At 28.5% G+C, this 141,042-nt stretch overlaps 18 protein-coding genes, 2 long non-coding RNA genes and 1 other non-coding gene across 42 annotated transcripts in view; 10 read left to right on the top strand and 11 right to left on the bottom strand.

Moving 5' to 3' along the window:
• Positions 1 to 7,627: 7,627 nt before the first annotated feature.
• Trnaf-gaa (transfer RNA phenylalanine (anticodon GAA)) lies at positions 7,628 to 7,700 on the bottom strand. The gene has a single exon. It is a non-coding gene; the product is annotated as a tRNA-Phe (tRNA).
• A 13,491-nt stretch (positions 7,701 to 21,191) lies between these two features.
• Positions 21,192 to 21,751, top strand: LOC103578386 (mitochondrial import inner membrane translocase subunit Tim9). Its single transcript, XM_008559468.3, has 2 exons — positions 21,192 to 21,381; positions 21,462 to 21,751. Exons 1-2 carry the CDS (start codon positions 21,331 to 21,333, stop codon positions 21,681 to 21,683), a joined length of 273 nt encoding a protein of 90 aa, XP_008557690.1. The 5' UTR covers positions 21,192 to 21,330; the 3' UTR covers positions 21,684 to 21,751.
• Positions 21,752 to 22,019: 268 nt separating this feature from the next.
• Positions 22,020 to 29,877, bottom strand: LOC103578387 (G patch domain-containing protein 2-like). Of its 8 annotated transcripts, none has more exons than XM_008559476.3 (3): positions 29,708 to 29,877; positions 28,706 to 28,887; positions 22,020 to 27,172 (listed from the first exon to the last, which is right to left on the bottom strand). In XM_008559476.3, the coding sequence occupies exons 2-3, from the start codon at positions 28,866 to 28,868 to the stop codon at positions 26,022 to 26,024; spliced, it is 1,314 nt and encodes a 437-aa protein (XP_008557698.1). In that variant the 5' UTR covers positions 28,869 to 28,887; positions 29,708 to 29,877; the 3' UTR covers positions 22,020 to 26,021. The 8 variants fall into 8 exon arrangements, with proteins under 8 accessions (XP_008557698.1, XP_053594285.1, XP_014295550.1 ...); XM_053738310.1 differs by having other exon boundaries at positions 28,712 to 28,887; positions 29,679 to 29,877; XM_014440064.2 differs by having other exon boundaries at positions 29,679 to 29,877.
• A 1,350-nt stretch (positions 29,878 to 31,227) lies between these two features.
• Positions 31,228 to 33,955, top strand: LOC103574072 (N-alpha-acetyltransferase 30). Of its 2 annotated transcripts, XM_014440044.2 has the most exons (4): positions 31,228 to 31,335; positions 31,798 to 31,989; positions 32,071 to 32,246; positions 33,423 to 33,955. In XM_014440044.2, exons 1-4 carry the CDS (start codon positions 31,326 to 31,328, stop codon positions 33,738 to 33,740), a joined length of 696 nt encoding a protein of 231 aa, XP_014295530.1. In that variant the 5' UTR covers positions 31,228 to 31,325; the 3' UTR covers positions 33,741 to 33,955. The 2 variants fall into 2 exon arrangements, with proteins under 2 accessions (XP_014295530.1, XP_014295529.1); XM_014440043.2 differs by having other exon boundaries at positions 31,238 to 31,989.
• A 1,336-nt stretch (positions 33,956 to 35,291) lies between these two features.
• On the bottom strand, positions 35,292 to 37,626 carry LOC103578390 (inositol-tetrakisphosphate 1-kinase). Of its 2 annotated transcripts, XM_014440047.2 has the most exons (6): positions 37,241 to 37,626; positions 36,941 to 37,155; positions 36,751 to 36,849; positions 36,542 to 36,683; positions 36,337 to 36,473; positions 35,292 to 36,119 (listed from the first exon to the last, which is right to left on the bottom strand). In XM_014440047.2, exons 2-6 carry the CDS (start codon positions 37,052 to 37,054, stop codon positions 35,544 to 35,546), a joined length of 1,068 nt encoding a protein of 355 aa, XP_014295533.1. In that variant the 5' UTR covers positions 37,055 to 37,155; positions 37,241 to 37,626; the 3' UTR covers positions 35,292 to 35,543. The 2 variants fall into 2 exon arrangements, with proteins under 2 accessions (XP_014295533.1, XP_014295532.1); XM_014440046.2 differs by having other exon boundaries at positions 36,941 to 37,626.
• A 1,741-nt stretch (positions 37,627 to 39,367) lies between these two features.
• On the bottom strand, positions 39,368 to 44,387 carry LOC103578399 (putative uncharacterized protein DDB_G0282133). 3 transcript variants are annotated; one of them, XR_008403630.1, is made up of 5 exons: positions 42,987 to 44,387; positions 40,782 to 42,903; positions 40,554 to 40,712; positions 40,138 to 40,462; positions 39,368 to 39,800 (listed from the first exon to the last, which is right to left on the bottom strand). XR_008403630.1 is itself a non-coding variant. In XM_053738797.1 (4 exons), the coding sequence occupies exons 1-4, from the start codon at positions 43,118 to 43,120 to the stop codon at positions 40,394 to 40,396; spliced, it is 2,484 nt and encodes an 827-aa protein (XP_053594772.1). In that variant the 5' UTR covers positions 43,121 to 44,387; the 3' UTR covers positions 39,368 to 40,393. The 3 variants fall into 3 exon arrangements, 1 of the variants encoding a protein (XP_053594772.1); XR_008403629.1 differs by having other exon boundaries at positions 39,368 to 39,491; positions 39,661 to 40,462; XM_053738797.1 differs by having other exon boundaries at positions 39,368 to 40,462.
• Positions 44,386 to 48,751, top strand: LOC103578392 (condensin complex subunit 1). The gene is made up of 3 exons (XM_053737928.1): positions 44,386 to 44,391; positions 44,461 to 44,575; positions 44,661 to 48,751. The coding sequence occupies exons 1-3, from the start codon at positions 44,386 to 44,388 to the stop codon at positions 48,551 to 48,553; spliced, it is 4,014 nt and encodes a 1,337-aa protein (XP_053593903.1). The 3' UTR covers positions 48,554 to 48,751.
• A 122-nt stretch (positions 48,752 to 48,873) lies between these two features.
• LOC103578391 (cytochrome c oxidase assembly factor 6 homolog) lies at positions 48,874 to 50,605 on the top strand. The gene is made up of 3 exons (XM_008559480.2): positions 48,874 to 48,953; positions 50,257 to 50,407; positions 50,481 to 50,605. Exons 2-3 carry the CDS (start codon positions 50,270 to 50,272, stop codon positions 50,577 to 50,579), a joined length of 237 nt encoding a protein of 78 aa, XP_008557702.1. The 5' UTR covers positions 48,874 to 48,953; positions 50,257 to 50,269; the 3' UTR covers positions 50,580 to 50,605.
• Positions 48,947 to 56,564, top strand: LOC103578400 (uncharacterized). 2 transcript variants are annotated; one of them, XM_053738795.1, is made up of 5 exons: positions 48,947 to 49,025; positions 50,818 to 51,143; positions 51,218 to 51,518; positions 51,633 to 52,077; positions 52,162 to 56,564. In XM_053738795.1, exons 2-5 carry the CDS (start codon positions 51,000 to 51,002, stop codon positions 56,081 to 56,083), a joined length of 4,812 nt encoding a protein of 1,603 aa, XP_053594770.1. In that variant the 5' UTR covers positions 48,947 to 49,025; positions 50,818 to 50,999; the 3' UTR covers positions 56,084 to 56,564. The 2 variants fall into 2 exon arrangements, with proteins under 2 accessions (XP_053594770.1, XP_053594769.1); XM_053738794.1 differs by having other exon boundaries at positions 51,218 to 52,077.
• An 86-nt stretch (positions 56,565 to 56,650) lies between these two features.
• Positions 56,651 to 61,139, bottom strand: LOC103578394 (REST corepressor 3). 2 transcript variants are annotated; one of them, XM_008559485.3, is made up of 10 exons: positions 60,823 to 61,139; positions 60,480 to 60,548; positions 60,336 to 60,410; positions 59,977 to 60,191; positions 59,707 to 59,889; positions 59,138 to 59,248; positions 58,545 to 58,633; positions 58,222 to 58,396; positions 57,772 to 58,086; positions 56,651 to 57,670 (listed from the first exon to the last, which is right to left on the bottom strand). In XM_008559485.3, the coding sequence occupies exons 1-10, from the start codon at positions 60,920 to 60,922 to the stop codon at positions 57,581 to 57,583; spliced, it is 1,422 nt and encodes a 473-aa protein (XP_008557707.1). In that variant the 5' UTR covers positions 60,923 to 61,139; the 3' UTR covers positions 56,651 to 57,580. The 2 variants fall into 2 exon arrangements, with proteins under 2 accessions (XP_008557707.1, XP_008557708.1); XM_008559486.3 differs by lacking the exon at positions 59,138 to 59,248 and having other exon boundaries at positions 60,823 to 61,136.
• A 1,272-nt stretch (positions 61,140 to 62,411) lies between these two features.
• LOC103578395 (uncharacterized) lies at positions 62,412 to 66,947 on the top strand. 2 transcript variants are annotated; one of them, XM_053738091.1, is made up of 12 exons: positions 62,412 to 62,507; positions 63,191 to 63,401; positions 63,486 to 63,670; positions 63,778 to 63,851; positions 63,939 to 64,119; positions 64,592 to 64,683; positions 64,787 to 64,877; positions 65,029 to 65,371; positions 65,481 to 65,782; positions 65,849 to 66,176; positions 66,245 to 66,346; positions 66,441 to 66,947. In XM_053738091.1, exons 2-12 carry the CDS (start codon positions 63,287 to 63,289, stop codon positions 66,743 to 66,745), a joined length of 2,118 nt encoding a protein of 705 aa, XP_053594066.1. In that variant the 5' UTR covers positions 62,412 to 62,507; positions 63,191 to 63,286; the 3' UTR covers positions 66,746 to 66,947. The 2 variants fall into 2 exon arrangements, with proteins under 2 accessions (XP_053594066.1, XP_008557710.1); XM_008559488.3 differs by lacking the exon at positions 62,412 to 62,507 and adding an exon at positions 62,662 to 63,060.
• Positions 66,948 to 67,861: 914 nt separating this feature from the next.
• On the bottom strand, positions 67,862 to 70,132 carry LOC106693262 (uncharacterized). Of its 3 annotated transcripts, none has more exons than XR_008403531.1 (3): positions 70,083 to 70,132; positions 68,367 to 68,565; positions 67,862 to 68,280 (listed from the first exon to the last, which is right to left on the bottom strand). It is a non-coding gene; the product is annotated as an uncharacterized LOC106693262 (long non-coding RNA). The 3 variants fall into 3 exon arrangements; XR_008403532.1 differs by lacking the exon at positions 70,083 to 70,132 and adding an exon at positions 69,656 to 69,991; XR_008403530.1 differs by lacking the exon at positions 70,083 to 70,132 and adding an exon at positions 68,648 to 68,737.
• Positions 70,133 to 74,747: 4,615 nt separating this feature from the next.
• LOC103578396 (interaptin) lies at positions 74,748 to 85,189 on the bottom strand. 4 transcript variants are annotated; one of them, XM_053738085.1, is made up of 10 exons: positions 85,055 to 85,189; positions 84,924 to 84,959; positions 84,168 to 84,694; positions 78,551 to 84,085; positions 77,216 to 78,053; positions 76,959 to 77,137; positions 76,521 to 76,668; positions 76,223 to 76,429; positions 75,781 to 75,896; positions 74,748 to 75,197 (listed from the first exon to the last, which is right to left on the bottom strand). In XM_053738085.1, the coding sequence occupies exons 3-10, from the start codon at positions 84,679 to 84,681 to the stop codon at positions 75,088 to 75,090; spliced, it is 7,647 nt and encodes a 2,548-aa protein (XP_053594060.1). In that variant the 5' UTR covers positions 84,682 to 84,694; positions 84,924 to 84,959; positions 85,055 to 85,189; the 3' UTR covers positions 74,748 to 75,087. The 4 variants fall into 4 exon arrangements, with proteins under 4 accessions (XP_053594060.1, XP_053594061.1, XP_008557711.1 ...); XM_053738086.1 differs by lacking the exon at positions 84,924 to 84,959; XM_008559489.2 differs by having other exon boundaries at positions 77,216 to 78,050; positions 84,168 to 84,959.
• A 526-nt stretch (positions 85,190 to 85,715) lies between these two features.
• On the bottom strand, positions 85,716 to 88,507 carry LOC103578398 (condensin complex subunit 2). Its single transcript, XM_008559490.3, has 3 exons — positions 88,340 to 88,507; positions 88,054 to 88,216; positions 85,716 to 87,974 (listed from the first exon to the last, which is right to left on the bottom strand). The coding sequence occupies exon 3, from the start codon at positions 87,920 to 87,922 to the stop codon at positions 85,904 to 85,906; it is 2,019 nt and encodes a 672-aa protein (XP_008557712.1). The 5' UTR covers positions 87,923 to 87,974; positions 88,054 to 88,216; positions 88,340 to 88,507; the 3' UTR covers positions 85,716 to 85,903.
• Positions 88,508 to 94,317: 5,810 nt separating this feature from the next.
• On the top strand, positions 94,318 to 98,485 carry LOC128667581 (uncharacterized). Of its 2 annotated transcripts, none has more exons than XR_008403518.1 (3): positions 94,318 to 95,166; positions 96,557 to 96,763; positions 97,979 to 98,485. XR_008403518.1 is itself a non-coding variant. In XM_053738228.1 (3 exons), exons 1-3 carry the CDS (start codon positions 96,350 to 96,352, stop codon positions 98,130 to 98,132), a joined length of 450 nt encoding a protein of 149 aa, XP_053594203.1. In that variant the 5' UTR covers positions 95,800 to 96,349; the 3' UTR covers positions 98,133 to 98,485. The 2 variants fall into 2 exon arrangements, 1 of the variants encoding a protein (XP_053594203.1); XM_053738228.1 differs by lacking the exon at positions 94,318 to 95,166 and adding an exon at positions 95,800 to 96,438.
• An 894-nt stretch (positions 98,486 to 99,379) lies between these two features.
• On the top strand, positions 99,380 to 100,366 carry LOC128667593 (uncharacterized). Its single transcript, XR_008403534.1, has 4 exons — positions 99,380 to 99,484; positions 99,707 to 99,822; positions 99,976 to 100,137; positions 100,207 to 100,366. It is a non-coding gene; the product is annotated as an uncharacterized LOC128667593 (long non-coding RNA).
• An 11,069-nt stretch (positions 100,367 to 111,435) lies between these two features.
• Positions 111,436 to 117,716, bottom strand: LOC103570567 (uncharacterized). The gene is made up of 7 exons (XM_014440049.2): positions 117,497 to 117,716; positions 116,593 to 116,737; positions 116,178 to 116,315; positions 115,859 to 116,091; positions 114,878 to 115,098; positions 112,049 to 112,510; positions 111,436 to 111,813 (listed from the first exon to the last, which is right to left on the bottom strand). The coding sequence occupies exons 2-7, from the start codon at positions 116,645 to 116,647 to the stop codon at positions 111,456 to 111,458; spliced, it is 1,467 nt and encodes a 488-aa protein (XP_014295535.1). The 5' UTR covers positions 116,648 to 116,737; positions 117,497 to 117,716; the 3' UTR covers positions 111,436 to 111,455.
• Positions 117,717 to 123,563: 5,847 nt separating this feature from the next.
• LOC103570568 (RNA-binding protein 28) lies at positions 123,564 to 127,014 on the top strand. Its single transcript, XM_008548349.3, has 8 exons — positions 123,564 to 123,826; positions 124,006 to 124,100; positions 124,180 to 124,328; positions 124,414 to 124,582; positions 124,666 to 124,952; positions 125,024 to 126,265; positions 126,346 to 126,717; positions 126,792 to 127,014. The coding sequence occupies exons 2-8, from the start codon at positions 124,085 to 124,087 to the stop codon at positions 126,909 to 126,911; spliced, it is 2,355 nt and encodes a 784-aa protein (XP_008546571.1). The 5' UTR covers positions 123,564 to 123,826; positions 124,006 to 124,084; the 3' UTR covers positions 126,912 to 127,014.
• A 926-nt stretch (positions 127,015 to 127,940) lies between these two features.
• Positions 127,941 to 129,583, bottom strand: LOC103570578 (RNA polymerase-associated protein LEO1). Its single transcript, XM_014440039.1, has 3 exons — positions 129,497 to 129,583; positions 128,182 to 129,345; positions 127,941 to 128,110 (listed from the first exon to the last, which is right to left on the bottom strand). The coding sequence occupies exons 2-3, from the start codon at positions 129,332 to 129,334 to the stop codon at positions 127,941 to 127,943; spliced, it is 1,323 nt and encodes a 440-aa protein (XP_014295525.1). The 5' UTR covers positions 129,335 to 129,345; positions 129,497 to 129,583.
• Positions 129,584 to 131,359: 1,776 nt separating this feature from the next.
• On the top strand, positions 131,360 to 133,802 carry LOC103570569 (prolactin regulatory element-binding protein). The gene is made up of 4 exons (XM_053738171.1): positions 131,360 to 131,820; positions 131,908 to 132,302; positions 132,438 to 133,132; positions 133,240 to 133,802. Exons 1-4 carry the CDS (start codon positions 131,683 to 131,685, stop codon positions 133,323 to 133,325), a joined length of 1,314 nt encoding a protein of 437 aa, XP_053594146.1. The 5' UTR covers positions 131,360 to 131,682; the 3' UTR covers positions 133,326 to 133,802.
• Positions 133,803 to 136,148: 2,346 nt separating this feature from the next.
• The window catches only part of LOC103570570 (chitin deacetylase 1), a 5,999-nt gene continuing 1,105 nt past the window's right edge, over positions 136,149 to 141,042 (bottom strand). Inside the window, exons 3-6 of one of the 2 annotated variants that reach the window (XM_008548353.1) lie at positions 140,190 to 140,302; positions 138,580 to 138,729; positions 136,691 to 137,613; positions 136,149 to 136,611 (exon numbers count right to left, since the gene is read on the bottom strand). In XM_008548353.1, the coding sequence (XP_008546575.1) occupies positions 136,381 to 136,611; positions 136,691 to 137,613; positions 138,580 to 138,729; positions 140,190 to 140,302 (1,417 nt within the window). In that variant the 3' untranslated portion in view covers positions 136,149 to 136,380. Of the gene's footprint in view, positions 136,612 to 136,690; positions 137,614 to 138,579; positions 138,730 to 140,189; positions 140,303 to 140,360; positions 140,492 to 141,042 lie in introns of both variants that reach the window. The other variant, XM_008548352.1, reaches the window with a different exon arrangement.

A 141,042-nucleotide genomic window follows, 5' to 3' on the forward strand; every position in this document is an offset into this window, starting at 1 on the left:
GCGGTGCTTCGGGGATTAAAATGCCGTGCAGTCGTGTCGGCGGTAGTGCGGCTAAATTCTGTTTTTACTGGGAGATCTGTTAGAAACTCGATTTTGCACGCGAAGCAGAGAGGTTATGTTTTATAACAGACTTGTCAAGGTCACGCGATTTTTTCGCATTTAACTATATATATTTTTTTTTTTCCACACTTACAAATTATAAAAAGTACATGAATCTAAAGAGGAAACACTAATTAATAAGACTGATACTTTCATTAAGCTGTCCGATGCGTATTATAATACAAAAAAGTTCAATAAAAAATATGTATCGTGGACATCAGTTAGTCTGTAATCCAAAAAACGTCTGTGGTAGGGATATCTCGTGAATGGCTCAACAAAATGACTTTTTTTTTTCACTGTCTTCAGAATTATGTAAAGAAGGTCGTTTTCGAAAATCACTACTGTAGGTCTTCTTATGTTTTTTATAATAAATCATTTCTGTTAAAACTGGCACTATTTCATGTAAACAAAAACAAACTAAAGCTATTTTTTTATTATGTCCCTCTTGGCCGATAAACCGCATCCTTATGAGAGAAGCTATTGAGTATCATCCTTAACTCGCCTGAATTTACCACCATTTTGTCTCTGTTGAAGACAACCTTACCTCTGGGCTTGTTCATATGAACTGCGAGATCACCTGAAGCGTGGCAACAGTCACGTCTCTCGTCATAGCGTTGAGTTCTCGCTTTACTTTAAACACTAGAAAAAATTTTAACGATAAAATAATTAAAAAAATTTTAATCAATTCAGATTCAATTAAGCATTAAAGAATATTTAAGGGGTTTTAGACGAAATTTTACCCAAAAATGAGTCAAAAAGTGAAGATGATGAAAAATTAAAAAGGAAGAGAGTCAGCAGCCTCAAGCGAGGTTATGATGGCAGTCAAGAGAGTATCGCAGATGACAAGAGACAGCGTCAAAACAGCCAGGATGATGAGATGGAGGGTCTGAGAAATCAGGGGAGATATTTAACAAAAATTGTATCTCAGAACCTGCAACAGAATTTTGAGATTGATCAAGTTGAAGAGCCTGTGTAAACAGCCGTAAACTCAGGTATGGTCCTTGACTTAGGTGAATGCAAGGCTGACATAGACGAAAAAAAGGAGAAAAAGATCCTAAGACGAGCATGCAAAGATAGGTTAGCTACTTTAACAAACGTACAGAGATTTGATTCCACAGATTGGAGAGAGGTCCGATATGCTAACACCTTGAAAGAGATTACAGCTACTCCGGGTTTCACGGATCTCAAGGTAAATAATGAGCTATGCTACTTAGTGAAGGGTAAAGATCCATTACTGTTGACGGAACGCGTCATGGCCGGCTTATCTAATGCTCTACTCGAGCAAAAGAAAATTCTCGAAGACAATCTAAAGGGCTCAGTAAGCTGGATTATAGCCAACAAGGAGACGGCAACGGCAGAGGAGATCATGGAAGTAGTCACGTTTAATTTTGGCCAGGGTTCAGCAATTTTTAAGAATTCTGAACAGATATTACAGGTCATCTGCAGTAAGCGAGCTGAATGTATTGAAAGAAGAAGAGAACGCATTCCAACAGCGATCCTAAATAAAAATGTTCAGATGTCTCTGAGAAAAACTCCGCCGAACTCGGAATATCTATTCGGTAAGGAAAACCTAACTTCTCTTGTTCAGTCTTTAGGGGGAGCACAGCCATGGTTAAACACTCCATCCTATGCAACCTCCAGGAAACTGATACAGGAAAGAGATTCCTCTCAGAGTGGACCGCCCAAACGATTTTTTCAGCTCCCTTCCAGACAGGGACAACAACAGCAACAGAGTAACGTTGATCAAAGACAAAATATCAATAATTTCAGATCCAGACAAAAGAAGGACTTCCAAAAGTCGGGAACGTCGAAAGATGGAAAGTGCTGGGGGCCCCTCCAACAATTATGCAAATAATATCAGGTTGTCACATCCCTTTCATAAAAAAATCCAAGTTAATGACGTTGGAAATCTTCCAGGTTCATAACAAGAGAATCTTAAATGACAGAACAGATCGAACTATTAAAGAGCCAGGGCATTTTAGAAGCCTTCAGGGATCCAGGATCAAGCTTCATATCAAGGATGTTTCTGGTAAAAAAGAGCGACGGGGGAGTAAAATCAATTTTCAATCTTCGGCATCTCAACCCGTACGTAAAGATATCCAAGTTCAGACTAATCTCTCACTTCCACATTACAGACTTTCTTCAGGAAGGAGATTGGTTGGGAAGAGTAGATATGTCCCAGGCATATTTCCATATCCTGATGACAAGATCTCACCGTTGTTTCCTTCGCATTATTTATAGAAAGGAGCTATTGCAAATGACATGCATGCCTTTCGGCCTTTCATCTGCCCTACATACATTTGCGACATTAACGAATTGGATTGCGGTAATCCTTCGGTCGTATGGAATCCGGGTAGCTGTATACCTGAACGATTTCCTGTTCGCAGCACAGGACAGAACAAATCTAGTCTTTCGGATAAAGAGGGCGGTAAGACTGTTAGAAACCTTGGGTTGGCAGTTGAACTATCGAAAGAGTATCCTAGAGCTGTGCCAGGGACTGGATTTTCTGGGGATAGTTTGGAACACACGAGAGAACACAATAGCTCTCCCGGTGAAAAAGACAGACAAGATCAAAGTACTAGCACAACAGATAATGTCAAAAGGAAGCTGCACCCTAGAACAAACTCAACGTCTTTTAGGCCATCTAAATTTTGCCAGCTTCGTCACCTTCAGAGGTCGGCTTCACTGCCATCATCTCCAGAGGCTGTGCGTTGAATTCAAGCAGAATCGCCCTCGCTAGAGACGATCGATCGATTGGAAAGTGAGAAACGAGCTAGATTGGTGGTGCGAAGCAGCAGCCTCAACCACATTACTGCACAAGAACCCAGTCACGAAGTTTTTAACAACCGACGCAGTCGATGTAAGTTGGGAAGCTCAGCTAGACGGGACTCACATGTCGGGTTCATAGACCAAGACACAACAGACATGGCACTCCAAAAAGAAGGAGATGTTTGCAGTATACGCAGCAATACAGCAACAAACCCATCTCCTTCAGGGTGATCACATTCTACTGCAAACCAACAACCGCACAGTTGTAGCATATATTCAGAGAGAGAGAGAGGCACAAAGTGTCGAACTTTACGATCTAACATACCAGCTGCTCGAATTAATCGACCAATTGGAGGTGACTTTGTCGGCATTTTACCTGCCAGGCAGATACAACGGAATTGCAGACCGCTTATCTCGCAAAGAAGTCCTCCCGGAGTGGCACCTTCAGCCAACAGCAACAAAAGAAGTCTTCGAAAAGTTGGGAATACTAGAAATAGACCTCTTCGGTCAACCATGGTCGTACGATCTGGCATGGGTGTTTCCACCATCCAATCTCGTACCCAGGGTCTTAGCTCATCTCAACAAGAGCAAGGGGCAGTTTCTTCTTGTAGTTCCCAAGTGAAAACAAACATTCTGGATGGTAGCCGTGGCCAGCCGCAGCACGGAGATTCCAATGACGATCGACAATCTGAAGAAAGTGCTAGTAGACCTATCCACAGGCCAGCCACCTCCTCAGACAGACAAACCTACTCTACAAGTGTGGAAGATTGGGTGTGGGGAAAAGTAGTCAGAGACTTATCACCTCAGGAAAGTAACCTGATCAAAGAGAGTTGGCGGCAATCGACTTTGGATACGTACAAGGCACCAATTCATAGATGGCTTAGCTGGTGTCAAAAGACTGGAATAGATCCAGGATCTCCTAGTGGTCAGGAGCTAGCAAGATTCCTAGCTAATCTATTCACGTAAGAAAAGCTAGCATACAATAGTATCTTAGTACATAAATCAGCGATGGCTACTTTCTGTTCGGGTCGGAGCTCTCTAAATTTAGCGTTTGATTTTATGGTAAAGCAGGTGCTCAAGGAAATGTCAGTAGCAAGACCTAAGGAAATCAAAATGCCAATATGGGTCTATGCGACCCAGTTCGTTACCATGGCGAAAGCGCATGGAGCAGCTGAGAGACCAAAGGGCAAGCTCGTCATCTGCATTAGTTTTCCTTTGTAAATGAGTTTTAGGAAACAGCGTTGAGACTCCTTTACCGGAACATAGAAGTACGCTTGAGACATGTCTATTCGAATCATATAGTCTCCGTTTTGCAAAAAATCTGAAATTTTTAAATGTGAAATTAGTTGGAATGTTTTCACTTCCACGCACCTGTTCAGATTCTGAAGATCGAAAATTAGGCGTACTCCTCCGTCGCTTTTCTTTACTAAAAACATCTTTGAGATAAAACTTGAAGAAAAAGAGTGACGAGATGGCTGGCTTTGACTGGACTCTCCTCTTTGACGAGGCTGTCTTGTACTCAACTGATCTGGGGCCTTAAGCCAAGCCTGAGATCCCCCTAAAGAGCCGATAAGAAAACCTAAGCTGTCCTTCTTGAAGAGATATTCTACGTTTGGAAGAATTCTCCTCAAGGCTCCTTGAATCTGCTTGTTGGGTGCTTCTGCAATTAGGCGTACTCGCATAGCCTCAATGCACAAGGCTTTCTTTCCACATACAACCTGCAACATCTTTTCAGAATTTTTGAAAATTTCCGAGTTTGGACCAAAGCTTAACGTGCAAAGTTGATGAATTGATTCTGGACTAACATTTTCTCTGTTGGAGAAAGTCCAGTCTACAATACCTTGGAGTTGATTCTGCTCGAGAATGGCGTTTGATATGCCTGCTAGGACTCTTTCTGTTGAGACTGCTTAATCCTTACCTTTATCGAGATAACATAACTCCTCGTTTACTTTCAATTCTGAGAAGCCTGGAGCTGCTAAAAATTCTTTTAAGGTGCTAGAATACCTTATTTCCTTTCAGTCTGAAGAACTGAATTTTTAAGCTCAGACATAGCTTTCAATTTCTCTGGACATGCTTTTCGTAGGACTTTTCTTTCGTCAACCTCTGTTTGGTGATGACCTAAATTTAGTGGTGCAGGCTGTTCCACCGGAACTGTGAGAAAATTTGTCTCGGCAACATTCTGTGGTGGGTTGGATTGCCCTGAAATTATCAAACCTTGATCAAACTCCCCCTGGTCTACTTGTATTCTGCAATGGAATTTGAAAGTTACCAATTACTAGGTTAGTTAAAGAGGTAATTTGATGTTGTAGAGATTTTAATTGGGCCCTCATGCTGCTCAAGCGCCTTTTTTTGGCGGGAGGAGAACTTTCTCTCTTAGTCGAACTCGACTCTCTCTCGCTGGAACGATGTCGGCTACTGACACCCGGGACTCCGTTTTCCGGGTCTTCGTCCTTGTCCGGACCCGAATTACTCATTTCAGAATGATCTCTGATTTTTTCTAAGTTAATTGAATTCTGAATTATTGCACTTGCACAAATATTTATATAGTTACAGTTAATTTTACTTTTAGCTTATTGTAGGTGACACAATATGACTGAAAGTACTCAACGATACACGGCATCCCAGTGGATTTCTTACTGGATGAGATCCGCTAAGACGAGAGACGCGACTATTGCCGCGCTTCAGATGATCTCGCAGTTCATATGAACAAGCCCAGAGGTAAGGTTGTCCTCAACAGAGACGAAATGGCGGTAAATTCAGGCGAGTTAAGGATGATACTCAATAGCTTCTCATAGGGATGCCATGTATCGGCTCCGGAACATAATACGTGTTTTGTTGTAATTCAAAACACTTTCATTTTATCGGGAATATTTTTTTTTATCATCGAACTTTGCTGATATCATAAGTTTCTACTTTACCATTGTTACATTCTGGCTTATCTATTTATCAGACAGAATATTTTTTAATTGACCAGGTTGAAGTCATTAGGGTGTCGATAGATCCCAGGTGCGTCAGCTGTTGACCTTCCTTTATTTTATGCAAAAAGTTTAGTCACTTACAATGGTGGAGATTATGGGCTCCATAAGTCGGCCCAAATAATCCTTTTTATTCGTAGTTTCTTCTCCTCCGCCGGTGCGTACGCGTCCCTGCCGGTGGTCTTGAAATACGCCTCAGAATAATACCCGTAACGAGGGTCGTGGAACGGGATGATTCCATTAGGTGGATAGACGGATGGAACGTCCACTGGAACCAACTGCCAACCCTCGCTGATGCCGGTCCAGAAGGCCGGATTCTCCCCTGATACGTCGTCAGCTGTTGGATAATCCCACCAGAGCTCGACGGTTTTCAATGATAACTACTACGTATGTAGTAGTGACAGCTTTATTGCTTCAAAATGAACGAAGGGGCAGGACCAAGTCAACGTAAATTTTGATCAGAGTTCTTAGCTCTCTTAGATCTCGCGATCGACTGACTTGGTGCTGTTCTTCGTTGGTATTATACATTCATCAAAATTTCAACGTTGCATCTCAGCTTTCCTATGAGAGAATCGTCGTGACCCGGGTCTCATGCATCGTCATCTGTTTAGACTATCCGCGAGCCACGGTGATTCTCTTATCGCAAGAGATTTCCGTTACATTGGTGGCGATGGATAAAATAATATCGCCAAAAAAGTAACGATTTATTAATTTATTATTTATTTATAATTCTAAGAAGTGTCGAACCGTTTATTCACCCACCGTGGTGAATAAATAATTCAAGGCTTCAAAAACAAAATTTCCTAAAATAATTATTTAAATTTAATTAGAGCCAGAACGTAACACCATCAGATAAATTTTTTTTTATTGCCAACTGTCATAGAATTAACTAAATTAAAAAAAAAACGACGAATTTCTTTCTAGATGTTTATTAAAAAGTTTTGTAATTAAAAATGAAAATTAATAATTTATATATTTTATTGTAACATTAGCGTTCGAGGTGTGCACTTTTGGATTTTCCAAACATTTTTTTGAAAATCGGACCGAAACCAATAAGTTCCCGCTAAGAAAATTTTCAATTTTTAAGATATAAAGTTAGGCTAATTAATTGTGTTTATCGAGAGTTATTGTGTTTTACTAAATTTCATACGTAACAATTGACAGTACTGGTTTCTTGAGTTAAAATCGTTTATTTTAAACTATTAAAGTAACGAATCGACTTAATATTAAGTTCAAATTATTCTTTAATAAAATCTCTAAATGCTAGTATACAATTAGACCTATTTTAGTATACTTAAACGAGTATAGAAATATTTTTGTGTGAAAAAAATAATTAGAAATAAAAAACCGTTCATAAAACACCCCTAGCACTTTTACGATTGAGGTGTGCAAAAAATTAAGTAATAAATTGAATAGATTCCAATTTTTATGTATGATTACAACTGTCAGATTAGAGGCTTTTATTTTTACCGTATAATAAGATTTCACCTACGATCCAATAGACAGAAACAATTTATAAATGAAGCAAAATATAATAATGAAAAAAGAAAAAATAGAAAAAAAAGCACACACGTCATATGATTCTACGCAAAGTAACAGCATTTTGGAAATCCGTTAAAAATTCAATATTTTTTGCATTTCCTTTCATTTTTGTAACCAGTGTATTTAAAGTCCATAATTATTTTAACGCAACTACATTAAAATTATATTTATTTTAAATAATAATGAAAAAAAAAAAAACAATAATAATAAATAAAAAAAAAAAAATGAAAAAAATATTCAATTGCCGAAACCCGGGATTGAACCGGGGACATTTAGATCTTCAGTCTAACGCTCTCCCAACTGAGCTATTTCGGCGCGAATGCATCAATATGTTTTATTTACTCTAATAAGCTTTTTTTTTGACGAGATGAACAATGTTAAAAACTGTAAACTTCAATAGACTAATAGTTCTTATTAATTAATATTTAGCTGGCAACAATCTATTTTCTGTTTTAACCTGGCATAAAATTTTATTTTCTCTCCATATACACTATGGTCTTAGCTGAATCAGCGTGTATTCGACGTCTGCAATTTATACAAATTATGTATTTTTTCTTTTACTCCATTCTGGGATCTCTTATAAATACAAAGTTTTAAAACATCTTTAATATGATTTAAAAATTTGATGATTGAATTTAGTTGTTTTGTTACAGAACTAACATATTTAATAAAATTTTTTCAATCAATTGTATACCTTAAATGTGAATGTATTGTTTCATTTATTTTGAGATGTCTGTTAATTTTTCTTTCTATCATAGTCCAGATAACTATTCTAATTTTTTACTAAAAATATAAAACCATAAAATAAAAAAACTAAACTTTTTTAAAGCTTGCGTGTTTACTTTTCAATTTTTTAAATAGACAGATATAAATGATCTACGTGCTGCCATCTAGCGATATTTCTACACTTTAAATTTTTTATTTGCAGTGAAAGACGGAAACATCTAACGACTGCTTTTTATCATGCTCAATGACCATTGCAATAATGATGAATATTTAAAGATAGATTAATAAAAATTGAAGATTATTGCTAAAATAAAATTAATAATCGGTCTTGAAACGAGAAAAAACGATAAAACCTATTGTGTACAAAAGAAGTCGTTGAAAAGATTATTAAAAGATATAAAACAAATTTTCTTTTCATGAAATGACGTTAACTGAAAAAAAAAAAAAAAAAAAAAATAGTTACTTCAGGAGTAGAAGTGAAATAATAACGATTTTCAAAAATTTTAGGACACTCTCTGTATTCACCAGAAAATTATAATAATTTATATTAATTTAAATTAAAAAATTTCAAATATTCTAAAACGACTAAAAAATAATAATCATAAAAATGTCTTACAGTAGTTTTCTTTAAGAAATATGCATATCACTATTTCAACTAAAATTAATGCAACGGCTGATAATATACATTATTTCAACCTCAAACAATAGTTTTGATTTATCTACTGACTGCATTAATCCATTTTGTTAATTTTTAGGTAGATTTTTTTAAAAACTAGGTATTGCGTGCATATATATCCTTCAATAAAATATTTTTTTTTCTCATCAGTACTTTATATTTATACTAAAATACGTTAATGCATTAATCATATTTATGTATAATAAAACAATAATAATAACAATAACACTGATAATAATAACAAAAACAACAACAATAACAATAATAATAATAATAATAATTGACTTTGTAAATGCTCGTAAAGCGTTTATACCAAAAGTCCGCCGTATTGCGGCTCAATTACGATACCAGCATCACACGCTGAATAAGGAGAATCTTCTTAACATCAAAGAATATTCTCTTAACAGGTTGCGGACTCTGGTGACTGCTAAAAAGTCACTAGAGAAAAAGCTGAAGCGGCTTACTGATAACTCTTCGTTTCGGTTAAGTCCTTCACACTTTCTGACACCTAAGACATCTGTTTCTGGCGATCCCCCATCCATCGAGCGAGTAGAAGCTTTCTGGTCCGAGTTGTATGGTGATCAACCGAACGTGAATCGTGACACTCCAGCTCTCAACGACTTCGAGGCATTTTGTCGACAACATCGCAACGACAATGCCAATGAAGAGAACCCTGAAGTCAGCGTGGAAGAAGTTCGTTCAGCTCTGAATAATGGTAAAAACTGGACTGCTCCGGGTCCGGATGGCATTAACTTGTTTTGGTGGAAGAAACTAACTTCTACCCATAGTCATCTGGCCCGGATTTTTACAGCGTTCATCAGAGGTAATGAACCAATTCCATGCTGGCTTGTAGAAGGGCGAACCGTGCTCATCCCGAAGAAAGGTGACTTGTCTGACCCGAAAAACTACAGGCCTATCACCTGTTTGAATGCGGTTTATAAGATTTTCACCAAAATCTTGAATAATCGCATTCTGCAGGAGATAGACCTTGTATCGCAGCAGATATACGAACAACGTGGCAGTAAAAGAGGCCTGTCAGGTTGAAAAGAAAATCTGTTAATGGATCGTTGCGTCATTCAAGACGCGATCTACTATCAGCGTAACCTGTCAATGGCCTGGATTGACTACCGCAAGGCATTTGACTCAACATCTCATGAGCTTATGCTCTTTTTCCTCAAATGTCTTGGGGTCAATCGCAATACAGTGGGGTGTATTCAGCGTACGATGCAACTTTAGCGAACACGGTTCCACATTAAATGTGGCAACGACAAACGTGTAATCGAAGTTGTGCAGTACAAACGAGGAGTCTTTCAGGGAGATTCTCTGAGCCCTCTGCTCTTTTGCATCTCACTACAGCCAATATCTGTTGCGCTACGCCGCACCTGTGGATACTCAGTGGGACCGCCAACTGACTCAGTGGGAAGTATTCGATAACCCACTTACTCTACATAGATGATCTGAAGGTGCATGCTCCTGATGAAAAACACCTTCAGACAGCCTTGAATATCGTCGGGGAGTATACCCGGGATGTCGGCATGGCTTTTAGGTTGGACCCAAATTTTGAAGAATCATTATCATTATTTGATGATTAAATTTTTGATCGGTACTACTCATCATTACTCGTATTTACTAAACTGAGCAGCCTGTAGAAAAATGAAAAATAGGATTGGGTTGGATTATGAAACTCCTCCCAACGTATTAAAAAAGTTTTCATGAAATAGATAAATTCAATAAATTAATTAAATAAAAGTGTCAATATTTACGATTTCTTGGTAGCTTTAAATTAGCGTACGTTGAATCAAGAAAACAAATATAACTACATCGACAAAAACATTAGAACCAAAAGCATTATCAAATCGTGATAATGATTCTTCAAAATTTGAGATATAACGCAGTTTTGAGGACACGATTGCGTCTACAATTCTTATCAGATCTTAACGAAATTTTTCACACTTATTCTATGGACGATTATCACGGTTAAGTTCGAAGATGGGCTAAATCGGTTGAATAGTTTAGAAGCTATGGCTTTTTGAAATTTCCACGATTTTTTGACAAAATCAGTTTTTTTTCACTTTCAAGTTTATATAATTTTAAAACTAATACTCATAGACAATTTCCATAAAAAGTATTGGAAAGCTTGTCTAATAATCTTTAACTTATGACCGTAAATTTTAAGTTTTGACCATATCTTTCAATAATTTGATAGCCTTGAAATTGTTAAGTCAATCAAAAAATGCTGAAAATATGGTTTTTATTCCACACAACTTAAGCATTTCCCATTATAATCCAATTTCGTCGATTGAATTTTGTTGTGAAGAAAATAACCTTTAAATTTCACAGCTATTTTATGTTTTAAAAGTATCTCTTTTATCACTAATGATGTTTCAAATGTACCTGTACGCTCTATGATTGACATTTTTACTGTTTTATGATACTTTGAAAGCATTGAAAATTTTTTTAAATATAGAAACGCGCATTTTTTATGGTTTTAAGTCTCAATAACTTATGCATTACACATTAAAATTTCGCTAATAAAATAATGTTTCAATAAAATCTGTCGCTAATAAAATAATATTTTGATTTGTTTGCACTGAAAGATAATATTTTGTTAATAGTAATACCGTTAGATGATAGTAACCATCTAAAAATTAAATAAACATTGTAGACTATGAATGTAGCAATACTTTATTTGCGAAAAGTTTATATTGCTATATTATCTATACAATGTTTTGTCAAATTAATTATCTGAAGTTCGCCGAGAACTTCATACCATGACTACACACTACATGTATCACAAGATATTCATATACGAAATTAACTTATTCGATCGATTACTTCTATATTATTATTATTTTCTGCATATTAAACATTAATATGATTAATGTATTTCATTATACGGAAAGAAAATTCCACTAAAATTTATGACGTTAACATCGTAATCGTAGACTAGACTTTAATTGACGTCAGTTTTTAAATGTCATTTCAAAAATTACTATAGTCTTTATTAAAATTACGATGTTAAATAGTAAAGAATATAACCTACATCGTAATTTGAACAAAGACTATAGTAAATTTTGAAATAAGACATTTAAAAATTGATGCCAATGAAAGTCTAGTCCACGATTACGATGTTAACATCGTAAATTTTAGTGGAATTTTTTTTCCGTGTATAAATATAAACTACTGATGAGAAAAAAAAAGTAATATTTTATTGAAGGATACAATAAAATAATTATTATTTATTGTATAATTTATTATTATTATTAATACTTATGTATTACAACATAAACTTATTTGTTCTTATGAACACGTGGTGAAATGCTTTCATTTTTACAAGTTGTACTTTACTCATGTATTTAATTATAGATGTCATATTTTATAGAGATGTTCGAAAACAGTCGATTTTTTATAGATATTTTATTTATAGAGATATTCATTTTTACATTATTTTTTTATATACATATTTAGTTATGCAAATGTTTATTTGTAGAATTCGGAAGACGTCTATTGGACAGGTTCCAATTGGAAATTCCGATTAGACAGGTTTCGTAAGCTCAAAATCGATTTCTTTGTTACATAACAAAGAAATCCATTTTGAGCTTTATTACATAACAAAGAAATTAACTTTGAGCTTACGAAACCTGTCCAATCGGAATGTCTTGTCATCAATGTTTCTGGATAACGAAAAATTAAGCTATCGAAATTTTGAATCATTGGAAATTTGGGTAATTGGTAGTATTGGTAATTGAAATTAGGGGTGATCGGGATTTTAGGTGATTGGAAATTTTGGTCATCGGAATTATTAGTAATTGGTAATTCAGGTAATAGGGATCTGAGTTATTGGAATATGTCCTATCGGGCACTTCTCCAATTGGAACCTGTCTAATAGACGTCTTCCCGTAGAATTTTTTTTTATAGTAATTTTTTTTTTTTTTTGGTAACCCGGAAAAAAATAATCAGACCTGATCATCGTATTCATGTATGATCAGGCCTGAAATTAGATCTGATAACTATTAATAACTGATAACTGAAATTAGACCTGTATAACTAACTTACTTATAATTATATATAGTTAACGTAGTTATAATTATATATAACTTTTATATAATTTCATATAACGATAAATCAATAATTAATAAATTATATATTAAATTTTGTTGACCAAGAATCTATCACGTATAAGATTTTTATTACTTGATGTTCATACGAAACTTACTATTCGAGTTAATCTGTCAGGCCAACGGGTAGCGGGTTAAATTTTCGAGTGCAAGGTCCATGTTTCAAATCCTGCACAAGCCCGAATTTTGGTTTTTTATTTTTTTATAAAAATAATTATATATAATTGTTTATATCTTTGGCTCAAGTAAATCTTTTTTTCAGTGTATGTCTAGAATAGCTTTCTTCAATTTCCGATATATTCTAAAATAGCCTTTAACTATGATTATTCGCTAAAAAATTTTTATAAATTTTTAAAAATAAGATCGAACAATACTTACTATCAATTTCTAAAATCGCACGGAATGTTTGGATGATTGTTTAGTTTTTTTTATCCACCTAAGTTAGAGAGGTTAGAGCTGAATTTTTATGCAACGTTTGAATTATTAATTTGATTTTTTATTTCTTAATTCCAGTTTAATTATTTTTTTTATTTAAATTTTTTCTAAATATCCCACATTTTTGTTGTAGATGTCGCTCTTTTTTTTTTCAATCCTACTGTTTTACGCTAGTGCTGCTACCAGTAGTTGATGGGGAGAAAAAAAGAAAAAAAAATTACTTTTGTAATAATAAAAATAAAAAAAAAATGGCCGTTAAACTTTTCGTAAATAATCAGCTTTACGTTCTTAATTAATTACAAATAAACTAAAAGGATTTAGACAGTAATTTTTAATAGGGTTCTTGTGATCAAAAATACAAAGATAGTAAAAAAAAAATAGACCGATTAAGTATTTCCTTCGAGAGTTATCGTGCTTACGAAGATTTATACGTAACAATTGACAGCACTTGTTTCTTGGATTAAAATAATTAATTTGAAATTAATGAATTAACAAATCGACTCAATGTTGAGTTTAAATTATTCCTTAATAAATTATCTGCATGCAAGTACACAATTTAATATATTTTTTGTGCTATGAAAAGGGTGTAGAAATGTTTTTGTACGAGTGAAATTGTCAACGAGGAAGAACCGTCAGTAAAGCACCCTCAGCGCTTTCGCGCATGAGGTGTGCAATAAAAAAAAATTTTAACTGAATTTCTTTACATGCATTAAACATAAATATCGGTAAGTTCTCGTATTTATTATTTTTTACTGTTCGTTTTACTTAAAAATATATTAAAGTGTAAGCGTTATTGCATCGAATTCATAATTCAACCATCATTACTGTTAACAGTAATATTAATTAATTATAATTAATATTATAATTAATTATAATAACTAATATTAGATTAATTAAAAATTATTTTTGTTTCAAGATAATTTTAAAAAGTTTTAATAAATTAAACAACTACAAAAAAAATATATTTATGTGTTTATTAATTATTAAATTTCTCAACCTGTGAACTTTTAAATAATAATTTAATAAAATTTTTAAATATAATTGGAATAATTTTAGGAAAAGTAATTATTATACTCTAAAAAATACAACTCAGTTTTAACATACTTTTGGCGTGTTTTTCTAGTCAAAAAAGAAACTAGCAATACATAATTTTAACTTGCTTTAACAAGTCAAAATCAAGTCAACTCGATGAGTTACTAAGTGTAGCCAAATTCAAGTTAACTAAGTCCAATGCAAGTCCAATAAGAAAAAATATAATAACAGTGATTGTCACGGAATTGCCGTGATCTACGACATCACGGTGAACTCTCACGGTAAATCACAGTGAGCGTTCACGGTGATTCCCGGCTATTCACCGTAATACACCGTGATTCAGGGCCGCCAGGGGCATCTCTATGCAGGCGCCCCTGATTAAAAACTCCGATTGAATCTGATTGAAACTCAATCAGAATTCTATCAGTTTCAATCGGAAACGAATTTTCAATCAGAAATGTTCGGGAGCGTTTGAGGCTTCCAATTGAATTTCAATCGGAAAAAAAATTTTTCATTTTCGATCATTTTCCGATTGAATCTGATTAAATCCGATTGAAACTGATTAATGAAAATTCAATCAGATTCAATCGGAAAATAATAATTTTAATTTTCGATTATTTTCCGATTGAATCTGATTAAATCCGATTCAAATATCTCAATCAGATTCAATCGAAAAATAATAATTTTTTTAAAATTATTTTCCGATTGAAACCGATTAAAACTGATTCAGAAAAATTCAATCAGTTTCAATCAGATTCAATCGGAAAATAATAATTTTTTTAAAATTACTGTCCGATTGATACCGATGAAAACTGATTCAGAAAAATTCAATCAGTTTCAATCAGATTCATAATAATGCTACGGTTTGCGTCAATCAATTTTGTTATTTTCTATTTAAATAATACGGGAAAAAATTTTTTATTTTTTAGAATTTTCTAACTTACAAGCCAATCAACGAATTATTATGCATGATAGATATTTTTGTAGGATATTGGATGCTCTACAACAAAAGTCTCATTATTTTTTGATAAATCTAACTGTTCAAAAGTTATTTGAGCTTAAAGTCAAATTTATAGAAAATTTTGAGATCTTCTTATTTTTTCGGTGAAACTATCAGTTTTATCAGAAAATCTCATAGAAACTTTTTTGTAGGTAATTTCATTTCTCAAAAATAATTATGAATAAAGTTTTTCAAAATTTCGCTTTTTTTTTCTAGTTATTTTCATTTCAATGTCAAGCTCTTAAAAAAATAGTTTTCTGATTGATTTTTTATAAATTCTGAAATATATTTTTTGTATTTTAACTTATATTTTTTAAATAAATTTTTTTCATGGGGGTGTTTAACGCAAGGATTTTCGTATGCTCCAACTAATAGAACAAAAAGTTGCTTGAACCAAGAGAATAATTTCTTAGGAGAAAAGATATATGTAGAGGAGAGGAAATTCACCAGTCCTAGGCAATAGCAGTGGGAGTAGTTCGGTGCTCGCCACTAGATAGCGCCTACCACTTGTGAAGTGTCCCTGGTAAGAAACGTAGTTCAGACGTATTATATTCCAGACTTGGAAGCAATTCTGACACGAGCACTCCTCTGTTCTTTGACAGAGTAACAAGTGTCATTTTTGGTGGTAATATAGTATATCCTATACTACTTCATGACATGAAATCTAATTGTTAATATAGATTCAACGTAGATTTTAATATATTTGATTTTTTAATTTTTTACCATTTAATAATATATAAAATTATTTTTTCCCGGGAATCGATAATTTTTGATTAATTTACAATCGAAACCTTCCGGAAATATCTGATTAAATCCGATAGAAACTGATTGAAAGTCAATCAGAAATTTCCGGTTAAATCTGATAAGACGTTTTCAATCAGTTTTAATCGGAGTTTTTAATCAGGGCGGATATCTTTATGTAGGACATTTCTATGTGGCAGATTTCTATACTAGACAAGACATGCGCATGTCTAATTATATTTTTCTACAGTAAAATAACTTCAATACATGAATCTCAGTTTAAAAAAATAAGAAGTAGTGAAATATTTTTTTTTTTATTGAGACTTAAATTTATGAAATCGATAATATTAATGATGAAAAGTTGAATCAAGAAGCGTGTATTTCCGCCAACCCGGAAACTTCCCGCTTTTTTCGAGCTCCGAAAGCTCAAAAACGTTTTGATTGGCAAATTTTTGAGCTCTTCGGAGTCAAAAAACGTTTATTTCATGATTCAACCAAAAAAAAATACATTTAGATAAAAAAAATTAATTTTTGTCGTATACGATATCTTTAGAACGAATCAATCGATTTGGACGTTCTTGGCGGCAATCGAAAGGGCTCATCAAGGCTTAGAACTGATTACCCTGATTAAAAAATCTAATTTGGAATGATTTGAGATTATACGTAACTCTTAATCATTTTGAATCATTCCAAATTATCTGAATTATTTTACTTTCGAGTATAAATTTTGAAACAAATCATTTTAAATCATACTAAATTAAAAAATCACAAAATGTTATTTTAGATTTGAAATTATTTGAAATGATTTAAACTCTCGAATCATTTCAAATTAAATTGAATAAGGAAATTTCGATCGTAAAGCACACTCTGATGCTTCTCATCATGAGTCGTGCAATAATATTGCAATAATTTTGAATTACTTCAAATTATAATTTTTTATGATATGATACAATATGAAATAATTTAGATTCTTCGAATTATTTAAAAGTAGATTTCTTTATGGTTGTACAAATTTCATCCTAAAAGCTAGTTTGTCCAAATCGTATAAAAAGTAAAAAAATTGTTGGATATCAGACTTGTATACGATAATTAAGGTTTGAAAAGAAGTAAATATGTTTTAATAATAGATTGACAAGAAGTTATGGTAAGAATTTCAGAGTTGGATGCAGTATTATTAAGTCATATGATTAGGTGCGATGACAGAACAATGATGTCAACTGATATAGAACGATGTAAACTGTATGGTTTTTTTATTTTAATATAAAGATACTTTAAACCACATTGTGAAGGAGTCGGTATGTTTAAATTATAAATTTATTTAGAACGATTTTGGTAAAAAAACCGTAAGCAATTGTAAGAATTATATTATGGTGTAAAAAGTTTATGTCAATTACTTTAAAAAAGTTAGGAGTTGATGGAACAGTCGATGTGTAAGAAAAATTAGCTATAAATATGATCTCATTGAAACTCAAAACAAGTTTGAACCATTGACAGTTTGGCGCGTAGTGGTTGAGACTAGAGATGCGAGCGGTCCCGTCATTGACATTTTTTTTGGTCATCGGACGGTCACAGGACCGTCACATGACCATTTGTTAAATAACGGACCAAGCAAACGAAAATGCTGCCATCTAGTGAATATATCAATACTAATATTTAAAGATTAAAAACTAAATGAAAATATATTTTATGCAATGGTTTAAATAATTAAAACTAATACAAATATTTTCTACAAGATACAAAATATTATTTATTTAAACAAAAGATATCGTTATTAACCTTAAATATGAAGCTATATAAAATCTTAAAATAAAGATGTATTAATAACTAATAAATAAAGAAACTTTGGTGATAATAATAATATGATTTATATCATTTCATATTTATTGCATCATTTAATGGTTGAAAGCTATTTTAAAAGACAATTTTGAAATGGTACATGAAAAAATTATTTTTATTCGTCTTTAAAATGATTACCTGTACAAGCTAAAACTGAAATACCTCGGTAAATTTCGGTAATACAATGGTCGATTTCTTTGATAGTTTTTATTTGAGAATAAATTATAATTGAAAATTTTCGTCACAAACGCCTATATAGATGCAAATGACCAAATTCATGGCGGTTTTTAATGTGTCCATAAATTTTGCGTCGATTCTCAAAAAATGCTAAATTAAAAAATTCTGTCAAAAACGTCTATATAGATGCGAATGACGAAATTTGTGACCGTTTGAAACGTGACGGTCATTCCAGTATCACAAATTTTTTTTAAAATTATGTGACGGTCTCAAGACGGTCTTATGACTGTGTCCTGACCGAAAATAAGAATGACGGTCATTCCGCATCCCTAGTTGAGACGCATAGCTAGTTGTAGAGATTGATAGTTTGTTCTTTGCACAGTTAGAACGAAAGTGTGTAGATATCTGAAGCCTCCTTTCTGCTTACCTTTCGAATGAGTATCGACCGTCGTGATTTTGCTCACGATATAGTAATTTTCAAATGATAAATTAAAGATAGAAAGAGACAGTAATATGACAAATGATATAACTAGGAAGAGATGTAGTCTAAGGCAAGAGTCCGTTAACGTACTTGGGACGAATCTACAAACATTATGGCAAATCAGGCATATACAATCAGCGTCATGTATTCATACACTCGTTGTCATTAATGTCTGGTCCCTCAGACTATAAATTCTTTACCAAGCAGGGGGCCAGGCATTAATGACAATGAGTGTACCGTACCTGGTTACAAGTGTACTTTTTACTTTTCTACTTTTAGTACTCTACCAACATACAACTCTCTTAAGACGCGTTTTCATTTGTTTCTCTATTCGCACTCAACTGGATAAACGGTACTATCTCTGTTGCACTTGTACATTAAATAGGAACTTTGTCCAAGCTTTTCTCGTAAACAAATGGAAGTTATCAAAAAATTCAAGTGCACTTCGCTAGTTCATAGAGTAAAGCATCGGGTCTGTGTCTTTATTTTGCGTTTAGAGCTTTTATTTCAGAGAAAAGCTGGGACAAAATTATCTGAAAACCGTTCTTAAATAGATTTCTATGCGAAAAAATCAATATTTAATATATTTATGTTGCAAAATAATTCTATGTAAAATTATCTCTATGTAAACTTATTTTAGTAAATGTAAATATATGCGAAAATAATTCATGTCTAAAATATCTCTATATTATATATCTCTATGAAAACTAAGTCTCTACAAAATTGACTATAACATGATAGAATTAGATGTTAACATATTTATATTATAGCATTTCTCTATAACTATACAACTCTCCTTAATATTTCTCTATTCTGCCTATCTCTATGACACAACAATTCTATGAAAAAATTTTTCTATTTAAAAATTTTTTTTTATGTTGACCAAAGTCAGTTTCAACATTTCTCTACTACAAAAAAAAACTAAGTTTTATGAATGATTTTGTATCTTACCACCAGCAATCGCGTGGCGCTAACATCCAATTATTTTAATGTAAAATTTTTAAAAGTTGTTTCTATAAATATTCTATGGTTTTTCAAAATTAATACATTTTTTTCATGCCTGCTATTTTCAATATCATACTCATGCATTAAATAAATATTTTTATTTCTATTCTATTTAATTATAATAAAATACTAACAAAGTCACGGTTCAAATTTAATGACGCCATTGTCTTGTTATTATTGTTTTTAACATTTTTTTTTCTTCTTTTGCTGGGTTGTTTGCCCAGCTGGTCTCTGGGTTATCCCGTACAGTCAATGGTTGTGTTGTTTTTAACATCATTTTCATTATTATTGTATTGTTGTTGGAATTTAATGGTAGCGCCACGCGATTGCTAGTGGTAAGATACAAAATCATTCATAAAACTTAGTTTTTTTTTGTAGTAGAGAAATGTTAAAACTGGCTTTGGTCAACATAAAAAAATTTTTAAATAGAAAAATTTTTTCATAGAATTGTTGTGTCATAGAGATATGCAGAATAGAGAAATATTAAGGAGAGTTGTATAGTTATAGAGAAATGCTACATAGAATTATTTTGCAACATAAATATATTAAATATTGATATTTTCACATATAAATCTATTTAAGAGAGTTGTATTTTGGTAGAGTACTAAAAGTAGAAAAATAAAAAATACGCTTGTAACCAGGTACGGTATGAATACATGGCGCTGATTGTACCACCTTAAGTTTTGGTGGTTGACTTAGGAGTCAATATATAGAATAAAAAGAAAAATATGTTAAATAGTGGAGTGCAGCACGGAACTGGAAAATTTTAAAGAAAAAATCCAAAATATGAGGATTTTATACCTTTGGCACACACACAATATTGACGTTTAATAAACATCTAATTAAGCAAATGTAACTTCAATCCGCTGACAAATTCTCGCGGTTGAAATTGGAATCAAAGCCATTGGTCTATTTTTGGTTTTTTGCTTGTTAATATACCTGTTGACCCCACTTCCAAATAATTATCGAATTTTTTTTATAAGTATTGAGTTTATTATAAATAAATTTGGAATTTATTCCCAAATAAAATATCCTATTAATCATCACTATTTAATTGTTTTTAAACTCATTTAATTACGAATGTTCTGTTTATTAAAATTTTAATTTTGTAAATTATTTTATCAAACTGATTGCTTTTTTAATTATAAATGTTTTTAATTTTAATTAATTAAATAAACCAATGACATAAATTTTATCTCCATTTTTTTAGCTCACACAAAATCATTTTAATTTTTAAATAAAATGAACGACTCTAAATGACACATTTGGTAATTTTCAACTATTTCATGTAGAAATAAAAATTCTTTTTTATAAAAATGAAATAAAAAGTCTTAATAGAAATTTAATCATAAATATTTTATGAAAAAAGATACATTCCCAAAATTACAAAAATTATTAATTATCAAGGAAAAAAAAAAAATAAATCAATTACTCAGCCTGTTGAATGATCGTTGATTTAGGATGTTTGAAAATTTTATGGTTTGACTTTTTTTCTTTTCAAAATCTATCCTTCGAAAAATGGGAATTTCCAAGTCGCGAAATCACGACACAAAGCCATATTTACATTTATCACATTCATTCGGTTTTTAACGTTTTTAGTTCTTATGATTCTTATTCAAAAACATTTAAAACTAGAACATAACCTACTATAAATCGTAAGTTAATAAGAACCAATGTAAAAGTATTTAAATACTACATTTAAAAATTAATAAATAAGAATGGCAATGGCTGGCGTACCTGCTGAAGTTGAAGCTGAACAGATTAAATCTGTGAGTATATTTTAAAAACAAATATTATTTACTTACTTCCTGTTTTATAAATAATTTTTTTTTCTTCTTTCATAAATAAGTTCAAAGATTTCCTTACATCGTACAATAAATTATCAGAAGTTTGTTTCATTGATTGTATATCCGATTTTACTTCACGAGATATTAAAGAAAATGAAGAAAAATGTGCTTTAAATTGTATGGAGAAATATTTAAAAATGAATCAACGAGTGTCTCAGAGATTTCAAGAGTACCAAATGATAATGAATGAAAATGCAATGGCTAATGTTAAAAAACTAGGGTAAATGTTGTTAATTATAAGTATGTTCATGTATAATTAAATTTTATTGAATAAATATTAATAACAATCTTATTTGTTATATCTATTTTAGTTATTTAGTTTAAAAACTTAACATGATTATTAAAAAGTTTAATGTATATTATAAGACTTATATTATTAAAAAAAAAAATTGTGTTAATTTACAGATAAAAGACGATTCTAAAAATTAATAATTACCTTAACTCTTGATATGTAACTAACTAGTGTATTAAGAGACCTATTTATTATTTCAAGTAGTTATAATTTTTTAAATTCTTTAAATTTATAATACTTTAAATTGACCTTAATAGCGTACACCAAGTATACCAAAATATTGGTTATTTTTTTATTTATTGTTATAATTAGAATACAAAAAATTTTTTTTAACTCTACAATAATCCAGTTACTTGGTGTGATTAGCATTTTCTTTTTTTTCTTTTTAAATCATGTTCCATGCAATATGTGATAAATTTTGAATGTGCACTTGGCGCAACTTTTTACAAAAAATCTGTTTTTGATGGAATTCCTCTTTTTTTTTGTAGAATAATTTGTATAATTATTACAAAATTTTTTTTAACCAAAATTCAATAACTCATAAAAAAAAAATATTTATAGTTTTTAAAGTTTCAGGATTTCTTAAGATCCAGTATAAAATGTTGTAAAAAAAAAAAAATTTAGCCGAAAATTTCATGTTGATCGTCGATTTCGACGATTTCTAAAATTTCAAAATTCTACAAATTTGGCATTTTTAAAAATTTTTTTTCATGGCTTCAAATATCCTCTTTAAAACGAACCCAAGCACTTTTTTGTAGTATCATTTTCAAGATAATTAAAAAAGTAAACTTGAAAAACTGGAAAAATATTGACATTTTGTATAACTTTTGAAAAAAAAAACCTTTAGTAGAGCTTCGTTCTATGATAGAAGAAAACTTTCCATCAAATTTTATCGAAATTGAAAGGGGTCGATTCTATCCATTGGTCGATTTAACATAGATTACAATAAAGCTGTGAATGATTTGACTGACCGATTCGCACAAACCAAACCAATTACGGGCTCAGCAATTACATTGTGTAATTCCACGTAAAGACGGAAACATTTACGTCCTAAATTAGTCAAATTCTGAAGAATATAGAATATGTACAATAGAGTGCTCCAAAAAAAAGTCGATTTTTTTTTCTCTCAACTGTTGTAAAAAAAGTTTCTATGTATCGAAAAAAAATCCTGTCAAAAGTACGATTTTATATTTTAATTTTAAAAGGTGATGCTCGCTATTTGAAATTTTCCATGCTAACAGCATGGGAATTTCATTTCTTTTATTAAAGATCTTATTAAGTATAACTTCATTTGACGTTGAGGAAAAAATTTGGGACATGGACATTTTTGTAGGAAATTTCATGCTCTACAAAATTATTTAGATAATTAAAAGCTCTCAAACATACGGTTCGAAAGTTGCAGGTATTTAAAGTTGATAACTTTTAAAAATTAAATGGATGGTTGTGATCATGTTTTTAACACATTCTTTGCATAGATCGATTTGAAAATAAGTGAAAAATATTTAAATGGCATAATAAATTTCTTAAAATAATAATTTTGATCGTACCTGAGTTTTATTCAAAGTAACTAGTAAAAAAATTATTACCTTCAAGTCATACAAACTGAAAATGATAATTTCCATAAAAAAGTTTTTATTAAACATTTTAATTAATCATTAAGTACCAAATTTATATTGATGTTTTTGAAGCTTTTTTGTAATAAATGAAATTTGTTACAAAACCGTCATTCGACACTTTTCGTGAGAGTAGCAGTTTTGGTGTAAAACCCGTTTGAACGTGGATTTTTTAAAAGATCAACTTGAAATACCTGTAACTTTTGAACCGTAGATTTGAGAGCTTTAGATCATCTGAACAATTTTATAGAACATAAAATTTTCTACAAAAAATGTCCATGACTCCAATTTTTCCCACAATGTCACATGAATTTATAGGATTTTTTATAAAAAAATAAAATTCCCATGCTATTCGCATGGAAAAATTGAAATAGCGAACGCCACCGCCGAGAAAAAAAACAGCCAAGAGAGAAAAAAATATAGATTTTTTTTGGAGCACCCTAATGTACAATATTTAAACGCCAAAGAAAAGGGAAGTAAAATAGTTTTTGAATTTAGTGTTAAATAAATGTTTATTAATCGTATAAACCACAAAGTTCTAAGTAGACATCATTAAGCTATAGCTACAGAATATAAATTAAGTCTGAAACACCATTCAAATATTTTCTTAGATTTACTTTAAAATCAAAATAAAATTTATCATCAGAAAACATAAAAAGTATAGAATAAATGATAAGAATTATTTTTTCAATCGGAAGAAATAGTAGAGAGCAAAGCCGGGCTGAAATCGAAAAACGGCAAATTCAAGATATGTGTTGGATGTTTTTTTCAAAATCCTGTGGCTTGGTCGGAAATAAGCATAGCAATTTTTTTTTATTCTTTTAGTTTTGAGACGCAGTCTTTAAAAAAAGAATACAAAAAAGTTATTTATAGATGCCTTTTACTTTTGTTTTCACATTTTTGAAAAAAAAAACGCGATTCTTTTCGAGGATTACCACTTAAAATTTTTAACTTCCCGCTAAGAAAATTGCAAATTTTCAAAAATTCGGGAAGTTATTGGTTTCAGTCCGATTTTCGAAAATCAAATTTCTAAGAGATCTTGACGTTTTGAGGTTCTAGGAAGCTATCCTGACTAATTTCACGATTATGTCTGAGTGTATGTATGTATGTATTTATGTATGTATGTATGTGTATGTATGTAAGTATGTACGTACGTACGTATGTAAATATCTGTAACTTTTAAACGGATGAACCCATTTTAATCATCAAGATGCCATTCGACGCGGCTTGTGAATACCTTGAAGCTAAAAAAAAATAAACTTGATCGGTAGGGCTCGTTCAGAGATATTCCAAAAATAAACTTTTTTCAAAAATGTTTTTTTTGGATAACTTTTTATGTTCTCGATGGATTGATTTCAAAATGAACTGGGCTCTGAAGCTTCATAAGCCGCATCGAATGCCACCTCAAACATCAAAATCGGTTAATTATTTCAAGAGAAACCGTTGTCGAAAGAATTAAAAAAAAAAAAATTTAGTATTTTGAAAATTTCTCAAAAACGACTCAACGAATCAATTTAAAAATCTGATCAGCTGTAGAACTTAATAAAACGGGTCGATTGCCGCCTTGAACGTCTCAATCGGTTTATTCGTTCGAGAGATATCGTTTGAGAAAAAATGGTAAAAACGTTTTCTTTCGAAAACAAAGGCATACAAAAGTATTTTTGAGCTCGAAGAGCTCGAAAATGTATCTACAACAATTTTTCGAGCTCAAGAAGCTCGAATAAGCGGGAAGTTTTGGGGCTGGCCCGCAGGGTCAACCGACAGACCGATTTGTTTTTCTCCATTTTTTAAACTCTGAGGTCTCTTGTAAATCCTCAAAAATTTCCAGAGTTGTGTTATATGAAATAAGCCCAGCTGGGAAGAAATTTTGTTTTCATTCGATAAAAAAAAATTAGAAGGAATTCGGCCCACTTCATGTTGAGCATTTTTTGCGGAATTGAACAAAGTTTTTTTTTAATGAAAAAAAAAAATTAACAAACTTCTAGAAAAAGTGAAAAGTTATATAGATTATAATCTCTTAAAATTCTTTGTATTTTCTTCAGAAAGTACACTCGAAGCCGAAAATTTTGAAGAACAAAAAAAAACGTCCCAATTAGTCAATTTTTAACGAAGTTATAGTTATTTGGCAAAGAAAAGCTTTTTTTTTATTTTTTTTTTTTTTTTTTTTTTTTTTTTGGGTTGGGAAAAAAAAAATTTAAAACTTCCCAAAAAATGTTTTTAATGGAGTAAAAAAGGAACAAAATTTTCAGCCAAATCGAAAGGGGTTGGGTTCAAAACTGGTCGATTTGACATGGAATGACCCATTAAGTATCTATGTTACTCGAGGGAATGTGTGGGATCTAACGAGGGCCAATGACTAGAAATCTGTGTAACTATTCACATGCACGAACAACAGAATTTTTTTATGAGTTATTTAATGAATATTGGCTGTTATTATTTAGCGATATACTAATAAAATTTTCTTTCAAATAAATATATAAATAAAAATCGATTCTATTAGTTAATTCGAAATCATTTACAATTAGTTATTTTAATGTAAAAAAATAATTATTCAATCGATTTTTTACGAATAAAAATGAAAATTTTTTAACTATAAATCATATTTTATTCTCTAATGGCCCCAATGATTTGTTGATTCTGTAAGAATCTGGATTGATTCAATTTGGCGATGGCAAAATTGTTAGATTAGGATCATTTGTACATGATGCTTGAATTTCATGATTTGATTTTCTTGATTCAAAATTTGGTGAATGTGGTGGAGTTCTTCTCAGTCTTTTATAATCAGAAAATCTTTTGAAAGAAACTTGATCAACACAAATTGCTTGAGTTGTATGTCGAGTTTTATACAAAATAGGACAATTCAAATCACCTTTTAAATTAAGACTATAAAGATTTGCCAGCCTTCGTAATTTTTCTCGCTCTGGTTGATGCATTGGATGTAATTTAAGTTCACTTTGAGAAGGATCTTGAAGAAACCTTGATACTTTTTCATTGGCTGAAGTTATGATAGAATAACCAGGCTTATTATCAACATGACGTCGTCCAGCACGAATTTCACGTCCACTCAAACCATCTCGAATCCATTGAATTCTTTGACGGTAATTCCTTTTAGCTTCATCTGTTAAATGTTCAAAATTCTTTTGAAGCATAGATTGGAAAGCGGGATTGGATGGTGCCTTATTATCATCAGTGCAATCTTCATCCCATAAATTTGAATCACCAAACCAATCTGATTGCTCATCATCACCTTCTCTATCTTCATCGTTTGTAATTATTCCGGCTTCTGAATCACTTGATGAAATACTTGAGCTTGAAATTCTTGAACAATCCATTGCATCTTCACTTTGACTTTTAGCACGATTTTTAGATTTCGAATTACGTGATTGTTTTAGTGAAAGCATCTCACAATCAATTGATCTTTCACGGCATGATCTTTTACGTTTACCACACCAAATAGCACCATATTTATTTTCACAGCTATTACGAAAAACACGTTTTTTTTTACCAACAGAATGTGCTATAAATGTAATAGCTGTTTGTGATGTTGATGGATTTGAATCAGAATCAATAGCCATTCGTTTGAATTTCCTTTTTCTTTTTGTATTAGTTCTCGGTACAAAATTTTCATTTACTGAATCACTTTCAATGTTACTTATATTGTTAAGATTTGAAAATCGTGCGAATCTTTTAGTTTTGTTAGTATCATCGCTATCAGATTGGTATTTCGATACTGATGAAGCTTTTGGAATACGAGCACCATAGGCAGAAGATGAGCTATCATCTGAGTGTTTGTTCGTGTTCAAAGATGCTAAAAAAAAAAAAATTTCTCAATATTGCTATCAATTAATACATACAAACAATTTTTTACAAATATTACTGTACGGCTTATTAATAATAAGAACATTAAGAAAAATAAAATTTTAATTAAATAAATACAAATCAATGTCCTTTTAAATTTAATTTGCTACATGGGTCATTCCATGTCAAATCGACCAATGGTTGGAATCGACCCCTTTTAATTTGAACGGATTTCGGTCAGAAATTTCCTATTACCATATAACGCAATTCTGCCAAAGGAAAAAAATTTGGAAATTTTTCTTCAAAAGTTATGCAAAATTCAAAATTTCGTGATTTTTCCAGTTTTTTAACTTTATGCTTTCAATATTTCGAAAACTATGATAGTTACAATAACGATCCAAAACTTTTTTTAAAAGGGATACTTGAGGCTATGAAAAAAAAAATTATATTTATAATTTTAAAGTTATATTCTAATTTATTTGATATCTATCAAATATAATTATTATATTTCATATGATAATGTAAAAAAAAACCATTAGTGACGGTTATATTCTTATTTCTTGATATTTATTAAATAAATAAGAATATAACCGTCAAGGATGGTTCTTATTTACATTATTATGACAGTAAGTGAAATTTTTACTGCTGAAAATTACTCAAATACGTGATTACTTAACTTTACTTAACAAAAAAATCAAGAAAAATAAATTTTTTTTTTAAATTCAAAAATTTATATTTTTGCAAAAACAAAAAACACAGTTCTGAAAATTTCAGAATCTTTTAAAATAAGTACGAGGTGTCATACAAAAAAAAAATTGAGCCGAAAATTTTATGTCGATCGTCATTTTTGATGAATTTCAAGAATTCGAAATTTGACAAATTTGTCGTTTTTCAAAATTTTTTTTTCATAGCCTCAATTATCCCTTTCAAAAAAAGGTTTGGATCGTTATTGTAACTATCATAGTTTTCGAGATATTGAAAGAATAGTTAAAAAACTGGAAAAATCACGAAATTTTGAATTTTGCATAACTTTTGAAGAAAAATTTCCAAATTTTTTTCCTTTGACAGAATTACGTTATATAGTAATAGGAAACTTCTGACCAAAATCCGTCAAATTAAAGGGGGTCGATTCCAACCATTGGTCGATTTGACATGGAATGACATATATGTAATCTATCAATAACACGAATATATACCCTTGGAACCATGGCGGTGAAATCGCACAAAGTCACCGTGGAATCACGGTAGATATTTCGCGTAATCACAGTGGAAACACGATGTATACACGGTGGTAAAATGGAACAAATCCACCGTGTAACCACGGTGGATCCACGGTGTTCACACTTCCACGGTGTTTCCACCATGATTCAAATCTGCGAGGGTAAGAAAATAATTAGGCATTTTAATTTAGACTGTCTGTATCATAAATTATTAAAATATCTAATTAAAAATTAAAATCTCGACGAGACCCATATATAACATACTGAAAGTATTCTTGATCAATTTTTGAATTAGTTTAGTAAAATAAAATAAGTGTCCTTACACTTACGAATATTTCCCGTAGATCGTGCTCGCCTTCTCAAACCCCAACGTCGTCTAATATTTGATGAATTACTGCTTTCTTCTAGTGCTAATGTCAAATCATGCACCAATGCCTCCATTTTAACTCTCAAATCCACTGGAACAGCTTTCAAAACACGCTCCATCGGAAGTTCACTATCTTATCTAAAATTTTGAATTTAATTCATCAATAACAATTAAAATATATCATTAATGACGTATAAATTATTTAATATATATATATATATATATATATTTAATGCCTATGTATTCACAATGTAAAAACACAATTTCTCTGTTTGTTATGACAAATGTACATAATTGCATATCTAGCGAATAAACTTTCATTAAATTTATAAATTTCATTTAAAATTACATAATTATACTACTGATTTAGGGGAAATAAAATTGATTCATTGGTCACATAAATTACGCAAACACTTGGATACATAATATATAAAATAATAAAACTGTGAATTATCGTAATTTAACTGACAATAACTTTTCAGTGCCATTCAAATTTTTAAAGTTCTACATTTTAAATTTTATATAGTGATAATAGTAATAACAATTACGTGACTTTAAAAATATAAATAAATCACAATTTTAATGAATCAACTGGACCAATTGTCAGATGGGCTAAGTGAGCTGCTCTTATTTTATCCATCGTTTGTGATCTATATATGTATATATATATATATATATATATATAATGTATATGTATGTACACGACAAAGAGCACTTATTTCTCTAGTCACTCTTGCCTAAAATATAGTCTGTCGTCTGTCTTAAGTTACACTTTTGAAGCTAAATTAAAAATATTATATATAATTAAAAGAAGTGTCGTTAACATTTTTATAGTTAAAAACAGAAAAAATAATCTTGTTTATTTCATTTGTTTTTTTTTTTTTTTAATAATGGAGAGGGGATAAAAATTTAAGCCAATTTAACTTAACTTTTTGTTTGTCGCGTTATGAGGGATTACCTCAGACAAGACTAGTAAAAGTAAACTCGTGCCCCGATAGCCACTCTGACTGCAAGTTGACGTCAAACGGAAGTTCCAATCTGCCGTAAATCTACACTGTATTCGAACGTCAAAATGACTAGAAATTCTAGCGCAAGCTGACTACAATAGGTTACGGTTAGAACCTAGAGATGTTTGATACTAAATACTAAATCGAAACTCAAACGTATCGATACTTTTTTACGAATAATCGATATTTTATATCGATACTTACAACTGCATCGCCACTCAGTATCGATACACCATTAGCACTATCGATCCAACAAACGAGGAAGGCGCCTACCACTTAAAACAACTGTTATTTTTAAAACCACTTAATTTTTCTACAGAAAGAAGACCTCTCTGTTTTCTGTGTGGTATGTCAAGTAATTTACCCTTATTTATTTATCTATTTATGATTTGATAATTAAATATTGTTTACTGTGCAATGACTAGGTGAGTTGAAGTTTACAAAAATTATTATTAGTAAATACTATTTGAAGACCAAAATTATTTAATATTTAATCTAATAAAACATTAAATATTTAATTTAATGGAAAGTAATTTAAACTGTTTATGTTATGTTTGTACGTCACCAATAATAATAAATATGAATAAATATATTGATAGTAATGTCTTTTTAATAAAAAAATCAGTTTTCCTTATAAGGACGGGGAGGAGGTAAAATAGGCCTCTTAAGAAAAAAGGCCTCATATCCTCAGTGGTTCTCACATGTTTTACTTCTTTCTAGCCCCTTACTATGTTTTTAGCCGTAATATGTCGCGTCTGTTAAAAATTTAAAATCTTAAAATTTAGGGCAAAATGGGCCCTCTAAAAAATCTATTAAAATTTGACTATTATTTTATTTCATCTTAATAGTATGTTACACATCATGGGAGGAAAGTAGGATATTCTAAACCGAGTGCATAATTACTTACCCGAGTCGAAGGCAATGGTCGCGAACACTCGGATTTGGATTTCCTACTTTCCTCCGTGGTGTGTATACGATTTTTCACCAGATCCGCATCTGGAATTTTAAAATTTTGTCTCTCAAACACTTTGCAAGGGTTCCTTGTTCATAAATCATTTAAACGGGATAAAAATTTTAGCGGGACGGGCCTATTTTGCCCCCAAATATTTTGAGGCATCCTAAATTTGAGGGGGCCCATTTTGCCCCCACCCCTTCCCTTGAATAAATTTGAATTATCAACTTTGAGCGTATTTTATATCACGTCTGCGCACTAAAAACGAAGTATCGATATTTTCGGTATCGATAGAGTATTGAAAATTCATCCAAAATGCTCCGGGAAAGCTGATTGGTAGACCAGCATTTATTCTTAGAACGGGACCAGCGACAAAATTTAACATTGGGATAATGGTTGACCCAACCTTCCTATTCTAGTAACCTTGGTCTCCATGGTTTTAGGATTTGACTGTAGAGTAGCGTGTTAGTCGCTCTAGTCTTAATTCCAGTCTCGAGAGGCGTGACTGAGGGCTCAGGTCCGCCACAGAAGCACTATTGCCACCTCCTGGATTAGTTCAAATGGAGTCAGTCGGGATCTAAAAAAGTGGGGGAGTCGGAGAGGGCTGCTATAACTATATGCCAATAGGTATATCATATATATTTAATGTTATATTTAATAAATAAAAAAAAATTAATTCCGAAAAACTAAAATGGTGTCAATTGTTCATTATTTTCCATTCGATGAGTGAATTTTTTTGTTAAAATAATTTTACTAAATTAATAACTTTAACTTAATTATGAAAATTCGACTTAAATAATGAAAAAGTTTTTTAGAGTATGTGTGTTATGTTGAAAGTTGAAGTTCTGAAATAAATTTTATTTGATATTTTCAAAAATTTAATTTTATCATATTGAATAAATTGTCGCTTCTGCCTGTGGTTCCTCATAACAAGATTTCGAATTTATTTTTTATTTAAGTAAATATTTAATTGAATAAAATAAAATTGAATTGATAATATAATTAAAAAAAAAAAATTAAATATGGATCACGAACGAAGACAAAATGAGCAAGTTATTGTCGGTAAAGACAAAGTTGAAACAATTTCAGACAATTCACTGCCTGACATTGCAAATATGAATATAAAATCACGGCTAAATAATAAAACCGAAGATTTAACTGAAGAACCATTAACTAATGGATTACACAATGGTATTTGTAATTCTCAAAAAAAAAATTCTGTAGACCACAATCAATTACCTGAAACACAAACGATGGAAACTAGTCATTTACATAAATTGGGTAAATCACATCATATTATAAATAAATATTTTTATTTATTTAATCTATAACTATAGTTGCATTTTATTTTTTTATTTCCAGGTGGAGAAGAGGTAGCATGTGTAGATAGTAAAGATAATGACGTAGAGTACGTGAGTTATACAAATGAACTTCAAATGCCAGATATCATGAAGTTAATTCAAAAAGATCTAAGTGAGCCATATTCTATTTATACCTATAGATATTTTATTCATAATTGGCCGAAACTGTGCTTTTTGGTAAGAAATGTTTTATCCATTTTTATATAGACAGAAAAATCGTTTTTGTTTTTACAGTAGGACCTGGTTATAAGACTTCGCGTTATAAGACTTCCCCACAATTTGTTAAAACTCGCTCAGACTACTTCCCCTACCAACAACTCAATAAAAGTTTTGCGCCGAAACCTCGCTATAAGACTTACAACCAGTACGACTAAAATCGAGATAAAATGTACATACTTAAAGATTGTAGATTAAGTAATTTATTTCCATAGAGCGTACTTAAAATTTCGTGGATCACATAATTAATTAACAGAAAAGAAACACAAAATTGTGTTTATTTATGATTATATATAAAATAGATTTACTAGAGTAGAGTTGAATCGAATACATAAAAAAACGCAAAACAGCGATAGTCTTATAGCGAGGTTTGGACGCAAACGCTGTTAAGCACAATAGTGGGGGTACCTTAATTCTAAGTATTTTTTCCCTTACAGCCCCAAGCTAGTCTTGTAACGAGGTCCCACTGTATTAAAAGTGACTCAAAATCTTTAGATTGTCCTTAAAAACAATGTTTTTAAAAATATGAACTCTTAATGTAAAGGTTTAAAGATCTTTCATCGCATTTTTAAATTCTACATAAAATTATTGAGGATTAATATTCTTTTATTTTAAACATATACTTTTTTTTTGGAAATTTAACGCCTTTTCAAAATTAAAACCCTCTAAAATACAATTATCAATATATTGTTAGCACTAAAATTAAAAAAAAACGTTCATAAAGCACCCTCAGCGCTTCGGCGCATGAGGTGTACAATAAACAATTCATTATTAAAAAAAAAAAAGAAATAATTTTACGTAAATTTGTCTCCAAGTTCGTCATGGAAAATATTGATATAATAATAGACTTGAATCTTGTAATTAAGAGCTGATATTTTAAGAAGATTTGATTTTAAAAACCAATTTAAAGATTGTCAATAGCATTGAAAAGATAATTGATCGATTTTTTTGTTTATAGGGTAAGAGCACCAGTACCCAGCCCCTAACCAGTAGCCAGCCGGGTCTATACTTTAACATTGGCTCAAAATATATATAGATATAATTCAACATGAGGTGGCTTCCTACTGGTTTGGGGCTGGGTACTAGTACTCTTACCTTATTATAGTTTCTATATTAATAATTTCTTTTTTTTCTCAGGCAATGCATGGCAAAGAATGTGTAGGCGCAATTGTCTGTAAACTTGATATCCATCGAAAAATTATAAAACGTGGTTACATCGCAATGTTAGCAGTAGATATAAAATATAGGAAACGTAAAATAGGCTCAAATTTAGTGAGAAAAGCCATTCGGGCGATGGTCGAAGATGATGCTGATGAAATAGTACTGGAAACGGAAATAACTAATCGACCAGCATTACGACTGTATGAAAATCTTGGATTTGTAAGGGATAAAAGATTATTTCGTTATTATCTAAATGGTGTTGATGCATTAAGACTCAAACTTTGGCTTAGATGAAATTTATTTGCATATTCGTGTGAATAGAAAATTAATACGAATATTAAAATGATTAGTTTATAACAATAATTATTGTCATTGTTATTCTTACATAATATTAAGATTTAATTCATCAAGACTATATTAATATAAACATCAAATTATTTTCATGAATTTAACTATTAAATTTATTTTACTTAAAATATATCAGCTATTTTTATTAGCTTTCGTGATTTTACTTTTTTAATCGATGCTTCCAAATCCCGTCCGCTTGTTGATATTTTTTTTATGTTCATTCTAATAACATTCATCTTTTGCATTAATTGTGCATCTGAAATATAATTGGTCGCAAATTTTAAACATTATTAAAAAATTAAAAAATGAAGAAAGAAAGAATGTATAATTATAAGTATAAAATATTTACAAAGAAAATAAAGTCGTCATGATAAAAAAAAAAAGCTATAAAAATCACATTAAAAATAATAATGTATTTTTTTCTTTATTCTGACCATGTCTAATCACAATATTATTAACTAATTTATTAAATTATCAATAAGTAAAAATCGCAAAAACTCGATTATAGAAAAAAAAAATTTCATTGTGATATTATAGTTTGGTAGATATCTTATTGTATTTAACGCAAAATGTAATACAAGTAGAAATTTTAAAATATTTTAATGAGAAAAAAGAGAAGGAAATATAAAGCTCGTCAACATAATCGTTTAAATAAAATTAATAAATTTTCAATTTATTAATTATTTAATTGATTTATACTGCAAAAAACCAGTCACGTAAAATCTTAAAAATAAAAATATTGAGTGTCGGCAAAGAAAAGTTTATATTTTCAGTTTTTTTTCGCCAAATATCATTGTATTATTAATAAAGAAGGATATTAACATAAAAATTAAAGTTACAAAAATAAATCCAACAAAAAATGTGAGTGTTACGTATAAATTATATTGAAAATAAAAGTACATAACAGTTATACGTCAAAAGTTTTATTTATACTCTTGTTTAAGTTATCAACAATATGATTCAATGGTATGTAAATTTTATTTTACTTATTAATTTTAGATATATCAAGTGCGATCATTTTATGGGGCTACAAATTTTCTATGTGAACTAATAACTTTTTTTGCTATTCAATTATTCTATGATTCTCTAAAATATTATTATTCTTATAAATTAAATCTACAATTGTTTTTTTCAAATGTACAACTTTTTCATTTATACATAAATTTGACTGTATGTAAAAAAACAAAATATTAATATCAAAAATAAAAGTTATAATTACATAATATTGGAACTGTAGTTGAAAAATTTCATTTGTTCTGAAATACATTTATGGACAAGAAAAATGGGTAAAAAAAATCAGCATAATAATGAACTATAAAAACTATTTTACATTTTTTTACATGAAAAGTTAATTAAATACCGAATAAAATTTGTATTAAAAATTTTTTTGTTATACATACATATATATATATATATATATATATATATATATATATATATATATATCAAATAAAATTTTTATATAAACTTTTATTTTTAACTTATAAGGTAAGAGACCCAGTACCTGATCAGGGAACTAGTACTCGATCACTCATGTATTTTTATATCTATATTTACTAAATATAGATATACAAATATATGGAGTGATAGGGTATTAATTCGTCTACCTAAATCATCATATAAAATTGGAATGAACTTTTATTATTTTTTTTTTCTCTGACTAGTTATTAATAAATATAAAAAATAGCAATCATTCTATGTTAAATTAATCTTCTTGTACTTAAAAAGTTTAATTTATTATTAAAATTTTTATTTTATTGATTGTTTTTTTTTATCATCACTTTCAAATCCAGAATCTAGTTCATCATTCATACATTTTTTTAATATCAAGCAATGCATATTATGATTTAAACGTTGTTCATCAATAAAAACTTGAATTGTTTCAATTAAATGAATAAAAAAATGCGGATAACCATCATATCCTGGAAAAACATTGACATCAATAATCGCATATTTTCCAGTATGATTTTCAATTACAACATCAACGCCTAAAAGAGTCAGTCCAAAGATTTTTGTTATCTTTGTAACCATGTCTTGAATTATTTCATGATTAGGCTTAATTCTTAATGCTTTATCTTCTTTTGATATCACTGACCATTGTGAATTAGAACCACTCTTTGAAATATCATGTGAACTGAAAAATAATGTGTTCAATGATTCACAATCACTTGGATAAAAATTTTTTAGACTTGGCCTTTCAACAAGATGAAAATATTTTCCAACAATGAAAACTTTGTATAAAATAGCATTATGATTGATAAAATTTTGGGCCACACATGGTAATTGGCAGTTCTTTAGACCTTTTTCGTTGAATATTACCATCATCTATTAGTTTAAATTATCATAACATTAATCCATTGACAACATAGTTATAGCATATGATTAAAATAAAAAGCAATGCTTTCCGCTTATATTTTTATTCAGTCTAATAAAAATGTTTTCAAAAAAAAAAAACTGAGTCTAAATTAATACTGAGTTCTTTTTTGCTTTTAATTTTAATCATAAAATGAACTGAAAAAAATTTTATTATTATTTCAATTACCTTATGAGCATCACTAGAACCATGAGCAAATAATGGTTTACAAATAAAAGGAAATTTAATACAGGATAATCTTAAGTGCTTTAAATTTTCATCAGCAATCTCAGATTTCAATTCAACTGAATTTGGAACAAATATATCTGCAATTAAAGTTTTATGTCAAAAGTAATTTACTCTTTATTTTTTTTTTTTCTGCATCTGTACCAACCATTGGATATAATTTCTTCATGTAACATTTCATAAGATTTCTGACGATTATTTAAATTTTTAACATTTTCAAAAGGATCGATTAATATCATTTCTGGATATTTATTCAAAAATTCTTGAACTTTAGTTACAATTTTCTTGGCCTGTAATAAAAAATAAATGGATAAAAAAAATTTTTTTTTCTTCAAATAATATAAAAAAGTTGACTACATTTTGATCACCACACTCCGCTAATGCTAAAGTATCAGTTAATTTATGAAGGAAGACATGGAATGGTCCTTGAGACTCAAGATTATTATCAAGATTGATCTTAAAATATAAATTAAATTACATAATTATAACCTATAATAAGTTATTATTTAATACATTCAACTAAAAATTCCATCAGTAGAAATATTACTTGTTTCAATATAAAACCTTTCTGTTCACAGATATTTTTAAATTCCTTCCAATTTAATTTCTGTTGTTTTTTTTCTGATATCCAATATCCAATTATATTATTTTCTTTATCCATTTTTGCGTATCACAATCACATGTTTTATTTAAAAATTTATGTATTTTTTTATTAAATAACTAAATATGTATGAGTATACTACATTCATGGAAAATCAAAAACTATTTTGGAAAATGAGTATAAAAATTACATTGTAAAGAAATAAAAATAAACAAACAAAATATAATTATACAATAATGTATTTACGTAGGTATAGTAACATTCAACAACATTGTCAACACTTTTTTCAATTGATAGAGGTTAGATCCGAATAAGATGAGGAGTGGTATAAAAATTGATTGCATATCAAAATCATTAAATGACGTCGATCGATGTTTGGTCAAATTGGATTTTCTGCGATACTTGCTTAGGGTGGGGTCATCTTAGAGGTTCAAAATTTTTGAAAAAAGCATTCAAACAAATGCAACAAGCAGTGAATTAAAAAATATATTATAGTTAATCATTAAATAACATTTTTATAAATATATATTATTGTTCTAAAGTAGAAACATAAATAAGAATTTCAACTAATAAAAAATTTACAATTTTTTTCAATAATTACAAAAAAAAAGTTTTGAAAAAAAAAAAAAAAAAAATGGGTAATCCACTCATATAGGATGCGTTCCGCAATACGCTGCGAACAGCTGTAGCATAGCACATCGGGTGCCAAAAACTCCACCCAACTGAAAAATTACTTGACGAGGAGGATTCAATTCGTTTTCCATAGATGGCGATGCGGATTTTGTCTTTTCGGTTCCATGACGACTCGTGAAGTGAGTCCATACTGGTATATTTACTTTCGAACAATGTCTTTTGCATGCAATAACATTTTTCAGCCCTTATTTACGGCATAATTTATATATACAAAGTTGGTGTGTTTTTTTCTGTTCCTGTTAACTTCAATTATATATATATATATATATATATATATATATATATATATATATATACTATGATATTTTTTTCGAATAATTTACATTTCGACTATTCATCTTTTCATATAAATTTTACGTTCGAATATTTTTTAGTTGGGTGAAGTTTCTGGCACTCCAAGCATCCCTGATAGCCATACTTCAAATATAATTGCTAAGAAAGTTCTGCAGTGAAACATTTTTGACTAACTTAAGGGGTAACGGTAACTGATTTTCAAATCAATTTAATTCACGGACAAACACTGAAAACCTAAAATCAAGAGTCTTTAGCGTTTTTTAAAACCTTAACAAAGGCTTAGAAATTTCGTATTTTCAAAAATTCTAATTCGTCTCCGAAAAAAATTGTTTTAAAATTCTCATTTACTCTACGAGTGCAACAAAGACAGTCACGTTTATTTTTTTGAGTGTGAGAAAAAGGTCCGGTAGCATAACCCCCTAACTTGCTATTGAATTTGACGTAAATTTACTGCCCAAATTAGAATGCAAATTCACTTCAAAAGTTGACCAAAAAAAAGTTGTCGTTAACTTTCAGGCGAATTTTGTCAATTTGTTGTTAACTTGACTTGAAAAATTGTTAAGTGTTTTTTTACCGTCAAATTGTAGACAATTTTATGTATAAATTTGCCCTGATAACACGAGTTGATCGAGAAAAAGTTGGTCATTCATTAGTTTCCGACCAACTTGACGACAAGTTATCGACAACTTCAGCTTTTGCAACTTTTGGCTACAAGTTACCGCCAACTTTCTCAGAAAGTTGGCGGCAGTATGGAGCCGCAACTGGAATGCAAGTTTCTGAGGAAATTGAAAGTAAACTTACCGTCAACTTATGATCACCAACTTTTGCAAGCAACTTTTGCCACCAACTTTCTCAGAAAGTGATCGTCAACTTTTTGGATTTACAACTTTTGCCACCAACTTTCTCAGAAAATGTCTATCAACTATTGGAGGTACCAACTGTTGGCGATCAACTTGGTTCCAGTTGCGGCTGCAAGTTTCTCGTCAGTTTCTCGCCAACTTGGCTATCAGGGATGCTTACCTTCTGCAAAGGTAAGAATGAACATTACCGACTTCAGAATACGGCCGTAGCTCGAAGTTAACTTGCGGTTGACGTGGCTATCAGGGACAATGCAGTGTAGTAGCAGCGTAATTTTTTCGCGAAATTTGAAATATTTAACTTTAACGTATTTTCAAAATTTATTTGAGTGTCATGAGTTGATCACCTGGTTAATTTATTTTTATAAAAAATTAAATTATTTTGAAAGAATGGATCCAATGATACTTTTAATGAATAATGTGATAAATACGGGTTCCTCAGAAGAAGAAGAAGATGAAAATGAAGAATTAATGCAAGATATTTATGCTCTAGGACAATATGGAACAATAATTTTCATTGACGGATACGTGAAAAATATAAGTCATTTATTTTAAATTAATGAAATAGTTACGTCAGTTAATTTGTCGGAAAAATAATTTTGATCATAAGGTACACACAGCGCGTTTGCGCTTGAGGGCGGCAGACTTGAGGGCTGCAAAAAAAATCGGTCAATCAGTTGACGCTGCGGGCCAGCCCCAAAACTTCCCACTGTTTTTGAGCTCCTTGGGCTCAAAAAAATCGTTTTGAATACATTTTCGAGCTCGAGGAGCTCAAAAATACTTTTGTATGCCTTTGTTTTCGAAAAAAAAATCGTTTTTTACCATCTTTTCTCCAACGATCTCTCAAACGAATTAACCGATTGAGACGGTTAAGGTGGCAATCAACTCGTTTTATTGAGTTCTACAGCTGATCATATTTTGAAATTGATTTATCTCATTGTTTTTGAGAAATTTCAAAAAAACTAAAAAAAAATTTTTTTTTAAATTCTTTCTTTAACGGTTTCTCTTGAACGAATGAACTGATTTTGATGGTTAAGGTAATATTCGACGCGGCTTATGAAGTTTTAGAGCTGATTAGATTTTGGAATCAATCCACCGGGAACATTAAAAGTTATCCAAAGAAAAACATTTTTGAAAAATTTTTATTTTTTTAGTATATCTCCGAACGCCACCTACCGATCAAGCTCAATTTTTCACAGCTTTTAGATATTGATGAGCCGCGTCCAATGACACCTCGACGACCAAAATTGGTCCATCCGTTCAAGTTACACATATTTACATACGTACGTATGTACATACATGCATACACACACTCGGACATCATCTTAAAATTAGTCAGAATAGCTTTCTAGAACCTCAAAATGTCAAGATCTCTTAGAAATTTGATGTTTGAAAATCGAACCGAAACCAATAACTTCCCGAATTTTTGAAAATTTTCAATTTTCTTAGCGGAAAGTTAAAAAAACTAATATAATTTTTGTTGTTGATAAGTATTTGACGTGGTATCTGACGTGTATTGCTGCGTTCCAGTTCTTCAACATACGGTTGAGATAAATTATTGTTGGTTCTCTGTGTAAGACATTTCTTGGCCAACTTGGATGATGTTGGTGACGAATGACTGGAACTTAATTTATAAAATTATAATTTTATTTTATTTATAATTATTTTTAAAACGATATAATATTAGTTTTGAAATAATGAGTAGTAATACTTACATTTAAAATATCATGCATACCGTCAGTTAAATTTTGGTAATAATTAAAATTTTCATTTTCTTGTGAATTAGATGCAGTAACTGTTATTATTTCACCGAGGGAATACGAAATTGGTAAATAAAATTCACCTTCTGAACAATCATTTGTACTAGATTTTCCCTAAAAAATATAAAACTATTAGAATTAAAAAAAAAAAATTATATTTCACAAATGAAATTAACTACTGACTTTTTCTTCAGTAGATGTTTGAACTGATGGACTATTTTTTTGCATTTGTCTACATGATGATGGTAAAGAATAGATTGACGAATATTCTTTTCTATTTTCGTTTTTTTCTACTAATGATTGAATACTTGAATTTGAATTTTTTGATTGATTAATATTATTCTTTTCTTTAGTATTCTCTCTAACAGAATTGGATTTAATGTCTACGGTAATTATTTCCCTGTTTTCTAATTCATCTTTTGAATCTTCAACAATTGTAGTCTCATGAATTGTATTTTCTTCACGATTGATTAATACATTAGCTTGAAGTTCTGTATCGTTTTTTTTATGTAACTGAAAATTTTCAATTTTACCATCATTAATTTCTTTATGCTCTTCTAATGTACTTTCAACTTCAGTTAAAGATGCTGCTTCAAAACTTTCAGAATAAATTGCCGATACGTCAAAGGAGGTACGATCCCGAAGGTCATCTTTTGATGACTCAACAGTGAGATTATTTTTTTCAAAATTAACAGAATCTTCATTTTTATCAACTTGTTTATTGTTATTTTTTATATTTTCTTGAGATCTAACACTTTCAAGTAATTTTTTCTCATTCGAAATTGATAATTTTTTAGATCCAAATTCTTTTTTTTCATTATTGCCAGATATTTTTTTATTATTCATATTACTGCTGTTGGAAGAAAAATGATCATTTTCTGCGTCTTGCTCACAATATAATTTTTTTACAGTATAATTTTTAGAAAAATCATTATCTTTATCTGAATGTATTTTATTATTAATTTCTTTTTGTGTTTCTAATAAACAAAAATCGATTTTAGATTTATCATCAACAATTATTTCATCACTATTTTCATTAGCCGTTGATAGAGAAAATTTATTTCTCGTTATAAAGACTTTTGAATCATTGTTTACATCAAATTTAGTAATAGATGTAGAAAGTTCTTCGACATCATTACAAGTATTTTTTGTATCAACATTAACAGGAATATCGATATAATTACAATTATTTAATGGTGTTGAAAATCTTTCAGGTGATTTAAATATTTCACTAGTTATTTCAGAACTTGAAATTCTTGATCGTGGCTTAAATGGAATTTTCACTCCACCAAAATTATTATCATCTCTTTTATTACTTTTACTCCTTATTTTGAAATCAATATGATTACGATTGTTATAACATCTAAATTGATCATCTAATTTACTAGTATTTCCAATGATATTTTTAATTTTAATATCTAAATTATTTAATCTTTCATCGACATCCTTGTATTCCCGAGAATTTAGTTTGATTTTATTCCAATTAAAATCATTATTTATTATTTCAATATTTGAACTTTTATTATTGTTAAAATCATTTTGATTCTCTTTTATATAATCTCCAGACTTTACCTCACTTGAATTATTAATTTCTAATTCAGCGATCTGACAGATAAATTCAATAAACGATCTTTTTGATTTTTTATTATCACTCAAAACTTGTTGATCGAAATTATTTTGACTAATCTCTTTATGATTACTTTTATCTGTATTTATTGCTGACTTAATTTTACAACTTGGTAACGAAGAACTCGAAATATTTTTTGCAATAAAAAATTCTGAAGATTTATCTAATAACTCTGGTGGTTTATCGTTCAGTAATTCTTGAAAGCTTGTTTGCACTGCAGTATCAATTGAATTTTCATTTTTTGTTTTTTTTTGTTTACACGAATTAATTATTAATTCAGGAATATCATCATTATTTTCTCCTACAATGTTAGTTTCATTAGGTAATATATCAAGTTTTAATGAAGGCATGACAGCTGATTGACTAGATCGTGTTAAAACATCAATTGTATTTAAATTTCCTTTTTTGAAATACTTCTTAGGTTGTGGTAATTTTACATTTTTTGAATCATTTTTTATTTGTTCATGAGATATTTGTATATCTCGAGATGATTTTTTAATAACATCATTCCTGAAAGTGGATTTATTAATTTTCTGTAGTTCATAATTATGAGGTTGACATTTAATATGATTTTCATAACACCAATAGTTATTGTTAGCTGATAATTTATCTCTATTTATTTCCTTAAATTTAGTATTAACAATATCTCGAATATACAATTCACATCCGTCAAGACAACTTAAACAAAAATTTTAAAACATTATATTAAAATAATAATGAATTAAGATTTAAAAATTTTTTAAAAAGTCATTGAAATATACCTATCGTCGTCAAGTTGGAAGTTTGTTATATCACAATTAACTTTAAAGATTTTTTTTTCAACTTCATCAACAAGTTTTTCAGCATTGTTTAATAACTCTGAAGTATCAAAACTAACATCAAGACTTTTTGTCATATTATTATAAGAAATAATCAAAAAATTTAAATTAATAATATTCTGTAGTCTGTTGGGCAGTGTGACAACTTTACTCAGGATTTCCTTACTCGAGAGCCATCTGTAGATCTGTACTCGAAAGCTGTTCTTGGACTAGCAGTTTTGTTTTAAAACTGACTCACTCTAATGCACAGTTTGCTTGCGCAAAAGTTTACTGTACAAAACTTTCGTTGAATTTTTCGTCAAATTTCCGTCAATTTCGGACTTTTCTATTTTTTACGGCAATTTGTATGCAACTTGCTATTGAATTTGAAGTAAATTCACTGCCCGAATTAGAAAAATTTACTGCAAATTTACTTCAAAAGTTGACTAGAAAAAAGTTGTTTTTAATTTTCACGCAAATTTTATGTCAATTTATCGTTAATTTAACTTGAAAAATTGTTAAGTATATTTTTACCTTGAAATTGTAGACAATTTCATGTAAAAATTTACTTACCTCCTGAGATGGTAAGAATGAACATTACCAACTGTTTTTTTTCGTAAAAGATTAACCGCAAATTTTTATTTTCAACTTTTGCTGTGAAATTGTCGGCAAATTCGGGCAGCAGATTTCAGATAATTTCAACATCAAATTACCCATAATTTTAAGCTAAAGTGGCTATTAGGTCAATTTTCTTTTTATTTAAGAACAACTTTACTCAATCCCCTGATAGCCACACTTTGTTCAGCAAGCAAGTTCTGCAGTGAAACATTTTCGGCTAACTTAACGAAAAGTTTCTGGCAAGCCTTGGCTGGATAATACTTGCGTGCAGGTTGATGCAAATAAACCACCGTCATCTGAATGTAATTTGACAGAAAAATTTGCCGTCAATTCGGAGGAAACTTTCAATCAACTTAACGTCATTGTCTGACAGTAACTCTTGTAGTCAAATTGAGTTCAAGTTACAGACAATTTACTGTCAGCTTAAAAGTAACTGTTTGCTCTCCAACACTTTCCTTTAAGTTAGCTTCAGAATACGGCCGTAGTGTCATCTGTCTCTTTATGAACTAACTAACTAAATTCGCTTAGTGGAACGCACCCTAACAAATGATAGCGACATCTTGAAATAGAGATAGAAGCTCCAGTGCTTCATATGAATTCAAAAAAAGATAACGGATTTTCACGCGTCTCTTTATGTCCGCAATAAACAACACAAACAATTCATCCGGAATATTGAAACATTCTTAAAAGATTTAAAAATACTGAAGTTTATTATTAATTATTGAGACAGTAATCTACAGATATAATGTATGTAACAAATTTAATCATTTAAACCTTAATTATTAATAATAATATTAATTATTATGCCTTGAATTATTAGATCAATATGGAATTCATTATACCATTAAAAAAAGACGATCTTTTAAAGCAAAATGACCGATATTATTATGTAAAGGATGTTATTTCACCTCGCCAAATTAATTCAGTTTTTGACAGTAAGTATTTAAATTATTTATTGTTGAATACAAAATGAAAAATTGCTTAATGTAACCTCAACTTCATAACTTAATTTTATTTCAGCTAACCGGCAAGCGTTACAAAACAAAAGATCGGCATTTATTTTAGATCATTTTGATGATTTTTTCGCTGTTTTAGTTCATAGTAAAAATCTCGATGATTCAGTACTCACGAGAGCTTTCGATCGACTATGTAAATCTACTGAATATTTAGTTAAAGACTTAGAAAGTCAAGATTTTGAAGAGGATAAAAAGAAAAAGTTGACTATAGTTAAAATGCACGCATATTTGGTCTCGAGTTTTATAAATTATTTAGAAGATCGTTCTCTCAAATCAAACAATCCCACAGGTGATAAAGGAATAGGAAAAAAGAAGAAATCAGAGCAAAAATCAGAGGTGAGAAAAGAATGGGAATTCAAACGTAATAAAATTTTATTTACCATTTATGATTGGCTACAATTATCATTAAATAAATTATGGGATCCACCAATTGTTGAACAATCATTTGTTATGCTTCTGGCTGATATTTGTTATAAAATAATTGAATTGGACAAAGATAAAAATGATAAGCAAGTTAAACAAATTGTTTGGCAAATTTTAGGAATTCTTATAAAAAATTACACTCATGCAGTTTCGTGTAAGATAAAAATAATTCAATTAGTTAAAACTTATGATACTCTAGCACAATCATTAGCACAAGGAATTGTGAATATGGTAACAGAAAATAAATGTCAAAGTTTTATTGTTGAGATTTTACATGAAATTGATCAAGTTAATTTTGAAGAATCTGAAGCACGAAATATTGCAACATTTCTCTCAACAATGGCCGCTATCCAACCAGAATTATTTTTTCAAGGATCTGACGATATAATGGAATATATATTTGATTATCTTGATAATGAATGTTATATTATGAGAAATTGTGCTATTGAAATAATGGAAAATTTGATTATTAATTGTTTATCAGGAGAAAATCTAACAAAACAACAAAAAAATTTACGAGATGAATGTTTTCAGTATTTATTTAAACACAAATTAGATGTCAATAGTTTTGTAAGATCTAAAGTTTTTCAAGTTTGGCAAAAATTATTGGCTTCTGAAGCAGTACCAATTCAACAGATGTTGCCTATTTTAAAAGCTGTAATACCACATTTACATGAAACTGGTGCTGTTATGAGAAAGCAAGCTCTTCAAGTAATACGTCATTTAATAGAGTGTAACCCATACGGTTCTAAATTTGATAAACAAGCATTAATTGAACAACGTGATAAATGTGATGAAAATTTACGTCAAATACAGGCTGATTTCGTAACAGAAAGCGCAAGTGGTGATAATGAACGTATTGAACTTTGGAAAGATTTATTACCTGGAATTCTAAAAGCTATTAAAAAGTATTTTGAAAATAATGATGAAGACGAAGAAGATAATGATGATGACGATGATAATCTGGGAGATATCAATATTGATAAAGAATGGGAATTAGTACGTACTTTAATTGTTGATCGTAAATTTTTACTAGCAGTAAAACGAGTAAAAATGATAGTTAGAAAATTGAACTTGGATTCTGATATAAATAATGTTGATGGTCAAGAGGATTGTTTTTTACTTTTCCTTGCATATATATTTTTAAATTCACAAAGTGATGATATCAATAAAAATAAATTTGAGAGTTTTGAATGGAACAAACGTAAAGAGACAGTTGGCCGTTTAAAACAAACATTAAATATTTATCATAGTATAATTAGTTTCATAACAGAATTAGAATCAGCAATACCTACTATTAAACAAATGTTAAACGCAGCAACACCTGGGGTAGCTATTGAATCTTGTACTTTATTAGGTAAAGCTTATAAATTTAATATTTTTGGAGCTGAAAAAGCATTTCATACGGCATTATTACAAGCTTTTAGTAGAGATGAATCAGTAAAGAAAAATGTCGCTGAAGTTTATAAAGAAATATATTTTCAAAGTGAAGCTAATATTCCAAATCGTCAACGAGCAATTATTTCCGTTAATGGATTGATTAATTTATTAAAAACATTGAAGTCAGGTCAAAGTCCAGCTTTAGAACAGCTTGTATCAGAATGGTGTGATAAAAAAGATTTGGATGAAGAAAGTTGGCAAGTTATGTGGGAAAAATATAATTTCAAAAATCCATCAACGACAATAATTGAAAGTCGTTGTGCTATTATACTTCTTAAAATGGTAGCTGCCAAAAATCCAAAACTTATTTTAAAAAATTTAAATATTTGTATTAAAGTTGGTTTTCAAACAAAAGATGATATTTTATTAGCACGTGATACTTGTAAAGCAATATTAATGATTAAATCAAATAATTCGGAAGATTTTACAAAAGAGCCATTGAAATTTGATAATAACCATGAATTATTTCAAAGTCTTTCATCATTATTGGTTAATAAATTTGAAACTGCGTCCTCAATGTCATATACTTCTTTTGCTACTGAAGCAATAAATGTTATTTATCAGTTTGCTAATACACCGGATATTATTATAAAAGATATTTTATTAAAATTATTAGAAGAACCTATTGGTGACGTTGATGTTCCTAAATCACAGTTGGCTAAATTTTTATATGTAATTGGTCACGTAGCTGTACGACATATGGTACATCTTGATGTTGAAATTTACAAAGAATTGAAACGTCGTAATGCCATTCGTGATGCAGTAAAAGGTAAAAAGAAAAACAATATGAATAATACTCATTCGAATGAATCATTTTCATCATCACCTGCTTCCGTTCAATCATCGGCAAGGAAAGCTCGTCAATCAATAAGTGTGCACCGAAGAAATACAGCACTTTCAGAAGACGCTGAAGATGAAATTCTTTCAGGTGCAACTGCTGATGATGTTGATGCTGAAGCAATAAATGAAGCTTTAGATAATAATGTTGTTAATGACAATTGTTTATTAGCACAATTTGTGCCTCTTGTTATTGATGTTTGTCAACATCCCGAGAAGTATAATAATAAATATATTCAAGTTTGGGGAGTACTGGCGCTTACTAAAATGATGACAGTGTCTTCTAAATTTTGTCAAGACCATCTTCAGTTATTGATGACAATATTGGAAAAATCAACTTATCCAGAAATAAGGTCTAATATTTTAATTGGTTTGTCGGATTTAATGATTAGATTTACAAATGATATTGATCCTTGGACAAGTCATATGTATAACAGACTTACTGATCCAGATGTATTAGTCCGTCGTACAGCAGTTCGTATTCTTTCTAGTTTAGTTAAACGAGAAATGATTCGGGCCAAAGGACAAATGTCAGAAATGGCTTTGTGTATAATTGATAAAGATGAACAAATAAGAAATGATGCTCAATTATTTTTCCGAGAATTGTCAAAAAAACCTAATGTCTTATGTAATATTTTACCAGATATTTTATCAAAATTTTCATGTTTAGACGAAGATACAGTTGATGAAGAAGATATACAAAAAATTTTCAAGTTTATATTTTCACTGCTCAGTAAAGAACGAGAAATGGAGTCAGTATTAGATAAAATATGTTTTAGATTTAAAGATGTAACTACAGAAAGGCAAAGCAAAATTTTAACATATTGCTTATCACTTTTACAATTAAACAAAAAGGGTATTACTCATTTAACAAGAAATCTTCCATTTTTCAAAGACAAACTTCACAATAAACATGTTTACGATGCTCTATGGGAGGTAATTGAACAAGCTAAAAAGAAACCTGATGTTAAAGAAGCTTGTGCTATTTTAGAACAAGAAATTGAGAAATTATTGGACAATCCTAATTCTGATAATATTCCAGTTATTCAAAGCCAAGATGAACAAAGTCAAAATAATACCATTAATCAAAATAATACTGACAATAATAAAAAAGCTGATTGTGAAGTTATGCCACCTCCCAAAATTTCTCCACCAAAACGACGTTCAACTCGCCACGTAAACAAACGAAAAAAATAATTTAAGCTAAAGTTTTAAAGAAATTTCACTCTCCATACTATTAATTCTTTTTAAGTATTTCATTTTTATAACATTACAATACAGAAAAATTGTAATGTTAATAAGAAATAATATTTATATTCATTTTTAGATAATAATTTTATAATACAAAACTGTATATACTTTTAAAATGAATAAATTGTTTTCATCTATATTGAATTCATTTACATTTAAAATATTTTCTAAGTAAAAATTTTTCAATAGTATTAATCTAATTTACATTAAAATTAAGTTGATGGAAGTTAATGTTATTAAAATTTTTTTTTTAATTTTAAGTGTATTACCGTGAGCACGCATGTACGACCTGCACACGTACGAAACGTGTATATTCTAACCTAAAAACGTCTAGCAGCTAATAAAGGTAAATAATAAAAAATGTATGGACTTATTTAAATATGTATAAAGAATAATAATATAAAAAGAAACGAAAGCTGTAAGTAACTGTTGAAATTTAGTTAATCATTATTTAAAAAGTATTACAAATCAAATGTATATTTTACATAAAATATATTTCTTATTCAAAATTACTTTAACCTTAAACGACTTAAAATATTTCATTTAGTTATAACTAAATTAATAAAATATAATTTTATATGATCAAATAAAAATCTCCATGATTGTTTAAAATAGTTTTTCAGCAGTATAATTTATTTTAATAACCGTATTGTTAAATTTGTTAATAGTTATTAATATTACATAATAAAATTAAAGATAATTCATTAGTGCAATAATTTATAAAATTTAATTGTCAATTAGGATACGCCAAAATATTATTTCAATGTAGATCAATTTTTATAAAAAGTATTTCATAACATTTTTTTGAAAATTGTTTTACTAAAATAAATTGTTGGAATGTAGGATGATTGCCACATAAAATTATTTATATTTTATTCAGTATTACCTCGTTGTAAATTTTCTAAACTATTAATAGAATTAAAACTATCGGAATTTAGTTGATTTTTATAATTTTACATTACTTCATTTATATTTCATATTTAGTTTATTTTTTGATAAGCTGATGCATAAGCAACCGATTTACATCAATAAATAATTTAATAAAAAATATTTTATACATGCATCTACAAATTATTATTCATTAAAAAAATATAGCAACGTTTTCTTAATAATGAGCCATTTTAAATAGTTTATAAAAAAAATAAATAAAATTTTTGTTTGTTGATTCAGTGAAGTTTACTTTCTGATATTTTGTGTGTATCTGTGAATACTATTGAGTCTTAGTAATTATTTTATAAAAAAAAAAAATTTAATCAATTTAATAAAAAGTCACCATAGGTAAGTTAGTTGATATTCAAAAGCTTTAATTTTTGATAAGTGTAAATGTAGCAGACATCAGGCAAATTTAAAATGATTAATAAGTAGAATAAGTTATTAATAAAATGAAATTAAAAAAAAAATGCGCATTTAAAAAATTTTGAAATCAGTAAGTGCATTTTTTGCAAATATTATTTTTTTAATTATTTACTCTATTTATTTCTAATTTTAAATTTGTTTGATGTCTACTACATTCATACTCATTATTTTTTGTCGGTTTAACAAAAAAATAATAACAACAATTTTTATAATTATTCGTCTAGATGCATATTTAAAATATGTAACAAAAAAACTTATAGTTATAAGAATTAATTGAAAAATATATTTTTTAGTATTTTACACGGCATGTCATTTCCAAGCAAAGAAGATCGTTTAAATTGTTGGGGTTCTCGTGACGAATATTGGAAATGTCTTGATACTAAATCAGAAACAGAGTGTACAGAATTAAGAAAACAATATGAAAAATTTTGTTCCCCTCAATGGGTAAATGTAATTTTTGTAAATAAAATAATATTTATATATAAAACATTAATAATAATTTTTTTATTTCTATTAGGTAAAACATTTCGATAGAAAGCGAGATTATTTAAAGTTCAAAGAAAAAATAGAACAAGAAGGGTACGTTGATAGCCAACTTCCAAAAAGAACAGCTTAGAACAAAACTTATAACTTACTAACAGGTTGTTATTAATAACTTATTTAAAATGTTAATTGATTTTTAAGTAATAAAAATTTTTGCAAAAAAAAAAAAACAAAAATCTTATGATTAATTATATGCCATTAATAATGCTTATATATGATAAATAAAATACAAATACAAAAAGAATGCTTTTAAAAAAAATTTTTTCGTTGTATTTGTTGTAAGTTTTTAATTTTATCGACATTAATTTTAGGAATAAAAGTATTATTAATGCTCCTTGTCGAAAGAGCCCTCGAGGGGTCGACAATCAAATAGTCGAAGCAATTTTTTTTAATGAAAATCATAATACGGATTAAGGATGATTTGATTGTAATCGAATTATTTATTAATTGTTAAATTTCATCGTATACGATTCTGATTTATATTATAAAAAAAATGGATAATTCACATGGAGCTCAAGAAATTTTTGAAATAGAAAACAAAAAAATATTTGAACCAAATGATATATTGTTAGAATTGCAATCATTCAAATACAATTCTTCCAAGCAACAGATAAATAATAGAATAAAAATTTTCCAAGTAAGTGATTTTATGTAATTTTTTAAAACTCTAAGTAAGTCACAAAATTTATAATTAAATTATTTTAATTTTAGAAATTACTAAATTCTCCATTCAAAATAACTAATTCTAACTGGGAGCCTGTATTATTGGAATTGATAGAAATAATAACTTTGAATATTAAAATACGTGATACACAAGTATTATTAGCATCGCACGTTCTTTTCACAATTTTTACTAAAACTTTTACCAGTTTACAATTAAAAAGTACTTTCGAAAATTTTTTGAATCTACACATTCAAAAATTAATTATATTTAATAAAGAATTTAGTATTAATGATTTAGAATCTTTCAAACTTACGATTATTTATGGATTTTTTCTTGTTATTAATAAGAGTTCAGTATATTTTCCTGATATTTATATAAATTCATTTGAAATAATTCAAAGGAATTGTCTAACATACTCAAAATATAATTATTTTGCTTTTAATTTGCTTGAAATTTGGCTAGGAAAAACAAATAAAACAAAATTCTGGGAAGAAAATGATTTAAAAATAGAAAAAACTTTGGAATCCATTATTTTTTCAAATTGGGATCACAGTATTGGTGATGTTGCTAAATTAAATGCTTCAAAAATATTCCCAATTTATTTAAATATTATGGAAAAAAAATATTTTGGGTATTTAAAATACACATTTAACATTTGTTATAAAAATTTGTCATGGCAAAGTGCAACTAAATTTATTATTTTATCTGAAATATGTAATATATGGACAGACTGCTTTGTTTTTGATCAATTAGACTTTAAAATAATTATTACAAGTCTCGCAAAAAGTCATTTAAAGCACGTATCAACAAAATTATACCTTGCAATTATTAATAAAATGACTGAAAATAAATGGATTGAATTAATAATGGAAGATTTATGTTTAACTGCTGAAATATGGGAAAGAGAGTAAGTCCATAACATACATTATTTATTTTCGTTATTTGTGTACGTAATATTTACCTAATCAATTACTTTCTTTTTTTTTTTTAGAAACAATTTAAGTGCTCTACAAAATTTATGGGATTATTGGATGAGATATACGCTAAATAAATTTAAAACTATTACAATACCGCTACTTTGGGAACGTTTTTGTAAAAAAAATATGATTGTCTGCCAATCATATTTAGCACGAAAAGCTAATGAGCTGGGAAAATCATGGATTGAATTGAATTCCGAAAATTTTAAAATAAATCATGAAAATAAAAATAATATTACACAATGGACTTGCAGCAAAACAAATAATATTCCTTCAATTATTAATGATGGACGAGATTGTGTGAAATTAAATATTTTTGCTATCCAATGTCGTAAAAACAATAACTATGGTGATATAAATAATTATGAATTTATAAAACATTTTTTATATTTTAATGCTAATACATGTTCAAGTTCATTAAGAAAGGGAATAATTTATCATTTTGAAATTATTATTAAAAATTGTCTACAATCATATGGCTTAGAAGATTTTAATTTTATTTTATGGTTAAATAAATTTATTTTTGATTGTTTTGAACCTGGATCTTGTTATCAGAGAAAAATTGTTGGTTTAAAATTATATGAAATTATTTTACGATATTTAAAAACAATTAAAAGCAACAGTCTTTTAACAGAAGATATGGAGAATAGAAATAAATCATTCTTTGATAAGGATTATTTACTCATTCTTTTATACTTGTGCTTGGATCATATTGATGAAATAAGACAAGTATCATCAAACATTATTATTTGTTATTTTGATTTAACAGTTTTAACAATCGAAGAAATTAATGTATTAATTAAAAAATCAGAATCAATGAAAACTTCATCAAAATTTTACGAAATTTGTGGTGGTGTGAAACTTTTAACAATAATATCAACAATTCCAAATAAAAAAAATCCATATTATTGTAATAATAAATTTATTTTATATGAAAAATTTTTTAATAGTGCTGAATATAGTCTTGATTCCATTAAAAATGATCTTTTAAAAGGTTTTACTGAGGGATCTGATTTAAATGGATCAATTATGAGTATTAAAGAATTATTTTCTAATTCAAACACTTTTAGTGTCCCCGATAATTGTATAACAAAGTTATTAAGCCTTTTAGAAGATTCTACAGCATTTTTAATCTCAGCATTATCACCAAAATCATCGGAAATTTATTACTCAGCATCATTTGCAGAAATGGGAATCGCAATAGAAGAATCAATTAAAAACAGTGAAATTAATGATGAACTTGATAACACAATAGTTTCTCCAGCGCATCAAATAATTATATCAAGTATTTGGATGGCATTAAAAAATATATGTGAATTAGCTGCTACAATGTCTATTACATTAACAAAATTTGATTACATCAAACGTTCTTTGGATTTAATGATATCTGTTTTAATGAAATGTCGGCATAAAGGAGCAATTGAAGCTGCTGGATGTGCTTTAGGGACATCGATTCAATCATTAACACAAAATGAAAAAAATATTTTTTTATTTGATTCATATTTAAATAAATTATTAAATTTAGATAATGATGATAAAATTGATTTAACACGACGTGGTGCAGGAATGTCTATTATGTTTCACAAAATGATTGCTAATTATGACAAAAGTACACGAAGACTTTTACATATTGCTTTAAATAAAATATTAGAGTCATTGACTGATTCCGATAATAAATATAATAACTATTTAAATTTAAATAAAGATTCTCCACGTGCTCGATTACTACATTTTTTACGTACCATTGTTGCTGATAAATCATTGCATATTGATTTAGTTCCTTATATGGAAAAAATTTCAATGATTTGTTTTGAATATTTACAATCATCTGAATGGGCAATTAGAAATGCAAGTCTTCAACTTTTAGGAGCAGTAATACCTCGATTAATAGGACAATCTATTGAAAATGAAATTAATTTTAGTACTGGTTATTCAATAAATCATTTTGTTACTCATTATCCAATTTTATCAGAATTTGTTTTAAATAAATTAAAAGATGAATCAGCTTTTAAAGTTGATGGTAATATTGTTCCAGTTCTTACATTACTATCCCGATTGTCTATTGGTGGCTGTGAATTTACTGATTATTCTTCGGAAAAATATATAAGTGAATTAAAAAAATATCTTAGATTATTATTTGGTCATTCAGTTGAAAATGTAAGATATTTAGCAGCTAAATCATATGCTGCTTTAATACCAATTCAAAAAATGAATAGTGAATTGTTTAATATGAAAACAGAAACTATCATAAATAAAAGTCGAAATTTGATTCACGGACATCTTTTGGCACAAATTTGCATTCAACAATCGAGTGGTTATGCGGGAATTTGGATGGAAAATATTTCTAGTAATTATAGTACAAAAGAACTTATGAAAAAATTTAACGATATTCAAATAAAACGAGCAATTTCTATGATTAATTATTGGACAAATGATGATGAAATGTATAAGAAACCTCTTTGTACTATTATTGAAACAACATTTTTACAAAATATTATCATGTTACCAATGTTGTATGCTGATAAAGTGAGTATTAAAAATTTATTAGAAACATTTATTGAAATATTTAAAAGTAAAAAAAATGATTACATCGGACATTCAGAGATGATGAATTATTTATTTAAACTTAACTTCTTGTTAATCAAACTTATTAAAATTGATTTTCTTTCTGAGTATCTCAACCAGTCATATATTTATGAAATTGTTTCATCAGCCAATGAAAATGTTACATATTATTTTATAAAACATTTACGCCTGACACTTAGAAATCAAAAATTAAATTTTAAAAATTTAAGTGAATCAAATTTTATTGAAAAACGTTTGCGTTTATTTGAATTTTTATTGTCATGTGCTAATTTAAGTAAACATATATCAATTGAAATAGTTAAATTAATTATTGAAATTATGAAATTTGATGGAAATAATAGAAACGCATATCTTTGGTATCCAAATAATAAAATAGCTGATAAAATTTTAAAACTGTCTAAAAATATTTTTATAAATTATAATAATAAAAAAATGCAACAACTGGCTCATATGTTGAATGTATTATGTACGCATCATTATCATGAAAGTAATAAAGAATATTTGAAACATTGCTATGACATTCAGCAAAGACTCGTTAATGACATTGGCATTGCTGTTCATGAAGGCGATGAAGAAGATAAATTATGGTCAATTGAATGTTTATTTAATTTATCATTATTTCAATTTAATCACTTTTTCCAAACGTGCATTATCGAATCATTGATTTCATTATTGTGTGTTGAAACTAATGAAATTCGTACAATGGTATCCAAAAAATTTCAAAATTCTGAATGGACAACACAATGGGACGATATTAATAAATGTTGGATTATAATTTCCAATGATAATGAAGATTTTTTACATGATTATGAGAATTTTCAAAAATTAAACAATAATTATAAATGGAATGATGTAAAAAATGTAGAACGAGAATTAAAAAGTCCCGAAATTCATCTTTATGAATTAATTTGTGTACTCGGATCATTATTATATCATAAAAAATATGATGATAAACCGATACAAACTGTAAATTATAAATGTAAAATGCGATCTGTATTAGATACAATTGATACTTTATTTAAAAGTAATGAAAATTTTACAGCCAATAAAAGTAATATAGAAAGTCCATTTGATCACGATGAAGTTTATCGTGAGGATATTAAAATTTTTAATATTTTTTTTTATTGTATAATAAATCAATCATTAAAATATGCGATCAAAGAACAATATAATTACAAATTGGTGGAAATGAGTAGTGGTACCTTGAAAGATTATGTCTTAAAATTAACTGATTTTAAAAATAGTAATACTAATAATATCCCTACTATTCTTAATTTGAAAGGTAAAGATTATTTAAAATATAAATTGTTTAACTTTTTAGAACATTGTAAAGTAGAACTTTTACTTTAGACAATTAAAAAAAAAGGATTAATTAAAATAAAACAAATTTATTTGTATTTGATTTATATTTTTACTTTTTCTCGTACGCCCACAATACGACACCATGTTGGCAGATATTAAATTTAATTAATTATTATTATTATAATTGAGTAATCTTAAAACTAACATAAATTACTTATGAAAAATCTGCTATAAATAATTATAGAAATAATAAATTTTATTTTTTTCAATTATTACTGAAAAAATTAAAAATATTTATAAAATAAAAAATTAAAATCTATTGAAGTCCTCCGGACGGTTTTGTAAGTTAAGAATAATTAAAAATACTTTTTTTTTTTACTATATTTAAACAATTGTTATTGATAACGTACATTTGTACATTTTATTAATTACAATTGTTATTTTTTCATCATACAATAATTATGTTTTTTTAATTATTTACAATAGATTGTTTATCTTTACTTTAAACAACAATCTCGAATGCTTTTTGTACGTTTCATATAAATAATAATCACATTACAAATATGTAATACGTACATAATTGGTTATTTTTATTTTATTTGTATTCATTGTCATGAATAATGTTAATTATTATAAATAATATAGATTAATCTGATTTATTTTTGCATTATAGTGGTTATAATTAATTATATGTTTAGTTATTAACTTACTAATTTTAAATTTTACAATAAAAAAAAAAAATTATCAAGTATTTAATGAACTGTTTCAGATTTTTTTCAAGTTACTTCAAATAGATATGAAAAAAATAATACATTAGTAATAAATAACTAAATGAAATCGAGCTTATTTAATTTATAATAATTATTACTTATAAAATATTTGCGATAATTACGTAAAAATTGTTTATGAGCTTGATATATTTAATTACCAAGCGTACAATTTCTCAGTATAATTAAATATAATAATTGTCTTATGCATAATAATATATTTTTTATACACCTAATATTACTTATAAAGCTAATAATATAACTAACAAATAACTATAGAGAAGATTTAGAACGCACTAACTAAATATAAATTCAATTACTAATTTTTTTTTTTTTTAAATATGAACTTTTATTTAGATATTTAATGTCATATTATGGAAATCAATTCTAGTGCTCAATAATTTAAAAAAAAAAAAATAGAGAATGTTAGGAATAGTTTAATTAGGGAAAGATTGAGTATCTTCGTTTCCATGGAAAGTAATCGAATCCTATATGTTAACTTATGGGAACTGAATCTCAATCTCTCGCTAATTGAGCAATAATTATTTGTCAAAATATGATTATTTTAAATTATAGTTTTGTAAGTGAATTAAAAAAAAAAAGATAAGATGTTAAAAAATTATAAATAAAATTAAAATAAAATAATCTCGAAACTGTTACATGAGTAACTATTTATAATATTAACGTTTTTTTTTGCAATTAGTATAGCTGTTCTTGATAGATTTCATAATTTATATAATTAATTACTCTGCGTTATATTAACAACATAAGACATTTGTTATTTAGCAGTCTGATTAACATTAGTTGATGATTTAGATCTTTGTGATGTTTCGGGTGATTCGTTATTCGGCGTTTGTTCAACCTCCATCTAAAATAAAAAAAAATTGATTAATTAAGTTTTTATTGAGTAATAGAATTGATTGAGCTATTGAATGTGAATTTATTAATTTAATTAATTCAAAAATTCACCTTCTCATCTTTATCATCATCAATAAGAATCGGTCCATTTTCAGCTTCATATTCTTTCAAAACAGCATCAAGATTATATCGGCGTCGATAATTTACAAAAAATGATCTTAAGTGTGCTTCAGTTTTAGTTCCAATAACATCAGCAATTGCTGAAAAATCTTTTCCATATTTACGTACGCCTTGAACGGCTAAAAGTAACTCATCATTAGTCCATCGTGCATTAATACGATTGGTAACTTCAGGTGGACGTAAATCATCAATGCCATCAACTGTTTTACGTTTGAGTGCACTGACTTGCTGTTTATTAGTTTGTATCTAAAATTAATTGCCATTAAATGAATGATTATTCTTATAATTTAAAAAAATATATTACAACAGCAAACAGTTATAAAGGATTGTAATAAAAATAAAATGTATCCACACGATCACATTATAATTTAATGAACATACTTGTCGTTTAAGGCTTATAATTTCAGTGTCGATAGCCTGTAAACTGTTGTTTGCCTGATTAGGCTGGCCAGCCAGGACAGCAAGATCGTCATGATTTACTACCAGTCCTCGCGGGGGTTTTCTTTTATTTGAACGACCCGGCATGGAACTCAGCGGCCTCGCGACACCCGTACGTCTAAACCATTTATCAATATAGCAAATAATTTACCAATAAACTTCTACAGGTGAATATGTGAGTGTATGTGTATGTGTATATATATATATATATATATATATGTATGTGATGAAATATTTATTTTGATTTTGTATTTCAATTCACTGACCTCCAGTGCAGATAGCAGCTATGACACGCGTGTCCCTTGGGCGTTGCACGAACGCTATGACAAGCAACACCGCAGTTGCTACAAGATCCCTACAACATATAATTCCCTTTAAAGTTAAACAGAAATTGGACGTTGTATCAACCCCCTCGCTTGCCTATATATTAATAATTGTATTCATTTATTTATTCCATAGCTTTATAACTGCGATTTTAACTATTATTTATTTTTTTTTTTTTACAAGCTCAATATTTATCTACGTTTTATTGATTATTTCATTCGTGCCATAAAACCATTATATGAAATAATAAAAATCTAACTATGGTTAATTTTTTTTAAAACTTAATATAATCAATAAATAATAATAATAATAATTTGTGTTTTTATTAATCAAATTTTAAATTGTGTTTATTATGATCGGCGAAATGAATAAAAATACAAAGTGCGAGCGAGTGAGCGGGATAAAAAAGAATATAGCGAAATATAAAAAAAAATTATAAGCACTATATAAATATCAATATAAATATTTATATATATATATTATTATAATTATTCATTTATAAATAATATGTGGGGTAAGGTTTAGGTTGTAGTACCTGAACCTGAGGGATGTTTTCCGAGTCAGAAGAAGCTTTGCCGTCGGCGCCTTGGCTTCCTGGCACAGTTTGGTTTTTTCCACGGCGTATTCCGCGGTGGATCGTCCATTTCTGGAACGTTCCACATAATATTCGTATATACATATATATAACGACAATAACGATATCCATATTTGTAAATAAAATATTTAATATAATTAGACGATATTATTAATTGTTGTTCCTAAATGGTATTTACGGGCAAAAAAAATGAATGATTTTTTTTTTGTTTTTCTTTTGGTCAACTCAATCTTCATTCTTTCATTTCCGTGTGGATACATTTTTATAAAAGCAATTTAATCATTCGCCATGCGAATTAAAAATAAAACAATAATTCAATAATAAAGATAAATAAAAATCCAGTATTTTATCTGATTAAGAATGAATATTTAAAATTATTATAAAATTGAAAAAGAGGAAACATAAATAAAGTTTACTTCGAGTTATATTCGAATCCGATATAATCATGCAACGATAGAGATGAATGTATTAATTCATTACATTTAATAATGATAAAAAAATATTCTTACTTTTTCCTCGGATTCACTGTCTGTGTTTGATCCTAATTCACTGCCATTTTCGCTGCCATTTTCACCATCTTTTCCTCCACTCGTTAACTTCCGAGCTTGACGATCCATCAAAGATGTTCTAGACCTTGTTTTTTTCCAACTGTAATAATATTTAACGAGGCTCGCTATCGATTTATCCGGAAGCTAACCAAAAAAAAAAAAAATTACAATATTACTTAAATAAATATTATAATATTATTAATTGGACAAATATATAATAACAAATAATACCATTTGTCGAATACGGTGAAAACTTTTTCCATGAAATTGAAATGCTTGTTCAAATAATACTTTATCTTCAACGGTCCATTCATCAGGAAATGGAGTAAAATTTGATAAATCTAAAACTGCTCTTTCTAAATTATGTTTATGCCAAAAAAGCATTCCTAATGCTTGTTCGCCATTGTATCCATATTTTTCTTTAGCTAATATTATGTATTCATCCACTGAAACAATTCGAACAGATTTAATTAAAAAATAATTACTGTAGAAATAACTATATATAAATATATATTCATAATAATAAAAGCAATAAGATTTCAAATAATTAATCTAAATTAATAAAAGGAATATTTATTTAAAATACTTGCATTTTTGATCAGGAATATCAGTAGTTGGTGACCACACTAAAAGAGCTCTATCAGGACACTTATCTAACCGTCGTTCTAAATACAAAAAAATATAAATATTTTTTGTTTTTCCAAAATTTTGTTAATATGATGATTAATACTTACCATTTACTGGAATAAATTCTGGGACAATCACTTGAAAGTCCCTTCCAACTCTTATTTTTTCCGCAGGAACTGGAATTAAAATTTTTCATGAATTCATAACCTTACTTGGTAAAGTTAATTTCTTACTAAACACAAAATTGGTCAGTAGTTTTAAATATTTTAAAAGACTTAATAATGTAAGCTAATTTAAGAAAAAGAATCGGAGCATAAGCTTCGAGTATAATTTGAATTTTAATAAATAAAAAAATTTATAAATAATTATAAAAAAAAATTCGTTTGACCAAATTTTAAATAATTAAAATAAATATATATTGGTAATTATAAATAACTAAAATATACTCACCTCCGTCTTCTTCACTCGAGGATTCAGACTGATTAGGGCTGGGACCTCTTGATCGTCTACCATTTCTTACATTTTCCGAATTTCTTTCAGCTAAAACCATTTTGATATCGATATTTAAATATTATTCACCACTTTTAATTAAACATAAATTATTAAATTTAAATTAAATGTTATTTTAAAGTATAAAAGAAATTTTTAATAATCAGCTGCAAATTGCAGAGCGTACTTGCGTACGTGCGATTCGTCCAGAGACTATGCTTAAACTGTGTGATGCGTGCGTTGTTATTTCCTTTAGACTGTTTCAGACGCAAACTAAAATATTTTTCGTGTGACCGTAGTGAAAGTCAAAATGGCGAGAGTAAATATATCATTCTGATTGGTTGATATTGTAGTCCCAGTAAGAGAATAAACCTCGGAAATTGCCCCCACTACCAAACATTTATGAACTGCGCATGCGCACAGAAAAGTAGGAGAACATTTAGCATATAAAATATCTAGGGTGGGAGTAAAAACCGACGACACCCGAGGTGCATTCTCTCGGTGGGATGACAATAGGAATTTTAGTTTAGAAAAATGGCTACTTTGGGGGAACCAACGATACCTGGTTTAACACTAATTTATTATTTAGGGTTCTTATAATTTTTATAAAATTAAAAAAATATTTTTAAAATTATTATTTATTTAACACATTGATGAACACAGACATTATTGCTTTCTATGATGAATGTAATTCCTGATAAAAATAATAAAATAATAAAAGGAAAAAAATTTATTTTAAGATTTTATTTTTATCATCAAATTTTATTGTAATTAATTTGCTATTGTAGAGGACAAAGATCTTCATATTAAAACTATTTATTACTTTAAATACATTTTTGAACATTTATAAGTCATAATTTATTAATTCTCAACGCCATGTTATATTAATTAAATAATTGAATACAAATCATTACAATTAATAACAATTAAATTTAAATATTATACTAACAAATTATATTGAATAATTTATTTGTAGAAGACAATAATTTGTAGTCCTAATTTAGAATAAAATATTGTTATAAATATTTAGAAAATTTAAAGACATAATTAAGCAAAAAAAAAAAAAAAGTCGCATGGTTTTTACATAAAATGATACGATACTGATTTGTCAGATAAAGCGACATCTTTACTCGAACTAATAATCATAATAATTTTTTCATTAAAAAAAATAATAAATATTAATAATAAAAAAAAAAAATACATATATGTATACAGTTATCACAACAAAGTTTATAAGGAAAATTTTTTTTTTTTTATATTTTGATATTAAATACTAATTAATATACTTCAATATTATCTGATATTTTTTTTTTGACTCTGAAACGTTTGTCTACGTCACAAACTACGGTCGCACGAAATAAATACCATGAATTTTTCGACTACGAAAATTATCCTATTAATAATTACATCATGAAGGTATTATTATTATAATTATTCAAAATAAATTTAATAATTTTATATTATTAAATGATAAACTTTAATTAAATTATGATGAAGTATTATAATAAGAGAATATTTTAATAATTTTTTAATAACCTTAAATTTTGGAGTTTGGAAATCTAATTCCAGGTGGCAGATCAATCTGCGCATAACAGTTTCATACAATTTCATCGTGATAAAAAAAATTTTTTGTGACCATTTTTAAAGTAAATATATAATTATTTGTAATAGATTAATTCGTAACATATTTTTTATTTTTATTAGTTTATTATAATTAACCATTACTTTTTATTTCATGATTATTAAGTTTGTTAGAAAATTCAGTAACCGAAAATTTCTCTATCCCTTACCATCTATCTTACATTTTTTTCAATGCCTGATGCTGTTTTAATTTATTTGTAATAAGCACATATTCATTTTTAATTAGGCATTGAACAAGAAAATATTTTATTTTTATTTTTAACTAAAATGAATAAAAATAATGTATTTGTGTGTTAATTATTATTAAGGAGCTATTTATTATTGCGGTGTATATTTATACATATACACAGATATATATGTATATATTTTTTTTTCTTTTTAATGAGAAACAGACTACGAACGTTGCCCATTCGTGGTCGTAATTTCAGCTCTATATAATGCTGTTGTATTTGTATTATATTTTAGAGTTTAGATATCTCCGTAGATTTGCTCAGTGAGAATATTTTGTCGATCTTAATTTATTTTAAGTTGTACGCTTAAAATACACTTTTAAACCTCGTAAGCAACAATTTATAGTAGTCATTGTCATATTTTTTTCTTACCATTTAAACGATTTATTAATTTGTTTATTTCTATTGTTAAATTAAATTATTAATTAATTTTTTATTTTTTTTTTGCGTTGTAACAGATGTTAGCGTGAGAATAGTCAAATTTGACCTGGGTCTACCTTGTCATACATTTATTTATTATTTTTTTTTTATTGAAAAATATTACATTTGCCACTATGAGGGTTGTGGCTTTAATAAGTGGTGGAAAAGACTCTATTTTCAGTATAATGCAATGCGTTGCTGCTGGTCATGAAGTAGTAGCTTTGGCAAATTTATACCCCGTTGGAAAAGGTAAATTATTGAATTAATTAAACCTTTTTTTTATACAAAATAAAGTTAATTTTTTTTTTTTTTTTTAATTATTCATATTTTCAGATGAGCTGGACTCATTTATGTATCAAACAGTAGGTCATCAAGGTATAGAATATATTGGAAAAGCTATCGGATTACGATTATATCGAGAGCCTACTTTTGGAAAATCTTGTATGAAAGAGAAATATTATTCTCCTACTAAAGATGATGAAGTAGAAGATCTTTATCGATTATTATCAAAAGTTATGGTAATTGTTTTTTTTTACTTTAATTTTTAATGTTCACTCAATTAAATTTGTATTTCTTTGCAATCTAAATAATATTTAAATAGTAAATTGTTGTTGTTTTGCTATAGGAAAAAGAAAATATTGATGCTGTTGCTTCAGGTGCTATTCTTAGTGATTATCAAAGAATCCGAGTGGAAAATGTGTAATAATCTTATCAATATTTTTATTTCATTTTCATCTTAATGGAAAAAAAAGTTATTAAATCAAAATAAAATAATAATAATTTTAGATGTAGCAGGTTAGGGCTTATATCTCTTGCATATTTGTGGCGTCGAAATCAAGACGAATTATTAAAAGAAATGATTGAATGTTCATTAAATGCTGTTTTAATAAAAGTCGCATGTCAAGGACTTGAACCTAAACACCTGGGTAAATCAATATCAGAAATGCAACATAATTTGACTATACTTGTGAGTAACTATCATTTCAATTTTATTATTTTTTAAAATTATAATTTAGAAAAAAAATAATTATTTTACTTATTTTTTAATAACTCAAATCTTTAAATGCGTATTACATTTAAATTGGATTTGTTCCAATGTACATGTCCAACATTTCTTTGCTTGCACTGTCCCAAGTTTCCTCATACAGTTATTTTCGGAGATGTGTTATCAACAGTTATTTTTTATTCGTGAAAAATAAGAAATAGACGATTACTTAATAACTAAGATAATTTATATTAAAATTAAACTTAATTATTCAACATTTAAGTATATTAAATTCATTTTGATTTTTGTTGGTAAAATATTAAAATATATCTAGAAGAAAAAAAAAAGATACGATAGTTGCAAAACTTAATTCCATAAAATAATAATTAAACGGATTCCCTCGCGACAACCACGTGTGACAGGGGTTATCACGAGTGATTCGTTTTATCTACAGAACGATATGTACGGGGTGAACGTGTGCGGAGAGGGAGGAGAATATGAAACATTTACATTAGACTGCCCGCTTTTCAGTAAAAGCATTGTAATGTAAGTAAAGATTTATTAAAAGATAATTTTTTTTTTTTTTCCATAAAAATAATATTAATAATATTAAATTAAATTTTTTAATAGTTTATTAAAATTTTTCTAGAGATGAGTATGAAAGTGTTGTGCAATCAAATGAAAAAATAGCTCCAGTTGGGTATTTAAATTTCAAAAAAATTAAATTACAAGACAAAGAAGTAAGACTACTCAGTATTAAAAATAAATTATTTTGAATAATATATATATATATATATATATATATATATATATATATATATATATATTATTGCATAACATAGCACTAATTAAAAAATAATAATGATAATGTTATTTTCAAAAATCATTTAGGGTGGGGTAGAAAATTTGACACTTGAAGAGAGACTAAAGAACATTCCTATAAAAACTCCTTATGACTACATTGCCGAAATCGTAGGACCAGAATTACAAGATGGTTGTAATCTATCCGATAGTGATAACGAAGACAAAGAATGTGACAATAAAAGTATAAAATCATCAAATTCAGGTCCTTTAAATCCACCAAGTCCGACTGAAATAAAATATGATGATGATGATTATCCTGATATGCCAATTTCTAATAGAAATCAAAATGGATGGTTTTGGTTTGGTGGAATTACTAGCAAAAATGATGATTCACAACAAGCAATGGAGGAAGCTCTAGATAAATTAAGCAGTAGGTAAACTTAATTGTTCATTTATTTGTGTTCATTTAATATTAAATAAACAATATCAAAGTATTATCAGTAATATATTATTTTTTAACATTTTTTTAATTATTATAGATCTAGTCAAAAAAGAAGAAATTGAATTGACAAATATTGTTGCAGTAACACTTTATGTTCGTGATATGTCTAAGTATCCTCTGATAAATCAAGTATACGCCTCCAGATTGGGCCAAAGTAATCCACCGGCTCGTGTTTGTATCGAATGCCCTTTGAATGTTCATGTAGTTCTTGACGCATTGGCCTATAAAGAAGTAGAAAAAAGTAGTGAAGAAACAGTACTGAAGAGACATACTATGCACGTACAAAGTATTAGTCATTGGTCTCCTGCAAATATTGGACCTTACTCGCAAGCAATTCGGGTATGGAATTATCAATTTTTTAAAAAATTTATTTTTATTTAAAGCCTTTATAAAATTTGTTTTTAGGTAGGGCATATAATTGCTGTAGCTGGACAAATTCCTATGGTACCAGGTAATTTAGCGATACTTGATTTAAATATAAAACGACAATGTCGACTTTCTTTGAGACACATTAATCGAATTGTAAATGCAATGGATTCATCAACTCAATTAAGAGATATCGTTCAAGGTATATGCTTTTTAACTCATCCAAGTTATATACCTGAAGCTAGAAAAGAATGGGAGAAACGTACGAATAATGCAATTGTTGATTATATTGTTGTACCTAATCTTCCTCGTGGTGCTCATGTCGAATGGTGTGTTTGGGCTCATAGGCATAATAATAGATTTGAATGTAAGTTGATTTATTCAAATAATAATCAATATATTTGCTATGAAAATATTTATTATTTAATTTAACAGATGAAGAAACTGGCAGATGTGTTGGTAATTATAAAGTTGCAATTCGACGAAGATGGAATTATGAAAATGACGTTTCGGCAATAGTTTGTTATTTATCGACGAGTGAGTAATAATTTGAATATATATACGCTGAATAACTTAATATTATTAAATTGGTGAAATATATATATATATGTATGTATATAAATTTGTCCAGGGTCGTCCAATTCAACTGGAAACTTGGCAACGGAAACTTCACTTAATTCACCTGAATTAACGGACGCTGAATTAAATGAAGCTTTTGAATATTTATTAGCAAAGCTAACGAAAGAATCGCGTACTGAAAATCCAACTTGTAGTTTACGAATTTTTTATAAAATTGGTAGTTCACCTACATCTTCTATGATTCAAAGGGTTCTTGGTAACTTTTCAAGTAGGAATCTAGTCACGACTATTGTACCAACAATTAATTTGCATAATTTCAGTACCTTTTTGTCCATATGTGGTATCAGACATGAATAATCTCAAGTTTATTACTACCTCGTCAGTTGGTCAATTTATTAAAAATATATTAAGAATAAAATAAATATTTGAAAAAGAATTGCGAAATAAATAAAGAAATAAAAAAACAAACCACATTAATATTAAATTTATTATTGTAATTGGAATGATTGTGAGTTTTAAAAATTAATTGTCAATTTTCAGCAAACAAATAAATTTCCATGTTAATTAATTTTTGTTATAATTTTCTTTTTTTTAACAACTAAAAATTTAAGTAAAACTAAAAAAATCAATAATCAAATGATTTATCAATGTAAATTTAAAATTTAATCAGTTAAAAATAATTTTGAACATTGAATATACAAATTTTTTCTATTGTATTTATTGAAATACCTCCAAAAAAAAAAAAATAAAATAAAAATAAAATGAAATGAACAAATTGAAAGTTTATTCAACGTGTAATTATCAACTAATGTATTTAAAATATTAATAATAAATGAAGATACTTGAATATATATCAAATTAAAAATTTTTAATGATTGTAAAAAATATCTATATCTATTAAATACTTTCGGAATACTTAATATCTTAGCAATAATTTAAATATGTTATTAGACAAAATTTCTCAATTTAAAGTTTTTTATTAAAAAAAAAAAAAAAAAAACTAACTTTTAATACTTTAAAGTAATTATTATGTAATTTAAAAAATGAGTTTTTATCTTTTATAATGTTTTTTTTTTCATCTTAAATTCAACAGCATAGATATTTAAAATATTTATTTTTATAAAATGACAATAGATGAGCGTGAATGTAGCAGACATATAACAATTTAGAACTTTAGCAATCGATATCTCTGCGAGTAAAAGAAATTTAATAAGTGATACTGGCGCGTATTTAAAATATCTTCACTTGTTATATTTTTAAACTGTTCGAGCTCGAAAATAGTCAGGTTTTCTATTAATCTCTGAGAATTTAAGAAATTACATGAGTGTGAATATAGCAGATGAGACAAATTTTAAATTACAAATAAACGAATTAAACAATTAAAAATATAAAAATAAAAAAATGCACCTACTGATTTTCAAATTCTATAAATGTGCATTTTTTTAATTTTATTCGATTTATATTTAATTCACTTATATCAAAATTTTTTTAATTTCCAATTGTCTGCTACACTCATACTCATGAAATTACAAATAGTTAATAAGTTTTCAAGGTTATCAAATTATTGACAAAAATAGTTGAAATGCTAAGGTAAAAAGCAAAATCGAAAGCTTATTAATCGATAATCAAAATACTTTCAACAGAAATGAACTATGACGTTTGGCTTAAAAGTTATTTACAGACCAAGCAGCAGAAGATGTTTCTTGAAAATTGGTAAAATTTAAACTACCGATAACTTTTTAATTTATTAACCGATTCAACTCATCTTTAAGTATGATCGAGATAATTGTCCGAAAAATAAGTCTAAAAAATTTTAACGAGGTCCAAGAAGGTATTATGGGCGTTATCGTCAGAGACGAATCTCTGGAGAAGATGGTGAGCATTATCTTTACCTGGAAAAGAAAAAGAGAAGAGATTGTATTTACATTTAAGGTGAGGACATTAAGGAAGTTGAAGATGCAAAGTTCCAAGGGATTACAATCAACATCGAGCTTAAATGGAATAATCACACCACCAACACCAGGAGCAGAGCCAAAATGTGCAATCAAATCGTTAACGCTACCATAGGATGGAAGTGGAGAGCACGCCCCTCCTCAGTGCTCCAGATACACAAGAGTCTGATCAGAGCTACCATCGACTGGGGACTAGTCGTTTACCAAGATACCACTGGGACAAATCTGAACAGAAGAATAGAAAGTTTTTTTGAATTCTGCATTGTTTTCTAGTTATTTTCATTTTAATGTCAATTTTCATTTGAACCTCTCGAAATCGATCAGAACACTACTTTTTTGAGATTATTCGAGAATAAATGAATAAAAGACAATTTTTTTTATAAAATTACGAAAATTTTCCTCATCTGCAACTTTTAAAATAATAGATCGATTTGGCTCATCTTCGAATCCAATTTAAATAATCACACAAAAAATAAGTATAAAATTTCATAAATAAGAAAAAAACCGTTCATAACGCACCCTCAGCGCTTTCGCGCTTGAAGTGTGCAATATATCTTTCCATTCCTGGGGCGTGTTCAGAAATATACTCTGGAGGTGAAGAATTACCTATCCAGGTGTAACTAGTACCTTTATAATGTTAAATCGCACCTTGAGTTCGACCAGAGGATATATCTGAACGCAGGATTTGAATATCAGGAGACACGGTAGGGTCTCGCGCCAAGTACACGTTTAAACAGTTGTATATGTGTGAAGTGTCATGGCGCGAGCTACCGTACTACTATATACCGTAGACAGAGTGGTTTTTGGCTCATTCTAGCACTCATTTTTATAAACTTTTTTAAAATAGTAAATTTTCAAAAAATTCTTTCTATATTCGAAAGATAATTGATTGTTCGTCTTAAAATTATGAAACTTTATTCATTTTAGTTATGAGAATTAATTTAAATATTGAAATTAGGCCAGCATGTACTATAGCACCCCCAATTTAGACGTTTTCAAAATTTTTTCATGCAAAAAGGGCACTGCCAGAGAATAAAAAGTCATAAGAAATGCCATGATGCAGTAAAACATTGAAATTTTTTTTTTGCAATGATTCATTATTGCGCCACCAGCGGTGGTTCGGTCTGTATTTTTTACTATAGTTTCATACGGAAATTTTTTATGAGCCTAAATAAATACGTTTCATAATCATAAATAAATCCGTTTTGATATTTAAGATGAATTTTCTTTATTTGAAGTCAGTGTTCATTATTATAATTTCAATCAATTTTCCCCGATTTTGCATAAATACTACAGAAAAAACTATACATCTTACTTTAGTTTTACTTGAAATTGTTGTGAGTTGCATGCGAATTGTCATAAGTAGAAGAAAAAACTTGACAACTATTTCAATCAAACTAATGTCAATTTTTTACCAATTAGCTTAAATAAAATTAAATTGAAGAACTCCGTATAGCTATTTTAGATTGAAATTGACAGTAATTTGACATTGAAATTACTGAAAATTTGCTGCACGAATTTGCCGCCAATTTAACAACAAAAGTTAAAAAGAAAAATTTACGGTTAATTTTTGCTCAATTTCGAGGTAACACTTTTTGCTACACATAAAAGTCGGTGACGTTCATTCTTACCATTTCAGAAGGTAATCAAATTTATACTTGAAAATGTCTACAACTCGAATATAAAAAAATAGTTTACAATTTTTCAAGTGAAATTAACAATAAATTGGAGTAAAAATTTACCTGGAAATTGACGAAAAATTTTTCTAGTAAGCTTTCGAAATGAATTTGCGTTTTAGTTCGGGTAGTAAATTTACGTCAAATTGTATAGCAAGTTGTATATAAATTGTCCTCGAAAACAGAATTGTCCGAAGTTGACGGACATTTGATGAAATTTCCCAGGAAACTTTTGCTTAACAAACTGTGGTATTAGGGTGTCTATTTAAAATATTTAAACTTCTTGATATTGCAGTTATATTCGCTAGGACGTACCAAAATGAGCTCTACTTACTTATCCGTACAATAATAATTATTCGTACAATAATATTAATCGAGTAATATTATAAAAAATCAATGCTAATTGTAAGGATATTCCCTAATCGTACAGTTTACTTAGCAAAATTTAAGTTGCGAAAGTTTCCTCGAAATTTTCGTCAAATGTCCGTCAACTTCGGGCTCTTCCGTTTTTGACGAGAATTTGCATAAAACTTGCGAAACAATTTGACGTAACCTTACTATCCGAATTCGAATCCAAATTTATTTTAAAAGTCGTATACAAAATACCGTCAAAAACGGAAAAGCCCGAAGTTATCAGACATTTGACGAAAATTTCATGGGAACTTTTATTAGTGTTTTTTTCTAGTAATCAAAAAGTGACCTCTAAATTAAGGAAAAATCAACCGTTAATTTTTTTTCCAAGTTTTGATATTAAATTGTCGGCCAATTCGGACAGCAAACTTCGATAATTTTAATTATCAAATTACTATCAATTTCAAGCTAAGGTTGCTTTTAGGGTTATTTCGTAATCTAACATTGTGGCGCTACCTGTCAATACCTTATTAGCAAAATTTGAAAATCGGGTTTTTAACGAATGGAAACATATAATTATTTTTAATCGGAAGATTTATTATCGTTATACAAAAAAAAATATTATTTTTATTGAAGACTACTAATGGCAAATCTAGTTTCTTAATTACATTTTTATTATAAATAAATTACTGTTTTCTTTGTTTTAACCGGCAATTATCGACAAATGATTTCCTAGTGATTTAAATGGAAAAATTAATAAAATATCGAAGTAGAGGGGTCAAATGGAAAAAATTTAAGGCTAATTTTCATTTTCTTTTTCATAATTAAGCAATTAACTCACAAACAACTTTGATAGACCGACATTGATCGACAAACGACCAAAAAACGATTGCAATCAGAATAAATCAGATCGGTTTACATTGAGTTGGTTTATAATGAGGAGTTAAGTAAGTGGAGCTGAGATATACAACTTCAGCCATAAGCGATTTCTGATAATCAAGTTGGGAGCGAGCTAGTGGCAACCAACTGCAGCAACTTGTTATCAAGTTGGCCGCAAAGATTGTTGGCATTTCCATAAGTTGACGGCAATTAGTCGCCTATTTTCTGAGAAAATGTGTGCCAGCAGCTGGCATTCCCTTAGTTGACAGGGTTGACAGAAAGTTAACTTCAATTTTCTCAGAAAGTTGGCGTCAGGTTGCGGCAGTCGATTATCGTCAACTTTCTAGGAATGTTGGTAACAACTTGTAGTCAATAATAACGTCAAAATTTTGAATTTCGTTCTGTTGTATATAAAGTTATATCCGCTAAACAGTACCAAAATCGGGCAACTTAGTGCTATATATATGTGTATGTATAGATATAATGTAGATCAGTTGAAGTATGTTTACGTAGTAATTGCTTCAAAAATACGTATAATTATCTCTAATTAAGTAATTATTATTGACTAACAATTAATGATGCATCAGATAATTTTAAAAATTTTCAAAATATAATCCGTGATTAACTTTCTTATGTTCTATCTAGCTACCCGCAATGTCTATATTTAAAAACTAACTCTTTAATAAGGGATCTACAGTGTATATATATATAATTTAGTGCCATCTACAGATTAATTAAATTATCATTTTTATTTAGTAATTGCGTTGAAAATATGTATAGATCTCTAATTAATACTTTATTATTGACAAACAATGAATTATGCGTCAAATAATACTAAAAATTGAAAAATATAATAACACTACAAAAAAAAAAATAAATCCTACCAAAAACAGATTCTCTGTATAAAGTCGCGCCAAGTACACGTTTAAAATTTTTTAAAAGTAAAAAAAAATTATTTTTTACAAAAAAAAAAAGTCAAATCGAAAAAATACCAAGTACCTAGTATGATGCAAAATCATAACAAACATTTTCATAAAATTTAAAAATAAATTGTATAACAAAATTTCAATGTACTTGGTGTGCGTTACTACATGTACTCAAGCAAAATTAATTTCTAATAAAATCAAATATGTTTTTTTTTTTTTTTACTCTTTTGTAAGCACACCAAGTACATTGAAATTTTGTTATACAATTTATTTTTAAATTTTATGAAAATGTTTGTTATGATTTTGCATCATACTAGGTACTTGGTATTTTTTCGATTTGACTTTTTTTTTTTTGTAAAAAATAATTTTTTTTTACTTTTAAAAAATTTTAAACGTGTACTTGGCGCGACTTTATACAGAGAATCTGTTTTTGGTAGGATTTTCTCTTCCAGAGTGTGTTTCTGAACAAGCCCCTGGTATAGCCGGATGGCACTTTTGTTTTTTTTATTATTTAGCTTATTTAGACAATCACGGTCAGCATATACGAATTGTACCATATAAACTAATACTTTTATGTTATAACTTGTTAACTGTGATCGAAATTACCAGTCCCTACGCCTCTAAATGTGTTTACACATTTATAAGCATAAGAACTGGCTAGGTCTAGCAGACCAACTCACAAAGACTTTGGTATATATAGCTAATTTGTATATACCAAAAGCAGAATGGGAAAAATCTGAGTGCAGATGTCTGTTTGGGGTGTTTGCATTGAATTGAGGGTATATAAGTGTATTCAGCCATTAAATAAATTATTTTTCTTAACTAGCAATTTTTTACATAAAAAAAAAAAAATATCGGACAAAAACTGTACCTATATAAATGTTTATCAATACATACATTATTATTTGTAAACTTTTTGTTTAGGGGAGAGTGGGGTCAATTGAACCAAAAATACTTTGACATTTTTTTTATATGAATAAAAGCAAATGATAACTTTTTTTTTTACAAAATTATAATTTATTATAGAGACTAAGGTAAGTGTGGGTATTACCGCGGCTTGATGTTTCCGTCCAACTTTAACAGCATGGTTTGAAGATCTGCAATAAGATATCGACTTAATTTTTTTTTGGATCGATAATTAACTTATCTTAAACCTTAAGAAAAATTAAGCGTATGATTTAATGTCGATTTCATAAAATAATTAGCATTTTAAAAAAAAATTCCAAGTACTACTATTACCGTAGACTTTAAAGAGGCTTGTGACAATTACCGCGCTACAGAGGAGCATTCCCTTCTACCATTTTTCCGGCCCCCTCTCTAGCAAATAGACTATAGCTCTCTCCTTTTAAGAATAAGACACATAACTTAAAAAATGATGAAAATTTTCAATAAATACGAAATAGTACAATTGCATCAAATGGTTCAATCGTCCCCTTTGCGGGGACAATTGAACCAAGAGTATTAGAACCACAAACGAATGACTTTAATGAATAATTTACTATTCATTACAGCTTAAAACTAAAATTACAACACTTCTAATAATATTTATTATTTTATATAACATTATATGTTAAAACAATCACTTTAAAAACTTCTGTCAATATAATTATGTTTTTTCTTGGTTAGTTTAGCTTATTTTCACATTCTGTCAAAATGCGCGCGCATGTCGGATTACAGTGTGATTCCTGTGGTTCAACCGTCCCCGAGAGTACTGGTTCAATTGACCCCATATGATTTTATTGAAATAATTAGTTAAAAAAAAAAAAAATTCAAGACCTATTCTACTAGAAGTAAAGTTTGAAATTTATGACTAATATATGTAAGAATCTATTACAAAAAAAATTTTAAGATTTCATTTGAAAATTAAAAAATTATTAAACAATTTGTCAAGAGCTGAAAAACAAAGTTCAGATTCCTAAAAACACAAAAACTTGAATTTTTTAAAATTAAATCATCATATTGGTTTAAAATTTTGGTCAGACTGAGGTTTAGTGTATTGAAATATAATTCCAAGAGGATGTCTCATTTTTATATTTTTTTCGATTTTTTAAGCTTACTGGTTCAATTGACCCCATTCTTCCCTACTGCTAATTTTGTTGGTATTTAAATGATCGAATAATTAATTAATTAATCAAATAAAAATAAGCAAAATTCAATACACGAAAGTAGATATCAAGATATTTGAAAAATTATTTATAATTTACATAAATCTGAATTAAACTCTCAAATAATTTCGATGTAAAATTACTAAAATGCAGAAAAAAAATAAATAAATTGAAAAAAAAAACGTATCTAATTTTTTTTACCTTTAATAGTCTAATAAATATTATTTTTTAATTTTATAGAGTGAATGATTTACTTCTTATGATACCGCACCGTGCTACTTTATTATTATTATTATTATTATTATTATTATTATCACTACTTATAATAATATAAAATAATATTTTTCTATGATAGAGAAATATTATTATAATATATGTAACTTTTTTTTTTGTTAATCATGTAAAATAGTAAAAATAATTGCTATTGTGATATTCATAAGGTATTCGCTGTACACATAATAGATATATATTTATCTTTTTTTTTTCATTGATAATGATAAACAAATATTAATAATACTAGATTGTACATCGAAATTGTTAATATTACAACAAACATAGTTAAACAAGATTGTTTCATCAATGTGTCACTTTACATAAAATAATTATACAAATAGTATTACGATAATTGTTTCGTTTTAAAGTAATAATTATTGTAATTTAATTTTAAAAGCATGATTAATTATAGAAACAAAGAATTGTCAAAAAAAAAAAAAAAAAAAAATTTCTTTTTTTTCTCGTAAGTAACCAATTAAACAGTCTTTAACTCCCAAATAGATGTTGAATTAATTATTGTTGAAAATGTTTTTTTATTTATGCTCTAATGACTTTGGATACCGAAGATTTAATTATTCGTTGGCGATTTTGCATGCAAACATCACATTGATAATTTTTTTTATCGATTATCTTGTTCTCCACACAATCTGAAAAATAAAAATTAATAATAAAATATGAAATACTGCATAAATAATATTAATATTTAAATAATTATATAATTAAAACAATAATATCTTTAAATAACATACATTATTTTATATTTAAGATATGAACCTAATACTCGATCAGAGACTAGTATCCGATCACTCCATGTATTTGTTTATCGATATTTATAAATATAGATATACAAATACAAGGAGTAATTGGGTATTAGTCCCTGGTCAGGTCTTAGGTTTTTTACCTTACATTATAAATAACTATATATTGATATTGATAATGCATGAAAGTAAATGCATATCAACAGCTTAATGCTAATATTTTATTTTAAAGCCTAATTATATTTGGTGGTAATTTAAAATTATTAGTTAATTAATTAAAACTATAATAAATGTTTAAAAAATTTTATGAATTATTATAAACAAGCATTAAAATATTGATTATTTTGTTAAAATAATAAAATTAAATGATTGAATATTAGTAACAAGAAAAAAGTCGTGCATTGTATAAGTTTTAAATTCAACCAAACATTATATTATAAAAGAAGAATGACGATGAGGATGATATCAATACCTAAGTGCAGATATTTGTCGCATGCACTGCAGTGCACTAGATTTTCTTCCATGTCGAGTCTTGATGCAGTATGACAGCGACTGCAATGTGGGCAATAACGACCTTTCCTCCATAGCCTTATTAATGATATAAATGACATAGAAGTTAGCGATTTAAAGCGACAAACATTGTGTTGCTTAAATTAATAATTGTTTAGGAAAATTATAAGTAATTTAGCAATAGATTTTTGTTAATAAAATTAATGCTTAAAGAAGTTTGTTAAATATTTGTTATATATTAGTTTGAATATTAAATTTTAAAGTTTATTATTAAACAATACTTAAAATTTATTGTTAATTTGAAAATACCGTATTGATGATAAATTAATGAAGATGATCTTATTAAATTTTCAGAAAAAAAAAAAATATTAAAATTATTATTAGATTCAAATTTTATTTCTTACTTGGAGCAAGGTACACAGAGAGTCGAAACGTAAACTTTTGTATTTTTATCGCCTTTTTTGTACTCGTGTTGCCATTGTGCTACGCTATTTCGATCAGCATTAATACCACCAGCTTCTCTCGAGCCACAACTAGCGCAAATCGCACATTCTTGACAATGCCATCTTCCTTGTGGTACTCTTCTTAAGCCAACACAATAAATGTGGTATCTATAATACATAAAAAAAAAATTTTAATATTAAATGATTATTTAATTAGATTAAATAATTATTTTAAAAGTAATTATTTAAGTATTATTACCCTCTATCACACATATCGCAAAATAACATTTTGTCTTCATCCGCTGGATCATGACATTGTGCACACGTTTTACAATCTGTACACTGCCAAGCATAAGCGTGGATATGAGGCACCATATCTAGAGTCAAATCTAAACAAGACGGGTGTACTGAAAAAAATAAATAATTAAATAATTTAAAAATTTTTAAGAATGTGTATTTTCACAAATTAATTTTACATCAAGTTTATATTTTTTTTTAACTTTTAGCAGTGAAAATAAAAAATTTTAATAGCAACAAAAAATAATTCTATAACTTTTGTCTTCTTTTTTACTATATTAATAAAAAACAATTTTTGATCTATGTATATATTCATTTACTAACGAGAGTTTAATTCTATTATTGATTATATTTTATTCAAAATAATAGATAAAAGCAAAATATATAATAATTTATTCACCATGTCCATGGCAGGTACCACATTGAATTAAAACTTCTGTCTTATTATTTTTATTTAAATGCTTCAGACACATTTTACATTTGAATGATTTGTCTTTTTGATTCGATAACTCAATATCTACATCATCCATTGTTGATTGTGATTCTTCTGTGTCTTGGGTACCTTCACTAGACGAACAGCTATAAATTTTCAATAATTATAATAACAAAATAAAAGATTATGGATGATACATTATTTTTTAAATTTATTGGGTTTACCTGGAATCATCAGAAGATGAATCACTATCACTGTCACTTTGAGAACCTTCAGATTGACTATCGAATTTTCTTTCATTAGGCCTCATTGGTCCATAAAGAACAGTATTTAAAGGATAATATCTCAATTCTGCTGGAGTGTATTCTTTATAATAATCAGTATATTGTCCAGGAATAAGAGCTACTGGATAATGACTACTTTTCCTTTCATCATTAATCTTAGGTTGTTTTGTCGGCACATGAATTGTAAATGTTTGAAGATCTAAACTACATCTTCGTGATTCATTTCTTGCTTTATTAAAATTAACATTCCATGATAATGCTGATTGAACAGCCATTTCAGCAAGATCAATACGATTTTTTTCAGCATTTGCAGCTGCTGTAAGTTCTTTTTGTTTTTTTGAATGTTCTTTTATTTGTTTTTCACGCATATGCTTTCGATATTCTTCATATTGATCAGGAAAATCACTACACATAATATCAAGTACTTCTGAACTACAAATTGCTGTTAATCCCATATCACACATTGCTTCATTAACAAGTAAATTTTCTCTTAAATAATTTCTTTCTTCCATATCAACCATACGTCTTTTTAAATCTGGATATTTTCTTTTAAATGATTTAACACCAAGATACTGCGATATTTGTTCTTGGATCATAAATGTTTCGCCTTTACGATCTAATGGCCATTCATACTCAGCTATTTTATCAACTGTAAATGGTCCTTCGTCTGGATCAAAATTTATTTCCATTCTTCGGTTTCTAACTTTAACTTTTTCTGATTCTGTTGTTGCTGTACTTAAGACACTCCCTTGAGATTCTTCATTAATTGTTGCTTCTGCTATTAAACAGTTAAATTATTACTTATTTTTTTTTTCTCATTTACAATTACAATTATATATACACATATTTATTTCCAAAATAAGAATTAATGGTTAGGTATCATTATTATTATAATTATGGTTATTATTATTATTACTATTATTATCTGGAGTGATTTTGAATAATAAACATTTAGAAAATTTATTAATGCAAAGCTTATTATGCTTAATGACGAAAAGACTGTAAACACGACAAGATAAGTTTATTTGTACGGCAATTTAAGAACGTCGGTATAACTTACTATTTTTAGATGACTCAGTTATAAGTCTACGAATAGAAATATATACTTTGATTTTATTTAAATGATAATTTTGATTGATATATTTATATTTAAATAAGAAACTAATGGTAATAATTTTTTAAACAAATAAATTAATATAAAATTTTTTTTAAAAATATATAAATTTAAAAATTAATTATTTACTATATAAAAATAATTAATAAATATAATTTTACCTTGATTGGGAATGTTTCTAGCGGGTGTTTGAGATCTAGAACCAGATTCAGCACTCATACGTGTTTCTTCATCCATAACTTGAACCATAGATATTCCATCATTACGATTGTTATCAATTTGTTTTTTTGATAATGGTGTAAGCCAATTTTGATGATCTGGAGTACCAGAAGATTCTTTTGAATCTTTAATATTATCAGTAGTTGTCTTTAAATGATCAGAAACAACTACACGAACTTGGTTTAATTTAGGAGATGGTGTACCATCATCATCTAATTGTGACATTATCGTAGATTCTAATAAAGAATCTTTTAATGGTTGTCGTAATGCTTTGTAAAGTTCTGAAGAATCATTTTGAATTTCTGATGATGTTGATTCTTCATCTAAAGTTATCAATGCTGTTGTAGAATTTTCAATCGCCGTTAAATTTTGTTCTAATCTTGCTTTTTTACTAATTGAAACATCCAATCGATCAAATTTTCTTTTACCACGACCACGTCCACGTCCTCTTTTAGGTGGCGCATAACTTTTTTGACTTCGACATGTTCTTTTTGGTCTTTCATTTTCTTTCGGTTCTACTGTACTTACAATAAAAGGTGTATCATCGATTGCTAAAGGATCTTGATTTATTTCAGTATCTGGATGTTGAAATGGTAAAGCATTTCGTCTAGGTCTACCTCGTTTTTTTGGTATTTTAACATCTGGTACTCTTATTGGTGGTACCTCATCGATTATCATAATATCTTGACTTGAATTTGAATTTTCATTAACAATTATAAGTTCTGGATGTTGTTCAATTATTTCACAATCATCAGACATATTGTTTGGTGGTTGAGTTAATATACTTTTTAATTTTCCTCCAATAACATCCGAAGTAGGTTTCGCTGATTTTACATGAGTTATACTAATTTCTTGATTAATAACATTTCTTTGCTGGCGACTTATTATGTTTGTACTTGATTCATTGAATTCTACTTGATTTTGATGTTGCTGCTGTTGTTCTCTTGGCACAATAGGCTGAATTGTTACTTCAGGAAGAATTTGTGATAGTTTTGTTTCCAATTTAGTTTTTTTCGACTCAAAAGAACATGCATTAACATCTTTACGTTTTGATGATTGTTCTGATGATTCTTCTTGTTTTCTATTAAAATTTATTGGTTCAATAGTTACTTCTGACCTATTAGTAAGTTGTTCTCGTTTTTGTGTAAATGCACGTTGAACTTCGGTTGAATCTTTATTGTGTAATGATTCAGTATCATTAGTTACAATCATTGGATGACCGCTTTTTGGTACTTTTATTTTCATAGATTCAATTCTTACTAAATCTCCAGATTTTGAAGCTCTACTATCATGTTCTTCGTGTATTTCAGACAGTTGTTGATTTTCTTCTTGTCTTTCAGACTGAATAATTTTAGCTTCACCATCTTTAGACACCTTTATCTTCATTGCTATAGGTGATTCTGATTTTTTAAAGACATTAATTGAGTCTATGTCTTTGGAACTTGAAGATTCGAGTGAAATTGATGTTTGACTTGATTCAAATGCTTGATTATCTTGGTCATTAGATACTTCTGAATAAATAATAGAAGCATCTCCAGTCTTTGACATTTTTATTATTTTCGTTCCTAAAGGTGATTCCGTCCGTCTAGGAGCTTCTGGAATTTCTAATTTATCTTTATTATCACTTGTAGTGTCTCCTGATATAATAGAAGCACCGCTTTTTTTTGAAAATTTCATTTTTACTCCAATTGGTGAATCAGTTCGTTTTTGGTTGTCTTGAATTTCTCCTTTTTCTTTTAATTTTGTGCTACTTCCATCTTCATAATCACAAGACAAAATTGACGAATCACCTGTTTTAAGACGTTTTATTTTTACACCTAATGGTGATTCTGTTCTTTTTGATTCTTGTAAAAATTCCATTTTATCTTTATTTTTAATTTCCTTCAATTCATCATCTTGTGTATCAGATTGAATAATTGAAGCATCTCCACTTTTTGACAATTTTATTTTCATTGCTATTGGGGACTCTGTGCGTTTTGGAGAATCTGTAATTGATTCTACTTTATGTTTAGATGTTTCTTTTGATTCTTGTTGAACATTTGAAAATTTTCTTTTTATTCCAATAGGCGAAAGTGATGAAGAACTTTCTGTATGCCATTGCATTGATGTTTCTTTTATATGTTCATTTGGAATAATAGAAGGATGCCCGCTTTTTGATAATTTTAATTTTATTTTTTCAAGCTTTTGTCCAGGACTATCTTCAGGATTCGGAGAATCTGTTGTCGAACGTACTTTTGGACTTTTTGGTGATTTAGGTTCTCCACAACCAGCGATTGCTGATTTAGCTATTTTTAAAATAATTCTTGATGGTGAACTAATATTTTCAACTTCGTGTCTTTCAGAATCTTTTCGTAAACCATCAGTTGTTTTATTGTCGTCTTTTATTTTATCTATATCAGTTTTTGACGATTCCATCATTTGCTCATAAGTTGACACTCTAGCATCTTGTTGAATTAATAAATTTGACTTTGGAGTTATTGATTCATAACATGTCTTCACAGATTCTACAATTGGAATTTCAATTTTTGGTGGTTCTTTTAATCGTTCTTCTAAAATTGATGATTTTGGAATATTTATTGATTTTTTAGTTAATAAACATTGCGATGGATTTGACTCGATGTTTATGTCAATATTTACTATTTCATCTTGTTCACTTACAGGTTGAATTTGAGTCTTAAGAGCATCACATTTTTCATTAACCTTAAGATCACACTCTTGATTAATTGTTACTTGTGCTTCTTCATTTAATTGTTTCCGTTCACTTTCTAATTTAGCTGCTTCTGATATTATTTCAGCTTCAGATATTGCTATTGATTCGCTAGTCGATGTTTCAAATTCTGGCTCAGATTCTGGTAAATCTTGACAAATTTTTGCATCAGGCGTGTAGATAGCTGGAAAATTTTCTCTTTGAATTAATTCATTTACTGTATCATTAAGTATTTTTGATGTTAAATCTGATTCTAATTCCTCTTCCTGTTCTTCAGACTCTTGAAGAAATTTAACAGCTGATTCTAATTCAGATATCTCTGGATTTGTTTGTAAGACTTCAGTAATAGAATTTACGTCTACTGTATCCTTTACATCAACTGATTTTAATTTTTCTTTTGAAATAAAACCGAAATTTTCATTTATTTCTGGCTCTATATTATCAGTACTTGTTATTATTTCTTCAAGGCAATTATTATCTTTATCATTTAATTCTTTAGAATTTTTCATTATTTTTTTCTCCTCTGTTTCCTCAGTCTGTTTATCATTTTCATTCTCTATATTACAGTCAAGTTCTGAAGTTTCTGTTTCAACTAAAGTTTCAATAACATCATTAAGCAAACTATTTATTTGATTATTTGATTCATTTTCTGGTTTTGAAATAAGTAGTAAATCGAGAATTGAACTTTTTTCAAGTTTAGTCAAAACTTCTTCTGAAGAATCTTCAGTAATTGCACTATTTACAATGGCTTCGTCACTATTTACCGATTTTTCCAAGTTTGAGGTAAGATCAAGATCTAATAAACCAACTAATGGATTTTCAGAATGTCGAGAATCTGGACAAGTTTTTTCATCTAAGTCACCAGATTTTGATGAAATATTCTTTTCAACTTCTTCAATTATATCAGATTTTATTTCCGAAAGATTTTCAGAACTTTCAGTAATAGTAGCCTCATTATCAACTTTTTGAGTATTAAGATTTAATTTTAAATCAGTAATAGATTCGTCTATTTTTTCTTCAGACAGTTCCGAATTATTTTGTTCAATTTCATTCGTTTTATTTACTACTATGTTTTTATTATTTTCACTAGTCATTACAATTTCTGTATCAATATGATCCAATTTTTCATCTGTTTCGGACGTTACTTGTAAAATTGATAATTGTTCATTATCTCTGATAATATTCTGAGAAGGTGATTCTAATAAATTAACATCTGATTCTATCGGCTCTTTCGTTGATTCTAATGAAATCTCTATATCTGATTGAATATTTAGACAATTATTTTGTTCTATATTTTTATTATCTAGTTTTTCATCATTTTCAACCAGTGATTGATGACTATCATTATCAATATTTGTTTTTGGAATATCATCTTTATCATCATCTTTAATTGCTGTTACACTTTCATTAGATACATCTAATTTAATATTTTTTAAAGATTCTTCTGAACAATTAATATCTTTTTCATTAGTTTCTTCTTCTTTAGTTTCAATTTCAATAACACTAATACTTTGTGGAGTGTTTTCTTGTATCATATTTTCCGTCACTTTTTCTTTACTTTCTAATGAAGAATTAGGCAATATTTCTGATTTTTCACATTCTATTATAGATTCAATTATTTCACTTTCTATCGTTTCACTTTTATCAACAGTTTTATCTTTTGTATCTAGTGGTTCAATATCCATAATTTCTTTCATTTCACTTTCATTTTTTGCTATTATTTCGTTAGTTTCTTCTGACTTATTTTCTTTACTTGAAAGATTTTCTTCAACCACTTCGACTATTGATATTTTAATAACATCAGAACTTGTCGTTTGTTTTTCCGAATGAAGTTTTTCATGTATATCTGGATTTAACTCTTCAACAATACCACTTACACACTCTGAACTTATTTCAGAAGTTAACTGATTGTTATCATCCTCCTTGGTATTTTCTGTTGAACTTGTTTCATTTATTATTTCTTCAGCTGTGTCTGGAATACTTACAACTTGTTCATTTGTTAAAATTGGAGTAACTAGAGATTCAAAATTTTCAATGATGTCCATTGATGTGTCGTCAAAATTAGGTATTATATTATTCTTATTATTATCATCGACTTCCGTTTTGACTGGGCTAATAACTTTCTTGATTTCTGTATCAATTTCATGTAATTCAACGTCATTTACATTGGAATTAATTTGCTGACAATTGTTTGAATTAATTTTAACTGTTTCTTGAGATATAGAATCATTTTTATCCTTTAAATTTTGTTGATGGTCCTGGGTAGGTGATTGTATAACGTTTTCTAAAGATGTAGATTCAGCAAAAACAGTGATTGGTGCTTCTACTGATAACTTTTTCTCCATAAAAATTGTTTCAACCATTATTTTATTTATATCATCTAATTTACTTAAATCTTGTGAGTCATTACCATGATTAATTCGGTCAGTACATTTAATATCGTTTTCAGGAACTAAATCTACAGATTCTCGTGATGATTTTTCTCCAACTTTATTAAGTTCAATATTTTCATTCCTTACTGACGTAGTAACGTCAACAATACTACTATAGATTGATTCAATAGTTTCAATATTACTTTTATCATTTATTTTACTATTTTGTTTATCCACAAGAGGTTTACAAGAAAATACAACTTTTGGTTCTTTACCAACTTCATCTAATTCAGTACCTTGAGAATCTTCAGAAGTATAAGCGTCTCCAATTAACTGAAGGCTTTGATTGATACTTAATACATCTTTAACATTTGAATTTTTATTATTTTCTCCTATTTCTAAAACGAAAAAAAATGATTATTTTGGTATTAATTGTTAATTGTAAATGTTATTTCATAAAATTAATTTTTTTAAATTTACCTTTTACTTCAAAATTTTTCGATATATCTTCATGTTTTACTAATTCATTTTCATTTTTCTCAATACTTAATGGATTCGATGCATCACAAGAGTCTAGTTGAGAATCTGTACTACCAATTTTACCACTGTCATTACTTTTTATAAAGCTATCAGAGTTTTTATCTTTTAAGTTTGTTAATAAATTAATTGATGGTGGAATTTCACTTTTATTTACATCTACTTTATCATTTTTGATAGTTTTGTCGGTAATTTCAGTTTTGGAGTCAGTAATGATTTTAGATAAAGCTGCTATTTCACTTTCTAATGTTGAATCAGCGGGTTCTGATTGAACACCAATTATATCATTAATATCCATTATACTCAATGCTTCTGTATCATAAGTTTCTGAATCACTATCAACACTGTATGGTGCATAACGTTCTGGAGATTCATCTTTATTTTGTTGTTCACTATTTAAACGAGCGTTGTTTTCCTCTTTGGAGCCAAATAGGCCCATTTTAGAAGATTCAGACATTGTTCTTATTAGTCTAAAAACGTGAATTATTTACTACCAATAAATTTAAAATATATTTAATGACAATTTAATTAATTGTAACATTCTCACTTCTTACACTTTCGTCAAAAAATGTTTTATTTTTTTTTTTAATTCAAATTATTTATTTTGATTTTATACTTCCACAATAATTTTACATTTTAAAGAATATTTATTTTCTTATTTAAAAACATATAAATTTTAATTATTATTACTTTACTTACGTATATTTTTACAACATAACCAAAAGATTTTTTTTTCTGTACAAATAAATTAGGTTTATTTATTTTAACAAATTGATTATTGGAAATTAAAAAAAAATATACATATAATTTGTAAATAATACACGTCTTACTGAGGACTTATGTCTCCACGAACTTTTAAAATATTTTGTTAATACATTATCACAATCACAACTTTTCACCGACGCCAAACTAAGTGCAAACGAGAGTTTTACCCTCGAATTCCGTTGTACATTGTGTGCAGTTAAATGTAATGACATGAAATTTTATCGACTAATGATATTTGAGAGTAAACAGAAATAACCAATAAGATATAATAATTTTATTTTCTATCATCTCATTGGTTGAAATTGACCGCGAAAATTTAAAATTATATTTTCAATTTTGTAATAGTTATAAAAGCCTTAAGTAGCACAGGGAGAACTTTAAGATGTTATAAAGATGTCTTTTAAAAGGACAAGAAAAAAATCTTTTTTGTCTCAAAGTCAAGTTCTTTTGTATGAATATGACGTACAGATGTCGGTCCTATGAGCCATAGAAAATTTGTGCGATTTTGCCTATGTTAAAAACGACATTTCAATTAAATAATCGTGTAGATGGCTTATTTGACAATTATTTGTAATTTACTTTTTGTCGTCACTTGTAAAATAAATTTCTGATCATTTTGTTAACATTTTGGTACCTTATTGATACGTCAAGAAACAGCCTAAAACTGATATTTTATAGATGTCACAAAGTTGTGCGCTAGTTTACAGCAAAAAAAATTTACATTTATAAATACATTAATTAAAAAAATTATTGGTACTTTATTAGCTTTACATAGTTATGATTATTTATTTATAAAAATAACCACATATTTAAATGAGATTACAGTATTAAAAAAATAGTTTTAGTTATGAGGAAGATATTGAAAAATAATATTATATAAAATTATGTTTATACAAAAGAGTATGATAGTTATTTTAATTAGTATGTTGTTGAATAATAATATCGCTGTAATTTTCTCCCGAAGTGATATTTAAGTTCTTTTCATTAGCAAGATGAAGTAGAGATACAAACGCTATCGGAAAACTCAATTCTTCAGCGTCATTTTTGGAAAGCATATTTGGAAGTTTTGTATAAATTTCACTAAATCGTTTTTGTTCTTTTATTGTTGTAGAAGATTCAATATTTTGAGCATTTTCTTTATCAATTTCATCTTTCTTTGTTAAACTTTCCCAAATACATTTTTTTAAATGACGAACATCTAATTTCTTGGCTCTTTGTGAGAAAGGTATATAAATTTTCTGCGTCAATTTTGGAGCTTCAATTAAATTATTGCCTGTGAAACCAACTGCCCGAGATTCATCATCAAAAGCACAATCATTAAATACTGCATCATCATTTTGAACGTTTGGACAATAATTTTCGGTATCATTACCATTATCATAATTGTATTCTTCATTATCATCAGACAAAACTAACATATCATTATTTGATTTTTCTTTTAAAAATATTGTTTGATCAGATCGTAAATAATATTTACACAATGCTTTATTATCTTCCTCATCAATTTCTTTTGGATTAAGTAATTTTTTTATAGACCAACAACGACTAACTGTTGAATTTTTTAAATTGGCTAAATTTTTTTTAACTTGAGTACATTCTTTGTCAGCTATTTCAATAATCCCATCATCAAATTGTATTGTTGGGTCTTTTTTCTTTCTTTTTGGATTTTGTTGACAAGCTTCAAGTTTATTCTTAGTCATATTATTTGTAAGTTTGCTGATCTTCCAATGTGTAGGCCCGATCCAGCGAATATCAACAGCATCACTGAAGTATGAATACTCAAGTTTTTTATTCATTGGCATTCTCTCAATAATATTTTGTAAGTCAGCAACTACATAAGGTGCTTGATTAGTAGCGTGACATCCGACTTCATTTTCATTTTCATTATCATTTTCATCAGCAGCGAAATAATTTACATCGTTGAAATTTTGAGCATCATCATCAAGTGGTATACTAGCATCAGGATCAAAAACAAGATTATCATCATCTTGAGAGAAGGACTCTTGAGAAGGCATATTTAATGCTTGATCTTCTTGTTCGATTGACCAATGGAGAATTTCAAACTGCGAAAAAATACTGTTGATATCTAAATTAGAATCTGCTTTTACTGGAGGCCATGGTAATCGCGATTCATCATTATCAGCACCAAGTTCATCAACATCATTATCAATAATTACATCGTTGAATGGATTAAGACCAAGACCCAGATCACAATGCTGAGGTAAAGATGCTTGATACAACATATTGGTAGTCTGACAGTCACCTTCTCCAAACATTACTGGAGTGTAATCTACAACATCAACTTTTCCTTGAAGTGCTTCAATCGTTGTAAGAATTTTTTGGCTTCCTTTCTTCTTTTTTTTCTTTTTCTTGGGTTTGCCATTTTCTTCATTAGTTTCACCACCACCTGACATTGAGCGATCAGCATTTGAATCATCATTATCATCATTGTTTTTTCTGTCTTTAGTATCCAAATTACCAATCATTTTTAATGTATCTTGATGTAAAGCATCTACTCTCAATGCATAAATTTTAGCACTAACATCAAGAGTTGTTCCAGCCATATGTAAGTTTGGAATACCCTCACTTTTATTTCTAACCATATATGTCATATAGTCGATCATATTTAAGCTGAAAGCATTTTTAATATTAATTTTATTCTGTGCACTTAGTTTTATACATTCAGCCATTCCTTCAGTTATCTGCGGGGTTGACATATTTGATACCGCACCAAGACGTATAGAACGTCGATTTGTTGAAGATGGAAAAGCTTGAACACTGGATTCAGTGCGTAGCGCTTGCCGTTCAGCGGTATCATCATTAGTCTCTATCTCAATTGAACTTGGTTTGACAACGAAACCTGAACGACGCCGAAGAGGACTTGCGGTCGCATTGTCAGCTAACACATGGCCAAAACTTTTTCGATTGTCCATTTTTTATATTTTAATTTTGTTATTACTAATTTCAAAAAGATAATTATTGATCCTGTAAAAAAAAAAATTAATTCAATTAACAAATAAACGGAAATTTTATAATTATATATAATTAATATAGGGGTACTTACAATGTAAAATTAATAAATTACCCGCTATTTTGTCTAAATCAGTTTTTAAAATATCAAGAAGACAAAGTAACCTCTCTAATTCTATGTATGCCTGTTGAAGAACTTCTAATTTTTTTATTTCTTCTTCTGTAGCAATCAAATTAATATTTTCAATTGAATTTTCCTAAACAGAAAATAAACAATTTTTATTATGACGCCATTTTTATAAAACGTACACTAATATTGAGCTAAAAAAAAATGAACATAAAAGGACATAATACGAATGAAATACCATGAATTTACATACTTTATCTGCCATTAAAAAAGATAACATATTATTTCTGAATACCATGTAGTTTTTGTTTTTTTTTTTTTATTTTCAATAAATCACGAGTATTTTATATACCAACAAATATAAACACATTAGTATACTGACGCTTACGATGTCCGTTAGAAATTATTTTAAATGTGAGCAGTGTTTATCGTTTAACAGTCATAAAAAAATCCAATGTGTCTCCATCTATCAGAAACACTATGATTTTTTGGGTGCCATCGAATTGTCCTAAAAGCTAGTTATCTACAGTGCTACTGAACGTCAGTTGCTGTTTGTTCCCTATAGAGCTACGAAGCGGTTGATATTTATGGCGCATGTATTTGATTCCAATGATTGTTTGAGATAGAGGTTTTTTTAGTCTTTCAAATTTAGACACTGCCATATTTCAATGCATTTGACTTTAGAACCACTATAATTTCAGCACCAACGTATTAAATCTCTTATAGATTTAAGACCTATGATTTTTATCATCTCTTATACTATACACCTACATTATGATGAGTCTTGTATTATTCATGACCGTGTAACTTAGAAAACTTATATAAAATCATCTCTCACTTATAAATACATAGATATTATAACGCAACATATTTAAGTGACTTATGTATTAAGTGTCAAGCTAATTATGTACTTGTCATAAGTAATATCAATGCAATTGGCAGCTAGTTCGATTTAACTCCACAGTAGCTTTAAGCCTTCAACTAAATGCTGCCAATATATTACGTCCCCGCAGTTTTTGTAGACCTTGTATGTTTGTGTCCGTAATGCTTAGCAGCTTTATAATTACGGTTACCATTAAATTATCAACAATGGTAGTTAAGTGCTGTGTCAATAAATGTCAGTAGTTACATATTCCCTATAACGTTAAATTTCTTTGATATTTATTTCAGATGTATTTAGAATTCAATGACTATTTGAGATAGAGGTTTTTTTAGTCTTTTAAATTTGGACACTGGCATATTTTACTGCATTTGACTTGAGAACCATTATAATTTCAGCACCAATGTATTAAATCTCTTATAGATTTAAGAACTATGATTTTTATCATCTCTTATACTATACACCTACATTATGATGAGTCTTGTATTATTCATGGCCGTGTAACTTAGAGAGCTTATAAAAAAATCATCTCTCACTTATAAATACATAGATATTTTAACGCAACATATTTATGTGATTTGCGTATTGAGTGTCAAGCTTATTGGGTACTTGTTATAAGTAATATCAATGTAACCGGCAGCTAATTTGATTTAACTACACAGTAACTTTAAGCCTTCAACTAAATGCTGCCAATATATTACGTCCCCGCAGTTTTTGTAGACCTTGTATGTTTGTGTCCGTAATGCTTAACAACTCTATATTTTCAGCCCAGGTATACTTTGTTGCTATTTTCAAAAATTTTACCGACCGCTACGATTGTCGGTTGTTGCCGATAAAGTAAATTTGGAATGGTAACTTGATAATACATTTAACACTGTTTTTTAAAATTCATACGAGGATACGTCGGTCGGTGCTGCTCTCTTGTGAATATTTCACAGATCTTTTTGTTTCAAATATTTATTATAACCAAATGTTTCTCAAAATTCTGAGAGGTATATTTTCAATGGTTCAAATACAAAAAAATAATTTTTAGAACTTATTAATTAACAATAAGAATGCCAGGACGTTCCAATATAGGAGAAATCCGTCTGTTCAGTAAAAATAAAGTTTGAATTATATTCGTAGCTCAAGATTATTTTTAAAATTTTTGCGTAGAGGTGGGCGGTGCAGAGCGGCCCCCCTAAAATTTTGATCATAAAAAAATTTTTTTTTTTTTGTCTAATTACTATAAATCCGATATATTTCCGCATTTTTAGCTCTACCTATTACACCTAGGGCAAAATGGACCAGCCGAAGATTCTGAAAAAATAATTCTTTCAAATTTTTATCGTCAAGTTAAAAAAAATTTAATATGTTAATCCATTTTTCGGATGATTCTCTATAACTGGGGCAAATTTGGCCTCTAAAAATATTCGAAAATAATAATTTATATTTTAATTGATAAAATTTTTTAAATAATACGAAATGATCTGTAATTTAAAAAATCAAAAAACACGTTTCTATAGGGTTCAAAATAATTACAAATAAGAAATATAGAATTGTTCTTTTTTTTTTTTTTTATTAAATAATAATTAATAATTAAGCTAATCGAGGGGGAACGATTTATCACAACTTAAATAATTTTTTTTGAGTTATATGAAACCAAACATAGTTGTTAAGAGAAAGAAATACATCCTTAATGATGAAAACAATTTAAAAAAAAAAAAAAAAAAAAAAAAAAAAAAAAAAAAAAAAACTTTTTATCATTTTTTGGAGGGGGCAGCTCTGTCCCACAAAAAAAAAAAATTTTTTCCAGAATTTCGGCAAAATGTCCATAAATTTGTTCGAAATAAGACAAAAGTGATCTGATAGTTAAAAACCACAAAAAGTAATAATTGGCTTAGGAGGGCCGCTCTGCCCCACCCTCCCCTATTCATATCTGGTGATCTCTTTTATAGTTTTGGATTTATTTTGGGAACGAAGTTCCTTATGGGGCGTTGCGGAGGGGTATCCTTACTGGCAAAAAACGTTCATAAGGCGAGAAAAAAAATCTGTCTATCGGTTGACCCTGCGGGCCAGCCCCAAAACTTCCCGGTGTTTTCGAGCTCCTTGAGCTCGAAATCATTATTGTAAACACATTTTTGAGCTCTTCGAGCTCGAAAATACTTTCGTATGCCATTGTTTTTGAAAAAAAAAAACCGTTTTTTAGCATTTCTTTTTCCCGCGATATCTCGCGAACGAATTAACTGATTTTGATGGTTAAGGTGGCAATCGACGCATTTTATCGAATTCTAGAGCTGAGTAGATTTTGAAGTCGATCGTTACAGTCGTTTCTGAGAAATCACTAAAAAACTAAAATAAATTTTTTTTTTTTCGTAATTCGCCAATATTTTCGAGTCTACTTGATCAAATGATCTGAAATTTTTAGGAAAGTTGACGGCCAACAAACTCTTTCGATTGCCACCTTAACCATCTAATTCGGTTCATTACTTTAAAAGTTACAAAGAGTTTACACACACACGCACACACACACACACACACACACACACACACACACACACACACACACACACACACACACACACACACACACACACACACACACACACACACACACACACACACACACACACACACACACACACACGCGCGCGCGCGCACACATACACGCACTCGGACATTATTCTGAAAATAGTCAGAATATCTTCCTAGGACCTCAGTACTTCGACATCTGATGAAAACTCGATTTTCGAAAATCGAGGTAAAAATAATTACTTCCCGAATTTTTCGAAAATCGTCGTAAGATTTGTATGTATAGTCTATGTATGATGGCTATACAGTGTCTAATGTATAGTCTACGGTATGACTGTTAGTATAGTCGAGAAGATGAAAACCTACGGTAAATAGTCACAGGTCTCCTAAAAATATGGTTGATGGCTTAAACGATCCGAAATGGCTTCTAGAGAAAACATTGTTTGGATTTTTTCTGGACAAGAAAATTACAATTGTTAAAAACAAAAAACCGTTAAGCAAATTAACCGCCCATCTTTTTGGCCAGAAAAAATTCTGGTGTCATCTAGACACTTCAAAGAATATGATTTTTTGGTAATGAAAGTTGTATCACCATTTTTCAAAAAGTTATTCAATTGTTAATTAACATTTTTTTTACGGGTTTGTGTTATAATAAAAGGCGGTATAAAATTTTAAATAATTAATCTATAAATTTTTTGCTTCTTAAAGCCCTTTTTATAAACATACTCAACAAGATAACGTCATGAAAGTTTATAAATTACTTTTTTTTCATTCATTATTAATTTTTGAAGTAACGAAAAAATTAAAATTCTAAATAATGTATGTTAAATAATTTTTTTTGAAACTTTAAGCTATTACTGATTTCATATACTTGTTAGGCATTATATGATTACTTTTCAAATTTTTTCATGCCATTTGTTTATAAATTTTTTTATTAATTAAATATTTTAGAAAAATTTTTTTTCACCATATTGTTAGCGTAAGAAAATAATGATTTTTAAAAAATAATTTTTTCTTAAAAACAATATCTTATTGTTTATATTCGTTTCTTTCATATTTGGATTATTTTAATAAATAATTCAGAAATCGTTTTTTTTTAAAATCATAATTAGCATTTCTAAACACACTACTGGAAAAAATTAAAGGATAAAAAAAAATCTGAAATTTTTGGGCGATTTTCAACAGCCCATGTAGGAACTTACAAGCTCTGACAACGGGGCTAAGCACGGACCAGGACTGGGTAACCCAGCTCTGGCTCCCCAGTGTCGGCCCTAGCTAAGGCCCAGGACTGGGCAACCTAGCTCTGGCTTCCCAATGTCGGCCCTAGCTTAGGTCCAGTCGTGGGCAACCTAGCGCTGGCTTTCCATCCTTGGCCCGAGATTAAACCAGAACTAGTAAGCCCAGCTCTGGCTTCCCAATGTCGGCCCTAGCTTAGGTCCAGTCGTGGGCAACCTAGCGCTGGCTTTCTATCCTTGGCCCGAAATTAAACCAGAACTAGTAAGCCCAGCTCTGCCTTCCTAGTGTCGGCCCTAGCTAAGGCCCAGTCGTGGGCAACCTAGCGCTGGCTTTCCGCTGTTGGCCCCAAACGAGACCCAGTCATGGGTAACCCTGCTCTAGCTCTTCAATATTGGCCCAAGCTTGAACCAGAACTAGTTCACCGAGCTTTGGGTTTCCACGGTAGACCCTAGCTAGGACCCAGCTATGAATAACTTTTACCCATACAGGAAGCCCCCGAGTTGAACGACGGGGCCATGCCTGGGACATTATTGGGAAGCCCGTCTTGGCAAACCTATACTGTCCCATGCCTGGGCCATAACTGGTTAATTAGTATTGGCCATTCCAATGATTACCCAGGCTTGAGCCAAGACTGAATACCCTAGCTTTGGCCAACCCTAGAGTCACCCTAACATGGGCCAAGATTGAATAACCTAGCCTCGGCCGTTGGATGGTTACCCTAACATCGGCCAACACTAGATAACCTAGCCTTGGCCAAGCCGAGAGTCACCCTAACTTGGGAATTATGGTGGTAGAGTAAGATAATTAAGCTGGGTTCTTGATAAATAATCAATTAAATTTAATAAATTTTATTTTAAAAAATTATGTAATTATAATATAAATAATACGAAATTATTTTTTTCTTTCTTAATCGAAAATATAGATTAAATTGCTCTTTATATTTCATAAAACCGAGTAGTTGTAGTAAAATGAACAAGTAGAACATATAAAAGTTTCAGTTGAACGTTAGTAGGTTCGTCCAGTAGCCAGCGTTCAAACCCAGCAATCAGAAGGACGGCAGTTCGCGCCCAGAGCCCAGCAGAATTTTCACCGAGTTTTTTTCACGTTATTTACTTCACTTAAATAGTTTAAACGTTAATGATCACACACTCTAGTACTTTAATAATAATAAATTTTTTTTTGAATTGAATTTATGTGTTTTTTCGATGCATGGGCCAAGTCTGGCAACCAAGCATGGGTCAGGTCTGACAACCAAGGTTGGGCCAGGTCTGGCATGCAAGCATGGGTCAGGGCTGGCAACCAGGCTTGGCACCCAGTTATCATTCCAGACTTCTACCAACGCTGGAACAAGGCTGGCTTACAAGCTTGGCCCAGAGTTCAACATAGTTGAACCAAGCCTGAGCCAAGCCTGGGCCCGTCGTACTTTCCTGTCTGGGTCGGGACAACAGATTTTTAGCGTCTCCCAAAAAAATTGTTACAATGCAGTGATTTTTTTTAAGCGAAAAAGTTTGTCTTTTCTTTTCAAAATTTTCATTTTTAATTTGTAATTAAACAGTGTCTTGCATCATAAATTCAAACTATTTTTGAAAAATTGAGCATAATCAGTACGATATGTTCGAAGATATTGCAAAAATCAAAATTTTCAAATATGTTTTTTTTCGGATAACTTGTAAAGTACTTCATGGATTCATTCCAAAATATATCCAGCTCTAAAATTTACAAGGTACGTCGAGTGCCACCTCAACCATCAAAATCGGTTAATTTATTTCAAAATAAACCGTTATCGAAAGAATTGCGAAAAATTGTTTCTAATTAAATTCAAATTGTTTAACTAATCAATTAAAGTTGTTTTTGAACGTTAATGATTAAGAAACTGGATTGAATGCCACCTTGAACGTCAAAATCGGTTCATTATTATAACCGGGCAGCGTTGGTATACGACATGAGAGTGCGGCTCTCTCGCTGTCTCTGTCTGAATTTGGTCTTTCTCTGTCTCTCATATTACAGCCTGATTGCTAAGTTTGGCTGGGTTAAGCGCTAGACCACAGGGGATGATTTCGCGCAGCAGGTGACCGTAAGTCGGTCATGTGCGCATAATTAGGTAGGGGTCATCGGAGGTTGGGACCTGAGACGTCTCGATCAGGATCGACATTCAAGTCCAAGCTATCGACTCGACATTTAAGTGCAGGCAATCGATTCAAGTGCAGGCGATCGATTCAAACGACACTCAAGTCAAAGTGCTGATACATACAGCCTCGTTACTCGTTGCTCGATTGTGAAAACTGTAAAAATTCTAAATTATTTTGCTCTCTCTATAAACTGGTTTATAAAACCAAATTTTGTTAAGTTGATTATCTAAGTGATTTGTGTGAGAGTATCCAGCACCAAGTCCAACATCAACAGCCAGGATCCGGAAGAGAAGGTCCAACATGCAGCGGCGTCCAATACCATCAGTACGTCGAACACAATAAAATCCAGATAAGATTTATGATAAAATTATTATATTTTTATATCTCTCTCTTCAACGTCAATCTAGTGTGAATAATTATTATTTATTTCCCATGTCCATTAAATCGTTACATGTAAATAAATTTATTTTGTTGTCACTAGACACTTATTTATTCATAGAAGAAATTTAATTTATATAAAGGGGAAATTTGTAAATATTTGGGGATTTGGTTAAATAAAATTAATTATATATAATAATTAAATTAAGTCTCAAAGAAATTACTTTTCATCACCAGTGTCTTAGAGAATAAGTTTAATTTCAGCCGCGTGTCCGGTCAAAACGAGTCGACCTACTCTCTGAGATCTATTTCCCGCATTTCAGAACCAGCGATATAATAATTATAATTTATATTTATAATTAATAATTAATTATTGAATCGGGAAATTTTGTAACTATGGTTCGTGGCTACTGGACACGAAGTAGCCAAGGTCACCGTTATATTATTTCTAAAGATATTGATGACGATAAGTTAAAAAAATAATATTTTATACCATTTCTTTCGGATAAATAATAATAAAATGTACTAAAATATGTTCAAAATCATTCCAACTGTTAGTCTTATTGGTCTCTCTTGATCACCTCATAATTAAATGCAACTTCATCTTTAATTTAAATATAAATAAAAGAGCTGATTCCATTTTGAAATTGATCTATATATCAAGAGGTTGAAAGTTATATTTGTATAACTATTTTTTATACAAAATTTTATTTTAAAACATTCTCAAAATCTACCTGACCAATCGAATTTAAATTCATAGGGCTTCTGTTAAATGTAGAATCCTTTTATATTCCTTTGTATCATTTCAATAGGACGGTTTGCTTAAAAGTTTTAAGATATTGAAACACATACATACACGCGCAGAAATCCATCTGGAAATCATCAGGATAGCTTCTTAGGACTTAAAAACGTCAAAATTTGATAAAAACTCAATTTTCGAAAATCGGACTGAAATCATTAACTTCCCGAATTTTCATTGCGGGAAGTTAAAAATTGTCCTAGGATTTAAATATTATCCAACCATTGACAAAATTGGTTGTTTCTATTTAATACCGGTCTCTTTGCGTAACGTCTTCAGAACATAGAAAAAAAAATTATGGTTCTTCTATCCATGATATTATAGTAAAACATGTGTAGTAGCGAGTACTCGATATGTGCTAAAGGGCACTACATAAATAGTACTGATTTTACTATACGTGTGGTTCAGGTTATTCCAAGGTTATTCCTTTACTCCAATTTGTAGTAACCTAAACTACAGCTGCTGTTGTAGCAGCTATAATTTCTTGTCCGTGAAAGTTTACTTTTTATAAAAAAATTTATTATGTGTGTATTTCAGATATATAAGATGCTATGAACGTCGAGCTCACGGTTGTCCTGCTCGGGGAAAAATAACAAATGATGAACTTGATTTATCGATCGTTCATAACCATGTAAGAAATCCTCAGTTGCAGAAATATTGCATCTTTCAAGATGCATTGTTTATTGCGGCAACGGCACGCCCTTATAGATCCCTGAAAGTTATATTTGACCATTTGAGTGTGCAGTAAGTTTTTTCAGTAGCTACGATTTTTTTTTCGACACATGCATGCACTTATATAAATATATATATATATATATATTTACATATATTGTGTCATTTTAAGGCTATATTTTTTTTTTACTGCTATACCTGAAAATCTGGAAGTATAAAGAAAATAAAAAATTATGCCGCTGGTCTAAAGGGTTTAAGTCTAATAGCGGCTTAGCTCATCAAAAAATTCGATTTATCATTTAAATAACACGAGAAATTTTTTGTTTTTAACTTTGAGTATTTTTAACTCGTGAACAAATCAATAGATTGAATTGACTAATACACATTTTTATAAGAAATTGAACACTCGACAAAAAAGGTCCTATCATTTTTCGATCGATCCATCTGTTCTAAAGGTTATTAGAGCTCGAAGTCAAGTTATAGTAAATTTCGAGATCTTTTTACTTTTCCGGCAAAACTATCAGACTTATCATAAAATGTTGTAAGGTCTTTTTTGTTGACGATTTTATTTTCTAAAAATTATTATCAGTACAGTTTTTTCAAATTCCGCATTGTTTTCTAGTTACTTTAATTTCAATATCAAGCTCTTGTAATCGATCAGAACACTACTTTTTTAAGAGCTTGATATTAAAATTAAAATAACTAGAAAACAATGTGGAATTTGAAAAAATTTAACTGATAATAATTTGTAGGAAATAAAATTTTGTACAAAAAAAATCCTAGAATATTTTGTGATAATTCTGATAGATTTGCCGAAAAAGTAAAAAGATCTCGTAAAAATACTCTAAGTTAAAAAAAAAATTTCCCGTATTATTTAAATGAGAAGTCGAATTTTTTGATGAGCTAAGCCGCTATTGGACTTCAAACCTTTAGCCCAGCGGCACAATTTTTAATTTTCTTTATACTACCAGATTTTCTGATATACTAGTAAAAAAAAAATTTAGCCTTAAAATGACACACCCTAATATTTATATATATATATATATATATATATATATGTTTGTATGCATGTATGTATATCTACAATTATAATTCCCATGCTGTATCATCAAGTTTAGCTATTTTGTTTTTTTTTCGAGTATGGTCTTCTATTATTAAAAATTTGATTTATTTTTTTATCTTTTCATTAAACTTATTCTTTATTCTGTCTACCAAATGCGAATTTTCTCATTATCTACTTGAATTCACGTTAATATCGGATGAATAAACATATATTCTTATATATAGAAATCATGAAGCAGCGTCACAATTCACATGGCGGAAAATGCAGCCGCTTATGGAAAGTTGGCGCCGCAGTGACCGACCACCTCGTCCACCGATTCCAAGCAATCTACAACAGTTTGCCGATTTTTTAAACATGCCACAGTGGGCCTATAATTAACTTTACTATGAATAATTTTTAGTTTTAAATAATTCACCAGAAATAATAAATATAATCATAAATTTTAACGATTTGAGAAAAATCTCTGCTCCAATTTTTTAAATGTACATCAATAATAAATTATGAAGCAGAAAAATTAATTATTTAATTAATAAAATTTTACTGAAGTAATCATTACAGAAAAAAAAATTAATCAGTTGATAATAAAATAATTGCACATTAAATTTTTGTCAATAAACAATTAAATTATTGCACTTCAGTTTAATGGTACGGTGTTACAAATTTTTTTTAATTAGTTGGATTTATTTTTTAATTAATGAACACGGGGTAATCGATATTCACAATCGATATAATTGCGGTCTTAGTTTTTACTTTTCATCATTTTTTTTCTATTTTTTTTATAGTAAAAAAAAAAAAGTAATAAATTTAAAAAAAAAAAAACAAGTATTTTTTCCTCCTTCAATTAACAATTAATTTATAAAAATAATTAATATTTATAATAATAATTATTCGACAATATTTTATTTACTTATAAATGTTTTACATACTTGCGAGACTTTTTAGTTTATTTTTATCAAATTCGAAATTTAATTAATTTATCAACTAATTAATTAATCAATTAATTATTTTAACGTTGCACACTAATAGATTTTACGAATTTAAATAAGCAATAAATAATGCATACTTTTGCAACTAATTGAAAAAAAAATAATTCAGTAAATTATTTACACAGACCACCCGTTTATTTAATAATTTTTGTATTTTCTCTCGTATTGAATTTATTACAGTTTTTATTATTATTTTAATCATATTATTTATTTACGAATTAATTTATCAAATTTACACAAATATGGACACTGTTAAAAATAAAAAAAAAGTACGGAACGTATCGGAAATGAAGTCGTAAAATCAAAGTGTATTTTTTTATATTTGTAAATATTTTTACCTATCAAAAAAAGTAATAATAATCAACGAAATAATTAAAATTTATCATCATTACAAACTAATAATAATTTTATTTAAAAATTATTTAATTTTTTTTTTTCACACATATAAAATTATAAATAAATAGAGTAAATAATTAATAAAATATAATTCATAAAAAATGCACGTATTAATTTTTTCATATTCGTCCTTTTTTTAAATTTGATTTTACCAATTATTGACTCTAATATTCTATTTATTAATAATTTTAAATTTATCTGATATCTGCTACATTCACACTTATCTTGTAATTTATAATAAAATAGATTTGATTTATTGCAATAATAGAAGTGACAAAAACTGGGTTAATAATTAAGAAAAATGGTCGGCACATGTTTTTCAATGTGTTCAGGAAAAGAATGACGTCTGTAAGTTTAAAAAAAAATAATCACAATAATACAATTTCCCTAATCAAAAACTGCGATTGAAAAATTCTAATTGGGTTTTAATTGGAACTTTCCGATTGGCTCAATCGGTTTGAATCGAGTTTAAGCGAAAAATAATAAATTTATTTTCCGATTTAATCTGATGAAAAAATTTCAATCGGATTTAATGAACGTTGTGATAAAATTATTTAATAATATTTTCAGAAGAGAACGAGAAGGTTTATTACGCATTTCAGAGATCGATGGAAAACCTAAAAATCAAAGGCACAAAAAAGCTGATTTCACTAAAATAATGAAATGTTTTCAAAGATCCAGTGTAGGTAAGTCATTTGCGGATGATCCTAGTGAGTTGAGACCAGATCCAGTACTTATGCTCACTGTCAGATATTTATTTAACAAGTACATTTATTAACTAAAATAATTTATCTGTCAAAAAATAACCCATATTAATTAAATATGATATGTTTTTCCAGAGTTTCACTCCAAAAAGGCATACGCTGGAGCTTAATTTATGAATTAACATTCAACAGGATCCGGGCAATAAAACAAGACATGATCATATAGAGATTAGATTCAACCAAAAGCATTAAAATTTTAGAACCAGTTTTTAAATTTCATATTTATGCTGCTGAAAGGTAAAAAAAAAAATTCAATCATCATTTATTTATTGAACTTATCTATTACAACAAATATTCTGTTTTAAGAATACGGAAGAGACCTTTAAGGAATTTTGTTCACAAATTAAATGATCAGCATTTACTGGAATTAAACGATTAGTCGTCCTGTACGACGATATCAATTATGCCAGCGCTGACGTTCACGAGGAAAAGAAACCAACGAATTAATTGGAAAAAAAAAAAAAAAAACAATTTACCAACAACCATTGAAACTGTATACCTCTTGCTTTATGAATTTGTAATAAATTTATACCATAATTTAAAATGTTACATAAGTATTTTTAGCAATAATATTACCATTCAAGTAATTGAATCAAAATAAAAAAGAAGAGAACCGAATTTAAAAAATATATATATATAATGAAAACAAAAAATGTAAAACAGGTCTAATAAAAGTTATTGTTGATGATAAATCTTTGAGTTAATTAATAAAATACTGTGTACTAAAATTAAAAACTTACATTTAACATGTATCTTATTATAACAATATAACAATATAAAATATCAATAATTGTAATTAATGAACTGGAACAAAATATCCAATTTAAGGACATTAATATGTAAATATATACATATGAGCCAATTTTTTAAAGAATAATAATAATGAGCTACGGATAATTATAATAAAATTTTGGAAATGTTAGTTTTTAAACTTGAAAAAATAAGACTTTTACTTTTACTTGAAATTTAGGTTTGAAAATGTCAAAGAATTTAAATTAAAAAATTAAACTTAAATCATATTTAAAATCCTTCTTTGCAATTAAGTTTTTCAATAATTTATTTCAAAGAATTGAAATTATTTGTTTTAAACGTGAGAATCTGACTATAACTTGCTCGTATTCTAAATTTTAACCACTCCCTTTCTTTCTGCAGTAAACTGTTTTGAAATTACCATTAAATTACCTACTTTGCCAACCGAAATGATAAAATTACAACAGTCAATACTGTATTTATAAATAGCAACAAAGTATACCTGGGCTGAAAATATAGAGTTGCTAAGCATTACGGACACAAACATACAAGGTCTACAAAAACTGCGGGGACGTAATATATTGGCAGCATTTAGTTGAAGGCTTAAAGTTACTGTGTAGTTAAATCAAATTAGCTGCCGGTTACATTGATATTACTTATAACAAGTACCCAATAAGCTTGACACTCAATACGCAAATCACATAAATATGTTGCGTTAAAATATCTATGTATTTATAAGTGAGAGATGATTTTTTTATAAGCTCTCTAAGTTACACGGCCATGAATAATACAAGACTCATCATAATGTAGGTGTATAGTATAAGAGATGATAAAAATCATAGTTCTTAAATCTATAAGAGATTTAATACATTGGTGCTGAAATTATAATGGTTCTCAAGTCAAATGCAGTAAAATATGCCAGTGTCCAAATTTAAAAGACTAAAAAAACCTCTATCTCAAATAGTCATTGAATTCTAAATACATCTGAAATAAATATCAAAGAAATTTAACGTTATAGGGAATATGTAACTACTGACATTTATTGACACAGCACTTAACTACCATTGTTGATAATTTAATGGTAACCGTAATTATAAAGCTGCTAAGCATTACGGACACAAACATACAAGGTCTACAAAAACTGCGGGGACGTAATATATTGGCAGCATTTAGTTGAAGGCTTAAAGCTACTGTGGAGTTAAATCGAACTAGCTGCCAATTGCATTGATATTACTTATGACAAGTACATAATTAGCTTGACACTTAATACATAAGTCACTTAAATATGTTGCGTTATAATATCTATGTATTTATAAGTGAGAGATGATTTTATATAAGTTTTCTAAGTTACACGGTCATGAATAATACAAGACTCATCATAATGTAGGTGTATAGTATAAGAGATGATAAAAATCATAGGTCTTAAATCTATAAGAGATTTAATACGTTGGTGCTGAAATTATAGTGGTTCTAAAGTCAAATGCATTGAAATATGGCAGTGTCTAAATTTGAAAGACTAAAAAAACCTCTATCTCAAACAATCATTGGAATCAAATACATGCGCCATAAATATCAACCGCTTCGTAGCTCTATAGGGAACAAACAGCAACTGACGTTCAGTAGCACTGTAGATAACTAGCTTTTAGGACAATTCGATGGCACCCGATTTTTTTTCTCGTGTACCCTGATATCGACCTTAACCGTAAATTAACTTCAAGCTACAGCGGTATTCTGACCCTGATAACACGAGTTGATGGGACCGATACAACACCATTCAAAACATCTCTACTCAAATGGTACGCAGCCATCTTTATTCGTCGACATGTAAATTCAACAACAACTTTATTCATCAGTATATACTTATAGCGACATCTATGTTGATAAAAATATGAATTCACCTCATGCTTATTCAGAATCACCTGAATTCACAATCATCTTTATTCCATTATTTTGTATGGACGAAATAAAAAATGAACGAAATATGAAAATAAAATAAAATCAATAGCGATAACTTTAAAATTAAAGAATTAAACATACTTATTAAATGAAATACTATTGTAAATTACATTAAATAAAATTTAATAAATAAAATATAATTGATTCAACCGAAATAAAATTTTTTTAATTAATTTATTACGATAAATATTATTTTATAGGATATGAGTTTAAAGATAATATATATTTCAATGATCATTTTTTATGGTTTGAGTTATATCTGTAAAAATCATAATAACCGAGAAGATTGTTGATCTGTTATTTGATTACTTATTGAACGTTTATCATTAACAAGCTATAAGTTATGAGAGTAAAAAAAAAATTTTGGAGAGTAATTTTTGATTGTTAAAAGTGCATATTAATATATATTACTAAATAATTTTAAAGGTTAAGTTATAGTTTTGTCTAAAAATGTAGTTACTCGAGTAGAGAGTATTTATTTAAGTCATTAAAAATTACTATACGTTTAGTGTTACTATAGGATATAAGTTTAAAAAATATGTTTTAATAGTAATTTTTTATCGTTTAATCTGCATATTAATCTATGTTGCTAATATATATATATATATATATATATATATATATATATATGTTAGGATCAATTAATCGATTTAACAATAATCTCCAGCATATTTTCTAAAGTTAAGGTACAATTTATTATAAAAGTAAAGTTACTCAAATACATATTTGTTCATGTACTGGTGTAGTTTTGATAAATGCTAGAGACTAGAGTTAATCAATCAATTAATCGTATTTTTACTCATTTGAATTGGTAAACTATTTTATTTTCTGTGCAGATTATTTGTTCTGAAAAATTTTGTATTACTGCTATCATATTATGAATAAAATAAATTTATAATCATCGCTTATAGTTTTTTATTATCTATTGGATCATATTAAAATAATATTTATCTTAATAAATTAATTAAAAAAATTTTATTTCGGTTGAATCAATTATATTTTATTTATTAAATTTTATTTAATGTAATTTACAATAGTATTTCATTTAATAAGTATGTTTAATTCTTTAATTTTAAAGTTATCGCTATTGATTTTATTTTATTTGCATATTTCGTTCATTTTTTATTTCGTCCATACAAAATAATGGAATAAAGATGATTGTGAATTCAGGTGATTCTGAATAAGCATGAGGTGAATTCATATTTTTATCAACATAGATGTCGCTATAAGTATATACTGATGAATAAAGTTGTTGTTGAATTTACATGTCGACGAATAAAGATGGCTGCGTACCATTTGAGTAGAGATGTTTTGAATGGTGTTGTATCGGTCCCGACTTGATTGTGAAAAAGTTGGTCATTCATTAGTTTCCGACCAACTTGACCACAAGTTATCGACAACTTCAGCTTTTGCAACTTTTGACTACAAGTTACCGCCAACTTTCTCAGAAAGTTGGCGCCAGTATGGAGCCGCAACTGGAATGCAAGTTTCTGAGGAAATTGAAAGGAAACTTACCGTAAACTTATGATTGCTAACTTTTGCAAGCAACTTTTGCCACCAACTTCCTCAGAAAGTGACCGTCAACTTTTTGGATTTACAACTTTTGCCACCAACTTTCTCAGAAAATGTCTATCAACTATTGGAGGTACCAACTGTTGGCGGCCAACTTTTTTTCCAGTTGCGGCTGCAAGTTTCTCGTCAGTTTCTCGCCAACTTGGCTATCAGGGATACCTTCAAATTGAAAAAAAATTAACCGTAAATTTTTATTTGCAACTTTTGCTGTGAAATTGTCCGCAAATTCGGGCAGTAGATTTCAGGTAATTTAAACATCAAATTACCGTCAATTTCAGGCTAAAGTGGCTATTAGGGCTGTTTAGAAAATCTCATATAATCCAATAGGCAGGTATACGACTCAGCCATAAGCGATCCTACCAAAAATAAAGCTCTACCCAATTGAAGTCAGCCGAATCATACCTGCCTAGAAAATTCCTGCTCCAATAAAAAAATCTACGATCTCAAAATCTCTACCAATGAAAATATCTACCATGATATAATTACTACCAGAAAAAAACACCACCAAGTTGCATTTATGGACAAAACTCTACCGTTGGAAATCTCTACCTTCACCTTTAGAATGTATATTTTACAGACAAGAAATTTACTTTTAATTAATTGGGAGTTATTTGGGAAGATTTAGGGATATGACTCTATTATTCAGAACTAATTAATTAATGAGCAATTAGCATTTGGGATTTTTAAACTAAAACAATTTATAACTTTCTTCTCAAATAGTTTACTATTAGCTAACGAAAAAGTCGTGTTAATTATATTTTCTGAAATGCGCACTAAACGCTCAAACAATATTAAATAATTACCCATTAATTAATCAGTGTTGAATAATAAAATTATATTCCTAAATCTTCCCAAATGATTCCTAGTTAATTAAAAATAAATGTATTGTCTGTAAAATATACATTCTAAAGTTGTTATGTCCTGGGAGGTTACTAGGATCGGAGCTGACGCCACCTCCTGGACAGTGGGCAGTTCGTTGTCACGCGGGACCAAATTTTGAATTTGAAAACAGTGGATAAATTTATTGTTTACTACGATGATGATGATTATGATTGTTATTTAACAGTTGTATTCGTAAAGAGTTCTCGGAGAGAAGTAAAGTTACATCAGACGGCAGAGAGATCTCGGATCTCCACTCTCCAACTTCTCCCCACTACTCTCATGTTCACACTCATGCTTATATGTATAAATACTTATATATCTATGTTCTTTACTAAATATTATACTTATACATTTATACTTTCTACTAATACGAATTTGAGATATAAGCTTATACATTTACGTTCTTTACTTTAGCCATTCTATATCTTCTTATTACTTATATTATTTATATTCTATTTTCCCGTACTTGGATACAATCATTCGGTTAAATATTCTAGACTATCAGAGGTGTGTTCTATAATTATTCTATATTTAGTTATTCGTTACAATTGACATTATCATTTATCGTGAAACATCATTATAATTATTCTAATGCTATATTTCAATATTTCTATTAATTCATTTATTATATGAATCACTCTTTATTTAATATAAAAATATATATATTAACAATAATAGTTAAGTTCCTGTGATATGGTTTTCATTTATAAATAAGATTTATTTATTATATATTTCCTTTTCTTGTTTGCTTATAGAGTATGTATTTGTTTATAACCATATTTACTGTTAACTATAGAACAAGGGCCTATTCATGATTTTTATGCGTGTGTTTTGTTTAGGTTTTAAGTATCAGGTGACAGAAAACGTTTCAAGACCACTCAAACTGTATTTATGTTTCTCTAAATATAAAATAAAGTTTATCCATCTATTTATTTAACTTTCTTATAATAAAAATATATAATTTAATGAGTATGTGCCACGACGATTTGTGATTTAATTTATTTACTTCATATTGTTAAGACGCAAAAAGTGTTGTAGGATATTAATATATTATTTCAAATGGAATTTAAATGCGCGTTTCTTATATATCTTGAGTTTACTAATTAATTAACAGGTGGAGGCACCTGAGGCTGTTGAGGACATAACAAAGTTGATGGTAGGGATTTCAAACGGGTAGAGTTTATTCATAAATGAAACTTGGTAGTGTTTTTTTCTAGTAGTAATTACATCATGGTGGATATTTTCAATATGGTAGAGATTTTGAGATGGTAGATTTTTTTATTGGAACGGAAATTTTCTAGGTAGGTATGATTCGGCTGACTTCAATTGGGTAGAGCTTTATTTTTGGTAGGGTCGCTTATGGCTGAGTCGTATACCTGCCAATCCAATAGATTCTCATAAAGTCCCATAGAGATTTTATAAGAATGAGTTATATGAGAAGTGCTATAGTTAAGTATAGGGCCTTATACATACAGCTATAAGAATCTATCGGATTTTTTAAGGGGGGGGGGGGATATGAGCGATTAAAGTGACACCTCGTAGAGTATGAGATAAAATTAATTTCGCGGGATTATTTAAGTACATTATCATAATATTAAATTTAAAATTATACTATACTATACTCTATCTTATATTATTTTAAGTTCATTATATTTTTGGGAATTTCCAAACGATTCACTCAAGCTAGGGCCTGGTCACTTAAGTAACACTATAAGTCGTTATTATGCAAGATCGTAAAATTGTAAGATTTCGGGAAAACACAGTCTCCCTCACGGTTTTGATTAACCCTGGAAACAACCCGGAAACACGATGGAATCACGGTGGATCCACGGCGGTTACACGGTGGGTTTTTTGTCATTTTATCACCGTGATTCCACGGTGTATTCACCGTGATTCTACGATGATTACACGGTGTACCCACCGTGATTCCACGTACACCGCGTAATCACCGTGGATACACTGTGGAATCTCGGTGAATACACCTTGGAATCAGGGTGGGTACACCGTGTTACCATCGTGGAAACACCATGTAACCACCGTGTATACACTGTGATAAAATGGCACAAACCCACCCTGGATCCACCGTGATTCCACCGTGTTTCCACTCCCAGGGTGTTTCCAGGCTGATTTAAAACCGTCAGGGCTTGCACTGATAGAAGAATTTCTAGCATTTCAAAAAGATTTCTTAGTATTTAAGAAATGATTTTTTAATAGTTAAGGACGTTCCCACCGAGCAGTCGTGCTCAACTTTAAAGACGATTGTTAAGTACTGTTGATATAATGAAAACTAGTTGAGGTACAGTTCACTTTTTCGCTTATTGCTCTCACATGAGTAGAAGTCCAAAAATATTCTTATTGTGTCGATTCTCCAATCTGACAACGTAGTTTTCGTTTCATTGTTTATTTTTGTGGAGACGCATGTCGTAGAATTTAAATGTTTTGAAAATTTTTTAGAGGTTACTTTTATATTGGTGATTGTAAATAAATATTTATTAAAAAAAAGATTGGTGCTAAACTAATTAAAGAAAAAATTCATGATACAGCTCAACGTGGAATTCCAGATTTCAAACTTTCTGCCCAGTGTAACGTTGCCAAGTCGCTATCTCTCATATATGATTCAAGCAACTACAGAAAATTTGAAAACTGTTAAGAGTAGCTAACTTTTAGCATTTTTTACAACATAATAAACACCGCTTGTTTTTCTTATTTTTATAGAAACTTATTCGTTATATCTTCAATTAGTGAGTTTTGGAAGTCTGCGGTTTCCGTGGCCCCGTCAAATGACTGCGAATTTTTGTAAACCTTGACGACCCTGATTAAAAATACTCATTGAGAGGGATTGAAAATTTTTTCAATCCTTCCTACAGAGGCTTTGAAAAGTATTGAATGGGATTGAAATTTCGATCATTTGAATACTTTGTAATTCTTAAAATGGAATTCAAAAGTATTAAAAAGAATTCAATCTCTCATCATTTCAATACCTTTTAATTCCAAAGTGGAATTCGAAAGTATTGAAAAGAATTCAATCGTTCATCATTCCAATACCTTTCAATTCCAAAGTGGAATTCCAAAGTATTGAAGGGGATACTTTTGAATACTTTCTATACCACCAGATTTTCATCTGGGCATGAAATTAATACTTCCCAATTCTATTGAATCCAAAAATATGAGAATTTCTAAACTTCTGGGGAATTGAAAAAGATTCAAAAGAATTGATATTTTTAATCTTTCTGAATACTTCTCAATACCAAAATAATATCACATTTCGGGTCATGTGTGCGATTGAAAAGAATTCAAACCAATTGAAATTTTTGAATCTTTTTGAATCCTTCTCAATACCAAAAAAGTTCAATATTTCGGATCGAGTGTAAGATTGAAAAGAATTCAAATGAATTAAAATTTTTTAGTCTTTCTGAATCCTTCTCAGTACCAAAATAATTCCATATTGGAAGGTATTGAAATGATAAAAAATTGAATTCCTTTCAATACTTCTGAATTCCATTTTAAGAATTACAAAGTATTCAAATGATTCAAAATTCAATTCCATTCAATACTTTCCGAAACCTCCGTATGGATTGAAAAGAATTGAAATAATTTTCAATCCTTTTCAATAAGTATTTTTAATCAGATGGGAAACTATCCTGATGATTTTTAAAGGGATGTCCCATCGTAAGAATATGACAATAAAATTGAGTTTTTTATAAGAATCCATATTTCTTTTACCTAAAATGAATTATTCGATAAGGTAATTCGCTATTAAGCTAATTTATAAAGATTTCTATTCAATATCAAGAAATTGAAATTTCACACTTCTTACACAACAAAATTCTTATAATCATAATTGAAATAAAATTTATGACGGGCATTATAACAATTATATTGTTCTAATTACTCGGATTTTTATTCGTGCAAGATAATCATAACTTTCTTTATAACGAAAAAACTGTAAAGCATTGAAAGCGGAATTGATTTGAATATTTTTGAATTCTTTGCTGGTTCCTGAATTTAATATTATTTTGTTGAGAGAACTTTAAAAAAGTTGAAAATTTTCAATTCATTTGAATTCTTTTCAATCCTACATTCGATCTGAAATATCGAACTACTTTGGTATTGAGAAGGATTCAGAAAGATTCAAAAATTTCAATTCATTTGAATTCTTTTCAATCTTACACGTGACCCGAAATGTGATATTATTTTGGTATTGAGAAGTATTCAGAAAGATTAAAAATATCAATTCTTTTGAATCTTTTTCAATTCCCCAGAAGTTTAGAAATTCTCATATTATTTTTGGATTGAAAAGTATTAATTTTATGTCCAGATGAAAATGTTGGGGTATAGAAAGTGTTCAAAAGTATTCAATTCTCATCTTTTTCAATCCTTTTCAATGAGTATTTTTAATCAGGGGAAATAAGGCTTTTTTTCAAATAGCTGTAACTTTTTCAAAAATGGACTAATTCAGACGTTTTTTTTCAAAATTTTCATCTTTAAATGTAGTTTCCGGAAAAAAATACAAAAAAAATTAAGACATTGAAATCTATAAAATTTTTCACTTTTTGTAAAAAATTAAATTTTTTTCAAAATCCATTTCTCTCGAAAACTAAGCGAGATATCGAAAAATTGTATTCTTTAAAAAAGTCTTATTTTGTTGAGTTCTATATGAATTCCCGGTCATTTGGCGGTGCCACGGAAACCGTAGAAACCCCTAAAGTTAATCTAAATATTGTAATTTTTCTAAATTTATCATTATCAATATAAATCATATTATTATAAAAGCTGTTTTGTAATATTTTTATACTTAAAAAAAAAAAATTATTTTTTAAATGAAAGCGTATTTGTAATTAAATAATGATATTAGTGTGGATATCGTAAAAAATCAGAGTTTAGCTACATAGCTGGGAATGGCTGCCTGAATACCATTGAATGTTTTTACGGTGAATTTATCACAAAATAATTGCAAACCCATTAAATTATCATTGACAAACTTCTACGTAACCGTGGTTCATTTAGCGTATTTTCAGCACTACTTCACCATGTGTTTGTCGTGGAATTACTGTGGAAACACTTCAGAAGTATTATGGAAACGTAGTAAAATTTCTATGAAATTATTGTAGATTCATCGTGGAAAAATGGAACAAATCCACGGTGTTTCCACAGAGCATTTACAGTGAGTCTGTAGAGTTTCTACGGTGAGCTCAAGGTTGCAAGGGAGGTTGTAAACTATATTTATTTACATTTATTGATATATAATTCGTTTGTATACATATCATTTTAATATAGTGGGAGGAACTATTTATGTGTAGTGAAACACGATGACTAAATTGTCAAAGTAGTTGCAGTAATTATTGGATGATAAACAAACTGAAGTAGTAACTGCTGCATTCTTTATTTGTAGAGCCCTGCTTGAAAAATCCGATAGATTCTTATAACTCTATGTTTAAGGCCCTATACTTAACTATATCACTTCTCATAGAACTCATTTATTCTTATAAAATCTCTATAAGAATGCATGAGAATCTATTGGATTTTATGAGATTTTCTAAACAGGGAGGTGAACTAAATAAGTATTGTCATTATTATTGCTGAAGTATAAGTTCTGAAAAATAATAGTAATTAGTTACTATAACAAAACAAAAAATGTTAATCATGCTTAGTTGATATTACTACTTTCAAATAGGTTCGGACACTATGATATATAGTATAAGAAACTATAAATATTAGTTAAGATTACTACTATCTTTTCATATTCATCCTTTTTTAATTACCATAACAATCCACTTTTCTCTCAGTGTAGCTGTTCGTCGTTAACGATTTTTGTTTTTTATTAATAAACAATTAAGGCACACGGTTTGTATTTTCCAAGGTTTTGACTACATGTTACTGTTAGCATTATAGACACAGTAAAAAAATTAGAAGGGAGCAATCACCCCTAGTTTATCGACTACACTGATCGAAGGATTTCTTAGCATTTAAGAAAATTTCTTAGTATTTAAGAAATAATTTCCTAAATATCATTTCGTTGTAGTTAACAAATATTTCTTACTATTTAAGAAATATTTGTTAAATACAAAGAAATGATTTCTTGAATACTAAGAAATTTTTTTAAATGCTAAGAAATCCTTCTATCAGTGTACTAAATTTACTGAACTCTATTAGATATCATGATTTAAGGGTTCACAAAGTACTGTAAATATTAAATAAAAAATATTTTTGATTCAGCGCTTGGAATTTAGGGTCTAAGATAATTGAAATAATTTCATAAACATAATATAATTGAAGAACATTTTTAATTATACTATTAAATGACATGTTTTTTTTCTTTTTATAAATTTATTAAGAGTTAATTTCAGATGATATTTTTTGTTATGTATAATTTTTTACTTTTTCTTAATTCAATTTTATATTTCATAAAATTTTAATGCCTTACTTAATAATGTAAAAGGATTAGAAACACTCTTGTGATATTGTGTGTCCGATTTATCTATAACTCTGATGTGCAGAGTACAATTTACTGTGAATATTTTCAAGCTAATAAAACCTCCATTATTATTACTATTTCTATGAATGATACCAATACCATCTAAAGGCCTGATTGGCGATGTAACCGGTTGAATATCAAACAATGGAATTGTTGTTTGACCAGCATCTTTCCAAATATCTGTTTCACGAAATTCAATATATTGATTACTTTCTGTATTTGGATAATTATCAAAGGACTTTGTGGGGTCATCTGGCATCACCAATTTTATCTCTGTTCTATAAAAATTTAATAATCATTTAAGTAAGTTATGTTTTTAAATTAAAATTTATAATAAATTGTTGATACCCTGCTTAAAAAATCTGATAGATTCTTATAGCTGTATGTATGAGGCCCTATACTTAACTATAGCATTTTTCATAGAACTCATTCATTCTTATAAAATCTCTATGGGAGTTTATGGGATTCTATTGGATTCTATGAGATTTTCTGAACAGGGTATACTAATAATACCTATCTCGGTTGTACCAAGTCGGCGGATTGGGCATATTTTTAGTCGTTACCCACATTGATGGAAATGAATCTAAATCAAGTTTTCCAGCCTCATATATATAGTGTGAAATAAAAACTTCAATTTGAATTGGACTGGTATTAACTTCACCAGGCCATTGTGGGAATGAATGATTTAACCTGACTCCAGTGACAAGAGTTTCTAACGGTCCTATTATGTCATCAATAAATAATATGTTTTGTTTTGAACCGATAAACGAATAATCTATGCCTTCTTCCATAAGTAATGGACCACTTTGATCTAATTTATAAAAAGCATTTTCACTATCAACGTACTTGAAATTTTCAAGTTCTACCCATTCAGTGGTTGTGCTATTAATTTCACCGTCTTTTATAAGCTGTCCTTGTTGTATTTGAATATGAATCATTCTATTTTTTAAAACAAACCTGACGCCTGTCACTACCCTGAAATAAAAAAAAAAATCTGGAAACCGGTTGACCCTGCTAACCAATCTCAAAAACGTCCCGCAGTTTTTGAGCTCAAGGAGCTTGAAAACATTATTATTAATATATGTTCAAGCTCTTTGAGCTCGACAATACCTTTAAGTATATTGATATTTTCGAGCTCTTTAAGCTAAAAAAAAAAACTACATTTCGTATTAATTACCTATCATTCAAGAAATTGAAAATTATTAACCAGAATAGGTTTTTAAAGTTTTGCTCACGACTATGCTTGAAAAAGTTAATGTTTTTGGACAGAAATGAATAGAAATGATTTAGATGGAGAGTTGTATGAGATTTGAATCAAACCAGAGCGTTAATATATAAAACATCCAGAAACCCGGGAAAAAATCACCATGCATGATCATGCAGGATTAATGCCTGACCGTGCATGATTTATGCATAATTTAGGCTTGATCCTGCATGACTCATTTATGACCAGGCATGACTCATTTGTGATCAAGCATGATCATGCATGGCTCATTCTAGATCAGACTTGTTCATTACTTACGTTAGGAATAATTTTATCCAGAGATATGATCTATCAGGAAAGGTCATGATTGAGCATGCTCTGTTATGCATGACCATATATGTTTCATACTTGATTCTATATAACTCATTCGTGATCAAGCATGATCATGCATGCGTTAGAAATAATTGTATCCAGAGATGTAATCTCTTGAGAAAGGTCATGGTTGAGCATGTTCTATCATCCATGATCATGCACGGCGCAGACATGATCGTACAAGGCTATGCATGGTCAACCTTAATCTTTCACGGTTATATGCAAATAGTAAAAAATATTTATGAATATTCAGGCTTGATCATACATGACTAAGCATACTCGTTCATATTCATAAATGAAAGTTAGTCGTTAATAGAAACTGTTAGATTATTTATAATTATTGTTTCCTTATTATTTGATTATTTATTTAATTTAGATTAATTGTCTGGGAAGAAATCAGCATGCATGATCATGCATGATTCAGGCAAGGGTGAGCATGCTCAAGCATGGATCATGCATGAATTATGCACGGTCAAACATTGTAAATAATTTAATCAAAATCTATGATTAAAATCTCCGATTGAATTCGGTTAAAATCCAGTCGAGCTTTAATCGGATATGATTGAGGTTTTTAACTAAGGATAATCATATATTTTTTATGAATAACTTCGAATAATTGAACATTTATTTTTATTTTGATGATAGTAGTTAAAATTATCACTTTTAAATCGATAATCAAAGATATTTAATTTATAATTTTTGGTTCAATTAATAACGAAAACCAATCTTTTTTTTCCGAAAAACAATTTAAATAAATTTAATTAAAAATTTTTTTTTTTTTTAATTAATTAAAGAATTAAAATAATAAATTCTTGCCAAATTGATAATGAAAGTCAATATAATTGCTTTTTTTTTTAAATTAACAATTAAGATTAATGTAATTTTTAAATTTGCTCGTAATTGATAACTACAATTATTTTCATACATTATTCAGAAAAGATTTAATAACCAAATAAAGATCGAGTTCAAATAATATTTTATTTTTTATAACCTTAAGGTTTCAAAAGATGTTAAAAATCGTCGTAAACTGAATAAGATATTTCAGCATAGTGGACAGCGGACGTGCTTCCTAACATGACGGTCGTGGGTTCGAGACCCGTCGCGGGTAATAATTCAAAAGTACTTTTCAACCAATAAACATTATGTACACAATAATACTCACAAAATAAGTTAATTTCAAATTGACTTCTCATTATTTTTATTTTTTTTTTAAGAATTTGAGGGATTGTGCTTGCTCAGGCCTGATCATGCCTGAATATTGGCCAGCCATGAGCATGCGTGATTGTGCATGAAAAAGCACAATTTTTATGATAACGATATATCTTGGAACAATATATCCGATTTTGATAACTGGTTAAATTTTGGACTTAATCGATCAAACAGTTTTCATAATATTAGAGAAAATAAAAAAAGACTTTTTTCCGTATTTCTTAAATATTTCAGAATCTATTTCACTAAATTATCCCAAATTTGCACGGAGTTTAAAAGAACTCTTTTAAATGCTGCAAGAAGCACCTAGATCGGTCAATTTATTAAAAAGATATGAGAGGTTTACGAATACACTCCCACATACGACAGACATTTCTCTAAAAATGTCAGAATATCTTCCTAAAACCTCCAAATGTTGACACCTAATAAACTCGATTTTTGAAAATTTGCAATTTTCTTAGCGGGAAGTTGAAAAAAAAAAAAGTGAAAAAGAAAATTTATGATGTAAAAAAAATATTTTTGATTAGTTTAGATAAGAGTCATTGAAGTTTAAGTACATGTTTTTTGAAATATCGGAAAATTGAGGTCTTAAACTTAATGCACGAAGAGAAGTTGAATTTGCTCGTTCTTCTACACATTGACAAAGACAATTAGAACAACGGTAAAGACCACTCATTGAATGGTCGACCCTTATTTCTTTTCCTCGACATTTTTCGCGCGGTGCATATTGTCCGTTTGCGCTTTCAATCCACTGATAGCGTCTTGGGAATTCACTTGGCTGCAAAAAATGTTTAAACTGGTACTTATCTATGTTTAAATTGTTAATTTTTAACCCTCCGTCCATCGCGCGACCTCGCCGCCCTTCGTTCATCCCGCTGCGGCGTTCCGCCGTAATGTATTTAATATTGTGGTGTTGTCAAGTACCATAATTATGATTTTTTAAAATTCAAATCACACAAGCTTATACGAGTAGACAATTGTAATTATTTTTAGAATTTTTTTATTAAAATAAAAATTTTGTATTAAATAAAAATATAAATAAAAGAGATGAATTAAATGAGCTGGAAATGAGCTACTGGTGGTAACTGGCAACACTGTGCAGAAAATCCGGACAAATTCAACGTCCGAGTTTACTCGCGTCGGTGGCCGCGTTCTCACCCTGCTTAAAAAATCCGATAGATTCTCATAGCTGTATGTATAAGACCCTATACTTAACTATAGCACTTCTCATAGAACTCATTCATTCTTATAAAATTTCTATAGGAATTTATGAGGATCTATTGGATTCTATGAGATTTTCTAAACAGGGCAGGTTTTCCAACCAAAAAAATTATTTTTTAAATATTTAAAATATCGGAAAAATAATTATCATTGATTCATTCGATACTAAAAAGTATGGTAGAAGAACTCTTAAAATTTCAAAAGATTAGAAAATTAATTTTTTTTTTTAAATAATCTTTTAATAAAAATTGCGGCGCTGCGCTCATAGCGCGATGAACGAAGGGTTAAATATTGGGGAAATTGCATAATATAATTACAAATTCACAAAGTGTCGATGATCCAACCCATGAACAATCACGCATAATACCACGACAATATCGTTTCGGACAATAAGTATTTAGTTTAGATAAAGATTTCCAAGAATAACACCGGAAAATGTTATTAGAATTAATTTCATTGCAACTTATTGAGCATGTTTCAGATGGTAATACTTGAATTTCATTAATAAAAATTTTTTGAAAAAGATGACTGAACTCAACAAATGTTTCATCTGTAAAAAAAAAGAATCAAAATAAAATCAAAAGAAAAAAATTTGTATCTATATTATTTTTTTTCTGCTAGTAAATAATTATATACTGCGAATATGTTTTGGTGGATCACATTGATAAATTTCTCTCGAAGCATTTCTCATTGCTGATTGTACTAAACTTAAATATTGTATATTTCTTCGAGCAAATGCAATTGCTACTTTTTCAGTTTCTGATGTGAATGGTGCTATAAATAAAGACAAGAATAAAATTTTATCCTTTGGCAAAATTTAAAGTCGTAGAAATTTTGTCCTAACGATTAGTTGGTACTAATCGCATAAAAAGTAAAAAAAGTTATTTGATTTAGCAATCCTATAAGATAATCAGAGTCTGGAAGAACTGTACTTGTTTAATGGAAACTTTTTATTACAATTGATAAAATTATTGAAATTATTAAAATACACTGTAGTAATATTTAAAAAAAAAAAGTTTTAATTTCATAAAAATTATTATGTTATACTTACACTCATGTTTATGAGATAAGAAAATATAGGAATAAGCCATTGCAACATACGCCATAATTTCTATGTGAAAAAGAATATCATATATTTCATTTAATTGTTGAAAAAATGAATTTTTAAGACCACACAAGTCTCTGGGATGACTCGCCTGAAAATAAAACGTTACAAAATTATTATTATAAAATGAATAACTTTTTTTTTCTTATAAATTGGTTAAATTTAAAAAGGGGTATTTCTTTGTACTGATTAATATTTATTAATAATAAAAAAATATATACTTTTAAATTCTTAATTTATGTTTTGATTTTTATATAATATATATATTTTTATGTTTGGAAGACTATTATAATGTATTTTTAATTGATGACCCGGGAAAAAATGCATTTGCCTAACCATATATATTTATATATGATTTGTAACGTAATTCTTTTTAGCTTACCACTTAGATAACTCGATTAAACGTACGGAAAATTTACACGTAACTTATACTCAATAAATTTCCTCCAATATTCAAACTCAAAATACACAAATCGGGCTACGTTACACTTCGCCCACCGATCACTCCTCTCATTTCCTCCAGATCCTGACGGGCGCCAGCCGACTTTTATTTCCCCGGTATCGGCAACCGGTCTAAACGTACACGTAAATTAAAATCTATTATCTAAATCCTTCGGAGATGAGAGAAATGAACGGTGGTAGCGGCAGGTCCTGGTGCGCTCAGTATGCTAGGTTGTGGAGAGAGGGTCGCGGTTCTTTTTACGCGGAAGAAGCTGAGTAATTAAAATTAAATTAAACAAAATAAAGTAAAGAAGACTACATAAAATATCGTAAAGAGGACGCGAGAGCGACGCGAAGGGCCCAATCGGCTCGCGGTCGAGTACTCTCGGTCCCTCAGACAAATAAATACCTGGGTATGACATCAGGAACCTCTCGTGGACGACGAATCACAAAACTCAACACTATTCTAGATAATAATGAAATTAAAATAAATAATGCGGTAACTCAAGACGGCAAAATCACGACAAACGGCTCCAAAACTCAACAAATAGAGCCACATGCTCCAACGACATCAGCCAAGGGTGTGGTCGAGGCCTACCTTTGGGGCTCTCCGACTCACAACCACTCGCTACAAGACTCCAAACTCGACTACTGGGTCGACTCATACTCGAGCGTCTCCAAAGTCCAACTCTCGGACACCATGGTCAGTTCTCCACTCCCGTGCTCTCATCTCCTACTCTAATCATGTCTCCTCTCTACTACTCCCAGTCACTCTCACATTCTCGCCTGTCCATCCATTCTTCCCCCACCGCATACAAGCCGCGGACTCGCGGGTCTTCCCGCGGTGTCACTCCCCGTGATATCCGGAGTTAGCGAACCTTTGGCTTCCTCGAGCATCGCAAACGAGGCCTGCCATTCCCAAATAAACGTAAACGTACCCCAGCTAACTCCGGGTACCAACTCGTAGGGGCGGCGACATCTCAGTCGCTCTTCCGTGATCACCGCGTCAACCCCGAGAGCTAAGCCTAGGCCTAGTCGTCATCACTGGTCGGGAGGCACGGTAATTTTGGCCACTATCCGCAACACAGCTAGACATACCTCGTTGAATCCACGCTCAACCACACAGACGCTCCAACACCGACAACATAACGTACCCATACTCGTACTCTCCACACACTTACTTCCCCGCACACGTACTCCATACTCTCTACTCACTATTTCCTACACTCAACTCAACACACGTACTAACTCTATCACTTTCTAACACACAGACTCACGCTTACTCCCCTTCTACTCCATCTCCTCGGCAATGTAACGTCACAGATTATATATTAAATATATATAATTATATATGATTATATATAAATTGTTATATAAAATATATATAATCATATATGGACTAATGTATTATATGTATGTTTTATGTAAGTCTATATATGATTAGATCTGATTAGATCTGACTTATATGGGTCTATATATGATTATATATAAGTCTATATATAATTAGATCTGATTAGACCTGAGTTATCTAGGGCTACATATGATTATATATAAATCTATATATAATTAGATCTGATTAGACCTGAATTATCTAGAGCTATATATGATTATATATAAATCTATGTATAATCAAATTTAATCAGACCAGAGTTATCTAGGTCCATACATGATTATATATAAATCTATATATGATTATATCTAATCAGATCTAATTTATATAGAACCATATATATAATTAAACGTAAAGCTATGTACATAATTATATCTAATCAAATGTAAATTATAATTTTATTAATAATTGTTGATTTTATGTTCTTTAGTGATTTTAACATAAATATAAGTATCTGAATTTTTTTATTAATTATTACAGATGAAGAGCCAAATTATGTTTTATTTTATTTTGCCATTATTATTATTTATAAATCAATACTAAATTAATAATACATTTTGCTTACATTTATCGAAGTAATACATTTATTATAAATTATGTGTAATATTTCCTAAATTTTACATGGTATATTTATTAGTATTTTAATAAAGTATACTTTGTTAATGTCATTTTTACCACACAGTTTTCAAAGTATTTGGTTTTTTGCATACACAATTTTCGACTCTTAGAAGCTGTGTCATTTTTTTAACATCAGAATACTTGATCAGCACTGTATCATTATTTTCTTTTATAGGGTAACGTGTTCAATAATACTTTTGGTTTTTATGTGATAGAAGACTTTGGTATGTTCAACAGTGAACCGATTTACGATGAAATATAAATTCTCTTGAAATTTAAAAATGTACCTAATTGATCCATTGATAGCATATTCACCAAGATCTATCTGTACAGTGTGACTATTTGTTTTCGTCATTTTATAAATCTCTGATGTATAGATACCTTATTAGATTAAAAAAATAAAATAATATATACTTGTTTGTATTTAAAGTTTGATAATATTCAAATGAAAAATTCTTTGGTGACTAAATTCAATTGCAATAATTATTATGTAAGTTTGCGTACGATTATTTAAAAAATTTAAAAATAAGTAACACTAAAATTGAAAAATTTTATAGATAGATATGAAATATATTAATAGATATGATGGATATCTCGATAATTTATTTAAAAAATAAATAATTTATGTTTATAAGTACTTAAAATTTGATAATATTCTAATGACAAATTCATCGTTTAGTGATAAGTTGATTTGTAATCATCATTATATAAATTTACGTGTAATTTTTTAATAAGTCTATGAATATTTTGTGTTGCTCTATTAAAATAAGATTGTCGTTTTTCTTAAAAATTTGATGAATATTGAATAAAAATAAGACATAGTGGAAAAATTATTGATTCTAATTTGTATTAGATTATTAGTCAACTGTAATTATAAGACAACAATAACTTCCAAAATGTATGATTTCATCAAAATTTGACTCCAAATATTTGATTCAATTATACATGAATACATATGATTATATTTAACTGATTAAATAAGGCCAATGATTAGGTCTCATTAAATAATCATTTGCCATGTATAATTATATAAACCTTATATATAATTTTATATGATTATATATGATTAGACCTGGCCAATTTTCAGGTCTAATTATATATAAGTGGTTATATATAAATATATATGATTAGGCAAATACTTTATATAATTATATATGATTAGATCTGACCAATTTTCAGATCTAATTATATATAAGTGTTTATATATGATTATATGTGATTAGGCAAATTCATTTTTTCCCGGGGAAGCTCAAACAACTTTCAATAAATATTGTAATAATTCAAAGAAATTTTCAAAATATTTTTTTTTCCTTTTAAAAAGTCGAGATAGCTGGATTTTTTTTTAATTTCGGCCTTGTTACATACTTGAAAATTCCCAATTTTAATTTACATATTTTGAGACAATGTGAATTGTCTTCGTCGTCCTCAGTCTTGCAGTTTCCATTTTTCCCCGTCTCGTTGCCGCCTGAAACTACACAGAGTTCAGAAGCAACTCCTAGGCCCTTAATTATCGGTCAATCACTTCGATCCTGGATCAATTAGCGTATATAGACGTTTTTTTCATTTTCTATTATCACTTTATAATTTAGAAATTAGGCAATTAACTTGCATATTCTGTATAAATCGGGCAATTAACTTGCGATATTCTTTACATTACTGGCAATTCTCTTGCAATTATATTTAACTGTTTAATCGTTAATAATTCTCAATAAATTTTAAGTTGATTAAAAATTACTGTACGTTACCGGCAACGTACTCGCGCTATAAATAATCTGCGAGCAAAATAATAAATTTAGTAAAAACGGCTTTGTTCCACGTGGATATACTGATTAAATATCCAGCGTTTAAACCAGGACCATTTGTATTGAATTTTTCGGATAATGTTATTGTAAGTATAGTAACTGAATCTTATTACATTTGGCAATAAACCTGTACTTTTCTAATTAATTCCTTTTTACTCTATCTATGACTGATTCATCCTATTTATATCCTATTTTACTGGTAAGATTCTTAAATAGTTTAATAGAAGTATTATTAATTAAGTCATAAATAATAATTCAATCAACAATAAGAAAATAATTTATAAGTAATAAGCCGTAAGGTAAGTTAATAAGTTTTAAACATACGTTACCAAGTTTGAATAAGTGCGGGTCTTTGTTTTGCAAGAACCCTAGCCCAGTGATCTGCCCAGGTAATAATAAAAATTTTTTAGAGGCCAGCCTAAGCTAGGGTTCAACCCGCGAATTTTGGTGGCTGCTGGTTAAAATCGCGAAGATAAAAAGCGATTTGTCTCAATTATTAAATATTTCTCTATTAATGTCCAGGTTTGGCCTCATTGGAATATCGATAGACCCCCGGTGAGATCTAGTCGTCGATTATTTTATTAATTATACATTTCGCGATTTAATTTATTTTCGTTGCCGAGTTCAACTCCATAAATTATTATATAACAGCAGGTGAATGGTAGGAAAATCGGCAGGAAACCCGAACTGCTGTTGACCGGTCAGGGTTATAGGACAGGGTGGAACAGCTGATGAGCGCTCGTCCCTGGGTGGTAATAATATAATGGACAGGCCGAGGTGTAGTAGGTGAAAATATCGGGGGTTCCAATCGGCACCCTACAATAAGGTTGAATTAATTTAGAATTAATTCTAATTTATCAATTTTACGTACGGAGAGCAGAGACTCAAGCTCCATGAGCTCTCTCGAAAGACTGACGGTATCGTCGTTATCAAAAATATAATAAAGCCAACCGAGTTGACAAAATATTAATGCTGCATCTCAGGTTCCCTGTAAAAGAATCGTCGTATCCAGATCTCATGCATCGTCATCTGTTTAGACTTCTCGCGAGCCAAGGCTACTCTCTTATCGTAACCGATTTCCGTTACATAGCATAAAATTAACTTATTGAAAATCATTAATTTAATTTAATCGATAAAATATTACGGGAACGTAACAGTCTAGAAATTTTCTTAAAAGGAAAGAAAAATGTTTTCTAGTTCGACTTAACATCAAAATATTTAATTATTTGTTTATAGTTATTACAACTGATGATATTAGGAGTTATATTAAAGCCAAAAAAGAATTATTGAGGACGATATAATTCCAAAAATTTTAAATAAAATTAAGAGAAAAAAAGGTATACCTATTTTCAAACTTACTTTTCTCTGTTCAACCATAAGCTCAAAAAGACCCAAGCGCATTGTATCAGATGCTGAAGGTACCATAATATGATAAATTTTATCTAGAATATCTTGAGTTCCTCCAGCTCCGTGAGAAGTGAGAACTTGTAAAAAATCATCTATCGTACTTTCATGATAGGGACTTTTTGCACCACCTATCAATGCCGGTATTTCATAAAGTTTATAATGTTTGTGCAATGCATCGATTCGTTCAATATATCCGAAAAGTTCATGAAATGATTCTTCAAACTGTCCTTTTTGAGGAAAGTTACGTTGAAATTCTATTAATGTTTTAGCATAATCATACGACGGTAATTCTAATAAATCTTGAGATGAGTCTCTCATTTTGTTCGAAACAATTTTTATTTTAGTTTTAAAATCACTTTCAAGAAATGTACTCGAAGACAATAACTCTTTGGTTATTTTATTCAAATTGCGTGTGTAATTTATTAAATCAGAATTACTTCTACCAGGTAAACTATATATAAGAATAATATTATTGATAATCAATAGTATTGATAAGAAAACTACTAATACTTTAGACATGCTGCCTTGAATCGGTATAAAATAACATATGACCAATCGGTCAGCATGTCTAGCTAAAGAATGAAATTAAAAGTTATTGCATAATTTAAAAGCAGTAAAGTATGAAAAAAAAAATATTTTCATTAAATTTATAACGACAATATTTTTTCAACTATCGATTATAGGAGAAACATTGATTTACTTGTTCAAAATCTTTTGAAAAACGTGGAGTATTCTTGAATAATGGTATTTTCGAGCTTTAAGAAAGTCTTATTTTACATATAGCTAGAAAAAAATAAAAAAATCTAAATTAATTGACAAACAATTAATATTCAAATTTTTGATTAAGATTATTTTTGAAATGAATGCATTTTACCGGCAATCAAAAAGGTTGTTTGGATGCCCTGTTTAGAAAATCTCATAGAATCCAATAGATTCTTATAAATTCCCATAGAGATTTTATAAGAATTAATGAGTTCTATGAGAAGTGCTATAGTTAAGTATAGGGCCTTATACATACAGCTATAGGAATCTATCGGATTTTTAAGCAGAAACTACAAAGTACCAGTAAAATTTTGAATTTCATATATTCAAAATTGATTCTTATGTAAAATTACCGGTTTCATGGTATTTAAATTCTTTTTTATAGCTTTTTAACAAATTTAATTAGATCTTTTTGTTATCATAATCTTCTAATATATCGAATTTTGTTAAAATTTGAATAGTAATTCTAATCCCGACAGTCCTAGCTAATTTTTAAATTACCACGCAAAGATTGAATGTTGTGGTAGGGGAAAATGAGAATTAAACACGTGTTTTTTCAATCTCTGTCTAGGTTATCTCGGATAAAATAATTTAATTGAATATTTGTGATTTTCATGAGTTTTTGCTGCATATAAAATAATTTTCTATGAAAATCAAAAAGTACTTTTTTAAATCAATTCATTTTATGTTTGTATATTTTTTTACATTCATGTGCAGTGGATATTTTTAGTTGTATCGATTGATTGCCACTATATTTCAGGTATTGTCCTATTATATACTATTTATATATATTAGGTTTTTAAACTTAAGAATATAAATCATTTGTGAACTGAATTTATTTTGTATAAAAAATGTTTTTTTTTCTTATTTCTCTAAGTAATCAAATTTTTTTAATTTAAGTAAAGAAATAATAAAATTTAAAAAATTAAATTTTTATAGGTTATTTTTGTAAACTACATCAAGCTGCAGATCTTAATATCTTTAATTGGGATTCACAGAGACTGAAATCATTTGAATCATGAAAAAAGTGGACGGTAATTTAAATAATTTCATAAACAATAATTCTATGATCAAATGTTATTTCTCTTTTTGTTTTTTTTTAAATTATTTTAGGGCCGAGAAAAGATCGTAAACAATTATCATGGACTTATCGAAATAAAAAGAAACAAGGAAAAATTGTTAAAGCAAAAGTAAATGACAATGATAATGTTCAAGTACAAAATAAAAAAGCTCGGATAGTCGTAAGAAATTTATCATTCAAGGTAAATATTATTATGGCTATTATCTTTAGTGGAAATCATCATTGTTTGATAATATTGTAATTTTTTTCATGCTTTTTATTTACAGGTTACAGAGGAAGATATTAGAAAACTTTATGAGCCTTTTGGACAAATAGAGCAGATAGAATTATTAAAAAGACCTGATGGTAAACTCGTTGGATGTGGTTTCATTCAGTTTAGAAGACTAGAAGATGCTTCTAAAGCTATTTTTAAAACAAATAAGCAAGAATTTCTTGGTTTGTTATTATTTTTAAGTATTTTTGTTACTTGGAAATGATAAAATCGAGTATATTTAATAATTCAATTTTAAATATTTCAGGACGACCTATAACTAGTACATGGGCAATCGCGAAATCAAAATTTATTGAGAAACTTCAACAAAATGGGAAAGATAGTGAAAAAGATAAGGATGCTTCAAAAACTGTAGGAGAAGAAACTACAGATAAAGATGATTTGATTGAATTAAATGGTACTGGCAAAACTGAATCCAGTAATAAAAAACTCGGAAAAAATAAGAAAAAGCTTACACCAGAAGAAAGAAAAGAATTGAAATTGAAAAAGAGAAAAAAAAGATCGAGGGTTATTTTGCGAAATATATCTTTTAAAGTATAACTTTTTTTTTATTGTTAATATTAAATATTTTATTCAAATTGTAATATAATGTTTATAATTTTTAGGCTACAGAAGACATTATTAAAGAACATTTTCAGCAATATGGTTCTATTGAGGAAATTAATATGTTGAAGAAAGATGGAAAATTTACTGGTTGTGCGTTTGTACAATTTGATCATGTTCAAAGTGCTAGAAAAGCTGTTTTTCACGCTAATATGAAACCTATTTGTGACAGGCCTGTCGTTGTTGATTTGGCTGTAGCTAAATCAAAATTTCAAAAACAGTCTGAAAACGTAACGATTAAAGACGAACCGGTGGAAGTTAAAAAAGAAGTTGAAGAAATTGTTAACGGTAAAGATTCTGAAGAAGGAGACAATGATTCTAATGAAGATATTTCAAATGATAATGATAAAGATGACGATAATGATGATGATGATGATGATGATGATGATGATGATGATGATGATGATGATGATAAAAGAGAGACAGATGATAGTAATGATGAATTTGAAGTTGAAAATGAAGAGAAAGACGAAGATGATGATAAAAATATAATAAAATTAGAAAATAATAAATCACAAAAACGACCTCATGTAATTTCTCATGATGTAACTGAAGGTAAAACCGTTTTTCTAAAAAATGTTCCTTTTTCAGTAAAAAATAAAGAGTTGAGAGAATGTATGGAACAATTTGGTCCAGTATATTATGCGCTAGTTTGTATCGACCCTTTAACGGAACATTCTAAAGGCACAGCATTTGTTAAATTTGTAAATGTTGAAGATGCAGAAAAATGTTTGTCAGCAGGAACAGAATTGCGTATACAAAATCAAGTACTTGATCCTCATCCAGCTTTAGATCGAAACGAGGTTACTAATGGAAAAACTTTGAAATCTCAAAGAATTAAAGACTCTAGAAATTTGTATTTAGTAAAAGAAGGAGTTGTTATGGCTGGTAGTCCAGCAGCAGTAGGTGTTTCTGCAGCAGATATGAAAAAACGTTTGGAATTAGAACAATGGAAATCTCAAATGCTTCGTAATTTGGCTATGTTTGTTTCAAGAGTAAGATTAGTTGTACACAATTTACCACCGAATCTTGATGATTTAACTCTTAGAAAAATATTTAAAAGTCATGCTGGACCAAAAGCATTTATAACCGAAGCAAGAATAATGCGTGATCTTAAAAATACTGACACAAAGGGGGTTGGAATTTCAAAAGGATTTGCATTTGTTGCTTTTACAAAACATGAAGATGCTTTAAAAGCACTTAGAAATATTAATAATAATCCAAATATATTTTCTGCATCAAGGGTAATGATATTTTATATACTTATACTAAAAGAATATAATACATGTGTGTGAATATATTTTATGATTTTATTTTATTTCAGAGACCTATTGTAGCTTTTTCAATTGAAAATAAAATAATGGTGAATGCTAAACAACGTAGGATTGCTAAAAGTAGAGAGCATAATCCTTTGTGGAAAGCCAACCGGGAAGATAATGAAAGTAAATCTATTGAACGCCCGGCTAAACGATTTAAAAACGATTATGACAAAAAACCTGATGGTGACGAAGTAACGAAATTTTCTGGTACAAACAGTAAACCTGGAACATCTGTTAAATTACGAGCTAAATTTAAATTGAAAGAACAAGCTCTTCGTCATCGTGAACAAATTAAAAATGAGAATAAAAATAAAAAGATTAAAAGAAAAATTCAAGAGATAAAAACTAATCAAGCATTATCTCGGAAAGAAGTTAAGGTAAAATTTAATTTAATAAAATATACGTAGAGAATTTTTTTTTTTAAATTATTAATTTGATAAAATTTTTACAGCCGAAACTAGGGAAGAAAAAACCAACTATTGATGAAGCAAATTTCAATAAACTTGTGCACAATTACAAAAATCAATTATCATCGATACCACAAAGTAAATCTAAGTGGTACGATACTTGAATGAAAAAATAAATAAATTTTATATGTACACGTGTGTGTATGTATGTATATATTTATTAATTTAATTATATATTTGAAAATAAATAATTACTCAAAAATTTTATTTCTTAATACTACAATTACTTTGATTTCTGTATTTTTAATTGCCCACAATCTCATTAATTAGATAGCTTTTGACGATAACAAAGTAGTAATTCGACGATTGTTCTACTTTTCTACTGATAAGCTAACAATAATGTAACTATAAGTCATTTTTATTTTCAAAAAGAAACAAAGGAAACCTATATGCATAATTTTGTTGTTTATGAAAATAGTAAGTTATTGAAATATTTCTATAGAGCATGAGTTCAATAATAATATTTAAATTAGTAACATATATGAGTCTGTTAAAATTAATCTTTTTTATTTTAATTATCTTTTACATTTCCCAACAATCAAAAGCCCTTTTTATATACTTTATTTATTGGCAAGTAGCTTTCTTATTTTTATTATTATTTAATCTTACCTGTATTTTATTGATTATTATTAATAATACTTTTTTTATTTAACTGTTTTTATTAAATCGCCATGTTCATCGGCAATGAATGAGTTAATACTCTCAATTTTATTTTTCACATAGTTAAATAATAATTTGAAACAATTATTTATGACTGTCTCTATTATTTGAATATCTTTTTATTATGTCAATTTTTCTTTTTGCAATTTTCGGAAGATGTGAATATTAAATATCAATTTTAAGAATTAAAGTATAATTCTTTTAAATACTAATGAGTTTAAGGGTTTGTTATTTTAAAAATTAAAATAAAAATCTTCAAGGAATATGTGGAATTCATTTTTTCAAGTATTTCTTTTTTTAAATTTTCAAAGTAATAATAAAATATTAAAGAGCAGTCTAGCTATCGATAAGTAAACAAACTTAAATAGAAAAAAAAAATAGAATACGTTATAAGTTATTAAATATTTTTAACTTTAAAATAATAATTTTTAAATGTTCAAAAAAACTGATAATAATTTACCATTCTTGGTAAATTAATTAGAATTACTGTTTTCTTCAGTAACTTTATCATCAGATTTAGCTTGGCTATCATTAATTGTATCTTCTTCGCCATCTGAATCATGGAATATCAAGTTTTTAGAATATTTTTTAGCTAAAGTTTCTTCAAATTCAGATTCATCGTCATTAGACTGAGTAGATGGAGCTGAAAACAATAATAATTGATATAAAATTATTAATGATGAATAATATAACTGTAGAAGAAAAATATTTTACCACGAGGAAAACGATCAATGTTTTTTGTTTTATATTTTTTTTTAATTGCTGCTAGTGATATTGCATCTTCATCGTCAGAATCATTTGTACGAACACCATCATTATACCCAGAAGTACTTTCTGACGTTCTTCTTTTTCTTTTATTTTTTGGTTTTTTACTTTTAGCATTTTCATTGTTTAGTTTTTTACTATCTTTCTTTATCATTTCTTCTCGATTTAATTCGGGGTTATAACCTACTTGTGATAAAATTTTAATTCCTGATGCTTTTTGAAAACGATCAGCCAATGATACAGTCATTTTTTTATGAGTAAATGAATCTGTTGAATATGGTCGAAATGATAATTTTGTTTTAAAAACAGCTCGACCTTGTAGACCTGTTCCTTGACGAATATACAGGTGGTTATGGTCTCCTTGTAATGGTTCTTTATAAACATCAAAAACTTCAGAACCAACTTGTAATGACATACTTCCATCAGACCACTTAACAAATCTAGTATTACTTTCTTTAATAATGTTTTTAGAATCATCAACTGTTTCTCTTATTCGTATTGTATTCTCAACTTTTAACTTAAGCCTTACTCTTCTTTCCTCATCTAGAGTATCTTCTTCATCAATTTCATCTTCATAATTTTCTTTTTTAAAAGGCTTTGCTTCAACTGATAAAAAATTTGGTAATTTTATAAAATAAATATCATGACCTAAATCTGTTGAAATTTTTGGAATTATTACATTGATTATTGCTGCATTGGTTTGTTCGTCTTCTTCAGTTTTATTACTTTCGTCATCAGTATTTGGAACAATATTATTAATAATGAGCTTTGGAATTTCATCACATTCTACTTCTTCATTATCACTTTGACTAAAACTTAGTTTTTCTTTCAGACTTTTGTCTTTCTCAGAGTCTTCAAAAGCATTTTCTTCATCTGAACTTACGTCGCCTGCATCACCAAATAAAGCATTAACAATTGATTGAAAAATTTCAATACTTTCTTGAGGTTTTTCTCTCAAGTTAATCAGTTCAGTGTTAGCTAAAATACTGGAATTTAAATCATTTAGCTCTTGTGATTTAAAATTTACACTTGATTGATTAATATCTGATGTTATTGTTGGTAATTGATTTAAAGATTCTTGGAACTTTGGACTTGCCATCATTTTTATTTTATCTAAAGATTAAATAGAAACAAATTAATTGTGGGCGTGTTCAGAAAAACACTCTGGAGATTAATAAATATCTAACCAGATGGTTAGGAAATGAAAAGTCACGAGGTTTAATTAAAACTAGAGAAATGAAACAATACTAGATACTGCATTTACCTTCTTCGTAGAGTTTATGAACGCATTATGGTACTCGAATTGTTTCTCTGGGTTAGTTCGATAATATTTATAAACGCAAAAGTTGCGTCTTTTTCTTCCAGAGTGAACTTCTGATCATGCCCTGTATATTTATCTTCCCTCTTTTGTTTTGTTTTATTTTTTTTATCATATGTACATAGTTTAAATAATTATAGTTGGCATAACGATATTCGTTAACAAATTGTTTTTAATTACAATTGCAATAAATATAATTACGTTAACCATAAAAGATTCTTCTAAAACAGATAATAATATCGGACAGAGAAATAAAATATAAAAATAAAGTACAACGGCAATAATTAAAGTATCTATTTAAAAACTTTCTAGGGTTATTTCTTTAAAATTTAAAAAAATACAAATTATTTTATTTACTCATAAAATTCTAGTAACATGTCATTATTTATATATTATAGTATTTTTTTGTTGATATTCTTAAAAATCGATATTCTACAAAACTGGAAATTACAAAAATTACATTGCTTGTGATGAGTGTGAATGTAGTAGACATCAGACAAATTTAAAATTATAAATAAGTAGAGTAAATAATTTAAAAAAATATATATTTATAAAGAATGCACTTATTAATTTCAAAATTTTTTAAATGTGCGTTTTTAAAAATTTTATTTTATTTATTGTTAACTCTGTTTATTAATAATTTTAAATTTGTTTGATGTCTGCTACATTCACACTCATTGCTTGTGAATTAAAAATAGTTTACGTTGATTCGAAGATAAAATTAACAATTTTATGAAATAAATTTGAAAATTAAAAAATCGTAAAAGCATTATAAAATGGTGAATGTTAAATTAATATAAAAACCAATTACATTACAAACAGTAGACGTTCGATAATTTTTTTGATTTAATAAAAAAAATTATGAGTGTGAATGTAGCAGACATCAGACAAATTTAAAATGATAAAATAAATAGAGTAAATAATTAAAAAAACAATATGTATAAAAAATGCACTTATTAATTTTAAAATTTTTTAAATGTGCAGTTTTTTAAAATTTTATTTTATTAATGATTTAGTCTATTTATTAATAATTTTAAATTTGGTTGATGTCTGCTACATTCACACTCATAAAAAATTAAATTAATAAGTAAGTAAATATTTTTTATTAATATAGTTTATGGGTAAATTGTTTGATAAATAATTGAATTTAAATTTGTACCGAATACATAAAGTAGTTACTTATGTTTAACACAGTTAATTAATCAAAACAGTTTTGATTAATATTAATTTTAATAGAATACTCAATGTCTATGATTAAAATATAAGTAAGTATTAATTTAATTCAGGAATGAAATTAGTTTTTTACAAAGAATATTACATGGTGTGCTTATGGCAATATTACCGATTTTGTAATATTTATATTTTAATGAATTAAGTGCGAATAATTCATACGTTTCAAAATTATTCGCCGGTTTTTGAATTATTGTTTGTTGTTTCAAATTGTTACAAGAATTTGAATTATTGGTAAATTATTGCTATTTTTTTTTTTATTTATTAAAATCGAGTGAAAAAATTGCCTTGTGAAAATTCCAAAATTGAATATATAATTCGAGTTAAATAAATTGAAAAGTTACAAATAATTCGACAATCTATGAATAATTCAAAATTTACGAATAATTTTAATTGTTTTATTTGAACTCTATTCGCATACTACTAATTTTAATTTACTACTTAATAATTTTTAAATAATAGTTTTACAAAAATAAGAATTCAAATTTACCGCTTTATTGAATTCGTGCATGCGTATTAATTTCGTTAAAGTTAAAAAAAATTACATCAAACAGAGGATGAACATCAACATCATTTGTCATAGTAGATTTCTCTATAATTAGTAACTAACCAAAAAGAATTCTCTATTATTAAACTATAAGATTATTGATGTGTGTGAGTTAGTCTGTACATAACATATTGTGTATTAAGCGTGACAGTTTGATAAAATCTTATTATTTAGCCGTGAGTGAATTATATGTAATGTATAGGAGAATGCGGCGCCTATGTGAAACGTGGAACTTGGCCTCATATTTATGTATCACAAATTAACAATAAATATTTTTTTTCGATAACGGAATTATTAATGCAATATCTAGTAGCAAGTGAATGTTATTAAATAGTAAATTAGTTATTTATTGGATATGCCTCCAAGACGAAATAAAGGAGGCCTTTTGGCCCGGGTCAATTTTCCTCTTTACACAATTCAGATGTTGACAAGTAGACACGTTCTCGTTGGAGGTGGAGGCGGATCATCAAAAACAGGAGTAGCTAATGGCTTTGTAATTATTTTTATTTGTTTCTTATTATTCCATTTATTGTGATATTTAAACTCAAAAAATTAATTTTTTTCAACAATTTAATTGTAGGAAATATTTGAATTGTCACATGATGGTTGGAATTTTATTGCTGAAGAAGTTACAAGACATGAAACAGGGCCTAGTGTTGTTATGAATTGTGCTGCATTTAATGATGGTAAAAAAACGTGGTTAGTAGCTGGCCAAGAAAGTCATTGTCAATTGTATAATGTTATACCAAGAGTTGTGGCGGTAGAGAATGGCGAAGTTGAGGCAGGAATAAATTCTAATACTAAAGATAATGAAAATAGCTTACGACAACGAAAGTTAAATGAGAAAAAACAAGATACTACAACTAAATTAGGGGATGAAAAATTTGAAAATATACGAAATAATAATTCGAATGCAAAACACAAAAAATTGCAACTAATTCTTAAGCCTTCTACAAGTATTCAAACAGATTTTAGGTATAGTTTTTCAGATTTTTAAATTTTTTTTTAGTACTTTTGTCAGAATTTTAAATTAACTTTTCATAAAATCAAAAGTTTCTAATTGCTGATTATTTAAATATAGTTTATTAATTTTTATTTTATAATTTATAGCGAATCGGACCCATTACAAAGAATAGTGAGAATAAGTCTTAATGGAAAAGTAATGGCAACTGGAGGATTGGATGGTGTTGTAAGACTGTGGAAATTTCCTCAATTAACAAAAATTCATGATTTAAAAACTCATATTAAAGAAATCGATGACATAGATTTCAATATCAATTGTGATTATGTTGCAACAATTGCTAAAGATGGTCGAGCTTTGGTTTGGGATGTTGTTAAAGGTACAAAATATAAAGAACTCTCATGGGTTCCACCTAATGGTGCAAAATACGTGTATAAAAGACTTAGATTTAGAATTCCTAATGAAAAAAAATCTAAAATACAATTATATATACTATCGAATGCAACATCATCTAAAAATCCTAGTTATCTTCAATTATGGGATGTTGAACAAGGTTTAATAATTAAATCAGCACCTTGTAAAGAAACATTGTCGGCAATTGCTGTGTCAGATGATGGAAAATTCGTAGCAGTTGGCACGATGTTCTCTGGCAGTATTGATATTTATGTTGCCTTTAGTTTGCAAAAAGCTTTGCATATATCAGGTGCTCACAGTATGTTTGTTACGGGTTTGGAATTTTTACCAACGAAATTAGATGGACCAGCAATAACAAGTAATTCAGAAACTGCTGTCGTTAGTATTTCTGTCGATAACAGAATTTGTATTCATAGCATTCCGTTTAGACGTAAGTATTTTAAATATAAGTAATAATTCAATATTGCTTTCTATTTTTTTTTATTTATTTGAAAAAAAAAAATATATATATGTATATTTATTTTTTTTTTATTTTAGATGCGCTGCCATTCTGGTTGGTCATATTATTTATTATCTTAAGTATCTGTGGAGCATTTATGTTTTGTAGTTATATGGGTATATGACCGAAAATATCTAATTTAAAATTAGTTAACGAATATGCAATAATTTATAAAGTCTATTTTATTGACTAATTCAATTCACTTAGGCACCATAGGCAATATAAATTTAATTTTAATTTTTACCAGAAAATGGTAATCCAAATATGGATGTAAAAATTAACATGATGATGCTTTAAATTATTTAATTAAAACATGATACTTGTTAAACTAATTATAAATATGTCGTGTGTATGACTGTCAACATTTTTTTTTTGCAGGGTAAATTAATTGACCAGTTGTTATAATAAAGTTGTTAGATATTCTCAATATCCTTGTGTAAATATATTTTTATATATAACTTTAATACATCTTGTAAATCAATAGTTTAAAATATTTTTCGCATTGTTACGGTCATGATAAATTTCTTTTTTCTTTGACTATTAGCTGTCAGTTTTGTTCGTGTGCTTTTAATGGCCTTTTTGCATGTATACTTAAATGTTTTTCAAAACAACAATTTTGATTAAATAAAAATTTATGAATTTAATAATAAAACAGTTTTAATTAGAATAACTCATTGATAATATATACAGTATAAATTTATATTAAATATTATTAAAATTATAAACTTAATTATGTTTTAATTTATCTATTATTTTAGGGTTTAAACTGAATGACTACAATTTTGTTTTGATTTTACATGGGGCTTTTCATTTTAATTATTGATAGCTATAATACAAGTTATAATTTATGATTAAGAGTGTAAAAATAATTTATAATATTATGAATAATTGTTTGAATCTATAAATTGTAAAAATATAGTCTGCAGGAATTCAAAAGAAAAAATGTGGCTGCCGGATGAATTTTAATAAATTTATTGTACAATTTTTTTTTATCATTGTACGTTTTAAAATATTAATGATATTTAGTTTATTAATCAAAATATTAATATCATTTAAATTTACCGTATTATAAATCTTTACTTTTTTGAAGAATTGCTAGTAAAATTTTAAATAATCAATTTAAGGTATACTTATTAACTAATGTTGTCGCAATAATTGTGGACATGTCAAACTTATCTCTTAACTCTGCTCGGTTTCAAATAATATAATTTTGTGAGTTGTATTTTATATTTTTTATAATTATTACAAACTGTTTATAATTTAATCGTTGGATTATTTTTAGAGGTAATTAAATATTAATTGATATAAAGAATATATATGAGAAAAAAAATTAAGTTATTAAAGGATTAGATAAATGAAATTCTAAAAGCTAATTAATTATAAAAAAATAAAAAAATTCCAAATAAAATGCAGAAAAAAAAAGAAGAATTATTATCAATTTTTGTGGTTAACAGGTTTTGCTGCTATAATTTTTTTATCATGTAGTAACAAAAAAACTAAATGTTAAAAAACTGATTTTGTAAGGTCACTTTAAAAACCAGGATGTGTACAGAAAAACTTGGACAGATAGCTATCCTATCACTACTCTGCAATATGTCAATTTCGATGGATTATTTGAGACTGTTTTACTTTTTATCTTCGAATATGATTGTGAAGTTGAACGTTTCTTGTTTATTTTTACAACTTGTTTTCTTTGAATATTTATTCTGTAAGTGTTTTTTTTTTTTTTTTTTTTTTTCATTGGAACCGATGATGTCGCGATATCACTTTTGATAAATTTATAAATATCCATCTCAAATTTCAAAATATCTATATAAAAAAATGTTTGTTTTAAATGTATCCCTTTTGATAAAATATCTACCGTCAATATACTTTTGTAAAGTGTGTACTTTAAAATAATAGTTAAAGCATATTTCGTTTGATTATTTTAGTACAGTCGAGTCTCGTTATGAGTCCGCTCGTTATGAGTCCGTGAACCAGGATTTCCACGGAAGACCTTCCCCCTCCACAACGTGAAAAAAAAATTAATTTCAGAGTCTCGATATGAGACCGTATATTCATGAAAAGAAATTAAGAGTTTATTTATCATATTAGTCCTATTATTTGTTTATAAGCAAGACACTGTATAGCTGTATTACTATAAGAAACATAACACTCAAGTCAAACGGACTCATAACGAGATACTGGAAACAATCACGTACACACTCACACGCTTAAAAAGTAGGGGAAGTTCAACTCACGACTGTCGCCTGCGCTGACAGAGTGGGGGTACACAAATTTTTAGAATTATATTCCCCTACACCCCTTTATGCGGGTTCATAACGAGACTCGACTGTATTTCAAAAAAATTATTTGAGGATCTGAGGTTTATTGTCACAGGCACTTTATATCTCCAATTTTTTTCTTCGGATATTACGTCATTAATATTTGGTTTGCAAGCATAATTAATATAATTATGTAGCCGATGTTACTGGCTGGAGTTTCTGATATTTTAATTTTATGGATCTTTGTGTTTTGATTCTTACCATGATAAATGTTATCTGCAACATTAAGTATCAGTAAGATGAAATACCGCCGTAAACCATAACTTACACTTATATTTTATATTTATTATACTAAAAATAAAAAAAAAATCACGATTTTTAGGCCCGAGTAGAGCATACCTAAGCGGATTTGCGCTTAAGGCATACAATATTTCAAGTGTTGGATATAGGATATTAGGAATTTAAAATGAAGATCAACTAACTTTACCAATCATATATATATTTTTTTTTGTTTTTAATTTATTAATATTATTTTGTATTGATTGGAATATTTTAATCTCATTTGTTTAATACTTAAAAAAATATTTTTGTTTTCTAATAAGTACATTAAAAAAATAATATCTTACTATTACGTTCTTATGTTTTTGTTGGTTGACAATAATTATATAGTATCTAAATTACTATTTGAGTAATAAAACAATTACGATATGATTATCGTTAAAATTTTTATTTTTACTGCACATTATATTCCTATGTAAGACAATAAAAGAATTGATGTGGATTTTATTCGGTGGATATTATTTACAAGGTAGTCTTGAGGACAAAGATTTCATCAAAGTCTCATCACATTTTTAAGACTCATCGTCTGGTGACCAATTAAAATCAATTATAATATCTTTACCTAAATTTATTTTTTTAATTAGCATTAAATCCATCACCAGTCGGATCAAGAAGCCAAGGATAATTATTAGGACACTCCATGCATGTAAAGAGACGTAGAGTTTCACCCGGAAGTTCTCGTGTAGTCAAAGGACACGCATTTGGTAAAGAACAGTACGGTTGTCCTTTTTCATCACAAGTTTCTTTCCAGTCTTGGAAGTCTTTTATTGCTGTTATTTCAGTTGGAGTTTGCATCCACTTGATAACCTGATAATTACATAATCATATAAATAAATAATATTTTTGAATATGTAAATAATTAAAATAATAAAATAAATAAACAAACCTGAACCATAGTAACAAAATAGACATCATTTTTCGTTAACATTTCTTCAATAAATTTAATAAGTTCATCTTTGAATTCTTTTTTACTTTTAAGCCAAGATGCATGGAAATGAAGACCAAGAGGTGCACGATTTGAATTGTAATGTCTGTTGAAATTATGTCTGAGTAATCTTCCGAATTGGTCACCAGCCTGAACGTTAGAACATGAATCAACCATATGACAACCAGGAAGCGATTCATCAAATGTTGGGTCATCACGACGATCAAGTTCATTCATAACCATTTCCCATACTGGATGAGATCTTGATGGACAATTACCACCATTACCATTACATTTATGTGGCATTCTGAAGTAAAGAGTGTAAGGCCAGATTGGAACACGTCCAAGTGAAGCAGTAATTGAGGCATCATAGACGAAAAATTGATCTGCCATCATTTCAAATTGTTTATTACCACCAACTCTAAGATAAGGAGCACGAACACCAATAATTGAACCATCTGTTATGTTTGCAAAACGTTCAATAATCAATCTAGCACCAGCCATTTCAGCAAGCCAATCATCGTAACTTCCTTGAGTCCAATACTGTGGATCATCTTTGTGCGTCAATGAGAAAATAGATATCTCATTACCTTTTCTATGTAAGTCTTGAACAGCTGAGTAATTTGTGTATTTATGTGAAACAAAGAATGTTCCACGTATTGTACACCCATTTGGATTATGACGTTGTCCGTTGAAAATTTCTTCATAAAGGTCAATATTGTCAATATTAACAGCACCGTTAAAGGTTATAGTTATCATTTGTGGAACTTGTGAAACTTCAATGTTTCCAGGGATTCGAGTACCATCGGCGGAACAATAACAGTCGGGAAGTACACATTGAGTTGTATCACAGTCCGGAGCACGGTTGGGATCTGTTTCAACCGCTGAAAAAAAATATTAAAATTGTATTTGTTAGTTTTTAATATTCCATTGAGATAAAATTAATGAGTGATTTTTTTTTATGGATTTATCAATAATTTATTTATTTATTTACTTCTGGATACACATCCTACAGAGGTGCTTGACATCTGTACATAGAAACCGGGAAAAATTTGAATAACGTTATTTTTTTTAATGCTTTATAAAAATTTATAATTTTTTTTTTATTTTCATGTTTTTTTTTAATACTGACTTAAGTAGGGTCTATAGCAATTTTTATCCAAGCTTTTCTCTCAAACAAAACTTCTAAACGCAAAAAGAAGAACGAGGCTCGATGCATTGCTCTATAATCTAGCAACATACGTTTTCATTTTTCAAAAATATGCTTTTGTTTAAGAGAAAAACGTGGACAAAGTTTCCATTTACTGCGCAAGTGCAACAGAGATAGTACCGTTTGTCGACTTGAGTGTGACAGAGAAAAAAGTTCAGACCCCTCTTAAAAGACATTGGAGTTTAAAGTCTTTCTTTATTTTTTTTTTAATTATAAACTTAAAGTTACGAATGTGTAAAAGTTATATATTTAAAAAAAGTTATATATATTATAAATTTATTACTGATTTAAAGAAATTAAAGTTTTTTTTTCTAATAAGTAATTCTACTATAAATGTAGTGTTAACACCACCGTTTATTTTACGGCACAAAATAAATTATTATTAGAGATTTTTAAATCTTACATGAAATCAATCACTAATTAACTGCTCAGAGTTGGGATCGAATCTATAATTTGAACGATTCAAATCGTGAATATTTTTACATGAACCCGGACCAAACCCGAGTGTTCTAGCGTAATAAAGTATATATTTACGATGAAAATTAAAAAAAATTTAAGTTTAATTAACTATAATAATTGATAATTGTTTTAATAAATAAGATTAAATTGTCTACTTTTATCTATATAGTTTTATACTTACTGCATGCATTTTCGTCGGACTCATCTTTACAATCAGGTTTGCCGTTGCAGAAAAGTTCCTTATCTACGCACTCGCCGTTACCACAGGAAAGTTTTCCTTCAGGACAAACAGGCTCATCGGTTTTTAGAATTGGAAGTATTTTACGTGGCTCTGTGAAAATTATGCAATGATTATTAGGTTTTAAAATTTTATTATTAAATCAGCACTACGGCAATTGTATCCAAGACCCGACCATACGAATTTGCCCTTTTACTGTACACTACTCAAAAATACAGCTTCTTTAGACGTTATATCAAAATTACTGGATCATTTTTTATTATCTACATAGGGAAAAGTGTAAGTGTGATGTCTGTCATTTATATTGCAATCATACAAATATTGTGACGCGTTTTATTTTAATTCCATTCAACGTTTCCAATTTCAACCGTAAATTTAAATAATTGTAATTAAAAAAATTTATAATTATACTGCACAAGAAATATTTGCGCGGTAAAATTGATAATAATTCCGATAAATTAAAATTTATTTTTGGACTGAGTCGAAAACGTCAAGTAGAACGGGTACAATTTCATACGACTCACGACGACGCACGCGTTGAGGAAGATGCAGTAAGAGAAAGCTTTTTTTTTAATTGCCTCTTCCTTGTTATTTATGATGACTGATTTTAAAGACCTTCATGTGCCTTTTTATTTATTTTTTTTTATCGTTACATAGTAATACAAGTAAAGCAAAACAGAGCAGCAAAAGAGTAGTGGGGGATAAAAAATATTTACTACTTAGATTTGGTACCACTTTTTTTTTATAGTAATGAAAAAGAAGAAAGTAATATAGGTATTGAATATAATATGAAAAAAAAAAAAAAAAAAAAAAAAATTATATTAATGAAAGTAATATTAGAGTTGAATAATCTAAAGTTCAAATTAATCAAAATTAAAAAAAAATCATTTAATTAATTTTTGTTTTTATTATTATTATTGATTGTGTAATTTATGAGGGATAATTAGATAAAAAGTAACGGTAAAATAAAAATATATTTTAAAATGTATGTTAATGGTGTGAATGAATGTAAAAAGCAAATTACGTATGAAAAAAATTGTTAGTTAATCTAGCATAAACGAGTTATATACCAAGGTAGAATAAAAAAGTTAAAGATTATAAAAATTGAAAGTTTTTAGTAAAAATAATGTAAGTGAAAATAGGACAGTGAGAAAGCGATTAATTATAAAATCATCTTCATTTCACTAAAATGGTTAAGAAAAAAAAAATTAAAATGAGCATTAGCGATTAGAAAGCAACAAAAATATAGGTAGTTGTTAATTTATAACTTATGAGAAAAAAAATCAAGCAGTCAAAGTAAAAAAAAGAAATCAATATTTTGTTTAAAAATAATAATTATTACATAATTTTTGGTAGAATAACTGCTTCAATTTTAATCTCGTGAAAGAGTACTACGAATTCGACGTGCTACGGAGTGAGCCTATGACCGAGCCAGAAATCTGTCAATCTCTTTGAGCGTATTTTCAATTATGGTTTAATTATGATAAAATTAAAAAAAAAAACGCTCAAAGATGATAAAACATGAGTCCAGCATTTCCCCGTGCGCCACTTACTCTCGAGCTGGTCACAGTTTTTGACCTTGCCCTTCCAGTCACAGGTCTGTTTGTCCAAGTCAAAAGCCAATCCACTAGGACACGTGATTTGCTTCAGTCCGGATCTTGTACACCTAGAGGGTCAAAAACGCAGGGTCTTGAGTCTTGATATTAAATAAAAAATTATCTTACTCTCAAGTTGATCACAATTCTTGACATTTGTTTTCCAGTCACATGTCTGACGTTCGATGTCAAAAGCTAAACCCGTTGGACATTTAACTGATGCTAATCGAGTTACCCCAATTTCACTAGCTTTATCGCACCTGTGTTATTAAATTTATCATAATAATTTTTTTATTTTTTATCGAGTATTTACAATGCAAAAAAATTTTACGGTTTGGAACTCTATATAGAGCGTATATACGCATTTGCTAATGAATTTAAATTATTTTATTTTATTATTGTATATTAGTAATTATCACATTGACTATTAAAACTATACCATTGTTCCATATTATAAATAATTTTGAAAATGATTATAAATGTATGATTTCAATAACAATTTTAATTTAATATATTTTATACTCGTAATATTTTTAAGATTAAATTCCAGAGATTTGTATGGAAGAAAAAAAAATACTTAAAAAATATAAAATAAAAAAAAAAATATAAATAATTCAAGGATTTTATTCCACGAACGTCATCGCAAGTTTTTACGTTTTTATTTTTATATTATATATGTTTACTCGAGTACACTTGATAACCTTGGAAGAAACTAAATTATTATGATTCACGAACCAGTTTCTAATATTTTAGTAAATCCATATTTTCAGAATGTCCATAGAATCGGAATAATTATAATTTATAAATAATA

This window comes from Microplitis demolitor, chromosome 4 (genome assembly GCF_026212275.2).
Source record: "Microplitis demolitor isolate Queensland-Clemson2020A chromosome 4, iyMicDemo2.1a, whole genome shotgun sequence".
In the NCBI taxonomy this organism is placed as follows: Eukaryota; Metazoa; Arthropoda; class Insecta; order Hymenoptera; family Braconidae; genus Microplitis; species Microplitis demolitor.

Excerpts from the sequence above, each read along its gene's own strand:
- LOC103578386 (XM_008559468.3), top strand. The coding sequence starts at position 21,331 with ATGGCAATGGCTGGCGTACCTGCTGAAGTTGAAGCTGAACAGATTAAA. Across the intron at positions 21,382-21,461 it reads AAGCTGAACAGATTAAATCT|TTCAAAGATTTCCTTACATC; the intron begins GTGAGTATATTT and ends TTCATAAATAAG.
- LOC103578387 (XM_008559476.3), bottom strand. The coding sequence starts at position 28,868 with ATGGAGCGTGTTTTGAAAGCTGTTCCAGTGGATTTGAGAGTTAAAATG. Across the intron at positions 27,173-28,705 it reads TACGGGAAATATTCGTAAGT|CATCTTTGAACACGAACAAA; the intron begins GTAAGGACACTT and ends TTTTTTTTTTAG.
- LOC103574072 (XM_014440043.2), top strand. The coding sequence starts at position 31,731 with ATGGATCACGAACGAAGACAAAATGAGCAAGTTATTGTCGGTAAAGAC. Across the intron at positions 31,990-32,070 it reads TAGTCATTTACATAAATTGG|GTGGAGAAGAGGTAGCATGT; the intron begins GTAAATCACATC and ends TTTTATTTCCAG. Across the intron at positions 32,247-33,422 it reads GGCCGAAACTGTGCTTTTTG|GCAATGCATGGCAAAGAATG; the intron begins GTAAGAAATGTT and ends TTTTTTTCTCAG.
- LOC103578390 (XM_014440047.2), bottom strand. The coding sequence starts at position 37,054 with ATGGATAAAGAAAATAATATAATTGGATATTGGATATCAGAAAAAAAA. Across the intron at positions 36,850-36,940 it reads AAGGTTTTATATTGAAACAA|ATCAATCTTGATAATAATCT; the intron begins GTAATATTTCTA and ends TTATATTTTAAG. Across the intron at positions 36,120-36,336 it reads GTTCTAGTGATGCTCATAAG|ATGATGGTAATATTCAACGA; the intron begins GTAATTGAAATA and ends TTAAACTAATAG.
- LOC103578399 (XM_053738797.1), bottom strand. The coding sequence starts at position 43,120 with ATGACAAAAAGTCTTGATGTTAGTTTTGATACTTCAGAGTTATTAAAC. Across the intron at positions 40,713-40,781 it reads AAACATCTACTGAAGAAAAA|GGAAAATCTAGTACAAATGA; the intron begins GTCAGTAGTTAA and ends TATATTTTTTAG. Across the intron at positions 40,463-40,553 it reads GTATGCATGATATTTTAAAT|TTCCAGTCATTCGTCACCAA; the intron begins GTAAGTATTACT and ends TTATAAATTAAG.
- LOC103578392 (XM_053737928.1), top strand. Across the intron at positions 44,576-44,660 it reads AATTAATTCAGTTTTTGACA|CTAACCGGCAAGCGTTACAA; the intron begins GTAAGTATTTAA and ends ATTTTATTTCAG.
- LOC103578391 (XM_008559480.2), top strand. The coding sequence starts at position 50,270 with ATGTCATTTCCAAGCAAAGAAGATCGTTTAAATTGTTGGGGTTCTCGT. Across the intron at positions 50,408-50,480 it reads AATTTTGTTCCCCTCAATGG|GTAAAACATTTCGATAGAAA; the intron begins GTAAATGTAATT and ends TATTTCTATTAG.
- LOC103578400 (XM_053738794.1), top strand. The coding sequence starts at position 51,000 with ATGGATAATTCACATGGAGCTCAAGAAATTTTTGAAATAGAAAACAAA. Across the intron at positions 51,144-51,217 it reads ATAGAATAAAAATTTTCCAA|AAATTACTAAATTCTCCATT; the intron begins GTAAGTGATTTT and ends TTTTAATTTTAG. Across the intron at positions 52,078-52,161 it reads GCTGAAATATGGGAAAGAGA|AAACAATTTAAGTGCTCTAC; the intron begins GTAAGTCCATAA and ends TTTTTTTTTTAG.
- LOC103578394 (XM_008559485.3), bottom strand. The coding sequence starts at position 60,922 with ATGGTTTTAGCTGAAAGAAATTCGGAAAATGTAAGAAATGGTAGACGA. Across the intron at positions 59,249-59,706 it reads ACAGTGAATCCGAGGAAAAA|AAATGGACGATCCACCGCGG; the intron begins GTAAGAATATTT and ends GGAACGTTCCAG. Across the intron at positions 57,671-57,771 it reads ATGATGATAAAGATGAGAAG|ATGGAGGTTGAACAAACGCC; the intron begins GTGAATTTTTGA and ends TTTTTATTTTAG.
- LOC103578395 (XM_053738091.1), top strand. The coding sequence starts at position 63,287 with ATGAGGGTTGTGGCTTTAATAAGTGGTGGAAAAGACTCTATTTTCAGT. Across the intron at positions 63,852-63,938 it reads AGAATCCGAGTGGAAAATGT|ATGTAGCAGGTTAGGGCTTA; the intron begins GTAATAATCTTA and ends TAATAATTTTAG. Across the intron at positions 64,684-64,786 it reads TTCAGTAAAAGCATTGTAAT|AGATGAGTATGAAAGTGTTG; the intron begins GTAAGTAAAGAT and ends AAATTTTTCTAG.
- LOC103578396 (XM_053738086.1), bottom strand. The coding sequence starts at position 84,681 with ATGTCTGAATCTTCTAAAATGGGCCTATTTGGCTCCAAAGAGGAAAAC. Across the intron at positions 75,897-76,222 it reads CTCTGTGTACCTTGCTCCAA|GCTATGGAGGAAAGGTCGTT; the intron begins GTAAGAAATAAA and ends ATCATTAATAAG. Across the intron at positions 75,198-75,780 it reads CGACAAATATCTGCACTTAG|ATTGTGTGGAGAACAAGATA; the intron begins GTATTGATATCA and ends TTTATTTTTCAG.
- LOC103578398 (XM_008559490.3), bottom strand. The coding sequence starts at position 87,922 with ATGGACAATCGAAAAAGTTTTGGCCATGTGTTAGCTGACAATGCGACC.
- LOC128667581 (XM_053738228.1), top strand. The coding sequence starts at position 96,350 with ATGTGTAGTAGCGAGTACTCGATATGTGCTAAAGGGCACTACATAAAT. Across the intron at positions 96,439-96,556 it reads GTGGTTCAGGTTATTCCAAG|ATATATAAGATGCTATGAAC; the intron begins GTTATTCCTTTA and ends TGTGTATTTCAG. Across the intron at positions 96,764-97,978 it reads TTTGACCATTTGAGTGTGCA|AAATCATGAAGCAGCGTCAC; the intron begins GTAAGTTTTTTC and ends TCTTATATATAG.
- LOC103570567 (XM_014440049.2), bottom strand. The coding sequence starts at position 116,647 with ATGGCGTATGTTGCAATGGCTTATTCCTATATTTTCTTATCTCATAAA. Across the intron at positions 116,092-116,177 it reads TCCACCAAAACATATTCGCA|ATGAAACATTTGTTGAGTTC; the intron begins GTATATAATTAT and ends TTTTTTTTACAG. Across the intron at positions 111,814-112,048 it reads ACTTGGTACAACCGAGATAG|AACAGAGATAAAATTGGTGA; the intron begins GTATTATTAGTA and ends AAATTTTTATAG.
- LOC103570568 (XM_008548349.3), top strand. Across the intron at positions 124,953-125,023 it reads TGCGAAATATATCTTTTAAA|GCTACAGAAGACATTATTAA; the intron begins GTATAACTTTTT and ends TATAATTTTTAG. Across the intron at positions 126,718-126,791 it reads TATCTCGGAAAGAAGTTAAG|CCGAAACTAGGGAAGAAAAA; the intron begins GTAAAATTTAAT and ends AAATTTTTACAG.
- LOC103570578 (XM_014440039.1), bottom strand. The coding sequence starts at position 129,334 with ATGATGGCAAGTCCAAAGTTCCAAGAATCTTTAAATCAATTACCAACA. Across the intron at positions 128,111-128,181 it reads CATTGATCGTTTTCCTCGTG|CTCCATCTACTCAGTCTAAT; the intron begins GTAAAATATTTT and ends TATTGTTTTCAG.
- LOC103570569 (XM_053738171.1), top strand. The coding sequence starts at position 131,683 with ATGCCTCCAAGACGAAATAAAGGAGGCCTTTTGGCCCGGGTCAATTTT. Across the intron at positions 131,821-131,907 it reads CAGGAGTAGCTAATGGCTTT|GAAATATTTGAATTGTCACA; the intron begins GTAATTATTTTT and ends ATTTAATTGTAG. Across the intron at positions 132,303-132,437 it reads AGTATTCAAACAGATTTTAG|CGAATCGGACCCATTACAAA; the intron begins GTATAGTTTTTC and ends TATAATTTATAG.